The 144179-nt window shown below is 40.9% G+C and overlaps 2 protein-coding genes across 4 annotated transcripts; one reads left to right on the top strand and one right to left on the bottom strand.

The window, feature by feature from the left end:
* Nucleotides 1-24866: 24866 nt before the first annotated feature.
* On the bottom strand, nucleotides 24867-28719 carry c9h3orf38 (chromosome 9 C3orf38 homolog). Its single transcript, XM_060929870.1, has 3 exons — nucleotides 28519-28719; nucleotides 25934-26112; nucleotides 24867-25832 (listed from the first exon to the last, which is right to left on the bottom strand). Exons 1-3 carry the CDS (start codon nucleotides 28643-28645, stop codon nucleotides 25281-25283), a joined length of 858 nt encoding a protein of 285 aa, XP_060785853.1. The 5' UTR covers nucleotides 28646-28719; the 3' UTR covers nucleotides 24867-25280.
* A 7776-nt stretch (nucleotides 28720-36495) lies between these two features.
* myo1b (myosin IB) lies at nucleotides 36496-117827 on the top strand. 3 transcript variants are annotated; one of them, XM_060929869.1, is made up of 32 exons: nucleotides 36496-36716; nucleotides 47281-47424; nucleotides 51045-51160; nucleotides 75247-75341; nucleotides 82075-82179; nucleotides 83325-83371; nucleotides 84982-85045; nucleotides 88355-88453; nucleotides 88901-89004; nucleotides 92694-92841; nucleotides 94344-94462; nucleotides 95280-95366; nucleotides 95452-95517; nucleotides 99569-99673; nucleotides 101182-101244; nucleotides 101467-101667; nucleotides 102070-102296; nucleotides 102421-102621; nucleotides 104453-104546; nucleotides 106117-106266; nucleotides 106390-106458; nucleotides 106569-106655; nucleotides 106956-107042; nucleotides 109334-109420; nucleotides 110196-110282; nucleotides 112826-112900; nucleotides 112998-113132; nucleotides 114198-114304; nucleotides 114398-114530; nucleotides 114638-114790; nucleotides 115429-115559; nucleotides 115645-117827. In XM_060929869.1, exons 2-32 carry the CDS (start codon nucleotides 47290-47292, stop codon nucleotides 115772-115774), a joined length of 3507 nt encoding a protein of 1168 aa, XP_060785852.1. In that variant the 5' UTR covers nucleotides 36496-36716; nucleotides 47281-47289; the 3' UTR covers nucleotides 115775-117827. The 3 variants fall into 3 exon arrangements, with proteins under 3 accessions (XP_060785852.1, XP_060785850.1, XP_060785851.1); XM_060929867.1 differs by lacking the exons at nucleotides 106956-107042; nucleotides 109334-109420; XM_060929868.1 differs by lacking the exons at nucleotides 106956-107042; nucleotides 109334-109420; nucleotides 110196-110282.
* The last annotated feature ends 26352 nt before the right edge of the window (nucleotides 117828-144179 follow it).

Raw genomic sequence — 144179 nt, 5'->3', positions numbered from 1 at the left:
AAACAATATCTCAATGAACACAAACAATTTCCAAAATGTTGACAAGACAAAGTTTAATATAACATCTGTTTAACTTATAACGTGAAAGTAAGGTTAATAATATAACGTAGATTACACATTTTTTTAGTTTTACTCAAATTAGGGTGGTGCAAAAACGAGTACACCCCACAACAAAAACTACTACATCTAGTACTTTGTATGGCCTCCATGATTTTTAATGACAACACCAAGTCTTCTCGGCATGGAATGAACAAGTTGGTGACATTTTGCAACATCAATCTTTTTCCATTCTTCAACAATGACCTCTTTTAGTGACTGGATGGAGAGTGATGCTCAACTTGTCTCTTCAAAATTCCTCACAGATGTTCGATTGGGTTCAGATCAGGAGACATACTTGGCCACTGAATCACTTTCACCCTGTTCTTCTTCAGAAATCCAACAGTGGCCTTAGATGTGTGTTTAGTCATTCTGGAAAAGTGCACAACAACCAAGGGCACGGACTGATGGTAGCACCTTCTCTCTCAGTATAGAGCAATATATCTGTGAATTCATGATGCCATCAATGAAATGCAGCTCCCCGACACCAGCAACACTCATGCAGCCCCACATAAGGACACTGCCACCACCATGTTTCACTGTAGGCACCATGCATTTTTCTTTGTATTCCTCACCTTTGCGACGCCATACAGTTTTGAAGCCATCAATTCCAAAAACATTTATCTTGGTCTCATCACTCCAGAGTATAGAGTCCCAGTAGTCTTCATCTTTGTCAGCATGGGCCCTGGCAAACTCTAGGCGGGCTTTATTGTGCCTGGGCTTTAGGAAAGGCTTCTTTCGTGGACAGCAGCCATGCATGCCATTCCCCTGCAGTGTACGCCGTATTGTGTCATGGGAAATAGTCACCCCAGTTTGTCTTTCTACTTCTTTAGATAACTGCAGTGAACTTGCATGCCGATTTTCTTCAACCTTTCTCATCAGAAGACGCTCCTGTCAAGGTGTTAACTTCCGTGGACGACCTGGAGGTCTCTGTGAGATGGTTGCAGTTCCATCTTTCTTAAATTTTTGTGCCACTTTTGCTACAGTATTCTGACTGATAAATAAAGATTTGCTGATCTTCTTGTAGCCTTCACCTTTGTGGTGTAAAGAAATTATTTTCTTTGGGGAATTCTGAAGAGACAAGTTGAGCATCACTCTCCACCCAGCATCCAGTCACTAAAAGAGGTCATTGTTGAAGAATGGAAAAAGATTGATGTTGCAAAATGTCGCCAACTTGTTCATTCCATGCCTAGAAGACTTGGTGCTGTCATTAAATATCATGGAGGCCATACAAAGTACTAGATGTAGTAGTTTTTGTTGTGGGATGAATTCATTTTTGCACCACCCTAATTTGAGTAAAACCGAAAAATGTGTAATCTAAGTTTATCTTATTAACCTTACTTTCACGTTATAAGTTAAACAGATGTTATATTAAACTTTGTCTTGTCAACATTTTGGAAATTGTTTGTGTTCATTGAGATATTGTTTAAAATGTTACTTTTCAAAGGGGGTGTACTCATTTACGCTGAGCACTGTATGTATGTATGTATGTATGTATGTATGTATGTATGTCAGAAATTAACACTCTGGAAAACATAAAACAATACATCACACCTTGTGTACCAACAGGTCAGAATCCTGGTACATTTCATATGCTCTTATAATGAATCCAGTACATTCATCAATCAGAATATCGATATAGATTCTCGCCATGCAGACACAAGGAGTAAAGCTCAATGTGTGACATGGCAGCTAATTACTTTAGCCTTTAGTCCTGCAAAAATCCATGAGTGGGGGTTCATTTCAGTGTGTGAAAATAAATGTGTAACACTTAAGAGGTTAGAATGGATAATCATCACTACCTTTCTGTGACTATTAAATACAGTAGTTCACTTTAATGTCCCCTTTTTAATGAAATGGCTTAAATGTCAGGCATATTATTTTAGTGAGTTTGTTCAATTCTTGATTTACCCACAAGAGATTTCTCGAGTGGTGTGGTGAACATGTGTACCACATACATGCCTTTTTTCCTTTATTTAAGTAAACACATATGACGGTAAGTGGCCATGATTGGAACCAATGTCACCATGTGTGGTCGTCTGTCTAGACTAAGCTGTGTTCCACTTACACATTCAGTCTAAGAGCAAGAGACAACTACATTTGTTCTTAATAATTCAGTAATGTAACTCATGGCACTCAACTCATCAGTAAAACTTTATACTGAATTTTAACAATAAGATTATTTTTGCTCAGGATATTCAGCACTGTTTTGATATTTTATATACACTATAGTGTTACATGCCTGTTTTATGCATATTGAATGAGTGTGTCAGTACAAATATATATATGTATAATTACATTAAAAAATTTATTTTATGAGAACGTTTTGTCTGAAACAGCCTACCAGCCAGTGTCCTTAGAAATTTTGAGTGTATGCAGTTTAAAACGCAAAGGAAAAATAATGATTTGGTGTAATCTTTATCTTATATTGTTGTATTATAATTTATTGCTTAATCTGGTAATTATTTTGATACTTTTCATTTAATTAATTCTGGAGTCTGAGTCACTTTAGAAATTTGCTAGAATTTCTTTAGATGTACCTAAGATTTTTTTTTGCACAGTACTGTATTACACTAAGAATATTCCTATAGATCAACATGCAAAATATTTACACTTCTAATCATTATCATTTGTAACATTAGACATGTTTAACTTTAGGTACATGGTACTGAAATATTACAGCCGTAACTGGCTCTCTTCTCTTTAAAAATCAGAGCTGTGTATTCAAATTGTACATTATTAGAAGATGTAGTGCTTCTGGACACCATCATAGATCTGTCAAATTCTAAAAACACAGCAAAATCAAAAGCAGTGCAAGGTTCTGTTTGAAAAGCACAAGATCTACTGCCTAGAACTGCTACCATCATGGGTAAATATAGAAGGGATAAATCTCACTTTCATGCAGAAATCTTTTAAAGCATACTGTATTCATTTTTTATGTGTCGGAGAAAAAAACTGAAAAGGGTAACATGAGATTTTACTGTATTACAGGACAAAAAAAGAGAAATTAAGCGTTACAGTAAATTTTATGGTGGGGCAATTCTTGCATCAAAGAAGTGGTGCATAGTGTTGACGTGCAGGTGTGTTTGATTTACAATGAGTCCTTAAATAGTTCTGACACAAACTGTCTCTTTCTTGCAGCAAAGAGACATGTTGGAGACAGACAGAAAATAAAGGAAACGGTCAACTAATGTGCCTATGTTTCTCAACAGTTAGAGAAAGGCTTCTTGAAGTGTTCATTGGATTATTAAGTGGTCTCAGCTTGCCAAAAGAGTTCTATTTGGGACTTTCAGTGAAATATGTTAAAACATGCTTTCTCTTTTTGTGAAGCCTGTGTGCGTCTTCCTCATTCCTATTCAGGCTAAAAGCACTTCACTGAGACAGCTTAGTGTCTCTGACAAAAGTCTGAAGTAAATCCTGACCCCATATACTCTAACAATCTTTGCTTTTCTTAACAGCACTTGGAAATCATCAAGCTTGACAGCACTTTAATTTAATGAACCTGTTGCTAACTTAAATGCCATCAATAGTTCTAAAATGCAGTGACTTTATAAAATGCCAATCAGTGCCTTTGGAGTCTTGATTCAGCGTCAAGCATAAAGCTGAAATTTTGATTATACTCACACCGTTAATGTCTTTAGATTTATGGGCCTTCTGAGAGCAGATGACTTTATTTCTCAGATAGATTTAAAGCAACTATAAATAATGTGTCTAGTGAGCCAAGATCACAAACATTATACAGGATCTACTTCATTACATCATTCGTAAGAAATATGGTTTGGTTTCATACACTATAGCCACCTTGATGCTGTTTGTGGAGGATTTCTACTCCTTTTGACAGTTTTAGTTTTGAGTTATCTAGTATGGATAATAAAATAACAGTAAGACACAATCTATTCTGATAATTTGTCTTGTTCTGACAGTCGTTCATTAATTGGTTGAAAGTGCAGTTACAACAGCATCCAAAGAAATCCAACACCCATGTGAAACTGTATGATTGATAGACATCATTTTAGACAGTTTGGTGTAATTACCCAAGTTCACAAAGTTACTTAAACACCCTGAACTGCTCAAACTGGGGAGAGGGAGAAAAATGAAGATAAATGACCTCCATCAGAAGAAAAATGTCATGTGACAAGGTGGCTAATTAAAGTAACAGTGAAGGTCACAGTGTAATTCACATTAATACATAACCCACATAGATGGATTGTTTGTTTTTACATATTCTGATGTCCTCTAATCTGTGCCATACAGTTGCTTGCACCTTACTCTGAAATCAATCATATTTGTAGTGTATAATAATACTAGTTGTACACACTGTTGAAATTATTGTATATGTACAGATTTCACAATATTATTAAATAATGAAAGACAGTGAGCCGCTGTTTTTACATACACCATTAGGTTTAATTTAGGTACTTTTCCTACAAAACACCATTCCATATTAACGTTTATGTAAGGATATTAAGACATTTTTGTTTAAGCCCTTGTAAAAGTACAATATGATTTTCAGGACACTTTATTTTCAGGACACTTTGTGCCACTGCCTATCAAATTATTTTAAAGTTTTTCTTAACTCATGTTACATACCTCAAACATTGATCATAGGTGGAATTTTGGCAAAACTAGAAAAAATAACTGAAGTGAATAATTTCTTCCCAAAAGTTCACATATATCCGTATGTGAAATAAATTACCCGCACATTTTTCATATTACAGTAGTCTGATTTGTACTGAATCAGCTGGTACCCATTTTCCTTTCAACCCCTTGTAGTTTTCATGTCTGAGATAATTTCTTCTTGTCTTTTTTTTGTCCCAAAGGTCTACTTTTTAAAAATGTTTTTAATGTAATAAATGTGAAATTCACTGAAAAATTGGCCCTTTTAATAAAAAATAAAAATACGAAAATAAAGCTGTAGCAATTCAATTGCTTTCTGTGTTTAAAACTTTGGACTCAGTTTGAGTGTGAATGGTGTGAATGGGTGGATGTGGAACAGCACAAAATATTTTAACATATTATTATTATTATTATGGTGGCACGGTGGTGTAGTGGTTACCGCTGTCGCCTCACAGCAAGAAGGTCCGGGTTCGAGCCCCGTGGCCAGCGAGGGCCTTTCTGTGTGGAGTTTGCATGTTCTCCCCGTGTCCGCGTGGGTTTCCTCCGGGTGCTCCGGTTTCCCCCACAGTCCAAAGACATGCAGGTTAGGTTAACTGGTGACTCTAAATTGACCGTAGGTGTGAATGTGAGTGTGAATGGTTGTCTGTGTCTATGTGTCGGCCCTGTGATGACCTGGCGACTTGTCCAGGGTGTACCCTATCTTTCACCCATAGTCAGCTGGGATAGGCTCCAGCTTGCCTGCGACCCTGTAGAACAGGATAAAGCGGCTAGAGATAATGAAATGAGATGAGATTATTATAGTGGCGGCACAGTGGTGTAGTGGTTAGCACTGTCACCTCACAACAAGAAGGTCCTGGGTTCGAGCCCAACAGCCGGCGAGAGCCTTTCTGTGTGGAGTTTGCATGTTCTCCCCGTGTCTGTGTGGGTTTCTTCTGGATGCTCCGGTTTTCCCCACAGTCCAAAGACATGCAGGTTAGGTTAACTGGTAACTCTAAATTGACCGTAGGTGTGAATGTGAGTGTGAATGGTTGTTTGTGTCTATGGCTACGTTTACATTACGTCGAATCAGCGGATCGTCAGATTAACGTTCTTAAAACGATTCGCGTTTACACTAAAACCGTTAGCCGTGCACACAGCAACGCCAATACGCGGATACGCTCGGCTCCGCAGGCATCCTGCGCTCCAAATCACTCCGCCCTGAACAGCGAGTGCCCTCTGGAGGGTGCGCACTCCGGCCCTGCGCAGCTCACACAGCGCGCGAGTGAAGTGAACAAGCCACGATTCGGGACTGAGCCGCTGTGTGTGAGATCCCAGCGCATATCACTTATTACTTGCAAGTGGAAGGATGGCAAGCCTAAAGACAATCATAACTACACAATGGGCAGTATTTGCATCAGTATTTGCAGTATTTTCATACTTTTATACTCTTTAATGAAAGGTGATACAAGGCGGAAGTCTGCGCCGTTTTTCAGCAGTCGCGTCACATGACCAACGCCAGCGAATCAGGAAGGTGGATGTCACAGTGACGTTGTCCAATGAGACGCCAGCTAGAGCTCAGCACAGCGTATTCGCGTATTCTCAATGTTTACACAGCACCGGAGCTGATACGATCTAGATTGAATACGTGGACGCTGGCGGATTCCCGTTTCCCCGCTTTTTCAGGGGGGTTAATGTAAACGGACAGTGCATCCGCGAAGAAAACGAGACAGATACGGTCTAGTGTAAACGTAGCCTAAGTGTCAGCCCTGTGATAACCTGGCGACTTGTCCAGGGTGTACCCCACCTCTCACCCATAGTCAGCTGGGATAGGCTCCAGCTTGCCTGCGACCCTGTAGAACAGGATACAGTGGGGCAAAAAAATATTTAGTCAGCCACCAATTGTGCAAGTTCTCTCACTTTAAAAGATGAGAGAGGCCTGTAATTTTCATCATAGGTACACTTCAACTATGAGAGACAGAATGGGGGGAAAGAATCCAGGAAATCACATTGTAGGATTTTTAATGAATTAATTGGTAAATTCCTCGGTAAAATAAGTATTTGGTCACCTACAAACAAGCAAGATTTCTGGCTCTCACAGACCTGTAACAACTTCTTTAAGAGGCTCCTCTGTCCTCCACTCGTTACCTGTATTAATGGCACCTGTTTGAACTCGTTATCAGTATAAAAGACACCTGTCCACAACCTCAAACAGTCACACTCCAAACTCCACTATGGCCAAGACCAAAGAGCTGTCAAAGGACACCAGAAACAAAATTGTAGACCTGCACCAGGCTGGGAAGACTGAATCTGCAATAGGTAAGCAGCTTGGTGTGAAGAAATCAACTGTGGGAGCAATTATTAGAAAATGGAAGACATACAAGACCACTGATAATCTCCCTCGATCTGGGGCTCCACGCAAGATCTCACCCCGTGGGGTCAAAATGATCACAAGAATGGTGAGCAAAAATCCCAGAACCACACGGGGGGACCTAGTGAATGACCTGCAGAGAGCTGGGACCAAATTAACAAAGGCTACCATCAGTAACACACTACGCCGCCAGGGACTCAAATCCTGCAGTGCCAGACATGTCCCCCTGCTTAAGCCAGTACATGTCCAGGCCCGTCTGAAGTTTGCTAGAGAGCATTTGGATGATCCAGAAGAGGATTGGGAGAATGTCATATGGTCAGATGAAACCAAAATAGAACTTTTTGGTAAAAACTCAACTTGTCGTGTTTGGAGGAGAAAGAATGCTGAGTTGCATCCAAAGAACACCATACCTACTGTGAAGCATGGGGGTGGAAACATCATGCTTTGGGGCTGTTTTTCTGCAAAGGGACCAGGATGACTGATCTGTGTAAAGGAAAGAATGAATGGGGCCATGTATCGTGAGATTTTGAGTGAAAACCTCCTTCCATCAGCAAGGGCATTGAAGATGAAATGTGGCTGGGTCTTTCAGCATGACAATGATCCAAAACACACCGCCCGGGCAATGAAGGAGTGGCTTCGTAAGAAGGATTTCAAGGTCCTGGAGTGGCCTAGCCAGTCTCCAGATCTCAATCCCATAGAAAATCTTTGGAGGGAGTTGAAAGTCCGTGTTGCCCAGCGACAGCCCCAAAACATCACTGCTCTAGAGGAGATCTGCATGGAGGAATGGGCCAAAATACCAGCAACAGTGTGTGAAAACCTTGTGAAGACTTACAGAAAATGTTTGACCTCTGTCATTGCCAACATAGGGTATATAACAAAGTATTGAGATGAACTTTTGTTATTGACCAAAGACTTATTTTCCACCATAATTTGCAAATAAATTCTTTAAAAATCAGACAATGTGATTTTCTCGATTTTTTTTTCTCATTTTGTCTCTCATAGTTGAGGTATACCTATGATGAAAATTACAGGCCTCTCTCATCTTTTTAAGTGGGAGAACTTGCACAATTGGTGACTGACTAAATACTTTTTTGCCCCACTGTAAGTGGCTACAGAGGATGGATGGATGGATGGATGGACAAGAAGAAGAAGTTACATTTATATAGCACTTTTCTCAAACTCAAGCTCACTTTACATACGTCAAAGAAATAAATGCAACATTGCTAGTCATATAAGCACAGAGCATTTATTGTTTAATAAAATCATTCAATTTGTGTGGCACATTGTTCATAAACACTTCAAGTTAATTCAACATCATCTTAGTTTAAGCCTAGCATAATTTCTCTTCATCTGCTTTCCTTCTTTGTGTGTCTACTCAGCAGAATATGAGCACTAGTTTCTCTAAATAGAGTGGAAGTGTTTTTTGCTGCTGTGGATAAGAAGCAAACCTCTTTAGACTTCCTTCAGTTTGTTCTGACCTGTAGGTGCCTTAGTTACAGCACCACAGCTTATCTGCTGATAGTGCAGTCTGGGGAGCAAAGACCCATCTTCCCAGCAAGAGAGCCTGAAATGAGCCTAAATGCCAGAGAGTTTTGGTTCTTAAAGAACTATGTGAGACTTCAACATATCCAAAAACCGCAGAATTGCACTATATTATGCAATGCGAAAAAGCTTTACTACTTGTGTTTTACTTTAAAGAAGTTAGACAGATACACAGTAGGATTCTTCAGTGGGTCCTTCGTATAGCAAAGTTATTTTCTTTCCTAAAAAGTTTGGAACCTTTAAAGGCTCCCCAAGAGGGACAACCAAAGACTGTGTGGAATTATAAGTTTAAATGATCTTATAAAATGGGCTGTTATGGTGGTGTAGTGGTTAACACTGTCACCTCACAGCAAAAACGCTCTGAATTCGAACCTTGCGGCTGACTGAGGCCTTTCTGCATGGAGTTTGCATGTTCTCTCCGTGCTCCGGTTTCCTCCCTCACTCCAAAGATGTGCAGATTAGGTCAACTGGCTACTCTAAATTGCCCATAGGTGTGAATGTGAGTGTGAATGGTTGTTCATGTGTCAGCCCTGCAATAGATTGGGGGACCTGCCCAGGGTGTGCCCTGCCTCTCACCCACATACCCCTTTTCCACCAAATCAGTTCCAGGGCTGCTTCGGGGCCAGTGCTGGTGCTGGTTCACAACTCGTTCAACTTGCGAGCCAGCTGAGAACCAGTTTGCTTTTCCATAGCTCGGGGTGCTAAGGGGAGCCACATCATTACGTCGCTGTATACGTCAGTTACGTCACTGGATACGTCAGTTACGTCGCTGCGTTTGCATAAACCTTGGCGCGAACATCGAAGCAACAACAACACAGAGAAGAAGAAGCAGCAACAACAACAACAATAATGGATGACTTCGCATTTGTACAGCTGCTGCTTCTCGTCGCTTAAAAATGGTGACCTTTCACGGTCTTGCTGTTGTTGTCAGTCTTAACAACTCCGCCCCCCCGCTGACATAAGCGGTTCTTTCCTCTGGCCCAGCAAAGAGTTGGTGCTAGCCTGGAACCGGTTTTTCTGGCCCCAGAGCCAGTTCTTTGTCAGTGGAAACAGAAAACCCGGTTCCAAACTAAGCACTGGCCCCGAACCAGCCCTGGAACTGCTTTGGTGGAAAAGGGGCAACAGTCAGCTGGGATTGGCTCCAGCTTTCCTCACAAGCATGATGGATAGGTGGGTTGCATCCAATGTCACAGCCGCCTCATTAGATATGCAAGACGTGAAGTGGTGGTCATTTAAGCTCACTGTTCACAAAGTGTTACTATCACTGGGGCATCTTGCTAGTCATTAAAATGCCCTACACTTGCATTGTTTTGAGCTGCTCAAATCAAACAAACGGTGAAACTAAAAAGTTTCTTCCAGGTTCCCCGTGAAGTGATTAAAAAAGGGTGAAAGAGCAAAGGATTTTACCAAAAGACAATGAGAAAGGTGGCTCTTGAACCTTTCGCTGCAATGGAAGGGAGCAGAGTCGAAGAACACTTGAGTTTGCAGTGATTACTTCATGAAAGATTTGTAAATTCCTCTGATTTATTTTATTTGGATTCACAAATCACTTTTCTTGCCATTTTCCATTATTTCATGGTGCTTTGAAGTTCAGGAGACGCTTAAGTCCTCAGATGTGTTTTTGTTTACAGTTTGATCGCGGTCGCCATACTGTAAACTAATGTGCATGTTTTCACTTTATTTATCAGGATGTCCAAGCAATCTTTACAAGGGCAATGATGTAAATTGGGCTCCTACACTGAACTACATAGATAAGATAATCAAGACAATCCATGTAAACACAAAAGCAGAGCTCATGAGTTAACAACATGAAACCACTTACCTGGCCATGCAATTAAAGTGAGCTGTGGTAACATCTCTGTCTTGTTTCACCAATACCCAGGTATTTAAAGGGGTTTCTGTGAATCTTTGTGAATGATTTAGCTGAAAGAGAAGAGCAGGGAAGATTGATAATCAAGCCCCTGTGGTTTGTTTGCACCCGATACTAAAACTTGTAGCATCCTAGCAACCATCACAAAGACGTGTACAAGAAGCCCAAAAATTCCTACTTCCTCAGGCATAAATGATACAGGATTTATCTTGTAGTATCCTGATTACCAGATATTTAACCCAGCCACATATAAAAAGTTGTATGCCTCCATGTTCTTCCAGGTTTGCATCTGTTTGTCCCTGTAGAACGATGTCTGCAGTACCAGGTAGTTTGAGATGTCGGGGAGCTCAATGGATGAATAATCTTCCAACTCATGGGAAAAATCCTTCTTTACTAACGTGTAAGGATCTATCCCATTGCAAAGAGCAATTTTCTGAAGATACACTACCGTTCAAAAGTTTGGGGTCACTTTGAAATTTCCTTATTTTTGAAAGAAAAGCACTGTTCTTTTCAATGAAGATCACCTTAAACTAATCAGAAATCCACTCTATACATTGCTAATGTGGTAAATGACTATTCTAGCTGCAAATGTCTGGTTTTTGGTGCAATATCTCCATAGGTGTATAGAGGCCCATTTCCAGCAACTATCACTCCAGTGTTCTAATGGTACAATGTGTTTGCTCATTGCCTCAGAAGGCTAATGGATGATTAGAAAACCCTTGTACAATCATGTTAGCACAGCTGAAAACAGTTTAGCTCTTTAGAGAAGCTATAAAACTGACCTTCCTTTGAGCAGATTGAGTTTCTGGAGCATCACATTTGTGGGGTCGATTAAATGCTCAAAATGGCCAGGAAAATGTCTTGACTATATTTTCTATTCATTTTACAACTTATGGTGGTAAATAAAAGTGTGACTTTTCATGGAAAACACAAAATTGTCTGGGTGACCCCAAACTTTTGAACGGTAGTGTATCTAGACTGTGTATTGGCCTCTAAACTGTGAAAATAGTCAGAGACGGTTTCTCTAGCTCTTTGCATAATGGCAGCCAAATCGGTTTGTCTGACCACCACTTCATTCACCAGAAGTAAACTCGCAAGCAAAAGTCACATGACTGAATACAACCTATAGATAATGGATAAATCTTGTAAAATGGATTTTATATTTTATATATATATATATATATATATATATATATATATATATATATATATATATATATATATATATATATATATGAAATATATGAAAGTGTCTATGCAGTAAAAGGTACACTGCAAAAAATTGAAAACTGAATTTGAGTAAAAAATTACTTAATACTAGTGAAATTATCTTGCTGCATGGACATATTTTTACTTGATAAGACATCTTAGAATAAGTTGGTTGCAATCTAGAACTAGGTTTAATAATCTCAGAATTGGTGTCTTGTATTCTTCTAATAGTAAATGCTAGATTATTTCAACTATTTTTTTCAAGATAATATCACTTGCTAAGATATCATTTTTGCAGTGTACACTGATAGCAATAAATGGGTAAAGCTAGTACACTGCAACCCTGCTATAACAAACTCTTTTATGACAAACTTTCACATATAATGAACTGATTTCTTGTCCCCCACCTTTTATGACAATGAGTCAGAGACTTTAAAAAAATCACTATCACATCCACGCACTCGGAGCACGCAGCAGATTACAACACATGCAGCGTCATTAGAACTAATTACTATGCACCTGTTCTGCATTAGAGCGCAATCACAGTGTGCACTTATTTAAACACAGACTTGGAGAAGTATACACACTGTACCTCATGTCTTATGTTACCAAGCCTTGGATCTGTGTATTGCCTTTCTGGTTTTGACTTTGTTTTGTTTATTTGGACTCTGCTTCTCGTCTTTCCCTCCACCCTTCTGTTTGTACCTTGCTTGACCATTGCCCATTTCATGACTCTGCCTTTGTCTAATGTTTTTTAACTGTTTGCCTGCCTGTTTGTAAATAAACACTCTTCCTGCAATCACATCCGTCATTTGCCTGCTTACATTACACACTGAGCTATGTGCTCCTCTTCCCCCCAGGGACAAACAGTAAGTCATCAAGTCCACAGTCAAGTTAACCATATGTGTTAACTCAGTAAGGCTTATCTAGCCTAGCTAAGGTGTTGATCACTAACAATTATCGAGAACAGTGATCAAAGGATCGATAAAAGGATGCACTGACTGCTGATGCCACTAAACTTAACTAGTTGAAGCATATCAGTGGCATTTTTATACCCCCATGGTGTGACATAAATTATGTCATCAGTGATTTGCAACACATGAATGAACTGAATGGTGAAGATAACAGAAAAACAGAGCGAGTCAGTGGATGGACATTGACAATGATACACCAATAACCTCTGTCATTTCCATAACAGATGAGGAAATCATCGCCTCTGTTCGTGATCCTTTAACTCAGTCAGTGAACTGCAGTAGTGACTCAGAAGGAGAAATTCATGATAAGGAGAATGTGCCTAAAATTTCACATATAATGTGAGTGTTTGGTGTAACAAGTGGGTCCATTTCAGTATGAACTTTTTAGGATAACAAACTATTTGGACATCCCCCAAGGAGTCCATTATCGTGGGGTTGCATTGTATTTCTTTGGTTCATTCCTCAGGGGAACCCTTAAAGTTCCATGTAGAACCTAGCACTGAGAAATCTAGCACTGTTCACTATCCAAATACCTCTTTTAACAGTGTAGAACTTCAGCTTAAATACAGTGGTGCTTGAAAGTTTGTGAACCCTTTTGAATTTTCTGTATTTCTGCATAAATATGACTTAAAACATCATCAGATTTTCACACAAGTCCTAAAAGTGGATAAAGAGAACCCAGTTAAACAAATTAGACAAAAATATTATACCTGATCATTTATTTATTGAGCAAAATGATCCAATATTACATATCTGTGAGTGGCAAAAGTATGTGAACCTTTGCTTTCAGTATCTGGTGTGACCCCCTTGTGCAGCAATAACTGCAACTAAATGTTTCCAGTAACTGTTGATCAGTCCTGCACACCGGCTTGGAGGAATTTTAGCCCATTCCTCCATACAGAACAGCTTCAACTCTGGGATGTTGGTGGGTTTCATCACATGAACTGCTCGCTTCAGGTCCTTCCACAACATTTTGATGGATTAAGGTAAGGACTTTGACTTGGCCATTCCAAAACATTAACTTTATTCTTCTTTAATCATTCTTTGGTAGAACGACTTGTGTGCTTAGGGCCATTGTCTTGTTGCATGACCCACCTTCTCTTGAGATTCAGTTCATGGACAGATGTCCTGACATTTCCTTTAGAATTTGATGGTATAATTCAGAATTCATTCTTCTATCAATGATAGCAAGCCATCCTGACCCAGATGCAGCAAAACAGGCCCAAGCCATGATACTACCACTACCATGTTTCACAGATGGGATAAGGTTCTTATGCTGGAATGCACTGTTTTCCTTTTTCCAAACATAATGCTTCTCATTTAAACCAAAAAGTTCTATTTTGGTCTCATCTATCCACAAAACATTTTTCCAATAGCCTTCTGGCTTATCCACGTGATCTTTAGCAAACTGCAGATGAGAAGCAATGTTCTTTTGGAGAGCAGTGGCTTTCTCCTTGCAACCCTGCCATGCACACCATTGTTGTTCAGTGTTCTCCTGATGGTGGACTCATGAACATTAAAATTAGCCAATGTGAGAGAGGCCTTCAGTTGCTTAGAAGTTACCCTGGGGTCCTTTGTGACCTCGCCGACTATTACACACCTTGCTCTTGCAGTGATCTTTGTTGGTTGACCACTCCTGGGGAGGGTAACAATGGCCTTGAATTTCCTCCATTTGTACACAATCTGTCTGACTGTGGATTGGTGGAGTCCAAACTCTTTAGAGATGGTTTTGTAACCTTTTCTAGCCTGATGAGCATCAACAATGCTTTTTCTGAGGTACTCAGAAATCTCCTTTGTTTGTGCCATGATACACTTCCACAAACATCTGTTGTGAAGATCAGACTTTGTGAGATCCCTGTTCTTTAAATAAAACAGGGTGCCCACTCTTACCTGATTGCCATCCCATTGATTGAAAACACCTGACTCTAATTTCACCTTCAAATTAACTGCTAATCCTAGAGGTTCACATACTTTTGCCACTCACAGATATGTAATATTGGATCATTTTCCTCAATAAATAAATGACCAAGTATAATATTTTTGTCTCATTTGTTTAACTGGGTTCTCTTTATCTACTTTTAGGACTTGTGTGAAAATCTGATGTTTTAGGTCATATTTATGCAGAAATATAGAAAATTCTAAAGGGTTCACCAACTTTCAAGCACCACTGTAGTTTTATGAAATGTTTAAACTGCAGGTTTGGTAGAGGTTGAGTGACAATAACATGTTTATTTAAACCTTTTTGTTATTTGACATCTTTGAAAGAGATTCAAGAATAAAATGTTCATCTTGTTTTCTTCCACACACTTCTGAACAAAGGCACTACTGAATTATTTACACTTATGGTGTCATCTCAGGAATGAGTTTGCATTCCACTGTTGGAACAAAACTGCTGTGTCCACGAAATCAAGCCTTGGACAGAAATGCTTACTATGTGGGCTACTAGAAATAAACTAGATACAGAACGATTCACCTTTTTTTTTATCAGAAGTGATGAACAATAAGAGAGAAAATAAGTCCTGTTATTTTTGTGTCTGTTGAGTGTATTCTTTGAACAATATGCTGACACATCCTTCTCAGCTGTGTGTGTTGTGTGTGCTGCCAAGCAGCCGACATGATAACATATTGACAGATATAGTAGTTCACAGAATTTCTTTCCATTTCTTTTCTGAGACTGAAAATCCAATTTGCAGAAGCACTAAAAGTAGTTAAAGGGGGTGATTCCTGGGCTAGATTAGGATAAATACATTTCTGGATGTCATCGGCAGTCTGTATCTGGCCCAGTAGAGACATGCAGCAAGCAGCTGGAGCTACACAAGCTGAGCACAGTACCCATTGATTTTCTCTCTGCTCTTTCAAATTATTAAAGGCTGCCGGTAGCAGACTGCTCTTTACCAACACACAAACAACCAGCAGGAGTCCTCAGGGAGACAACTCACACTTCAGCATAGGATATTTGATCAATTAATATGACCTTCATCCAGTTCCTGGATCCTATTCAGAATGACATCTTTGTCCCCAGGCAGGATGAGAGGTTGCTCTCCACCTGAGGGAACACTGCACTGAAACAATTTGAGCTTACTGCTGGGGTGACTTTGTGAAAGAGACATGGTGTATCTGTTTCAAAAGCCGTTGGGTAAGTCAGGGGCTAATGAAAATCATCTCTAAATTGTCTCCAAAGGAGGAAGTACTTCAGACAGTTAGGCAATGCACATATCAGCAGGCAAACTGACTTTGCCATTTCCATTCCTCTGTAAAAGAAGCAGTAATTGGATTAGGCCTTTGATAGAAAGTCAAGCTTCAGGGGCTGGGAGTGTTTCCCTCAGCGGAAACCGAAAAAGGCACTGACCCCTGAAGTGTCACCCTCATGAGGCCAGTTATGTTAAGAATCATTCCTTCATATTTAAGACGGCATAGAGTCTGAGCAACCAGCACAGTATGCTCATAAAGGCAGGAGTGGAAGAAATGTAAAAAAATGAATAAAAGCATGATGCTCTGTGTGCACTTCTACAGACTAGGAGAAAAAATGTTATGTCTTATGCAGACTTCATGATATATCCTATGGGTGAACACGTCATAAATTTATTAGGTAACTGAATTATTAACAAGTAAAAGCTCCAATATGCCACCAAGTCTCATGTTTTGATTGCCTGGAAATCGAACTAATGACTCTAAAATGTCTACATAATGTAATATGCTGTGCAATTCACATAATGTTTCAGCTATGAGATGTGGTGTTCTCGTATCACATAATCTTTGACAGACAGACAGATAGACAGATGTAGCTGTGTGTGTTATATTACATATATAAGATGAATGATGGGCTTATATTAATGTGCACATTATAACATTAATTAGCATTTTATATGAAATAAAAATAACACATTATCACTCATTCACAGGGATTTGCAATCTCAGTTTCTCCTCATAAGTACACTATGAGCATCTTAAGACTTCTAAAATCAGATGAACATTAGCAGTGTTTGCCATTTTGTCCCCAAAAGACTAGATGGAAAGGGAAGTGATAGCTATCTTCCTAGCGACAACAACAAATTTCAGAAATGAAAACAAATAATCAAACAAAACTTTATACTTTGGGTTTATTTACAATATTTATAAATTACATCCACTGCAGGCTCCAAGTGATTTCCACTGGCGTGGATATGTTTAAGCTGGAGATGTCAGTCATGTTCATTGCAGATTTACTGATTGGCAGTTGGTTATGAGGTTCTATCCCTTTAAAATTGAGCTACCATTCATCATAAAAAGAAGCCATCCATGGAGGCAGGACAAACGAAGAGCAAAGTCCAATAAACAAAGCCCAATAAATGTTGACGGGTGTTTTTCTGTGCAAAACATGCCCTCCCACACTCTATTCACTCCCGTTGGAGCTGTGCGTCTGGGAGGGACTCAAAATGACGTGTTAAAAGCCTGTTGTCCAATGAGCATTAATCTTTCATCCCATTAAAACAGTGAGTACACAAACACCTAACAAACACTAATTGTCATACAAGCTTCAATGAGTATCTTGTTCGTGCTGTAACACAGGCTGTGCTGTTCACTGAAAAGTGTCCGAGTTTAATGAATGAACAGTGTAATAGTGTAGTGAAATATTTGATCATTTGCTGATCAATACTGAATTCCACCAAGATTGATATTGAAATAATAGAGACGCTTTAGTAAACATTGCCACATATGAATGAAATTTTAGGGAAAGCCGGGCTTCCTGTGTAGTCTTAAAGCAATCGCTATGTGGTGCATGCTTATTAAAGTAACTAGCTTTAGATAGCCCCTTGGTTAATGTGTGTAGTGCAGCAGGCTACAGAACAAGTAGCGATCAAGATGTACTGCAAAGCACACTAAATTATAAAATGAAGCAAATTACATTTAAACATAGCAAATGAATACTTTTGTAAAAGTCAACCCTTACATTGTTTTTTCTTTTTCTGGTTGTTAAAACTACTTACTATTAGTAGGTACCAGGCAGTATTTATCAGAATTTGCATGAAAGCCCTAGTGTTTACTTAAACATGTTAGTTACTGACATATAATAGTTATAAAGACAGCCTTTCCAAAATAGGAATTAAATATTTTATTCAGGGGCGGCACGGTGGTGTAGTGGTTAGCGCTGTCGCCTCACAGCAAGAAGGTCCTGGGTTCGAGCCCTGGGGCCGGCGAGGACCTTTCTGTGTGGAGTTTGCATGTTCTCCCCGTGTCCGCGTGGGTTTCCTCCGGGTGCTCCGGTTTCCCCCACAGTCCAAAGACATGCAGGTTAGGTTAACTGGTGACTCTAAATTGACCGTAGGTGTGAATGTGAGTGTGAATGGTTGTCTGTGTCTATGTGTCAGCCCTGTGATGACCTGGCGACTTGTCCAGGGTGTACCCCGCCTTTCGCCCATAGTCAGCTGGGATAGGCTCCAGCTTGCCTGCGACCCTGTAGAACAGGATAAAGCGGAGATGAGATGAGATATTTTATTCACCAGACTATGTTATCTATCCATCCATTCATTATCTATACCATTTATCAGTCAGGATTGTGGTGGAAGCTGGAACCAATCCCAGCTGACTTCGGGCAAGAGGCGGGGTACATCCTGGGCAGGTCACCAATCTATTGCAGGGCTAACACAGAGAGGAACAACTATTCACACTTACTCCAATGAGCAATTTCAAGTAGCCAGTTGACCCACATGTCTTTGGACTGTGGGAAGAAACCGGAGCATCTAGAGGAAACCCACAAGGAGGACATGAAAACTCCAGACAGAAAGACCCCATTCGGCTGCAAGGTTTGAACCTAGAAATTTCTTGATGTGAAGTGACAGAGTTAACCACTGCACCACCATCAGGCACAAGTTATGTACAAATAAATTGATTTGTTGCATTGAAACATGTAGAACTGTGTGTATAGTAGTTCACTCACTACAAAAATCATTACATTAACCATGACATATGGCAACTATACAGCACTTACGAACAGCTCATATCACAGTTTATGGTAGTGTGATTGATCATACGCTTGTTAGCTGTATTATAAGGTACTGTTTCTTAGGATGCCAGCAGAAATTAGAGGCATCATAGTGAATTCTGGCTCAGTGAGAAAAGCAGTTTTGGGTAATCACAGAGCACAAACAATTCTATGGTCACTGCTGCTTTTAGCCACTAATGGTCTCCAAATGTCTGTGCACTGATGTAATGGGAGGCTTGAGGGAAATTGAAATTAATGAGTGTAATCAGTGGCAAACAGCAAAAGAGGCAAGGGCAATTAATATAAACAGGCTACCAGTGAACTGCAGATGAGTATTAAGATGCAGAGTGACCACACAGCGCAGCAGATGTCCTGCAGGAACGAGTGGATGCCAGCCGAGACCAAAAGCAACCTGACAATCTGCTGGCACACTCTGATAAAATAATCATTTTCCTATCAGCAACCATGTTAAAGCCTCATTAGCATCTTCTGCTTGCTTCCAGTGCACATACTAACAAACCTAAGAGGGATCGCACCAGTTCATTTTTATTACATGATCTACTGTACAATTATTATTATTATTATTATTATTATTATTATTAATCAGTTGATATTAACAGTGAGGCATAATTTATTACTTCATGTTTAAGAGTCTTGGTTGATCTCATTTTATATGTACATTTTATGTTTTAAAATAGCTTTAGGTCTTGGAAATGCACTATACAATTAAAAAACATGAAAATATTATCTTTCTTTAAGGTTTATTCTATGTTTCACGTTATTAAAACTCAGTCATTTGTTTCCTCTTGAATGTGAATGTAGCAGTATCTCGTACAGAGTCTCATGAAATAAAAATGCACATGTGAGAATAAACAAGATAAAGCTGACATTTGAACATTTGCCTTACAAGTCAAGACTTTGACCATCAAGACAGTCTTAAACTCATAAACACACTTTATCTCATTCTGATTTCATGCCTTCACATATCAGGCAGTTCAATATTTGGTCATGTATTCCTAGTTTGTATGGATGACTTGCGCGCACACACACACACACACACACACACACACACACACACACAGACAATATCTTAATTCAAACCTACAACAGTGTCCCAATCAACATTACACATTTCATTACAGACAGATGATAAATGTTGGCATTTTTCAGGTCCTGTCACACACATACAGTTTAATGAAAATTTCTTTTCAGCAGCACAATGCTTTTCACATTAATAAAGTACATTTAATTCTATTAAAAAGCAAAGTGATGCAGAAGAAATGTTTAAGCCTGACAAGTTCGGTGACTTGCAGATCTTAAATCTATGCTTGTGCTTTGCTCAAGACATTGTCAAAGCAAAAATAACTGAAACTTTAATATTTTCTTGTCATCATAAATTCAGTAAGAAATAATTTAATACTTGGTTGCTTGAGTGCACAGAGTCTGATGGCTTCCAAACAATTGCTTTAAAAGCTTTTGCCTTGGACTGTGATTAATGTGTTAACTTCTGCTATTAATAAAGCTGCTGCTCCGCCTTGTGGCTATTAATTGAATTACATTTTGATGCTGATAAAGACATGTACACATGAAGATGCTAATGTGACCTCTTCTATAACCACTGGGAATATATATTGATCTTTTTTTTTTTAAATGGTGGAATGCATTTGCTATTGCTCTCTTGACCATCAGTCATCTAGCACTGCCAGTGTTATTAATGGCACAAAGCATACCATTCGTTTCAAAAGTTTAAGAAAAATTCTTATTTCGCAGGTCCTAAATCATTACATTACGTTACATGACATTACATTGATGGCATTTAGCAGATGATCTTATCCAGAGCAACATACAATGTACCCAGAGCAACCTGGGAAGCAGTTAGGGGTTAGGTGCCTTGCTCAAGGGCACTTCAGCCATTTCTGCTAGTCCAGGGAATCGAACCAGCAACCTTTTGGTCCCAAATCATCAGAAGTACACTAGATTTTGATCATATTTACAAATCTTTTACAATAACATTTAACCATTTGGTATTCATAAATAATTGGTGGTGTAAATGTTTTTGACCACAACATTTAAAAATTGCAAGTTAGAACTTTCACTGCAGTTCAGTACCCTGAAACATATTTTAAAGTTTGTGCTGTCAGGGGGCTAACATAATCTTTATGAAAAACACACATCACCATTAAAGAAACCCCAAAGTCACAGTGATCCGCAGACGCCAGTGAACTGTATTTTTGAAAGTGTACGTCATAACTGGCCAAACCACTTATTAAAATAGGGTAGGCCAAATGCCATAAAGACTAAAGGCAGGCAGCTTGTTATTTTTCTTTCTGTGAGGTGAACAGGAAAAGATCAATGGCTGCGGTGGTCTCTTATACCACAACTATGGCACTCGCAGGCATTAAAGGCTGCTCAAGAGAAGAACTTGCAGAACTCTCAGCCTTTGAAGCCAGTGCCAAGAATAATTTCCCAAATGTCACATTTCCCAACAAAACCACTCAGCACTGAAGTTCCAGACACTCCTCCTCTCATCAGCACCAGCGCACACATTTCAGCACGGTGGGGGAGAGCTACTTTATCTATTCCTTACAAGGTCAACGAGTCGAAGACGTTTTGAATCTACAAAAACACAGTTATATTAGTTTTGTTCTTTGTATTACAAAGTGAGCAAATTGTCCCAGAAATGAAGTTACTGCATAAAATAATTGTTTCAATTTGTCCCACAAAGTAACGTCTGTCGCACTGTTCATCTTGGGCTCAAATAATTGGCAATAAAACAATAATATTGAATTCATCTCATATCATTAAAAGAAAAAGGAATCCAAAAACATTATTGTTTTGAATAATTTTATGTCTACATTTCCATGAGTAAGTAAAACTCTATATAGGCATTTAAAAGACAGCAGTATACTTTATACCCAGCTAATGAGCACTATAAGACTGCACCTGCTGCTTGCTTTTTGTACCTTTTCCTTCTTCTGTATTTATTATAGATGCCTCAGTGTGAAAGTTCTTGGCCACTAGAGACAAAATCTCTACTTTTTTTTTCTTTAACGTATGGAACGCAACTGCATGTTTGAGGATTTAAACATCTTGATCGTGTTTTCCCCCGGGCTATTTATTTGAAATTTCAATGGTATAGCTTCTTTAATTACTTAGATATGTGTTCTCTATAAAGTGTATTTATAGTACCAGTCAAAAGTTTGAACACAACTAATTCAATGTTTTTCTTTATTTTTATTCATTAAGAGACACGGCATGTCTTAAAGTAATGATGGATGTTGTTTCTCTTTACTTAGTTGAATGGTTCTTGACATAATATGGATTACTACAGTTGTGGAATAGGGCTATTTACTGTATTTTTATTATTTACTATTTACTCTATTTTAGAAAAGCATTCCAAGTGACTACCTCATGAAGCTGGTTAAGATAATGCCAATAGTGTGCAAACTAGTGTCCTCAAGGTAAATGGTGGCTACTTTAAAGAATCTAAAATATGAAAAATTTTGGTTTTTACCACATAATTTCACATGTTCCATATGTTATTTCATTGTTTTGATGTTTTCAGTATTGTTCTACAATGTAGGAAATATTCAAAATAAAGACGAGTGCTCTGAGAGCACAATATCCCCCGCTGGCAACTATGCCATAACTCTGGTAAAATGCGACTGAATTGAACGAAATTGCAATATGCATATTACCAACATATAACAAAAAATCCTACCAAGTTTCGTGAAATTCCTCCAAAAACTGTGAGAGGAGTTGATTTCAGAAGGTGAGTACCCTTTCTGGGATGGACAGACGGACATCACCACAACATAATCCCCTTTTGGGCCTTTCGGCCAGTGAGGGATAATAAAAATTGTGAGGGAAGTTGATTTCAGAAAGCAAACACACCTTGATGAAATTGCCAGAGTACAAGTTTGTTAATAATCAAGGGCATAACTCTGGTAAAATTTGCCCAAATTAAACAAAATTTATATATGCATATAACTGTCACATAACAAAGCCTTTTGCCAAGTTTGGTGAAATTCCTCCACAAATTGTGAGAGGAGTTGATTTCAGAAGAACGTACACCCTCATGAAATTGTCAAAGTGCAAGTTATTTAATCAAAGGTCAAAACTCTGGTAAAATTTTCACAAACAAAATTAAATCGCAATATGCATATTACGGTCATATAACAAGGCCTCTTGCCAAGTTTAGTGAAATTCCTCCACAAATTGTGAGAGGAGTTGATTTCAGAAGGAAAAGAGACTCATGAAATTGTCAAAATATAATTTTTATAATCAAGGGCTGTAACTCTGGTAAAATGTGACCGAATTGAATGAAATTACACTATGCATATTAACGACATATAACAAAGAATCCTGCCAAGTTTCATGAAATTCCTCCAAAAATTGTGAGAGGAGTTGATTTCAGAAGGTGAGGACCCTTCCCAGGAGGGAGGGACGAACATCGCCACGACATAATCCCCCTTCGGGCCTTTCGGCCAGCGGGGGATAAAAAAAACCTATGAGTGAGTAGGTGTGTCAAAACTTTTGACTGGTACTGTATTTTTTATCAACCTAAACTTATCCAAACAACTTTTATGCTTTTGATTTGTAAATTATTTTGCAAACTATATTGATTTTTACTTCAGCAAGGCCTCTTGAAGGTGTACATTAGACTGATCAACCTTCTGATGCTATACTTCTGCTGACGAAAATGTTTTTCTGAATATCTACAGATGTATAAAACAGTCAGAATACCAGCACAAAAATGTGCTTTGCTCGAGTGCATGTTGAAGACATCCGATATCTGTATTGCAAAGACTGACCTTGCAATAATGATGAATAAATGAAATATTATGGATGTACTACTCCACATGTAATATATTACCACTATTACAGCTATCAGATTTAGAATTCAACTTCCAGTTTATTTGTGTATAAAATGTATTTTGCTCTTCTCTCTGTACCGAACTATTCTTTTGGACAAAGCCTCAACAGAACAGGAGTGTGGGCCATAAATACAAATTGTATTATCTATTATAATATACAACACCCGTACACCTACTCATTCATGCAATTATCTAATCAGCCAATCGTGTGTTTGCAGTGTAATGCATAAAATCATGCAGATGCAAACCAGCAGGTTCGGGGAATGTTCACCATTCGAATGGGGAAAAATATATCATCAGTAATTTTGACCATGTCATGATTGTTGGTGCCAGATGGGCTGGTTTGAGTATTTCTATAACTGGTGATCTCCTGGGATTTTCATGCACAACAGTCTCTACAGTAACTCGAATAACCACTCTATACTATTGTGGTGAGCAGAAAAGCATCTCAGCATGCCAAACCTTGAGGTGGATGGGCAACAACAGCAGAACAGCACATCAGGTTCCACTTCTGTCAGCCAAGAACAAGAATCTGAGATTATCATGAACACAGATTCCTCCATACCGGACAGTTGAAGACTGGAAAAAGACCAAGTGATTTTTTTTTTCTTCTTCCTAACCTGTCCAGTTTTGATGAACCTGTACTCATGATGGTCTCAGATTCCTGATCTTGGCTGACAGGAGTGGAACTTGAAGTGGTTTTCTGCTGTTGTAACCCATCCACCTCAAGGTTTGATGTTTTGTATGCGTTGAGATGCTTTTCTGCTCACCACCCTTCTAACTCATCACTATAATCGATCAGTGTCATATATGGAAGCTACTATAAACGTCCTGGCAGCTCAAATCAATCTGGTCATTTCTTTCTGACCTCTTATCAACTACACATTTCCACCCCCAGGACTGTTGCTCACTCAGTGCTTAATTTTTGTTTGCTTGTTTTTCATGCTATTTTGTGGAAACTAAAGAGACTATTGGAGACTATTGTGTGTGAAATTCCCAGATGATCAGCAGTTTATGGAAAACTCAAACTATAAATTGTGAATAATCCGAGATCACACTTTTCATTCTGATGTTTGATTTGAACATTAATTAAAGCTCTTGACCTGAATCTGCAAGATTTTTTGCACTGCAACCACAAAATTGGCTGATTAGACAACTGCATGAATGTGCAGGTGTTCCTAATAAAGTGAAGGTGAGTGTACATTATAACCCCTACGTCTGTTTTGCATAAGAGATTAAAACATTTTTAAATGTGAGCATATTCGATCAGTGAAGTGTTTACTATGCTCAATTCTTAAAAAAAAAAAAACCAACAACCAACACATTTTGCCTTTTTACTGAAAAGCCTCAAAATGAAAGACAAAGGCCTGAGAAATTTTAATGAAGTGATTTAGTCTTTAAATAGACTAGGGAGAGAAAATACTGATACTGAATCAGTAATTCTCATTTAAATTTCAAGTACTAACAAGTAATCTTAAATCATCTGTTCATCACCACCAAGGGCATTATAAAAGTTAGAGGCTTTATAGTATTATGATATGGCTCCAAATATGGACCGGTTTATGAGCTTCACAGGACAAAGGTAAACAGAAACTGGTAATGAATGACAATTTGCGTAGCTTCTTAAACATTTAAACCTTAATGAATGTTTAAAGAATGACAGAATTAATAAAAAGTTCACACTGCATATAAACAATGAAAGTTACCCATGTTAAAATATGTACAGTGTATCATGCATTATTTAAAGTGCTTCTTGTTTAGTGTACAAATGTCCATACAGACAGTTCTACAAAGTGAATAGTTCAAACAGTTCTTTTGAATCATAGGTCACTGCTGGCAATGTGTCTTTCCCAATTTCTCCCATTATTTTCAAATGCACATGTTTTATCTTCCAGCGACTGGCCTTCAGAGGATCGCGAATCAGCCCGAACACTTGCTCAAAAATCGCAAGGCAGTTGTCCTCTCGATGGATGGTGCCAGCTACGGCCACCAGCACCAACCCATGAGGCGAAGACACACACTTCAGCCCTGTCTGCTCCAGGTTAGGGCAAAAGACTAACCTCTCCTCCGAGACGAGGGCAAAAAGCCGCTGGCTCACCAGTTCAGCTCCAAGGAACTCCTCTTTCTGATGAACCTGGGTGTACAAGACAAGTAGCATCTTGGCGTCACTCCAGAAGTGCTGCGGACCCCAGTGCTCGACCGGCTGAGCGGCCTGGGGGTTCTGGGAGTTCAAAAGCTGGAAGAACCACTGGCAAAACTGCTTTCCCAAAGCTGTCAGTACTCCCAAGCCATCTCCATTCTTCTCTGTACACCGTGCATTGGAGACACTTACTGTTTTCTGTGATATGGAAACAAAGAATTAAACACTTTTTAAGTTTATAGGCAACAGTACGCAGTCGGATAGGATCTTACGTGAATTAGGATTAATAATTTGTGCACCTCGCTGTAAGATGACCACAGTTCAAGAGTCCTCTTTACCAACTGATGTTTCTCACTGTTTGGAGATGGAGCAGCATTTTCCGCAGCGAGGTACTTAAAGATCACATCCCGGTGGACCTTCTTCCTTTTGAGAAGCTCTTCAGGACTCTGAGAGTAGGTTATTATCGCTTCAATGGCTTCTGTTCACACAAGACAGAATTCATATGACAGACTAACAAATGACTGTAAAACCTGCCCAATCTGCTAACTTCCTGTATCTTTTTTTTTTTAAATTGAAAAAAACAAAAACAAATTCAGGCGGCACAGTGGTGTAGTGGTTAGCGCTGTCGCCTCACAGCAAGAAGGTTCTGGGTTCGAGCCCCGTGGCCGGCGAGGGCCTTTCTGTGTGGAGTTTGCATGTTCTCCCCGTGTCCGCGTGGGTTTCCTCCGGGTGCTCCGGTTTCCCCCACAGTCCAAAGACATGCAGGTTAGGTTAACTGGTGGCTCTAAATTGACCGTAGGTGTGAATGTGAGTGTGAATGGTTGTCTGTGTCTATGTGTCAGCCCTGTGATGACCTGGCGACTTGTCCAGGGTGCAGCGCTCGAAACTAACGGTGTCCCGATGTCCCGGGGACCATAAAAAATGTCATCGGGACACAAAATTATCATATCTGGGACAATCCCGGGACAATGGAAAAAAAATAGATCTAGAAAAAAAGTTCTACATTAAAGGTGCAGTACAAGATTTTGGAATAACGGTTCCCGCAAGCCATATTTTGAAAAGAAACACTCCCACCCCCGCGTCTCCACCCCTCCTCCCCCTTATAAAGCCTGAGAAAGTCCGGCTTTATAATGGGTGTCTATTGCGTTACACACCAGTGGAGCTCGTTAAGTTAGAGTGTAAAGAGCTTGGAAAAATAGCTCAAACTTTCTCATTTAAACTGTGTTTTCAGCCCCAATTTTCACTCCACACACACAATTTTCTCAAAGGTAGTAGCCACACTTGTCCTGATTCACACAATGTGTCTCCCTGAGCGATAGGATTTACTGTTTTTGAATGAGAAGCCTTAAAGTAACGAGAGCACAGCCGCGCAGCCCCATAGACTCCCATTATAAACGTGGCAGAAAAGTCACTCGTTTTTAACTCGCTCTAGTGACCTCATTTTTTACACTACAGACAAAAAAAATTACATCCGTGTGTTCAGGAGAGCCTTGTGGCGCTCACTGTGAAAGAATTTTGTGAATATCTCCTTCCGTTTTCGTGTAAATCCCCGGTGTTTGGAAGGAGCGCACTGAGAGAATCCTGCGCTCTGTGTGACACTCTGCTCGCTCTCACACACACACACAGAAGGGCCGGGCTAGTCGCGGGCTTCAGTCTGATTGACGTGTCAGTATCCAATCATTTTGAGGTGGTACCTCGATAGGATTGGATGGCGTTTTTCCTTTATTTTACACTGTAGACTGGATTAAAATATTTCGTTTTTTGGGTCAAACCTTCTATTGTACTGCTTGCAACATGTGTGTGCATTTCATCTATTGATGGTATGGCTGATGGCTTTCAAAACATCTCTGAATGGGGCAACAGGTATATTACATAAAAATGGATAACGGTAATGGTGAAAATGATGTTGGCCTTATATATGCCAACAGATATTCAAGGTATAAGTAGATGAAACAAACATAAAAGGGGTGTTATTTTCAGCTAAAGTGTACTGCAGATGTAGGGAGTTGAAACATTTTCTGAATGAGCTAGTTGGCCCCTTTTAAATACACCGGTATCTATTCATACAGTGAGATCGCCAAAGTTTAATAAACTGAAAATGCAATAACTGTAATTTTGAAGTAGATGATGTATTGGACATGTGTCACTTGTGTCTTGTGACTTATAAAAATGATATAAAGGGTTCAAAATCGCATAGTTACAAATATAATAGTAACTTCATATGATAATATTAACCACTGGTTATTTCAGAGAGGAAAAAAATGGGGACACTATTGCTTCCATTCGGGACAATACAACACAGAATTCGGGACCACTGGGGGACACAAAGAAAAAAAGTTAATTTCGAGCCCTGCCAGGGTGTACCCCGCCTTTCGCCCGTAGTCAGCTGGGATAGGCTCCAGCTTGCCTGCGACCCTGTAGAACAGGATAAAGCGGCTAGAGATAATGAGATGAGAGATGAATACAAATTCACTACAATATATTTAACAATTCTATCAAAAACCAAAATCCCACCTTCTCTAATGAGTGGTTTAAAAAGTTATGTAAGACAAAGAAAATAAATAAAAGAAAACAAACATAAAGGGTTAGCACAACTGATATGACAACATAAGTGAGCAGAAGTTCTTAGCCTGGGCGTTGTCAATTTTCTTGAGACATTTGGGAAATAAAGAGAATTCCTGTTTAAGTGCAGACCATGATGGAGAGCACTTTCTAGTACTTTCTTTATTTGTGTATGTAATATTTTATAACTATAATGGGATTATTCATTAGAAATTCATCTTCCTGTATCTTATTCTTAGCAAACACTTCTGGATAGTTAACTAGCTGCTAAGTTAGCCATGAAGCTAGCTGGATAGTCAGGGACCAAGTTTTTCAGCTTTACCTCTAGAACTCGTGACACGGATTAACCGGTTAGTCACCGTATCGCTCAGTGCCAACAAATCGTCTTCTGACAGCAACTGCAACAATCTTCTACAGCCATATAACTCTTTTTCCGACATCACAGCCATTTTCACACGAGATATGTTCGAAACTAGCCAGGAACTGGATCTCACATCGCTTGCATTCGCATTGAGTTGTGAATAATCATCGCCCCCTAGCGGAAAAAGACATACAGAACGAGCTTCATAATAAAAGTTTTGCTTTTTACACGCACACACCTCATTAAAGGGGAACAGAGGGCAATATATAGAGTAAATCTCATCTCATTATCTCTAGCCGCTTTATCCTTCTACAGGGTCGCAGGCAAGCTGGAGCCTATCCCAGCTGACTATGGGCGAAAGGCGGGGTACACCCTGGACAAGTCGCCAGGTCATCACAGGGCTGACACATAGACACAGACAACCATTCACACTCACATTCACACCTACGGTCAATTTAGAGTCACCAGTTAACCTAACCTGCATGTCTTTGGACTGTGGGGGAAACCGGAGCACCCGGAGGAAACCCACGCGGACACGGGGAGAACATGCAAACTCCGCACAGAAAGGCCCTCGCCGGCCCCGGGGCTCGAACCCAGGACCTTCTTGCTGTGAGGCGACAGCGCTAACCACTACACCACCGTGCCGCCCCATATAAAGTAAATATAACAATAAAACACACATTGATGAACCTTATTCAAGACTTACAAAAGTTTTTTGTTCTAAGGTTGGAAAGTTATAGTGTTTTGAAAGTAGCTCGAGCAAACTATTTCCGCAGTTTGAACAGCCCGCCATGATATTAATTTTATCCAATCAGAATGCACGTTCATTTTCTCTGCGTAACACTCATGACGTATGTATGTGCCCAGTTGTGTTGGCTCATTGAGGTTGGGAATAGCACGTGTGAAATACCTGTTTCTGCCTCTTGCGACGATTTCGCAAGTCCACGGGTGGCGCCTCTCTCATTGCAGCAAATAAATTCTGCTGGACTCGTGAGCAACTCCACGTTACATTTTCCACATGAGCACCACGCCGTGTCACCTGCACGCAGACGCTCTGCCCCACGCTCGCCATGCCCATGGTCAGCATCAGTCTCATCCTCGCCGTCATCCGAGCTTTCTTCTCTTATTTCATCACCGGAGTCGAGAGTACCTCTCCTAGGTTCAAACTGGTACCCTTCTAAGCCATAGCCTGCTTGCAGTGTGTCTTGCGGGATCTCTTCGTATGATTCGACAGAGCTGTCGCTTTCACTTGATGCGCCCGACGCCATGATTACACGCTTCTCTCCTAGTGCAGTGAGTAGGGCTGACGTCACGGTCTTTTAAAAATGGCGACTCTTGTGCCGTTTAGCGTACCGACTATTATATTTACAATTACCAAGATATTTCGTTGTTTTCTAGTATATAAATTTGATAGAATACTTAAGAATATGTTACTTTGTCACATCAGCAACTGTATATATTATATTTGGTACCCCTTTAAAGTGCATATTCTGGACCAAATTCGTTTTTTTTTTATATGAAAGTATGTCCCTTTACACACTCATCCAGAAGGGTAATTTTGCACAAGGCCATCTGTCTACAGCAGAAAAAAATAAAATAACAAAACGGTGTCTGGAAAAATCCCAAGCGAGTCTGGAGCCAGATTCGTGACGTCACCTGCGGAAGCGCCAGCAGGCTGCGTGAGCTTTGTACGGTTTCAGTGCACAGCCTGTGTAGACCAAGTTTAGCAGCTAGCAATTTTGTATTGAAACACGGAATTGTCACCTGAGCGCAATGTGGGAAACGATGAGTATTAATCCCATCAAGATTGGTGTTGCTACACCCTCCTACGATACATCTGTTAACCTCATCTCATCTCATTATCTGTAGCTGCTTTATCCTGTTCTACAGGGTCGCAGGCAAGCTGGAGCCTATCCCAGCTGACTACGGGTGAAAGGCGGGGTACACCCTGGACAAGTCGCCAGGTCATCACAGGGCTGACACATAGACACAGACAACCATTCACACTCACATTCACACCTACGGTCAATTTAGAGTCACCAGTTAACCTAACCTGCATGTCTTTGGACTGTGGGGAAAACCGGAGCACCCGGAGGAAACCCACGCGGACACGGGGAGAACATGCAAACTCCACACAGAAAGGCCCTCGCCGGCCACGGGGCTCGAACTTGTACCTTCCTGCTGTGAGGCGACAGCGCTAACCACTACACCACTGTGCTGCCCACATCTGTTAACCATTTTAATAATTACGTGACAATGTTGAGGAAATTTATAGAAAACCACCAGGTCGTTTTCTCATAAATAAACCAACGCCGACGTAGGATTCAGAGGAAGGCGTCCCGCACGCGACGTCACGAAAATCAATGTTTGCCGGGAAATCCAAATGCCAAGTGTTTTCAGAGGTGGACCAATTCGCCTCAAATGGCTTGATTTCAACTGAATTTTTCTGGTATTGCGCAAGGTAAAAAATTGCGCAAAATGCAAAATGTGACAGATATTTGACCAAAGTTTAATATAAAATAGGAGAATTACATTGATCTTGCTCCTGAATTTACCCGTGACATGCACTTTAACGCGCCGAAACATAAACATAGACTAGAAATATTACACATTTTGTACAAATGCACTTTGACTCCCTTGGATTGTCTGTCACATTGTGTTAATTTTATCCCTAATCTATCCCTAATGAGCAAGCCTGTGGTGATGGTGGCAAGGAAAAACTCCCTCAGACGACATGAGGAAGAAACCTCAAGAGGAACCAGACTCAAAAGGGAACCCATCCTCGTTTGGGTGATAACAGACAATGTGATTATAACATTTTTAACATGAAGTCAGTTTCGTTGATGTTATAACTCTTCATTAATGGAAACTTGAGTGCAAAACTGTTCATGGCAACTGCAGTCCTAAAGTTAGCAAGTCAACTGTAGTCCTCAACCATAAGATCATTACTGTAAGTGTCCAGAGCATCTTCCAAGTGTGATTTTTTTTACTGTCCATACGGGGTCATCCTCCACAGGAACGATGTGATGAGACTCCAACCAGAAGTAGGCCATCAGATTGGATCAGGCAGGTCCGAGGAGCAGAAGAGGTCAGCATCTCAATCTCAGGATTGATATGTAACTCAGAGGGACAGACGGGGGGAGGGGGGAGAAAGAGAGAGAAAACACAGGTTGTTAGGTATGCCCAATGTCACCTGATGAGTAAGAACAGTATACATTTTGCGCCGAGTGCAAGCAGGGACTCTGGCAAAACTAACTATGACAGCATAACTAAAAGGGGAGAGCCAGAGGTTAACATAAGCATGAGGGCGCCCCAGGACATAAAGCAGCAGCCAATACACCGTCAACAAACTCGAGTGAGCAAGTGAGTGGGGGACTGACAGCATCCATACATCCCAGTTTACCAAAACACTATGTCTGAGGACCCTCCAGATCTACTCCTTTCCCTCATAAACACTATTAACAAAAGGCTTGATTAAACAGATATGTTTTCAGCCTAGACTTAAACGCTGAGACTGTCCGATTCCCGCAATCTACTTGGAAGGCTGTTCCATAACTGTGGGGCTTTGTAAGAAAAGGCTCTGCCCCTTGATGTAACCTTCACTATACGAGGTACCAGAAGATAGCCTGCACCTGTTGATCTAAGTAGGCATGGCGGGTCATAAAGGACCAGAAGTATTTGTATTCCTGCTCACTCAAGGACAGAGCCATATTGCCATTTTGTGGGCAGTGTCAAAGGTCAGCATGACGTAATATCGTTAATAGGTTTCCTGTATCTTGATTGGATCACTGCTCCTGACGCCGTGATGTAGCCAGATGTACAAAACATTGTTGAGAAATGGCGAGTTGCAAAAATAATAAACACGATAAGAAAGGAAATTTTTTTTTTACTGTTTCATTGCAGACAACCAAGCAACATAAACAACTTATTAAACAGTGGCTATACAACTTGGGAGTAGGTCACACTTTAGAAACACTCTCCTCTGGTAGAAATTTTAATGTTTGCAAGGACCTTTTTGAGCCCGATTGCTTTGAAAGGAAAGTGCTGAAAAAGTTAATGCTGACACTTTTCTGGTTTAGTCAGCATTAACTTTTTTAGCAGTTTGCGCTACAGTAGCACTTCTTTGGGATTGGACCATATGGGGTAGCCTTCATACCGCATGCCAATCAATGAGCCTTTGGCACCCAATGACCCTGTTACCAGTTCACAGGTTGTCCTTCCTTGGACCACTTTTGGTAGGTATAAACCACTGTATACCAGGAACACCCCACAAGCATGCCCGTATCTACCATTGAGGACACCAAGGTCCTCTGTATTTTCTTCCTTCAGGTTTTGTTTCATTTTCATTTCATATGAAATGAAAGCAGACCTGACAAGACAATTATCTCTGCATTAATGCAGCATCACGTGACACATAATTGCAGATACATCTGACTTTTCAAAACAAGAGCACAGTAATCCAGCCATCCATTATCTGTAGCCGCTTATCCTGTTCTACAGGGTCACAGGCAAGCTGAAGCCTATCCCAGCTGACTATGGGCGAGAGGCGGGGTACACCCTGGACAAGTCGCCAGGTCATCACAGGGCTGACACATAGACACAGACAACCATTCACACTCACACCTACAGTCAATTTAGAGTCACCAGTTAACCTAACCTGCATGTCTTTGGACTGTTGGGGAAACCAGAGCACCTGGTGGAAACCCACACAGACAGGGGGAGAACATGCAAAGTCCACACAGAAAGGCCCTCACCAGCCGCTGGGCTCGAACCCAGGACCTTCTTGCTGTGAAGCAACAGTGCTAACCACTACACCACCATGCCACTGAGAGCACAGAATCTCATCTCATCTCATTATCTCTAGCCACTTTATCCTGTTCTACAGGGTCGCAGGCAAGCTGGAGCCTATCCCAGCTGACTACGGGCGAAAGGCGGGGTACACCCTGGACAAGTCGCCAGGTCATCACAGGGCTGACACGTAGACACAGACAACCATTCACACTCACATTTACACCTACGGTCAATTTAGAGTCACCAGTTAACCTAACCTGCATGTCTTTGGACTGTGGGGGAAACCAGAGCACCCGGAGGAAACCCACGCGGACACTGGGAGAACATGCAAACTCCTCACAGAAAGGCCCTCGTTGGCCACGGGGCTCGAACCTGGACCTTCTTGCTGTGAGGTGACAGTGCTAACCATTACACCACCGTGCCGCCTGTGACTGGTCTACTGGGTTTATAATATTAGAGCAGGTTTTACATTCTTTGTAATGAAGGTCTTATTTACTAACTTAATTACTATACTTGGGACCCTGATTAAGAGTCTCTATATAGTTCTTCTATACACATGAGAATCTTAGGATAGGGTGACCAGACGTCCCGGTTTTACCGGGACAGTCCCGATTTTACCGGGACAGTCCCGATTTGGGGTTGTGTGTCCCGAGTCCCGACAAAAGTCTGTCGGGACACGGATATGTCCCGGTTGTCGCCACTCGCGACGTTTGCGACTGAGCAGCGTGGGAATCATTAGCAGAGAAATGTCTGCATTTACTATTTTGATGAATTGACAGGAATCGCAAACTTTCCTGGTTACTGTCCCCTGGCCCTGTGGCATGGGTGTTTATTTAGCCACATTATTCCAGACAACAGAACGTGTTGCCATGCAACAATAAAATAAACATTAACTGGCGCGAATGTTCTTTGTCTAGCAGCTAGCAGCAGTAATGCCGCAGCAATTATGCCGAAAAGAAAATGTACCTTTTCCAAAGATTTACAGGGCACCCACCCCTTCCTCCGAGACGTGCAGAACAATGCGCACGAAGCCTACTGCACACACTGTAAGTGTTCCTTCTCCGTAGCTCACGGTGATAATGCCGATATACAGGATCACATTAAAACGGCTAAACACAAGTGGTGGGTTGAAGCAGGACTAATGCATTTTGTTTAGGGTGGGTGGATTGACAGTCACCTTATCTTTGTTCCTGTGCTTTGTCCTTGTACTGAGTTGGGTAGCTTATGTTGCAAATGATGTGCGCTCCTGTGGGGGCTTTCCTCGGGCTGTCGCCCCTCTCCTCTTTTATTGCTGTTTTGTTTGAGTGTATATTCTCAAATCACTTGTCTCTTTTTTGTTTCTGTATAACATACCGTTCTGACAGTTTGGCCATATTGCTGTGTTGAACAGCTTGTTGCACCTCCCATTAAAGTGTTCACTTTTGTACACATCTTCTTGCTTTATTCATTCAGTTGTGGGGAATGGTTAGTAAGGTTGATTCTGACCTAGGCTATGTTGAGGTCACATATCTACTTTTTAAGTTCATGCTATAGTGCATACAATTTTAGAGATATAGCCTACATGTGCATATGCATTCTTCTTGGTGTTCTCACAAACAGGTGAAATAAATCAGTTTAAATTTGGCCTATGGACATAGCCTGGCCTATTCTCAGCCATTACAAAATCTGTCGTCTGACCATAATTTAACTGATCTGTACCACTATGCTACTAGATAACAAAATGCCTGTTTGTTTTATTTCATGTGAGATGTTGATAAATGTGAGCTTCAACAAAATGATAAGAGCACCTCTCTGAGTGTCACGTTTACGTTAAAAAAAAAAGGTGTGCGTGCACGAGCATGGTCGCGCGCAAAAGTGTCCCAGTTTCAGACTAGGGAAATCTGGTCACCCTATTTTAGGATTACGTAGCCTGTGATGACAACTGAGTTCAAATTGCAATTATTTCCATGAATACGCATGAAGATGAAAACAAGCCTTTATTTGTCACATATACATTATAGCACAAGGGCGGCACGGTGGTGTAGTGGTTAGCGCTGTCGCCTCACAGCAAGAAGGTCCTGGGTTCGAGCCCCATGGCCGGCGAGGGCCTTTCTGTGTGGAGTTTGCATGTTCTCCTCGTGTCCGCGTGGGTTTCCTCCGGGTGCTCTGGTTTCCCCCACAGTCCAAAGACATGCAGGTTAGGTTAACTGGTGACTCTAAATTGACCGTAGGTGTGAATGTGAGTGTGAATGGTTGTCTGTGTCTATGTGTCAGCCCTGTGATGACCTGGCGACTTGTCCAGGGTGTACCCCGCCTTTCGCCCATAGTCAGCTGGGATAGGCTCCAGCTTGCCTGCGACCCTGTAGAAGGATAAAGCGGCTAGAGATAATGAGATGAGATGAGATTATCCAAGCTTGTTTGGAAGTTGGGGTCAGAGGACAGGATCAGATATGACACAGTGTCCCTGGAGCAGAGACGGTTAAGGACCTTGCTCAAGGGCCCAACAATAGCAGCTTGGTGGTGCTAGGACTTAAACCCCCGACTTTCTGCTCACTAACCCAGAGCTTTAACCTTTGAACCATGACGTTTACTGTTTAGGTTACTGATCTTGCAACTTTCCCAACACTCGGTTTGATGGGAGCAGGACTACTTCCTGTCCCATGCCGTTCTGTAATCCAGAGCCTGTGTAATGTCTCTGAAAGGACGCGCGAGGGCGGTATTGGACTCAGAACCGGTCACGTGCTCATGTAAACACCACTTTACCATGTTGCAGGCTTTGGAGTGAAACCTGTTAGTGATTCCTCACTTTCAACATAAAGATAAGCGTTAAAGTGGATGGAAGAACACAAGTCTAATTCATCACCACATTTAGAAAGAAATATCACGTAGGCTACATTTTCACCTACTTTATCCCACATGCACTGTTAATAAAAGCAGCTTGTTTCATGGCTACAAAATAACATTCATTTGTGTAGTAGCCTCAACAACTGGGGGGGGGCATAACTAAAGAACACAACTTTGCCAAAGCTTTCAATTTGTTTGAATTGATCAGATCATGCGAGTCACCTAAAAAGAGTCGTTTCCGCGTGGAGCATCGTTAATGACTGGGGGTGGTTTTGGGATCCAGAGCCACTCCCTCTTGCTGATCCATTCACACACTTACTTTCTCACAGGACACATCACAGTGTCTTTCCCGGGAGCAGAGTAAATCCGAGCTGCTGCACTGGAGATTTGAGCCTGACGCGTCCCTGCTCTCTGAAAGGGACAAAACCAACACCCACAAAAACGGAAACGCATCGAGGGAGCTCTGTTTCACCTTTATAAAGACGGCTGGATGGTTGTATTCCCCTCCAGGAGTGGATTGAAGGGAATTTCATTCTGAACACGAGGCAAGTTTCATTCTCATTCACAGTTAGAGTATCATTTTTCCACCAGCCAGATGCTGTCCTGATTGTGGGAACAAACTTTTTTCCATTCAAACTTTTTTTATGCTCAAGATCTTGAAATATAGCTTTCTACTATAAAATCTCGGGGTGGGGGTGACCCTAAGTCTAATAGGCTACAAATAAAGGTCTAAGAACTGAAGAAATTGGATGGCATCTTATGTTGTTGTTTTTTTGGGTGGTGGTGGTTTTGCTTTTTATTTTAAAATAATCTGAGGTTTCAGCACAGGAGGAGAGGGCATTTGTGATGGGGGGGAAATTATTATTATTATTATTATTATTATTATTATTATTATTATGCAAAAAATAAATAAATTTATATATATATTAGTGTGTGTGTGTGTGTGTAAAATACCGGTTGGGCTGCAGGGTGAGACATGCTGAAGACAAAGGGCCCTATTAGTACTATTACTACTGCTGCTGTTCCCTCTGTATGAAGGGTTCAGACTGAATACTGTTCTGGTCACTCAGTTTACTTAATGATCAGAAGAGAAGTTTTTTTTTTTTAATTTATTCTGTTTATTTTTGACCGCAAGATTATTTATTTACTCGACAAAGCAAATCTTAGTTTGTTTTTTAAATGATTGAGGATTAAAATGAATGTGATGTGCAAGCACGCCAGTTGTTATCCTGTTCACATTTGAGTTTGGTGGGATGTTTTGTTTTTTTTTTGGCCTGAAAATGCCTAGTAACTTTGAGTTACATTTCTTACTAAATGTATGGTACATGTCTATGAAAATGTCCACAGTTATGTGCTCAAGTAGATTCTGTTGCTGTTTAGTTGCCATGTACCCAATGTTCTTTTGCGATCAGTAATTGTGCACTCCTTTTTACTGGTTAGTGATACCTGTGTATTTGAGAATACTTGGAAAAAGTTTTTTTTTTTTCCCTCCTCTCAGACACACCCGTATTCTGATCCGTGTTTGGCATTTTCTTTCTCTCTCTCTCTCTGGTCTTGTTCTTTGGTCATACACAAAGAATTTGAGTTGCTTTGGGGAGGTCATGTAGTGTTTATTGTATATCATTTACCTCAGTACCTACTCAGGTAAAATGGACAAAAGATCACAGGTGATAAACCTTGTAGGGAATATTACAACCCGCCCTGTATCTGATGTAATGGTGTATACGCAAGGGAAACTGTGTTCTGTGTGACTGTCAACAGTACAGATGTGTTTACTGTTCAGGTGTGACGTTAAATGGCAAAAATAACACAACTGTTTGTGTTATTTGTGTCGATCCTGGCTGCATGAGTAGTCAAATGTTTTTATGTATCAAGGTGTCCGTGATGTGCAGATTAGCCAACTGGTTCTAACTTTATATTGTCTTAAGCAAAATCATTGCAACCCAAATGCTGCAAATAAATACCGACTTTTTCACTGTTTATCATATTAGGCCACACGTAATATACCCTTTTAAAATAAATGTTGGTCTGTTGCACTTGCTTGACTTGCAGGATGGCTTTTCACTGCATGCATGTACAAGTTGACTCATGCCTCAAAACCTGTGTTAATGGGGATTTATTAGTAGACGCTGTTAGAGATTGTGTGGCAGGTTGTGCTCAGCCCTGTTTCCCAGAGTGCGTCGGGGGGTTTTTTTACATGAGATGCTCTGCAGGGGACAAATTTGTTACTAATTGGCAAACACATGGCTAGGTAAATGTTGCTGCACACTTGGACCCAGTGTCAGGCAGGAGTCATATGGCAGTCTGGGGAAAACCCCTCAGATTTCACTGTGAATTAATTGTCTCACAGGCGGCATGGTGGTGTAGTGGTTAGCACTGTCGCCCCACAGCAAGAAGGTCCTGGGTTTGAGCCCAGTGGTCAGTGAGAGCCTAGCTGTGTGGAGTTTGCATGTTCTCTCTGGTTTCCCCCACAGTCCAAAGACATGCAGGTCAGGCTAATTAGTGGCTCTAAATCGACTGTAGGTGTGAATATGGGTGTGAATGGTTGTCTCTGTGTGACCTGGCGACTTGTCCAGCGTGTACCCCGCCTCTCGCCCATAGTCATCTGGGATAGGCTCCAGCTTGCCTGCGACTCTACAGGATAAGTGGTTATGGATGGATGGATGGATGGATGGATGAATTGTCGCATCCAAAAACTAGGGAAAATTGGGCTCTGGCCTAAATTGAATTTCTCATATTATAACATAATTTGAAGCCTCAGCCTCAAGAAACTATAAATACAGTTGTTATTTATAGTTCACAGAAGGTTGCATACAGGGACATGAATGCCATGGTATTGGGCTTTCAGTTTATTTCTTTGAACTCTTCTTTCCCTGTAGCAGAATGATTGGCAGAATGACATGCGTATATCTTTTTTTTTTTAAAAAGGCACAAGTTTAAGTTTATTTTGGGCTTTCTAAAATCAACATGGGGTCAAAATTACATATACAGGGTCTAAAATATACATACACCCACTTAGATTAATTCAGTGGTGTTGAAGGTTCCAAAATGGCTTCTTTCCTTCCAGTTAGTGATCATGATTGACTTCAGCTGGCAATTTCTCTGTGCCAACATAACATTTGTTTGAAGGCACTCCTTGGATTAAGTAACTCGCGGTACAATGGGGAAAGTCCAAGGAGCTCAGTGCAGATCTGAGAAATAGGATCATAGATTTATACAACTCAGGAATGTCTCTTGGAGCTATTTCTATACAACTGCAGGTTCCAAGATCAGTTCAAATATTTATCCCTAAATACAAGTTATTGGGAGGTGTAGCCACTTTGCCAAGCCAGTTTGCTGGAAGAAGTCCCAAACTGTCACCCTTAGCTGAGAGGAAATTGGTTCAAATGGTCAGGAACCACCAAGGCACAGGCCTGCCATGAACTGGAAGCTGCTGGAACTCTGTCTACAGTCAAGCAAGTTTTACATCACCATGGACTGAGAGGCTGCCATCCAAGAAAGAAGCCCCTGCTCCAAAATTGACATGTTCAAGCTCAACTAAAGTTTTCAGCTGACCACACTGACCAATAAAAAGCCTTTTGGAAGAAAGTTTTATGGTCAGATGAGAGATCATTGTTTGGCCACAATGACCAGAGGTATGGTGGAATGCTGTACTAACTGTTAAGCATGGTGGTGGTAGTGTTATGCTCTGGGGCTGTTTTGCTACCAATGGAACGAATTGGAAGTGGATGGAATAATGGAGGAGGACTATCTCAGAATTTCAGCATAACCTCAAGCCATCAGAATCTTGGACATAACTGGGTGTTCCAGCAGGATACTGATCCCAAACATGCATCAAAGCAAATCTAATCACTTACCAGTGATCCAAATATCCATGATGCACCTGCTCTGTGTTTGAAGTGGGATGTTTTTATATTCAATTTTTTTTTTTCATATTTTTGTTTAAAATGCTATGTTGTGGTTGGTATGCATGCAAAAGAGAAGCATATTTCAGTTCAGGAAAGCCTGTAGCCACCATATAAATCAGCTTGCTTTGCAAATTGTGTTCATTTGACTTATTTTTCCTGATGTGACATCCAGTATATCATGGCCCTTTCAAAAGCATGATTTGCCTGAGTCTGTCCATGGTAGTGAAAATGTAATTTATTTCAGGATTGATTTAGTCTTTTTATACCTGGCTTTGAATTTTTTTTTCCTTCCCCCTTTTAATGCTAGTTAGAAGTTAGACTGTTTGGTTATAGTGATCATATAATCAAAAATAGAACATATGTCCTGTTGTTCAGAACATGTGATCTGTTAACCTAATAGAGAGAAACTCCATTTTTATCTTCACCCTGTACATAAACATACAAGACAGAACAGGGCCTTGGTGCATTTGTGCAATTTCAGTCAAACTAGCATAGCTTTATTTGAATGCCATCAGCAGCTTTGAAACTGCCTTCTGGTTGACAGCCAAGTACATCCTAAAAGAAGGATATAGCCCTTCAGATTTTCCCCGTAGTATTACCCTCCAAAAAGGAGTTTTTCATGCATAAAGATGATCATGTGTAATGGTAAATCAGGATGTAGGTTAACTTCTTTTTATAAAGTATGAATGTTGGGGAATTGAGTTATGGTAGTGATGGTACTTGGATTGGTGGCAAGCGGTTTAAAAAAAATAGTCCATAAGAGTTGATGCATTTTAGTGTTGAGTCAGTACAGTGGAAAAGTCCGTCTGAGTTTACCCTGGCACTGGAAGATGCTCATGAAGCAGCGTTTCCGGTCACTGAGCAAGCTTGCCAGTCCACACACACAGTCAGTGTCTGTGTCTCTCTAAAACTGTTGCATTTGGAGGCACTCATGATTCTTCTTACATTTGCCAGCAAACTGGGATGCAGTCTGGCTGCCACTTCATTTTGGACTTTGCACTCTATTGGAGCCAACAGTATCATTTTATTTTTACTTGTCTGTTAAGGCCATGAAGTTGCTAAAACAACAAATTTCTATATTGTGGTTTTAATATAATTGACAGTTTTAAAAGAAATTGATTTTTTTTCCCCTAGTTGTCCGTTCATTTTAGTTTTCCTTCCAAATGGGTAAATATAAAAGGCACGTATTTGTTTTTCTGAGACGATGTCATGAATCATGAGTGAAGTCGTAGGACATGCCTCTGGTACAAGGACAGACGGACGCAGAGGCCACACCTGGATAGATAGACAGCAATTACTATAGTAATGAATTCATGATTGCTTCCCATTTTACTGTGTACATGCTGGCTTGAATTGATGCATATTCAGACCTGTCCTAATTCAAATTAAAACGTGTGTGTGTGTAAAAATATATAAAATTACACATACGTGTGTCTAAAGGTGAGCGGAGGGGAAATTCTCCTCGAGGGTGAGAAAAGGGACTGTTTTTCCTTTACCTTGCTCATAAGTCGAAAATCACACATGACCTTGCTCCAGGAATTCCAAATTTATATATTCCTTTAAAAACAAATTAAGAGCAGCTGTGACATTTTGGATGTGGCCCAAACATGATACAAAAGGTAGTGTGATGTCACTCAAGCATGTAGCTTCTGATCATGCTGGCTTAATTTTTAGAGCAAGTGCAAATCTACGAATATCCAGCTTAGTGGATGCATTTCTGTAATAAACACATATGAAGACTGATGCAATCAGATGTTGAATATATTGTGTAATTCAACTACACAGTTTGGCCTGATGCAGTCTGTCTGACACCATTATTGTACAGTAATCTACAAACTCTACAGGTTATTGTCTGGCTAAAAATTGTGATGTACTGTGCAGAATTAACAGATTGGCAGTCTGACACAGGAGAAATAATGCGGGTAAACTATAATGCCTGAATGATTTCGGATAAAAAATGAGTATTTACATGGTTCCTAGTTGTATCCCTGAATATAATAAGGGTAGTGGACCTCCATATGTCCAAGTATTGTAAATATTCTACCTTTTTTCAAGCAAAACCTTTTTAGCTATTTCTTCTTAATGGACTTTCATGTTCAGTTACTTTCTCTAATGTACTGACTTCACTGTGTCTTTTAGCACCATCAGATATTGGATTACTGGTGCAATATAAGTCTTTGTACTACTTCTGTTTAGCGGTCTAGTTTATAGAAGTCTGTTAAATACTAATTTCTTGTTTACTGATGAGATCTCACATGACCTCAAACTTCTCACAGGTTATGCAAAATGTTCCAGTAGTCAAATGGTTATTTCTGATGGAAACAATATGCAAAGGCAGTTGAATAGTGAAGGACAAGGGATACATTAACATTTTAACTATCCATCAAATCCAAGACTACTAATGTCTAAATATTATAAGATTGTTTAATCATCATAGGCAGTCCACATCAGCTTCCTACTTTTGTAACTATGGGAAGCAGGAGGTTGCAGGATGTGTATGCAGGTTCTATTATGTTTTATCTATTGTTCTATTCTATTATGGCTTAGTAATCCTGCTCCAGTCAACACTTCACAAACAAAGGAAGGCATGTGCCTGGATAGAAATTTTTCAACTAGTAGACTTTCAAAATACCGTTTCTATCACAGTTGAGTGGATACAGCTGATGTATTTGCCTATTTGTTACAAAGCTGCTGCACACATGTTGGTGGGGTTGTGGAGCTCCACTGCTTAAAAGCTGGTTTCTACTTTCAGCATTGAGTGTTGGGTAAAGGAGAGAAGAGGCGTGCATTCCCTGTAATCAAAAACATAATAATCAGGTGCATGATGTGGTAACCGACAGCTATATGATGTCAGGGTACCACCACAATTGAACAAGATTACGTCAGTTTAACAGTGCACACCTGCATGAGGGTGGGTCAAATATACATTAGGCTTCACATTAACTTACCATGTGGGAAGGAGCTGGTTAGGAAATAATTGTTTTAAAGTGACTTCATATGGGTCATTTATTGTTCCAGGGTTATGGAACAGCACCTTTTTATTATTCATTAAAACAAATCCTGTTCTCTGATTGGTGTTGGAGTATCCAGGACTTTAAGTTGAAAGTGTTTAACCAGTAGGGCACCATTGGTTTTAACCCTCCATCAAACTGTGCTGGAAGTGAGCTGTGTATCTGTGAATTAGATATTTTAATTTTCACTAATAGTTAGGCATTTGTACTTTTTTATAAACCATTAACACTTGTGGTGAAACAATGTCTTAGCATAGCTCCAGGGCCTCGGTTCAATACTGAATTTGGATTAGTGTCCATGTGAAGTTTCTCTTGTTCTCCATATGTCCATGTGGGGTTTCCTCTTGGTTCTCCAGTTTCCTCTGATCTTCTTGGGGTGTGTGTGTACAAGGCAAGACATGAACAGGCATCCTGTTCAGTTGTGTTCCTGCTTCGTCCCCAGTGTTCTCTGAATTGGCTGTGGATTCACTGTAACCCTGATCAAAATAAAGAAATTACTGGCGATGAATGAGTGACTGAATACAGGCCTAGAAATTCTTTTTTTTTTTTTTTCACCAGCCAGCCAGACTAGTTACCTTCCAAAGTAACTAGCCAAAATTTGTTCATGTATGAACTTTACTTCTGTCAAAAATAACACAAAAGAGAGTAGTTACCATTGCTCATGACTAATGTGCATTTTCAAGACCAGAGTATTTTGATACTGTTGTTTAAATACATAAATGAGAACAACACAGAGCACCATAATATAATATCAACAAATAATATATTGGAAAACTTGGCAACTTGGTGTATGAGTATTGAAAACAAAATACTTGCTATCATGACTATAGCACCCAAAATATGGCCAACATGCTTTCTGTATTTAACCATTCATGAGAGAGAAAGCATTTAAGAGCTTCGTATTGACTAGGAATCAACTTGGGGAAATAAAAATCATATCGCAGCCAAGGCTTGCTCTGCTCCCACGTTTGCTTAGAAGTCCTTTGTTGTTTCTCCTTCTCGTACGCTTTATTGGCGGCCTTTTTCTCCTCTTCAGACCGAGGTCGCTTTGTCCCCGTCTCTGGCGGTTTCTGTACACCTTTCAGAAAATTCCACATCGCAACATAGCTTTGTCAGATGTAGATGTAAACAACAACAAAAATACGTGTTTAAATGGGCGATAATGTGGCCACATCTATTGAATTTGATAATGTGATTACTGCAATATTCAACGAGATGTGTTATATGCATGCGCAGTAGTCAAAAAACTGACAGCCTGACTTGTACATGATATGGTTCGGAATTCTTTGGTATTTTCCGTCCTGCCGATAAACACCTCGATTAACACCGACACAGCACACACTTAATGTGGCGGCTTTAGTTGACGGTATGTCTGAATCTTCGCTTTATTTATATATATATATATATATATATATATATATATATATATATATATATATATATATATATATATATATATATATATATATATATATACTAACTACCGTTCAAAAGTTTGAGGTCGCCCAGACAATTTTGTGTTTTTCCATGAAAAGTCACAATTTTATTTACCACCATAAGTTGTAAAATGAATAGAAAATATAGTCAAGACACTTTTTTTTTTTTTGAGCATTTAATCGACCCCACAAATGTGATGCTCCAGAAACTCAATCTGCTCAAAGGAAGGTCAGTTTTATAGCTTCTCTAAAGAGCTAAACTGTTTTCAGCTGTGCTAACATGATTATACAAGGGTTTTCTAATCGTCCATTAGCCTTCTGAGGCAATGAGCAAACACATTGTACCATTAGAACACTCACCTATGTAGATATTGCACCAAAAACCAGACATTTGCAGCTAGAATAGTCATTTACCACATTAGCAATGTATAGAGTGCATTTCTGATTAATTTAAAGTGATCTTCATTGAAAAGAACAGTGCTTTTCTTTCAAAAATAAGGAAATTTCAAAGTGACCCCAAACTTGTGTGTATATATAATTTTATTTTCAATTAGCCAGCCAGGCTGGTTAGTGACAGGAATTACCTGCCAAATGACAATAAGTCGCCTCGGGCGACCAGACCACCGTGAATTTCGAGCCGTGGAATAACACTTACATGTTCAGTACTATCGTATTCCAACATGCAAATGTATTCAGTTATTAGACCGGTTTATGTGGGAAGCAGTTTATAATTCAATATAGGAAAGAACAGTCTTTAAAAGCTAATTTTTGACTAATGAGCAGAGCTGATTTTTAAATGTATGAGAATAAAAGTAGATTTCGGGGAAAATTTTGATAAAAATACATATAAAGCTCACTTATTGGAAAAGTAGGTATACGGAGTAGCTGTGGAGTTCTAAAGTGAGTAGCCATTGTGTGAAGAACCTATAGTTAAAACCTTTTTATTGGAGGAAAATACAAAGTCTACTCATACTACTTTTTCTGCTGAAAATTTTCCATCACAGCTTGATGTGTGCCAGCATGTTTTTTTTTTTTCACGACAAGCAACACTGGAGGCTCTATGATATGACCCTGTATTAACAGTTGTCATTGGGCACAGGAGATTATGATAAGGCACATTAAGTTGTACAACCACAGTCTTGGCTGCTGATAACAGGTTGATCATGCTAGGTCAGTACTTCAGCAGCTGTAATTGTTTGGTGTTTTGGAAAAGTTGATCCTATCTAATAACTTACCATATTCAGTTTTATTGGCTCTCCAAAATTTTATTATAAGGCATGTACAGAACGTCCATGCTGCTTCATTTATTTCCTGTAGGTTTGGGGTTTATTTGTACATTAATCTAGAATGGTTAATGTCAGTTTTATTATAGCATGTTCTTGGTCCAAATATATATTGTTACTGTAGTATATTCTTGTTGATTTCTCAAAGGGGGTCCATGAGGCATACCAAGGAGATCGATCCATCCATTATCTGTAACCGCTTGTCCTGTGCAGGGTCATGGGCAAGCTGGAGCCTATCCCAGCTGACTATGGGCGAGAGGTGGGGTACACCCTGGACAAGTCACCAGGTCATTGCAGGGCTAACACATGGAGACCAACAACCATTCACACTCCTTCACACCTACGGTCAATTTAGAACCACCAATTAGCCTAACCTGCATGTCTGGACTGTGGGGGAAACCGGAGCACCCGAAGGAAACCCATACAGACACAGGGAGAACGTGCAAACTCCACACAGGAAGGCCCCCGTTGTGCACTGGGCTCAAACCCAGAACCACCTTGCTGTGAGGTGACCAGTGCTAACCACTACACCACTGTACTACCCCTACCCAGGAGATTCCCCCCCCCCCCCCCCCCCCCCCCCATTTATTAAATCCTTGTTACAGTGGTGGAAATCATATCCTACAATTAATTGTTTATTCTTGAGGTCCTGTAGTTAACCACGTATATGTATCTGTTCATGTAGGTTGAATAGGACCATTTCAAACCTCAGTAACTCAAACAAATGGGCATACAAATACTCAACATGAATCTAAAGACAGTTTTAACCTAAAATGCTCAGAGTGGAAAGTTTATGAATAAAATGCTCTATGGCTCCCGTACATAGTAGTATAGTGCACACTTAATGTGTCCTTGTACAAATAATGAGGTGAACATTTTAAATGGTTGGATTGCATTTATAAAATAGATATGTACCAAGGGGAATTTTTTGAAAGTACAGTATGACTTATGGACCAGTAAAGATGAGGGAAAATGTTCCCTTCTCAGCCATGTCTCTGTGTTCAGTCCCCTGTCCAATAACCCTTTATGTCAAATGTTATAGTAAAAGGTTTATGGTAAAAATTATAGCTGAAGTTCTGGTGGAACTGTGACCTAGCCTTTGGTTAACATTTTCTAGAAAGCTTGTAGAAATGAGGATTCATTTTGCGAGTTTAAACCATAAATGTCTAGTGAGTCAGGACCAAGAAAAAGGACTGTTGTTTTTCTATTACATAACTCCCAGTAGGGTTTCTGAAGTCTGTAGTGTTCTGGGTTAAACAGACCTCTTGAGAATAATGGCCTTTGTGGCCCAAAACTACTGCTGTGCAAATATGTTGTGTGGGTTTATTTGCAGTGACCATGTTTAGATATCCTGCACCTCTAGGTTCATTGACTCCTAGGATTAAAGCTGTATGTGGAACATACTTCTATACTTTTGGAAATGGTGTGAATGCTGTAACTCACTTCAGATGCATGTTTTGCATTTCCACAGGGGGGGAGAATGTCCAAAATGGAAGTAAAGACGTCACTTCTCGACAACATGATAGGGGTGGGCGACATGGTCCTGCTTGAGCCCCTGTCAGAGGAAACCTTCATCGAGAACCTCCGGAAGCGCTTTCAGCACAATGAAATCTATGTAAGTTCTCCTAAAAGTTCCATAAATTGTTTCTCTCTAACTGTAAGCGTCTATGTTATGACTGCATTTCGCTTGTCAAGTTTTAAACCCTTGAGTCCCCCCCCAACAGCATATTTAAATGCCAAAGTGTAAGTAACACCAAGTGTTGCCTTGCAATCTAAGGCAGTGTTCAGACTCGCATCTGATTTCGGTAAAATGATGTAAAAGAACATGAAGTCTAACTTTGTTCAGTCAGGTTCAAGCCACTTTTTCACGTCATTTTCAGACATATTGAAATATGGACATGCAGCTTGGTTTAAGTCAGATCAGATTTCATTTTTTCTTTTCCCATAAATTTGCCATGAATACATAATGGATGAAAACCAACATGAAGACAGAGGAGCCATGCATATTTAATTTTGTTTTTTTTCCTTTCATTTGTCATCAGTATGTATATCCAGTGACTAGGGAGAACCAAGTCAACAAAAGTGATGTGCCATATGGCAGCCTCTTAATTTTTTGTTGCTGTTTGTTGAATGTGTTGAGAAACATTACTAAATATTACCCTTATATAAAACAAATCCATAATAGAGCGGTCAGTGTGAATTTTATGGTTTGAATAATTTCAAATTTTCATTTACATATTCGTGGATATAATTTTTCATTAGTTTATTCACGTTTGTGTTTTATGTCACGTAACGCTGGTCTGCCACTTTTTTTAAATAAGACTGAAGCTCAAATAGATTTATACTGGCCATATAGTGTGATATCATTATAGCTTATATATTAAATGTATAGTGTATGCAGTATATGACAAATCTAACGTCTGAATAGCAACAACAGTTACTTTTTGATGCTTTGCCTAATAACACGTGTCAATTTGTGACCTTTAGGTTACCAGTTTTGATTAGTGCCACAGACTCCCAAACTTAAAGTAGAGAATACTCCTCCTTCTCTGTCCAGCCATCTTTAAACACTGTTTTTGATCTTTGACTTGTTTCAATTCATTAATCAGACCACAGAAGGTAATGAATTAAAAAAAAGTCAACTCCTCCCACTCTCAAGCTGCCTGTGTATATCAATGCATTTGATTGGCTGCAACAGAGAATCATCTCATCTCATTATCTCTAGCCGCTTTATCCTTCTACAGGGTCGCAGGCAAGCTGGAGCCTATCCCAGCTGACTATGGGCGAAAGGCGGGGTACACCCTGGACAAGTCGCCAGGTCATCACAGGGCTGACACATAGACACAGACAACCATTCACATTCACACCTACGGTCAATTTAGAGTCACCAGTTAACCTAACCTGCATGTCTTTGGACTGTGGGGGAAACCGGAGCACCCGGAGGAAACCCATGCGGACACGGGGAGAACATGCAAACTCCGCACAGAAAGGCCCTCGCCGGCCCCGGGGCTCGAACCCAGGACCTTCTTGCTGTGAGGCGACAGCGCTAACCACTACACCACCGTGCCGCCACAGAGAATCATGATTTAAAAAAAAAAATTTGATAGATTTTGTAGCAGAACTAATCATTCGCATGAATTGATTTACTGAAAGTCTGCATCAGGACTTTAGTCCGTCACTTGACAACCCCCGATCTAGAGCATTCTGGCCTTTGGGCTTCTGACTGAGCCTTACAGACTGACGTGGATTTTTAGGAATTAAGTTAACAGTGGTGTCTACTCAAATAGGAGGAGATTATTAAGAATTCCTGACTTTTTAGTTTTTTGGATTTTGTGTAGTAGCTGTTCTAAATTATAGGGTATTAGTAGTGCATTTTGCTAGTGATGGAAAGCATACATTTAACATGCAGTGTTCTTGGATAATGAGAACTATTTGTCGTTTTGAAAGCAGGGTATGGTTTATCCAATCATGTCCACCCTTGTACAACTTTTGGCATGGGCTTGCACTTGATAGGTGACCTATGACAGTGAGGTTACTAATTATTCTATGTATACTTTATACCCCATGGAGCTTTGACCCGAACGTAATATCACTTTATGTTGGTTTATCTTATCTACTAACTTTTTTTTCAAAGGGAGATAAATTTTAATAGACTGTTACAATAGATACAGTATCGGTTTTAGTAGGTTATAATGTTCACGAAGTACCAAAGTCCATCAGAAAATGATCCTGAACCTCAGACTTTTGTCAATAAAGAGAAGCAGGTCTGATGGTTATTACAGTGAAATAAGAATCCTGTTCAAAAGCTAGACTTCATTAGATCAGTGCATGGAAGTATTGACTGGCTCATTTTTCTTTTTTTTTTGTGATTTTCTGCTCTTCTATTTTCAATGGTTAAACAGTCTCATACTGCTTCATTTTTATCAGGTTGGAGCTGATTTGAATGTTCATGCTCCTCATTATCTCTCTTGTCCAGATGACATTGTTTTATGTTGCTTCATTTCATGTTCTCATCACTATGCTCTAAAGCCCTCAGAGAAGTGAGAGGTAGTGCTGAATCATTTTGGGAAGTTGAAAGACATGTTTGGGTGTGTTTTTCTATCTCTAGTGTATAAGAATAGGCTTAAGCGGAGTTATGTGACTTCATCTTGCATATGAAATTGTCTGTGATACGTTGGGTGAGTTTTATAAATATTAAAAACGCCACCTCCCATTTAGCATTGTATGCTATATGTAAAGATGTATCATTACGACACCCATTTCAGCTGAACAGTAGGTTGTAGCTTGTGTTGATATGGTAGAGGCCTGACTCTCCAGCTGAGTGGACTGTGCAACACCCATTATAATAGAAGGTAGTCATGGCCTGCAGGAATCAGACTGCCATCTCAAGTCTCTAACCATATAAAAATGTCCGCCCTCTTTGCTTTTAAAACCACAGGTTAGCTATGAAAAGAATATTGAAAATTTGTTTTTGGGAGGGACATGGAAAGACAAAAAAAAGATTAAAGTGTTTTAGCAGATGTTTTCTAGGATTCCACACATTTTTCCATTGTGTTTCATGCGATTTGTGTTTTTGGGCCCTTGCATGCCTGAACAATACACACAGAATTCCCAGATGAAAAAAAATGCCAACAGATGCAGTGTTCCTCAGTGCAACAGCCTCCCAAATATGAGTGTTTTTAGTAGGTTCTTAGGGCCACGTCTGACTTGTTTATATAGCCTTGTAACCTATATGTAATGTTCTCTAGTACTTTAGACACTTCTGTAGTTAATGTAATCTAGCCAGGATCTGATACACCTCCTGTTTCAACTGGAATTACTTCCACCCATATTATTGTGCACATTTGATGATAAACTTTTATTTATCTCTAAATATATAAAGAGACCGTGTACACAAAAGCAAAACCTTGATAAGAATGGGTTTTATTTATTTATTTAATCCCCCGCTGGCCGAAAGGCCCGAAGGGGGATTATGCCGTGGCGATGTCCGTCCGTCCAGGGAAGGGTACTCCCCTTCTGAAATCAACTCCCATCTTAATTTTTGGAGGAATTTCATGAAACTTGGCAGGATTCTTTGTTATATATCGGTAATGTGCATATTGCAGTTTCGTTCAATTCAGTCGCATTTTACTAGAGTTATGGCATAGTTGCCAGCGGGGGATATTGTGCTCTCAGAGCGCGCTTTTTTTTTTTTTTATTATTATTATTACTTCTAACACCTTTCTTTTTTTGTAGACATATATTGGTAGTGTGGTTATTTCAATGAACCCCTACAAGTCCCTGCCGATCTACACAGCAGACAAGGTGGAAGAATACCGCAACAGGAACTTCTACGAGCTCAGTCCTCACATGTAGGTCCAACTTTCTTCTTGTTTAGCCTATTCATATTGTGTAGAACATTTTCTCAGTACACTCTTAAAAATAAAAGCTCCAAACTATGCTTTTCCTTGTTGTGGGGGTGGTACCATCAAGGGTACATCTTTTGTGCCTTTAGTATGCATCTTGTACCTGGGAAGGTTCACATGTGCCCCTTTTCCACCAAAGCAGTTCCAGGGCTGGTTCGGGGCCAGTGCTTAGTTTGGAACCGGGTTTTCTGTTTCCACTGAACAAAGAACTGGCTCTGGGCCAGAAAAACTGGTTCCAGGCTAGCACCAACTCTTTGCTGGGCCAGAGGAAAGAACCGCTTATGTCAGCGAGGGGGCGGAGTTAAGACCAACAACAATCGCAAGACCGCGAAAGATCGTCATTTTTAAGCGACGAGAAGCAGCAGCTGTACAAACGCGAAGTCATTTATTATTGTTGCTGCTGCTTCTTCTCTGTGGTGTTGCTTCAATGTTCGCGCCAAGGTTTATGCAAATGCAGTGACGTAATGACGTATACAGCAACGTAATGACGTGGCTCCCCTTAGCACCGCAAGCTATGGAAAAGCAAACTGGTTCTCAGCTGGCTCGCAAGTTGAACGAGTTGTGAACCAGCACTGGCCCCGAACCAGCCCTGGAACTGATTTGGTGGAAAAGGGGTAACAGTGTTGCCCCCTTTTTTTTTTTTTTTTTTTTAAATTAGCTTTTGGAATAAAAATGTCAAGGTAGATCAGTGGTACTTTTAAAATCCAATTATGTACTTTTTTTTTTTTTAAATGTTTCTAGGTAAAAAAATATACTGAAGGTACAAATGATGTACCATATCCATGTGACGACCTCTGGATAGTATTTTTGTCAAATGTACAAGCAATATTTTCAGCACGATCAATGTTGATACATGAGCAGAAATACTGAAAGATTTTTAATCATTTGTACTGTTCAGTACTCAGAATGCAAATTGTTTAAAAAAAACAAACGGTTCCTTCATAAAACGCAGTGGCCTTTGTGGATGTTTTTCACAATCACTTACAGGTTAATCTATAAATTTTATTGCTTCGTAGTTGTAGTGGATAGATGTCTTACTTCATTAAAACGTTTGTTCTTCAAACTAAAATTTATCAAATGAATGTCACTATGTATATGATAAATAACTTAAAAGGGTTAAACTGCAAACCTCTCTCTGCTTCCTGTGACCTCTGAGACCTGCTGCAGTTGTAGGTGGGGGATGGAATGTCCTTTTCTGCCACACTCCGGCTAATAGCCATCTGTCTCTCTCTGACTGTCAGAGTCAAAACAAAGCGGCTTGCTTTGTGCAATTAGCCTTTGCTTTCTATAGAAATCAGCAGAAACACACAGGCCCTGTGAAGGACCAGTGGCATGGTGTCAAGAGTATCCCACACAAAAAACCCCAACAGGATTTTTGCCTTTACCTACACCTCAGCTTCTCTCTCTCGCTCACTTCCTTCCTTATTTCGCTTCTTTAACAGATGTGTATTTACTGTTTTCTGTATGTGTTCATAGTGTTCAGTGTTCTCTCACCTTAAGCTTACATTCCTGCTAAAAAGAACTCCAGGAACTTCTATCCATTCCATGTTTGTTTTCCCATTTGTATTCAACATTTCTTTTGGCATGGAGAGTTTCTCACTCACCCTCTATCCCAGTCGTCTTTATTCATTCCAGTCTTAACCCCCACATTAGACTTTCGCCGAGGTTTGTTCCTTTTGTGATCCAATGCCAAGTCCAGAGCTGATCCAAAACAGCTGCTTCAGCCATTATGCTTGAGAAGATCTATTAGATGATTATGGAAATTTAACCAAAAGTTGCAAAGGCTGTAAATGAGCCATAACCAGCTTCATTATCAGCAGTGCTGCAAAATAAGTTACATGTACACTTATTTATTTTTTTAATGCTACATGCAATTTTTTTTTTCCATTGGTCATACATTAACTTTTTTTTATTACAGTTGTCACACTGCTTATCAAATTGATAACTGAAAAGTCCAGAATCAGTATAATAGCCATAAATGACGCACAATGAATTGTAAACCTGAGTGTTTTTTTTTTTTAAAAGCTATTTCAGTGAGTACCTTTTGAACCTTCACGTATATTTGTCCTGACCTCATTCTACATCTTGCCTATGGGTTTTTCTGTTTGCTGACAAAACCCTGAGCTGTATTTATAGTCAACACTTCATTATCTGGATACCATCAGCAATCAGAGTGTAAGCAAAGAAGCTATATGGGCTTAATCCAGGCAACAGTGTGTCATGTTGACCGTTGTATTAGCTTTTAATCACTGATCATCATGAAATTCTAGGAAATCCTGAAGTCTGTTTTTGCTTAATGAAGTCTAAAGGCTACTCTCCCCTATTACTTATCACCCCACCTCTTTTTGTTTGATGGATAAACTGGAAAAAACTAAATTCCCTACTTTACTGTGCTGATAAACATTACAGGGTCTTAAATGTGTTTCTAAAGAACCATCCAACAATGCATAAACCAGCCTAAAGAGTTCTATAAGCTCCTGCCAGAGAATGTCAATCTGGATTGAACCCAATAATGGTGATTTACTATTATTAACAATGTTGGCAAATATCATTAAGGCTGTTTAGACTGGTGATCAAATGTTAACAAACAACTGCTATGAAACAAAATGTGATAAGATACAAGATTACTACATAATTTTGCATGAATCTGCTATTTGTATATAGCTCTAGTAGATCCTTGGTGTGAGAGCACATGCCCTTTAATTAGATTATGCAGAATATTTCATACGCTTGATCTGATCTGAATCCTCATCAGTGCACAGGCTGTGAATTTTTCTTAATGTTAAACATCCCACTTTTATGGTAACCTCTCTTGTATCTGTAAAGGAGTGTACTGTCCAAGTATGCAGACTAGTGTTAATAAACTAGATTATCAACATGACTGCCCACCATTCTAGCATTAATATGTCAAGACCATATTTTTCTGTTAGGTAAACTGGCAGTTGTGTGCCAAGAAAAAGGAAGCACTGAAGTTTAAAAAAAAAAACTTAAAGGATTAGCCGCAGCTTGGTGTGTGTGTGTGTGTGTGTGTGTGTGTGAGTGAGAGAGAGACAACATCCTGTGAATTTGTTCAAGATGCTTCTTAGCTATATAGTACTTCCATGCTCCACCAAAGGCATTACGAGAAAATGTAAACAAGAAAGAGGAGGCAATATTAATTCTGACTTGATTGATATTGAAAATAATTTGAGATTTATTCCGCTATTGGGGATTTAACTGCGCTTTCCATGATGTAGCTAAAGTGAATGGTTTATTTTGCCACATTGCTGCTTACAAAGGTCACCCATAGAATAAAATGGATTAAATGACAAACATTTACCTGGGTTAGCAAAATCTCTGTTCATGTTCATACAAGCACTGAGAGTTAAATGTTCCAAGAACCTGTCCATAGTGAGATGGGGCGTTTTGTATGGGTTATATTTACTTTTAAAACTGTTTGTTGGCTTTATCTGGGGAAGTCTTCTATTTAATCTCAACTGACATTAACTGTTGTTGGTTCTAATAGGGTGGACATTTCACTTATTGGTCTCTCATTTGTTCTGCTGGTTTCTGCATAGAGCAGTAATTAAACAGTGTCCTCTATCATATATAGCCATCACCAAAAGAAATTCTACAGTTCATACAGTCTACTGCTGTAGACTGGGGAGAGGAGAGACCAGTTATGTTAATTGTAATGGGGTTAGGAGAGGCCAGTCTCCCTCCATCCATTATCCGTAACCGCTTATCTTATGCAGAGTCGTGGGCAAGGTGGAGCCTATCCCAGCTGACTATGGGCGAGAGGCAGGGTACACCCTGGACAAGTCGCCAGGTCATCGCAGGTCTGACACATAGAGACAAACAACCGTTCACATTCACACCTACAGTCGATTTAGAGCCACCAGTTAACCTAACCTGCATGTGTTTGGATTGTGGTGGAAACCGGAGCACCTGGAAGAAACAGACATGGGGAGAACATGCAAACTCCACGCAGAAAGGCCCCTGTTGGCCACTGGGCTTGAACCCAGAACCTTCTTGCTGTGAGGTGACAGTGCTAACCACTACACCACCATGCCACCCAGTCACCTTTTCTTTTAATGAGTATTAGATCCAATACATTAACAATAAAAAAATCTGTATATTTTCCAGGTCGTGTTAGTAACTAATTGTAAATGAGTAAATAAACACATGCAGACAAAATTTGATTTTGTAAAAATGTTCTTGTCTTAAATTACACCTGTATTAGTTCAAGACCAGTGTTGAGCTGCTATTATCACACCACTGTTGTACAGGTGTCTCTCTGGGGTATTTAAAGTCACATATTGCAACATGCCTGAGGAGCTGCAATGTTTCTGTAAGCACACACTTGCTGAGAAGGCATGTGATGCCATGGTAGTAATAACACTCCTAATTTTTGCAAGTGTTTATATAATGAAGGGAGTACAATGGTCTATTATTCCTGATAGTCACCTTTGGGGGTTATTACATGATGGCACTGTAATAAACTCCCTTTAATCATGTACAGAAATCCACTTACCATGTGACTAGACAGTAGTTGTTAATACCTAATTATTAATGTGTAGGTTTTGAGCTTTGGCCACTGTAGCATTATATTCCAGCTGACCCAGTGATTTTAGCTGTTTTGTTCATACTGAATTTTTCACTTTATCTTAGCTTAGGGGCTCCCGTGTCGTCCGACACATGAGGCAGTTAGGTTGGCCCAGCAGGCTTGGTCAGCAGCCATCCTCCTTACATCCTTCCAACTCATGTTGGCTGCTTGGAGGTCCCTCTCAATCGTCTGTCTGTAGTTCATCCTAGGACGACCTCTGCGTCTCTTCCCCTGTGGGTTCCACTGCAGGACTTGGTTTGCCAGTCTGTCTGGCACAAGCCTTGTAGCATGGCCTTGTAACAGCTCAGACGCCGTTTACGTATTGCTGCAGACACTTGTTGCTGGTTGGTTCTGGCTCTTATCTCCCTGTTGGTAACGAAATCATCCCATCTGATGCCCAGGATCTTCCGCATACATTTACTATCAAAACCATCCAGTCTCTTTTCTTGACTTATTTTCATGTGCCTGGTTTCACAACCGTACAAGAAAGTGGAGAGAACATTTGCTGTTGTAAAACCGCAGCTTTGTCTTGAGGGAAAGTTTTTCTTACTAGCCCAGATCTTGCCAAGCTGGTTGAAAGCAGCTGAGGCCTTTCCTATTCTGCAGTCCAGTTCTTTATCCATGTCTCCTCTGTTGTTGATGGAGCTCCCTAGGTAGGTAAAGTTCTCCACCACTTCCACTTCGTTCTGGTCAATGATCACACTTGTTGGTGGAGGGTGTGTCCCTACCAGCATGTTCGTCTTTTTGGCACTGATGTGGAGTCCAATGCTGCTTGCAGATGAGCCTGTGTCATTCACTAGGGGTTGGAGGTCTTGTGTACAGTCAGCCAGCACAGCGATGTCGTCAGCAAAGTCAAGGTCTGCTAGGGTTTTTTTTTTTTTTTTTTCCTGTACCCACTGTATCCCCCTCTCCTTTGTTGCCTTCCCAAGTACCCAGTCAATAGCCATGGCAAAAAGGATTGGTGACAGGACACATCCTTGGCAGACACCACTTGCGTCAAACCACCTGCTGTATCCCTCATCTGTCCGAACACAACACTTTGAGTCAGCATATATTTGCTTGATTGCAGAGGTGAGTCTACTTGGAACTCCATGTGAGTGCATAATGTTCCATAGTGCGGGCCTATGGATGCTATCGAAAGCCTTGGTGAAGTCAATAAAACTAATGGCCAGTGGTGTTTTGTAGTTCTGTACATTTCTCGATGATTCGCCGTAGAGTGAATATCTGCTCTGCACAAGATCTCTTTGGGCGGAATCCAGCTTGTTGCTCCCGGAGGAAACTGGTCTACCGCGTCTCATGCGGTTCAAGATGCATGTAGCATACACCTTCCCCAGTATGGAGAGAAGGGTCACTCCCCTCCAGTTGTTGCATTCTGCGAGGTTGCCTTTCTTGGGAATGCACACTACTGCTCCGTTCTTCCAGTCCTCCGGTACTTCTCCTGAGTTCCAGGCCTGGTTGCAGAGATGACACATCCATTGGACAGTGCAGTCACCCCTGGCTTTCAGCATCTCAGCAGTAATGCCATCCATGCCTGGTGATTTGTTGTTCTTCAGGGTCTTGATGGGTGCCTGGAATTCAGTTTCTGTAAAGTCACCGGTGTCAATGGGTAGTGGGTGCGACAGTTCATCGAAAACTGTTGGTGGTGAAGTAGGGTCTGGACGGTTGAGGACTTCCTTGAAGTGTTCTGCCTATCTGGCAAGTTTGTCCTCTCCCTTCGACAACAGGGTCCCATCCTTTGCCTTGACTGGGCCTGAGTGGGCTTTGGAACTGCCAGTGATCATCTTGGCTATCTGGTATACCGTTCACATCATTCCGGGCTGCTGCTCCTTCTGCTTCCTCTGCCTGTCTCTCCATCCATGCCCGTCTATCTCTCTGGACACTGCGCTTCACTTCTCTGTTCTTCTCCATGTACTCATGGTGGACAGCATTGTTGCCAGACTTGTATCTCCTCTGGTGGAGGGTTTTCCTTTCACTGATTTAGTTTCCAGGTGTAATCGCTGATCCAGGCTTCTCGGAGGGACTTCTTGTAGCCCAAGACTTCTTCCCCCGCTGCAGTCATTGCTTCCTTCAGCTTATCCCACCATACTGTTGACCCTGGAGGCAGGTCTGCTAGAGCAGAGAACCGGTTTCTCAGGGAGGCCTCAAACTGCTCTCCTGTAGCAGGATCTTTCAATTTGCTGGTGTCAAACCTCTTGGGTAGAGATGCCTTCTTTTGCCTCTTTAGTTTGATCTTTATTTTGGCAATAGAGAGGTAGTGGTCGCTGCTGACATCCGTTCCTCTGTACACACGGTAGGGCTGTCGAATTTAATCGAAAATCGCGATTTTGGCTGCCACGATTAAATTAAATGAAAATCGCAATTTATTTCCATTTAAAATGCGGGCTCTGCTGCATATCTGATCAAGCACTTTTTGACCAGTACTCCGCCAAACCATTAGCGGGCGAACCGGCGCATGTAAGGTTTCATTACTCCGCCTAAATAAGCAAGCCAGCCACCCAAGTGCACAGAGCTTCAGTGCAGCGGTTTCTTCTTCAAGGGGTGATAGCGTGAGAGTAGGTAACAGATTGAGGTGAGAGAGAAAAGCTAACTATGTTGGAACAACAGACTATTTAGCACTGGAGGCAATGCTGTGACCTGCCTTCGCTCATGTTTAAAGCCAGAGCATGTTGGTAGGCTGGTCTTTCTAGCTAAAAACTTGTAGGCCTCAGTATAATGCTATGTAATTGTTGCAATTGAGTTTTCAGTTCCTTCATCCTTTGATAATTTCTTGGATAAATTTCATTTATTTGTCATTTGGAAATCAGAATTTCTCTTTTAAATTTCATTCTGCACTGAAAGCTGTTCATATTGTTTGTTTGAATATAGTGAAATAAAATTTAAGTGATTTCCCTAACATCAAGAATAATCGTGATTAATAATCGCGATTACAATTTTGATCAAGATAATCGTGATTATCATTTTTTTCCATAATCGTGCAGCCCTAATACACGGACATCTTGTAGACATGGGGTCCTCCATCTTGGACCAATGGCGATTATATGGTCGATCTGTGTCCTAGGCTACGTTTACATTAGACCGTATCTGTCTCGTTTTCTTCGCGGATGCACTGTCCGTTTACATTAAACCACCTGGAAATGCCGGGAAACGGGAATCCGCCAGCGTCCACGTATTCAATCTAGATCGTATCTGGTCCGGTGCTGTGTAAACATTGAGGATACGCTGTGCTGAGCTCTAGCTGACGTCCTCATTGGACAACGTCACTGTGACCTCCACCTTCCTGATTCGCTGGCATTGGTCATGTGACGCGACTGCTGAAAAACGGTGCGGACTTCCGCCTTGTATCACCTTTCATTAAAGAGTATAAAAGTATGAAAATGCTGCAAATACTGATGCAAATACTGCCCATTTGTGTAGTTATGATTGTCTTTAGGCTTGCCATCCTTCCACTTGCAAGTGGTAAGTGATATGCGCTGGGATCACACACACAGCGGCTCAGTCCCGAAAACACTGCTAGTGTGCTTCACTCGCGTGTTCTGTGAGCTGCGCAGGGCTGGAGTGCGCACCCTCCAGAGGGCACTTGCTGTTCAGGGCGGAGTGATTTGGAGCGCAGGATGCCTGCGGAGCCGAGCGTATCCGCGTATTGGTATGGTTGTGTGCACGCGAATCGTGTATTGGTGTTGCTGTGTGCACACTAATCATTTTAAAAACGTTAATCTGGTGATCCGCTGATACGGTCTAATGTAAACATGGGCCTAGTTGTGTGGTCATTTGATAACCATGTTACCTTGTAGATGTCCTTGTGCTCAAAGTGATGAGCCAATCTTCATATTGTTCATTGAGCAGAACTGTGTCTGTTCCCGTTGCCTGTACAGTTGCTGAAAGTGTGTGGGCCCAGGGTATGCTCAAAACCCTCTCTACTTCCTCCGATCTGTGCGTTCATGTCTCCCATGACAATAAAGATGTCATGGCGAGGGGTCCTGTCGACCAGATCTTGGAGCTGCTGGTAGAGTGTAGCTTTGTGGGTATCCTCATGTTCATTTGTTGGAGCATAGCACTGCACTACGGTGACCTTTACATGGTTAGTTATGAATCTTGCACTCGAGACGCTCATTTATGGGTGACCATTCCTCAAGCACGTTACTGGCTGGCTTGTCCAGTATAAGAGCTACTCCATCCCGGTGGATTCCATCTTGTCGGCCTGAGAATAATATGGTTTTGTTGTCTGATACAAACTTGCCTGAGTCTGTCCAACGGATCTCACTAAGGCCTAGTATGTTAATATTGTATTCTTCCATTTCCTTAATGACCTGTGCTAGTTTGGATGCCTGGTAGAGTTCTCACATTCCAGTATCCAATACGTGTAGTTGATTTTGCAGACAGGACTCTGGTCCTCGGGGCACTAGCTTCCTCTGTGAGGCTTTCACTGGTGTCCGTCCTGTCTCCGTCCGGAGACTACTGTTGTCCTGGCTGCTTCGAAGCTGCTTTCCTCCTGTTTTTGTAGCAGTTGATTTTTACAGGGACAGGTCACTGACCTGAAGCCAGACCTCGTCCTTTTCTATCCTGCTGACAGGAGGGCGGTATTGTGTCCATCCTTTAGCGACCTACCCAATTTTCCACCCCCTCATTCGAGGTTAGAGTAGGGGTGTTGCACCTACCCCAGGACTAGGAAATTGGTACATTTGGGCCTCTGCACCACGACAAGGCGGATGGACCGGGAGCCCCAGGTGTTCGGGCATCCCAGCAGAGGTCTGAATTTTTCACTGACCTGAGGAAAAAATAAAAATGGTGAAACCTAATTATGTAACTTGGTGTTTTTATTTATTTAATTTATTTATTAGCTCTGGAAAATATTAGCCCTAGAAAAAAATGTAATATACATCTACTGAAGTAATTCTTCCTTAACTACCAAAATTTGATGTTAACTTTGGGTGTCATTCTAGTTTTAGTTAATAACCTAGAATGAACAATTAGATGTCATTTTGGAAGTCATGGCTGTTGAACTTGCCACATTGTTTGCCCTTACAAAGCTCTGTCTGTACTGCTCATTGCTGACTCTGGGTTTCTGCGTCTAAGCTAGTGTGGTAATTCCAGCTTAGTGTGAATACCATCGCGTACTTTCTCACTCCTTGGTGAAGCAGGCAGGAGTGTCAATGGTGATTAGCCCACTTGGCATGTTTTACTTTATAGTAAACAGCATCAAAGGGAGCTGAAACTCTAGTTTGAACCATTTTTAATCTCAACTTTCCTTTCCTGACATTTGAAACTGGTGTGTAAATATAGCAAGTAATTATTTCCTGGCTGAGGACATTTGTGTGATGTCACATGTGTTCAGCACATTGAGCTGGGGTGTGTTTGTGGTGTGTTTAAGTTTACTGAACACAGCACCTCACTGAGTCTGTTTTTGAAAATAAAATCTTGTATAATTTACATTAGGACCTGGAAAGGATGACTGTTTTTCAACTCTGCCAAAGTGTCTTGGAACAATGAATTTCTATGAGAAGGAAATTGTAAAATTTGCTGTTTTTGAAATCTTGGATTGGGAAAGCATGCGCCTGAGCGAGAGAGAGAGAAATTAGAAAGCCACTCTTTGAGCCAACTTGGCGGAGTGTTTACAGAACCTTAGTTACAACTAGAATTCATTCTCCTGAACCACAATGTTGTAGGTATGAAAATAACGCTGTAGATCATATCTACATAGTGACTCAGATATGAATGTGCAACACAGTGCCTGAATGTAGAGATGCATAGTGTACTGGACACAATCATTAAATATTTATACTAACAAACGTTTACATGAGACCTGGCGACTTGTCCAGGGTGTACCCTGCCTTTCGCCTGTAGTCAGCTGGGGTAGGCTCCAGCTTGCCTGCAACCCTGTAGAACAGGATAAAGCGGCTAGAGATAATGAGACGTTTACATGAGCGTATCAGAAATATGATGAAAGGATATCGACAGCTTTTTGATTATCATGTTTCCCTATATGTCAAAGGAATGATGTCGTTGAATGCAGAACATGTATGCAAACTTGGTCTGTTATCAGTGTGTTAATTTGCATAAACAAATTGTTCTATTATTTGAATCACTATTCTCAGTCAGAGGCTGGTAGAAATCATCCATTTATAACTGTTTTGTAGTTCAACACAATGTGAATATTATAAATTTACTACGAACACTAAAGCTATACTAAGAGCTCTCAAACACAATTGGGGCATATGGCCTGTAAATGTAGCAGTTTGGTTGAGGTGACAGCCAATTATATAATGATAAAAATACATAATGTAAGGTTAGTCAAATGTAAACCCACTGGCTATGACAAGTCATATAGTCAGATATTCTTCTAGCATTGCAGAAGTTATTCAGCCACCCCAAAGCCTCCGTCCAGCCATTATCCATACTATTTACTACCACACCTATAGACCCTTCCCGCATGACGTCACCGCGCTGCGAGATTTCGGTAGTCGCCATATTGGAAGACCAAGTACACATCTATGCAAGTACATACATACATACATACATACATACATACATAAAACAAACTGCACCTGAAATGTAGCCAGGGCCGGTTCTGCCCTAATCTGGACCCGGGTGCAACATCGCGCAACCCCCCCCCCCCCCCCCCCCCCCCCCCCAAAAAAAAAAAAACACCAGTCTAAATCAGGACAACCAGTGTTCGAACTATGGGGGTACTCGGGGGATCCGAGATCCCCTGAAACAGACATGAGATCCCTTGAAAACATGATGTGGGAAATGTTGGGGGGGGTCTCCTAAAATATTGGCAAAATGATGTTTATTGACATAGCAATCGTGTGTAATGGGAAGCATTTGCATATCCGAAGTGTTGTGTTTACATCAAAGATAAAATAAACCGGTATGACAACGACTGCTACTGCCAGGTTGGTTGTTGAGTAGCCTGACTTTTTTTTCTTTTTTTTTTTTTTTTTGTTCTTGCGTGTGGTATCATTGACACGAGGTTGTTTTTTGAATATGCCAATGCGGACACGATTTCCCCTGATGAGTTATGACTTCAGACACGATGCGTGTGTGGAGTCCATGTGATATGTGCGTAAGAGACTTCTCGTGTTTGGAGATCCGTGCTCCGAGACAAGCGCAAGCACCCCCCCCCAGGGAAAAAAAGGGACCCCCTGAAAATATCGGCATAGTTCGAACACTGAGGACAACCATCACATAACTATAAACATTTTATATCAACTATTTTAACTAAATGGGCTATAATAAATAAGCCTGCAGGCAGCCACGGCGGGCTGCCTCAAAAAAGTAACCATTTGTCCTACCTTAACTCGTTTTGCTTTTTCTGCCTCCTTTTTCGTATTTTCGACCCTGCGTTTATTTTCTTTCCTTTTCTGAAAACCCGATTTGTGTCCAGACATTTTTGTTCTGCTACCAACGAACTAACTCGTCAGGTCTCGTCTCTCAAGTCCGCGATGAAGGGCAACAATTGATACATTTTTACAAACAGCCAATAGGGAGGTTGCAACGTTCAGGCTCTCCTTTGCTCACAGACACTCAGTAATGCACTTATTCTCTGTCTCCTGGCAGAAAGCTCCTTGGTTTGCTTGTGTCTCAATCACAGCTGGTATTCTGTAGAAAGACTTCTTTTCACCTTTCCCATCAGCTTTGTTGGAACACCCTAACACAGCACAAAAGTTTACCATTGTAGGTTTATGATGACTCAAGTGCCTCGTGGGTTTAAATTCCGCGCGCTGCCGTTATTTCCCCCTAATCATGAGTTTGTTGGTCTTCCAATATGGCGCAGGGTTTGTTTACTTCCGGTTTCCGGTGACGTCAGTGGGAGGCCTCCAATCTATTGTAGGGATAGCCCCGAGACAAACAACCATTCACACCTATGGGCACCCCAAAGCATAATTGCAATTCAATATTTTAGTTAACAATATTTAATTTTAATTTCTCTTTAACATGCAGTACTAAAGTGAAGCAGTTCACGGTTTTTAATTACTCGTTAAACTGTTTAGACTTTATTAAAATATCTTTGAATTGTTTATACTTTTGGTTAATGAACATTTTAAGGTGTGTGTGTGTGCGCGCTATATATTTTTTTAAAATATTTCCGTTATCCCCTTTTATTTTCCATTATCAGTTTTCTATTGTCAGTTATCTAGCGATCATCTTTACAGTGCAGGTACTTACAATCTGCAATTTATTCGATCCTTATTTTATCCCTTACAAATGAAGTGGACTGATGCTGTCTGAGCCATCGCATTTGCGAATCTGTGTCTCATTCCTAATGCTCATCTGCAATCATGAACCTCTCTTTGTCCCACCAGGGCTTAGCAGTGTCTTGGGGGCCTAAGCACACCTGCTACCCAGAAAAGTCAGGCCTACAGAGAATACATAAACTATGCAGCTGGCTTCCTGGGCTATTAGGACCAATGTTGTCTGCTCACAGAAGAGCATTAACTGTAGCCAGTATGTCCATATCCATGATGTAATTTTGCCCCAAAACAGCCTTCTGCAGTTATTAAATATTTTACATTTAATTATTTTCAGTCAAATTCACCAAGCTTAAATATTGGAAGGAATTCGAATAAGAGACTGGGAGTGTTTATAATATGCAAATATGAAGCCTTGCCCCAGGTGGCTGGTACAACTTGAGTGACATGCCCAGATTGCACTTAACAGGGGCAGGTCTCTAGTGCAGTATTGTATTACAGTGTTTGTAACAAGGTAATGTGACCCAGGCACACTCTCAGCCCCTCTCTCTCCTAGTACATGGATATCCAGCATTGTTTAGGGCTTTGTGTGTGTGGAGAGCACACCCTGCTGATGGATCAGCCAGTCCCACACACATGGCAGTCTTGGGGGATTGAAATCTCTCTTAACCTTGGATTCATTCATTCCCTGAAACACTTGCATCATTTCTCCAGATCTAACCTCTGTTAACTTGTGTGTTTAGTTTGCAGTGTAGAAAATCTATATTAGTAGCTTGATTTGAAATGTAATGCAGTTAGAATAGCAAATTTACATCCACCGTTAACATGAACATTTCACTGTTTTTAAGCTGACACATCAGTGGATGACATGTTTCTGTTTTAACCTGGTGGGGAGTTACACGGTTCATCCAGCAGCAGATCAAAGGGAGAACCTTGAAGTCTGGCACGAAACTGTGTCCGCCTCCCATCTAGACGTTTAGTCTCTTTAAACCATGGGCGGCATAGCTGGCTGCACGTGCCCTTCTGTTTGAGGGGAAAAATAAACTCTGAACACCTGGGGATTTTTAGACCATGGGTGACTGTACTGTACCTCCTCCTTCTCTCTTTGTGTGTTCTATATTCCACCAGTCCATGCAGGGCACTTGTCATTCATTCCAAGTTGAGCAATTCAATATAGAAATTAAGAACTGTTAGGTTTTGTTTTTTTCCCCCTTTGATTTTCATGTGCATCGTACATGTAGTGTACAACTACTGAACGTGACAAGCAAATGATTGTTTAAATATTATTTGAACAGGTTGGATGCAGAATTTGCAAACAGTTTCTGTACATACCTGTACGGCACGGTGGTGTAAGTGGTTGGCACAGTCGCCTCACGACAAGAAGGTTCTGGGTTTGAGCCCAACAGCCGGCGAGGGAGTTTGCATGTTCTCGGCGTGGGTTTCATCCAAGTGCTCCGGTTTCCCCCACAGTTCCAAGATATGCGGTTAGGTTAATATGAGGTGCCCTTGAGCGAGGTTCCTAACTGCTCCCCAGGTGCTGTTATCATGGCTGCCCGCGCATGTGCTCATTGCTCGTGTGTGTGTGTGTGTGTGTGTGTGTGTGTGTGTGTTCACTGCTTCAGGTGGGTTAAATGCAGAGAGGAATTTCACAAGTGTGTGATGAATTAAAGTTCTTCTTAAGAGAAGCACAACTTTTAATGCAAGCCCTGTAAGGGTGGGTGGGTGTGTGTGTTTTTATTTAAAAAAAAATAAATCTATACTGAAAGGGTCAAAAGATCTTTTATTCCCCTCCGAATTCTACACCCATATACAGAAAAGGTGCATCCCCCATTATTCATACAGCACTACATTAGCAGCGCTGGAGGATACTGGCTGTTCTTTTCAAGGGAAAAAAAAATACTGTACATGCACAATATTCAATGTAGATTAAAGGCTTGTTCTTTAATTATGGGGTGAGAGAGAGAGAAGTCATGTGTGCGCGCATGTGCGCGAGCGAGCGACACACTTTGAATTGGTTCCTGACTGCCACATCTCGGATGCATGTGTCGCACAGGCAAGCTTCACAGAAAGTGTAGGCCAGACAAGATGTCTACGTCTGTAGTACTTGACCAGGCCCAAACCCTTAACAGCGCTTTAGATGGCCTGACTAACCCCCTTTTTAATTTACAGTAAATTATTTAACTGAAACCAAGTCTCTGTAATGTCTTCTATTTGGGGGGGGAATCAGTATTTCATGTTTTCCCTGTACGTCCTGCTGTTTCTTTTCTCTACACTGTCAGAAATTGGGGTACAGTAGGAGTCCATTTCTGTCCCCCAACGTACAGTCTATACTAATGTATCCCCTAGGGCTCATTATTAGACTTCAAGTTCACCATGTGTACCTTTTTTTAGGGTCAAGAAGGTACATGCATGTTCCCAATCAGTGTATATAGAATGTACAAATAAGTACTTGAGGGTACTGCCCCAGTGATGAGCCATTGTACCACTATAAAGGTACAATAATGTACTTTGTTTTATGAGAGTGTATCTTCATGCTTGCATTGTAGTGGTAAAACTGTAACTCCATGCTACAGTCTATGCACTGATCAGCAAACAGTTATTATCTTGGATTGTACTGCTGCCTACTGAGCAAAGGTCAAAGATTCAAACTTCACTGATCTTGGCCCAACACCACTTTTGCTGCTTAACGTGATGATAAATTGGACTCCGCCACAGTAGTAGTGGTGATCTGTTGCCTGTGAATATTGGCCAGAGGCAGCTGAGGCAATAAGGAACTGCACTCGTTCTTTCTATCATCTGTTTGTTTACACAATTGGTATGGTTGTTTGCTTTCCCAGAATCTCTTGATCCAGCAGGATTTTATTGGCTAGTGTCTTCCTTTAAATGGCTGCAGGCACAAGCCTCTGACATTTGTGCTTCACTTTAATGCACTGATGTGTTTTAATCCACTAAAATTATTTTGTAAGCCACCTGGGTACAAAAAGTCCTACTCGTTTTGCATTCCCTGAATTGTAATTGTTTAATGTCAAATATCTGTTCAAATAGTTGTTACCTTGTGAAATGGTGTGTCATTTCAGTAAACAGTGGTTTGAGTAGGCAAATGAGAAGTGATCTCTGGACCTTGTGTGCAGATTGTACTTTCAGCCAGCTAGATAATGACGGCAACATCTCTATCAGAGTAAGGCCACCCACCCTTCACTTCTCCTGCACGTGAAATACGGAACAAATTGTTCCCATATCAGCCAGTCTATAGTTTGATCTAAATAAGGCTGGAATGCTAACAGCTAGAAGAACACTGGCCTGGTCTCCACATGTGTTGTAAGTCCAAGGAGAAGCAGTTAGGGGAAAGGCTCAAAGTGAATAGAAGGCGCACTCTTAATTGCAAGTGCTGTAGGAAAATTAGCTCATATTAGCTGTAAAACTGAACAAGATGCGCTCGTATGCCACCACAAACCTCAGAAAACAATTGCATAGGTTAATGCTTGGTATACATGCCCTGGTCTTTTATTTTTCCCTTTTTAGTTATTCACTTATTTTCCCCCAAGCATTGCTATTTACTCAAATGCGATCAATTGTATATGTATATTTCCATCTAAAATGTAAGCTAGTTTTCAGATGCTTTTATATAATCATTTATAAATTTGTAAGCATAGCAATAAACCTCAGTTTACTGATCAGGTTTTTACACTCGTGTTTGGATTATTGCAGAATTCACAGGCTTGTATGTCTTGAACATGACCTGAGTCTGTGTGGGTTTTTTTCCATTGCTTACATTCCTGTTCATTGACTTCCCTGGTTTCTCAGGGTTTCAGTACTAATGTCTTCAGAATAGCATTGACAGTAAGCCTATTGGAGACAATAAACAAACCCTTCTGACAACTTTTTTTTTGTGTGTGTGTTTGGCTGTCTCTTCTACAGTAATTAGTTCTTCTCAGCCACACCCAAATGCATTTTAGTGGCAACGTTTTATTTTTAATTTTAGAGTATCCCTTAAATATTGTTTATTTCTTGTAAAGAAAAGGCAGTGGTGACCCAGTCCCAGTCTGGTGACCTCCTCCACTCCCTCACTTCCCGCTGAGGGTTTGGATAAACAAGCTTTGCTTCTTTGCTTTTGCCTTCCTGCAGCCCTTAAACATGAGCTACAATGGCTCCAACTGTAGTCTAGCAGAGCCTGGTCACATGCCCATCAGCAATAGATCCAAAAAAGGTTACATTTAGGTCATTCCTCCTCCAGAGAGATGTCAGGTTATGTCCTATTTTTGGCATTTTTCTATGCATCCTTTGTAGGGGGTGGGGGGCCTCTGCATCGTCATTTAGTGACACACACACCCCCCCCCCCCCCCCCCCCCATGTCACATCTCGAAGGCAATCTGGTCTGCTTTAAAACCTAATAGAATTTTAGAAAGGATGTTCTCAGTGTGAGACATCAGGGCACTAGAACACACAATGGATTGTTCCTTTGGGCCCCAGAGACACCCTGTATACTTGAGTGGTGTGTTATGATTTGAAGAGTCTCTAATGTGAGCCTGAAAGACACTGTGTTCTCTTCGTGCCTCCTTTTGCCTTCTCCATCCTTACCTACACAGCCTAAAGGAGTGGACTTTTGGCATGTGTAGGTCCCATTTTCTTTGTGAATACTGTATAACTAAACTTTTTGCAATTTTCTATTAAATCTATTTTTCTAATCCTGTCTTATGATACAAATCAGGACTTTTTTTTTTTTAAACACTGATGTATGCGTTGCACCAGACAGAGTAGGCTGACCAACACCTCCTATTTAGGGAGCTACTTTTAGTGTTTCCTTACTAAAGACTACTATCCCAAGCCGACATACTTCTACACCTTTAATTTGAATGGTGTATGTGGCCAGCCATCACTCAAGTACATGGTACTGTACTGCATGTCATTCTGAAACACTTCATGTGGAGCTCTGATTCAGGGTCAGCTGGCCAACTACACACACCCAGGTCACCCAGTATGAAGCTCCTGCCTTAGTCAGGAAAGCTGACTCAGACAGGGGAAATACTGTAGCCATCCAGTGTGTAGAGGCTAAAAAAAGCCTGGTTCAGGCTTTCCTCTTCCTGATTGTCCGTGTGTGTGTGTGTGTGTGTGTGTGTTTTGAATTGGAGGCTTTTCTCAAGTGTGTCTCAGGTCCTGCCATTGTTTTAAGTTTGTATTCAAACTAACAGCATATTCTCTCCAGCCAATAGTGTAAAACTTATCAGCTTGGATGCATGTACATAGGGTGGCATGGTGGAGCAGTGGTTAGCACTGTTGCCTCATAGAAAGAGGGATCTGGGTTCTAACCTCATGACTGACTGGGGTCTTTCTGTGTGGAGTTTGCATATTCTCCTTGTGCCTGCATGGGTTTCCTTCCACAGTCCAAAGACATGTGGATTATGTCAACTGGCTACTCTAAATTGCCCATAGGAGAGCGTGTAAAGGATCTATTCATTCATTCATTTTATTTATTTCCCTCCCTCCTCTGGCCGAGATAGATTGGTGACCTGCCCAGGGTGTACCCTGTTTCTCGCCCCAAGTCAACTGGGATTGGCTCCAGCTTCCCCCTGTGACACTGATAAGTGGGATGGATGGATGGATGGATGGATGGATGGATGGATGGATGGATGTCCATTTTTCCTGGAAATAATGCAGCCTGTATGTCAGCCAGGAAAAATGGATAGAAACTGCTAAATGGCTTAAACTAATGGAATGCTGGGAAAAACCTCTTGTTTTTGTATGGTATGGCTTATTGGAAGTAATAAAACAATGTAGCTACTTGCTACATGAAGCTGCATAAGAGCTTCCCAAGGCTTACAAATTGGACACCGCACGTTGTCCCTCCTAAATTTTTTTTTTTTTTTTTTTTAACTGTTTCATTTTTCAGTAGGAAATAATTGAATGGTTTACTGCCACCTGGCTGATTGCACTTGTGGGTTTTGAACCTTTTGGTCCTGTGTGGTATTTACAGCCCATTGTCTGCTGTACGACATCATATTCCCAATGCCACCTGGTCATCTCAGAAGGAACACCTCCATTTCCCCTGCAGGTCATTCAACACGATACGGAAATCCTGCAGAGTACAGAAGTCTGGGCAAAGCTCCTTTTGTCTCATGATTCTATCCAAATCTTGTGCCACTACTTCATCACCAAACACTGCAACATATTGCAGACTTCCGTACAATGATGTATTCTGGTACTGCTTAAATTAAAAAGATTGTTTTTTGTTTTTTTAAATGCCTTTATATGTGACCAGTACTGCATGTATGTACTATACAGTGTACTGACTCAAATTATACAGTAAAGTCCAGAATCTGAGTTTGTAGGAAGTCCATATTCTCTGATCTTCTCCTTGGTTCCACATCCTACAGTGGTGGGAAAGCCTTTATGACAGCAAAGTCAAAAGGGAAACTGGAAGCTCTATTGGGGAGTCTGTCAGGTTTCATAGCCCCTTGGAACCATGCCCAGCTGACAGTGATGTCCTCCACTATTACAGTAGAGGGAAGGAAACAAAAAGCCAGACTGTAGAGGAAGGATCTTAGGAGTTCCTTCCCTTTACATTTTAAATCTAGTTTTAGTAGCTGCAATGTATAGTTTTCACTGGCCATGGGCTAGAGTGATGGGAGTAAGTTATGGATGTGGCTGGAAATTTTTCATGCAGGTCTGAAGTTGTTGGCCCTGCCTTAAATGTGTGCAGCATCTGTCCATCTGTCCCTCCCTCCCAGCCAAGACTACTCAATTTGTTGCCACAGATTCTAGCTCGTGCTAAGGGAATCTCAAATGCTCTAAAGCCAAATACAAGTCTCAAGTGAGTACTGGGTTGCCCATTGATTCTTTGTCCTGTGGCACATGGTTAATACTGGCATTGCACCTGGTCCCTGCTCTTCATTTTGCAGGTGATGAGCCAACAAATTAACTCCCATGCTGCAGTTTCAGGATGGGCTCAGACTGCTTACTCTCTTCAGACTTGGCTGTAGGTCTTTTTAAGATCACTATTTGAGTTCTCCCCTCAGATCTGTTCCCCAAGAGTGGCCAGACCGGGAGCATTATGCTACTGTGTGGCTGTACAGTATTATCCTGCCTTAATTTGCTTAATGTTCATAATTGCATGCATTACTTTTTGGTATCACTTTGGCTTCAGATCACCATTTTCAAACATGGACCCTAAAGTTTATTACTGTGTATTCTGTAATCCAGTCTAAAAGTTCATCTTGGTTGATCCTGCTTATTTCCCTACACTGCCACCTTCTCAAGGCTACCAGTGGAAGGACATGCTATTTTCAACATTTGAATCATGTTGTGGCTTTTAGCCTCAATGCTGCCGCAAGGAAACTGAAATTACAGGTCATTCTTCTACAAGCTGGTGCTGCTGGGTGTGCCAGGCACCTCCCCATCCTCCACAGAAAAATCCTCTTTCAGCCTCTGGTCAGATGCGGAGGTCTCGGGGCATAGCCTTACCAGCTGCCTGCTTTTGATGTCAGATGTTTTTGATTTCCGCATGCTAGGCTTTGCATCAATTACAGTAGCACACCTATTTAAGAATACAAATTCAGGCACACTGTGCGTGTTTAAATGTATTTTTCCTTGTGCAGCTTGGAGCTATGCAAGATGGCCTGTGGCGAATCTGATGCGTCTCCCCTCCCTGTTTGGTGGGGTGTTTTGGTGACTAGGCACCCCACTGAAAGCTCAGAGGATACATGATGGGCTCTTTTCATATTCAGATGTAATGCTTTTCATGTTCATGATAACCAGAGTCACAATCCCATCTGCCCCTCCCTGTTGTCCTGCTTCCCCATTGAAGGCTGATGGTAATTCTGCTATCATCTTCCTTTGTATGGCTTATGTTGTGCTTCCACACTCGCCCACAAAGCACAAACATCTGTTCTCTAGACTCTGCACGTTTCTTTTGTGATGTAATGCTTCATGTGTCTGTCTCTCTCTCTCACACACACACACACACACACACACACACACACACACACACACACACACACACACACCCTCTCATACTGTGCCCATTTCCACATGGGCCAAGCCTCCACCCATTTCGATTGCCATTTCCAGTTTTTTGCTTCCCTTTCTATACTGAGCACGGGTGGACATCCATTTGCAGTTAGGATCACTTGGACTGTCTTAGCTAGGTTTTGCTTTGAGCAGCATGATGTGGTGATGAGTGATTTAAGGGGAATGAATGATTGATTCGTTTGAGTAGTTTTTGATTAGGTATGTGTTTATAGAGATTCCAGGATATTTCCATGTCGCTGTTGGAACCAGGGCCATTATGTATCTAAAATAATAAAGGACCCAAACTTTGTAACGGTGTGATAATTTTAGCAGGAGGCAAAAGTTGAGCAAGATAGCTAATGAGTTTAAGAATGAAGTATCATGTTCTTTATTGATTTTGTTTAGTGTCACTTTGCAATTGTGATGTGCCAGCTCTGTGAAATTAGTAATCATTTGTTTATATCCCTCCCTGTATAATTCTCAGTTTTTATTATTTCATGAGAGTTGGTAGTTATTCTGGAGTTGAGTACATATATAACATGTATACAGGCAGCACAGAATTCCCTGCAGACTCTAGTCTCATGTGTTTTTTCTAAATGTTTTACAGAAGGGAAACTACATGCAACATTTCCCTCACAATCAGAGCTATTATTAGTGGTGGTTCTGGAACATTCCTGGGTAATGATTGTAGAAAAGTACAGACGGAGGGAAAACTGGGAGCCTGAGTGAGTTAGCTGCCGAGCTGAGGAGATTAAAGTGTTGCGGCATAATGGAAGTGAAATTAAATGGGGTCGACACAGAATGTGGGCCGTTTGAGTCTGATTGTGATTGTTGGAGCATACGTCATCACCCATATGCGCTGTCTATCTCGGAGCTTCTCTGTACTGGTGGCATTTATTTTGTGTAGTTACAGGCAAGAAAATCAATCGCAATCATATTGGGCAATTCCATGTAAATGTCAACCTCACCATGCAAAAATAAAGCAACATGTAATACATCAAAACCACTCCCGGAGATATCGCCTAGGCCTGTATTTTACAGATGTGAATAAGTTGAACCAAGTTGTCACAAGAATTGTTCCCTTCACCTTAATGTGTCAGTCTTTCTTTCTTATAATGTAAAACCCAAGCTAAAATCAACTTTGATCATGTACAATTCTATATTATTGCCACAAGCCACAGAAATGTATGCTAAAATCCACAAAACAGCAAAACAATAGCCATCCTAAATATTATTTAAGAACTTTGATAGTTTTAGCTGATATTTAGAGTTTTTCAAAGGGTTATGGTGGTTAAATTGCTGATTTTCTAAACATATGCCATGTCTATTTCAGACGCGTCATATCCATAACGGAATTTCGTCACATCCATAACGCTGACTTTTCCTTCCGAAACTCTGCATGAAATACAAAATATTTTAAACAAAGATTTTTTTAATATTCACCTTGGACCCCTCTATCAAATGGATATCTCCATTTCGACATTAGGTTTACAATTTCACAGAGTTTGATAATGTACAGTCACCCAAGAAAAGTGATACTTTTTCTGTCACATCCATAATGCATCTTTTATTGGCATTTTCTGGCATGCCCTAGATGTACTATGGGAATTGTTCTTGTTCTATCACTTCTCCAGTATGGTACAGCTTTAAAATATGCAACACCTGTTTAAATACTGGGAGACAATAAAACATGCATTGGGTCATTTGTTGCCATTTTGAGTTCAAGTGTCACGTCCATAACGCTGGAATTGCTCTATTGTTATACGGCCTTCTCAGTGTAGGACAATTTGAGAACTTAAAATGTAACATTTCTGTGATGAATTCCTAGATGTTATACTTGCATGTTCATAATCGAAGTTAAAAGTAACTCAGTGACTACGTTTACATGCACATCCAAATCGAGCTGCTGTCGGTAATCGAGCTGAAGGTCCCAGCAGGGTGCCAGAGAAATCCAATCGTACATGCACACAACTGAAATCGGGCTATTGTGTGAGGTGCATTGTACACCCGAGCCACAGGTGGCGCAACACGCCCCATCGTGTTGGTACACTTCCGGTTGTCGTCATGAAGAAGAGCTATTCAAGAGTGTAAACAAAGTTTTCAGTTCCGTGTTCTCCATTGCGCGTTTTTCTCCCGTCCATGAATTTTAATATATTCAACTCCTTAAGCTGAATGAGCATGAACTGTCTCCTCATTGCTCCAGAAGTGCACGTTTCTGCTTGCCTGTGGCAGTGGGGGCGTGGTCAAGCGCCGGTCTGTGACAGGAGGGCGGAGCCAGGGAAGGTGAGTGGCAGAATAACTACACCTGACGGTAATTAACCTGTTTGTGTGTCTTCCCAGTAACCGCGCCCTATTTAAGGAGGCAGAGGGAGAGCAGAGAGGACAGCTCATCCCGGGACTAGAACACAGCGCGTGTGCGCGTGTGTTTTTCTCTCAAGAATAAAAGTAGGCTGTTAAACTGAAAAGTCTGACAATAAAAAGCCTATTAGTACCAGAAGCTTTGTCCTGCCGTCCTCTGTGCTCCACCCACACTTCAGAGAGCTCTACATCGCCATTTTCTCTTCTTCGTTTGTTCCTCCTGACCTCTTCTGCTGCTCGCTGCTATTGTTGTCATGCCAACCGAGGCTGTTGTGTTTCCCGCTTGTGGTCTCGTCACTTCCGGAAGTAGCTCGACAACTAGCTCGATAGGGTATACATGCACAAAGTAGCTCGGCAGAAATCGCATAAACTAGGTCGTGTAGCTCGATTCCGAGAAATCAAGTTCGGTTCAATTTCAGCCGAATTAAGGTGTATACATGGCATTTTGAACTTCGATTTTAGTCGAGCAACGGCAGAAATTCGATTCTCTCTATGTGCATGTAAACGTAGTGACTGTGAGCAATTACAAAGGTTTTTGAGTGAGTGAGAACATTTATAATAAACCAGTAAAGCAAAATTCCATCTCTTGATTCAACAAATTTGTTGACTGTTATACGGCTGCGACTTAATTCTGTCCAAGATTGCAATGTGCTGTTTAGCCGACATATGGTGTGCACAAGCACTTCTAACCATGCATTTCCTCTCCTCTCTCACACGACTGAAGATGGAGAAAGCTTTTCTATGAGGTTGGGAAGCCTAATGTGTTTTAAAGTTGAACTGGGACCCTTCAAGGAGTGCATGGGTTTCAGAGTACAGTTGTGTGTGTGGGGGGGGGGGGGGGGGGATGTTAAACCTTGCATGTTTATGACCTATATATAATATATTTTGCCTTGCAGTTATGCTCTGGCAGATGAAGCATATCGGTCTCTTCGGGATCAAGATAAAGACCAGTGCATCCTCATAACTGGAGAAAGCGGTGCAGGAAAGACTGGTAAGTCTGATGTGAGCCTTGTTAGATTGAGTATATTTTTTTTTTTTTTTTTTTAAACTCTACGTGGCCTTTTGCATAGCAGAACAGTATGTGAACAAAGTGACACTTCTGCATGGCATTTTTCATATCTCATTATCTCTTGCCACTTTATCCTGTTCTACAGGGTCGCAGGCAAGCTGGAGCCTATCCCAGCTGACTACAGGCGAAAGGCGGGGTACACCCTGGACAAGTCGCCAGGTCATCACAGGGCTGACACATAGACACAGACAACCATTCACATTCACACCTACGGTCAATTTAGGCTACGTTTACATTAGACCGTATCTGTCTCGTTTTCTTCGCGGATGCACTGTCCGTTTACATTAAACCACCTGGAAAAGCCGGGAAACGGGAATCCGCCAGCGTCCACGTATTCAATCTAGATCGTATCTGGTCCGGTGCTGTGTAAACATTGAGATACGCGAATACGCTGTGCTGAGCTCTAGCTGGCGTCCTCATTGGACAACGTCACTGTGACATCCACCTTCCTGATTCGCTGGCGTTGGTCATGTGACGCGACTGCTGAAAAACGGCGCGGACTTCCGCCTTGTATCACCTTTCATTAAAGAGTATAAAAGTATGAAAATACTGCAAATACTGATGCAAATACTGCCCATTGTGTAGTTATGATTGTCTTTAGGCTTGCCATCCTTCCACTTGCAAGTACTAAGTGATATGCGCTGGGATCACACACACAGCGGCTCAGTCCCGAATCGTGGCTTGTGCACTTCACTCGCGCGCTGTGTGAGCTGCGCAGGGCTGGAGTGCGCACCCTCCAGAGGGCACTCGCTGTTCAGGGCGGAGTGATTTGGAGCGCAGGATGCCTGCAGAGCCGAGCGTATCCGTGTATTGGTGTTGCTGTGTGCACGGCTAACAGTTTTAGTGTCAACGCGAATCGTTTTAAGAACGTTAATCTGATGATCCGCTGATTCGACGTAATGTAAACGTAGCCTTAGAGTCACCAGTTAACCTAACCTGCATGTCTTTGGACTGTGGGGGAAACCGGAGCACCCGGAGGAAACCTATGTGGACACGGAGATAACATGCAAACTCCGCACAGAAAGGCCCTCGCCGGCCACGGGGCTCGAACCCGGACCTTCTTGCTGTGAGGCGACAGCGCTAACCACTACACCACCGTGCCGCCCTGGCATTTTTCAATAGATCATAAAACTTAATCTGTGCTGATGTTTTAACTTGTAGCAATTGAATATATAAACGGTACAGGTGTTTTTTAATTATTCTAATTTTCATCTACAAAATATGCTGGAATTTTGTATTGGCCTACTTTGATAAAAGACAATCATAAAAATGGTGCCTACTGCCATCTGTATTGCGGCGTGCCTTGCCAGATGCGCGTGGGGAGACAAACTCTCGCGGTTACCAGAGGACTAGCCCCCCCACTGTAACCCTAGCTATGTAATATAGGCGAGAGGCCAAGGGCTACGAAACTGAGATCGGGGCCGCCAAACGTGCCATGAATGGTGCGGGAAGGACTTTGACGACTTCGATAAAGAAGCAATAAGTGTTTCTATTCTTTGTATGTTTTTGCATGTGGAGAATTTCTCATCTGTAATATTGGAGCCAGATAAAGAACCATAAATGTTTGCCAGGTGTAGTCTAGCATCAATAGACCCCTTTGCATGTTTGTAAACAAACCGACTGTTGCCAGGATGCACACGCAGCCTGGACTCAGAAACAATGGCGCTGCCCATAGACCGGCGTTATGAGCTGTCAGATTATGCAAAACAATTGTCGTTACAAGATCGAGAATGCTACATAAATAAGTTAACTCTAACAAGTGGACATCGTCTACCGGATCCGTATTTAATTAAAGAGTGGACGGACGATGTTAGTAAGTTCCCTCCTCATTTTCCTCTGATACCTGAAGGCAGTCATACTATTTACAAAAAATGTCAAACTCAAAAAAAAAAAAAAAACCTATTTACAAAAGTAGCCTGCCATCAACATTCTGGTTACAGCGAGACTACAACTTGATTTAACAATAGGACATTCATATTCATTTTGTTTTAATCAAATTATGCCAGTGGTGTGATGCTAATGTGGCTTTAGCTACAACAGCAAATACCAACACTAAACAGCAATTTGCAGGAGGTAATGGCATGAAAGGAATGATAGTGTAAAGAGTGCAGCTAAGAGAAATCAGAGCTGCGTAAAAAGCGAGAGGCAGAGAGCAGAAATGAAACTGAACGGGGCGGGAGCTAGGTTAGAGCAGTCAACGTAAGTTGGCATTTAGTGAGGGCACACAATTTTACCTTTCCATCCTTGCTTTAAAATTGTGATTTTCGGCATACACAAATAATGATGGCACAAAATCTGGACTGCTTGAGTCAAGCGAGACCTCTCCTACAAACAAAATTGCATGCAAAGCTAAGTTAACATGCTAACGATATTCATTACATTGTGTAACTATTGCCGTTTTTCCACTACAAACGCGGCTGAGTTGGGCTGAGCCGTGCCGTGCCGAGTTGGGCTGAGTCGAGCTGAGCGGGGCTATTGAAGTTGCATTTCGACTACAACCGCGCTGAACCGTGCTGGCTGGAAGTGGGTGGACACATTGGGTGGAGTTAGCGAAAGCGGGTGGACGTCACGTGATGTCGTTAATCGGCGCAAACAGTGACATCAGTGATCTTTTAAGCGGTAGTCTCACAACCCGAATAGTAAACAATAAACGTGGAGGACATGGAGTCGTTAGTGTTGCTGGTCTTGGTGCTGTGGCTTGTTGTCACCGACAACGCCAACAGATACTGGTAAGAGCGTATAGATGAGGCGAGGCGCATAAGGCTTCAGAAATTCTCGTAATTCGTAATTATTATTCTTCCGGGTTTACGGTGTTTACAGATCCCAGCGTGCTCGCGGGGCGTGTGTGGGCATGTGAGGACCCTCCTCACCAATCAGTGCACAGGGGAGTGTCTGCTCACGCCCCCAGCCTCACTTGGCTCGCTTTGGCTCGCTTCAGCCCCACTCCAAAACGGTGCGAGTTTTAGGGGCTAAGCAGGGCTGAAGCGAGCGGAGTCGTGCTGTTCTTTGGTAGTCGAAACGCGAGCCGTGTTGGGCTGAAGTGAGCTGAACCGAGCTGAAAAAGGGTAGTGGAAAAGGGCCATATGACCCAGCTAATCAGACAAACGTTACCAAAGTGTTTTGCTACATCAATAAACGAAGACTAGAAAGAATAAGAGACTTAATAAATAGCCTGATCTTACCTGTGATGAAGTGGGCGCTGCAAACCCGCGCATTTTTGATGGTGCTTTCATCCCAGTCTACACGTTTGATGGCTTGTAGCCATAGACATAGGCGATTTGAGATGTATATATATTTTTTTTGGAATGGGTGAGATCCTGCTGGAATTCTGTACATTTTAACCCCATCACTGCTACGATTCTGACACTTGACAACACAACAACTAGGCATTTCTTCCAAATATTTCTTCTCGTCGCCGAGTCTTTTTTGGGTCCAGGCTGCGCGTGCAATTTCCTCGTGCATATGCATGACGTTTACTGCGAAGGGGTCTATAGAAAAAGTTGCAAGTTTTCATTGGTATGAGTATCACTTTTGACCTCCATTTAGTATTCACACATGGTGACCATCTTATACTTTCCTAAAGGCCAGGGCTTGTATGTCTGTGTTTATAGCTCCTAATCCCTCACTAGTCATAAACTTCTTCAGTTCATTTGTTTTTACAAACTAATGATAGTTCTGCTGAAATATGAGCGCTTCCTGCCCGTCTTCAAAAGTAGCATGCTTGTTGGACCACAGTGAAATGATTTCAGGCACCATGTGATGGAGCAGTCTGCCAGGTCTGGAGCACAGCTTTAAAGAGTGGATGAGGTTATGCTGAGGTCTTCTCTCAGTGTGAATATGCTCCACTTTAGCCTGTCACTCCAGCACCAGCTCAGCTGTGCTTTGTTTGGGCTTGCTAGAGACCTGCAGAGAATGATGTCAGCATTTCCTCTGCTTTTTACCATGCCTGGTGACTGACAGACTGATATTTTGTCAACATGACCAACTGTTTTGCATATACAGTACAGGGAACCTGAAATGGCATACTGTTTTAGCATGTTTGTTTGCTCTTACATTTAAATTCAGGTCCTCCAGTGAGCAAGTAACGAGATTTATTTGGGATTTTTGTCATCACTTTCTCATTTGTGTAGTTTAAAGGCTGATAAGTGTTTGGGTATACAAGTTATAGAATTAATTTATAAGTGTGCCTCTCTGATGGCCACAATTAATTAAATTGCAGAGTTCATAAGGGTGAGAGAGAGATAAATAAAGAGAGGATATTACACGGTCGCATGTATGAAGTTTATTTTTGAGTAATGAACATGTTTGCTTTGCTCACTTGTGAAAGAGTGAAAATCTTTCAACATGAAGATAAACTTCATATCTTCAAGCCAACATGTGGTGAGATCTCTATTTATATATTACATACACAGCCACAAAAATACACAAGTTATTAAAAAGAATTTTAATTTTGAACCGGTTTGCCATTTTGACAACGCGCATCATGTCGGCGAGAAAACACTGGAAGTGACGTCATCGACGTAAAATATGCCACTCAGATCCGTGATGTATTTTGTATGAAAAATGCAGGTTTTTCAACGCGAGAAAATAAACTTCGTATCTTCAAGCCAACATGTGATTTTTTTTTTATTTATTTATTTTTTTTAAATATCGACACATTCACAAAGTACCCAAATTTATCAAAATTCATTGATTTCCTCAAGAGTAATGTATAGAGATTTATGTCGTCATTTTGAATCTGCATGTCCCGGATGTGGCATGTATGAAAAATACGAGTGGTGTGTTTCCCAGTAAAACACTAGTGTCCATATAATATATTAGATAGATAGCAGTTATTCCACGAAGTTGAGTCATACATGAGTGGATAGCCAACAAGGCACATAGCACCGAATCTGCTATAAGCCATGTATGACGAGATTGAGTGGAATAACTGTTTTTTATTCTGTCCACATTCACTGGATCTGAGCAATCGCACGCTATATAGACTAGTAGTAGAGTAGCCAATCAGTTCATATACCGTGAGTAGAGAAAAACAAAATGGCAGTGTGTTGCTGAACCAACCAAGGAGAAAATAAAAACTCTACTCGAAAACAAAACCCCACAAAATACAATAAAAGTATTTGATAGTAAGACTGTATCCCCCCCCCCCCACACACACACAAAATTATTGCACATTTCACAAATTGCTACTGTCATTTCACTGGTGTGTTTACATTCTAAGTAGAAATGGTTTTGTAAAGTTTTTATTTATTGGATTTGCAAAAAATAAAAATGCTCCATTTCTCAAAATCCAGTGAATGCTACACCTCCTTGGCTATCAGCTCATGTCCGACTCGATTTTGTGGAATAACTGTTAAATGTTGTTTTTCTCAGAAGTGTGTATATTAGATTAGATAAAACTTTATTGGCTAAGGAAAAAGAATAAAAATGTCCCCCTTTTCCAATGCACAAATTTTTAGAGATTGTTTTAGTTCTATTGTGTGGTTCTTGATGTTGGTCTGGAAGTTTTGCAGCAGCCCTGGTTAATGATTAGTTCCTTTTGTGTGTGCTTCATTGTACTGAACATGTCAATGAAGGTACATCTAACACTGCTAAATTTGAGCGGTTGGACTGCATGATATGTTTACACTCAACAGCCTATTTCAGGGTTACTTGTAAAATTCACTAGATAGTAGTCTGTACTGTAGCTACACTTGGTTTTGGTTGAGACCACGTCATTTAAGGTCTTCCTGCCCCACCTAAATCTATGGTCATGAGCTGCTGCTGGATAGGCATCAGGTTTGTCACTTTGTGTCATCTAAAAAGTTATTTAAGGATGAACCTTTTTATTTTTGACACACAAGTATGTTATCTGCTAGTTAATATTATGGCTGCATTGACGCTTAAAAAAAAAAAATTGGGGGGGGTATAGATCAGTGTTGGAAACACTACACTTGCGTTAATACTTCAGTAGTTTTGTTTGCTGACTAGACTTAACTGATGGGCAACATGGTCATCTACATGATTTGTATGCTTCCATCCACATCATATGACTTGACTCTGATTTTGTCTGCCATACTGTTTACTTTTAAATGTTTTTCATATATTAAATCTTCTGAAGTCCTGCTTTTTTCTCCCCCTCTTCCTTCTCTTAGCTATTTATTTTATCTTCTAATGAGTTTCAGCTATTTGCCTCACACAACTTATTTAATGTATTCTGGCATGGAAAAAAAAAATCTGCATAGAGTGATCAGCAGTAACGATCACTAAACCTAGTATGATTTTCATTCCTCTTCATGTCCAGGACGATTCTCATACCGGGTTTTTTACAATTCACCAAAGTTTGTCATAAGCTCAAGAACAGCATAATATAGATATGGAAGAGTAATTTACATTGCATCCTGGATTAAGTACATGAGAGACTTTTGAACACTAGGATTGGGATTTGGCCCTGTACCAATTTAATGATTTGCCATTTCATTGCAATGATATTAAATGTGGGCTAAACGGAATTAACTTTGCTTTTTGTGAGCAGAGGAAGTGTGTGGCTGTAGTGGATCAGGGTGGGGTGGGAAAGCTGAGCTGACTGAAATGATGTAAGGGGGATTTTGGGGTGCGGTCTTGTTTCATCTGGAAGTGTGACCTCTGACCTCTTTTGTTGTACTGTGTGTTCCAGAGGCCAGCAAGCTGGTGATGTCATATGTGGCAGCGGTGTGTGGCAAGGGCCAGGAAGTGAACAAAGTGAAAGAACAGCTGCTACAATCCAATCCTGTACTAGAAGGTATGTGTAAGGCTCTGTTACCTTCATCACACCACCTTCATCTAAAAAGCATTTTATCAGTTAATTTTGTTCCATGCCGAACTGGATATAAAACTAAAACCAATTTAAAAGCTCAGTTTCTGTTATAATGGATAGATGCCATATCATGATGGTATTAAAATAAGTGATGTACTTAACGTTTTAATTATTATTTTGACTTTTCAGTTTCTCAATTTTATGTAATTTAGAATTCGCGTAGCTTTCGGATAACACGGAGTTACAAATTATAATGAATATATTTAATATAAAGTATACAGTCCTTCAGGTTTTAGCCTGACCACTCAATAGTGAGCATGTGTTAAGAATCTGTCCATCTCAACCACTAATAAGGTATCGGAGCCTCAGGAAATTCACCTGATCAAATAGGCTTTTGATCTACACACAAATGAAATGCCTGTTCTACCAGGCACACACTTGTTTTGTTCAGGAGGTTGCCACAAAGGTGGGTTATCTACCTCACTTTTGGCCTGGCTGCATCTTGTGCTGATATCGTTTAAGTTCAAATGGCTGAGTCTCACTTCTAAACAAGCAAGGAGTTCAAAACTTGCTCTTGACACGCTTGATAACAGGGTCGCTAAGATATTCTGGCCCCCCATTTTCTTAGTGTTGCCCTTCCTTCAGCTGCCTGCTTTTGACTGTTAATGGAGCACAAAGCTCTCTGCTGATCGCAGACTGGAATGTGTGTTTTAAACGTGGGGCCATGCACAGGAAATGCCCATGAGCAATGGAGTGCCCAGCCGAGTTCCACATCTGTGAGAGTTTAGCTGTTGGCTGTAATGATCTCCACTCCTGAGGCTCAGCAGACTTCCTGCCCCATGGCTTCACTCCTGTACTTGCTCTGCGCAGCCAAAACTAAAGCAGTGTAGTCCAAAGTCTTAAAAAAAAAAAAAAGTGCTTCCAATTTTAACACACTGGTTCTTATCAGTCATGCTCATGAAGCTACAGCAAGTTTAATTGGAGGCTAAAAATGACTATATGGGCCATAAACCTTACAAACGTTAGATTTAAAAAAAAAAAAAAATACTCGTACAAGCATTGTCAATAGCTACCAGTAGGGAAATTTACTACACTTTGTCACTAACTTGGTATACGTTTCCCCTTTGCAGCTTTTGGGAATGCCAAAACTGTGAGGAATGACAACTCCTCCCGATTTGTGAGTATCTGTCTAGCTGTCTGTTTTCTGGCAGTGTGTACTGTGGCTGGATCACACCAAGTGTCTTTCGTTTACATAAGATTAAGCTCGTGTAGTGTTTTTATTTCTAGTAACAAATCCTGCCAAAATGGCCCTTCTCCCCCCTCCCCTTTTAATGGTTTTTGTGGCTGTTAATATATTTTGTAAGGAAGAATCCAGGTGTGCAAAATGCTATTGATGGGAATCATCCTGCTTTTCTGCCTATTGACTGACATTTGGTTATGTTTGGCACTACTGTTCTTCACATGGTTACTATTACTGCACAAAGCCGGATTCTAACAGAACATGAGTTGTAACTTTCCAGGCAATTACATCAAGATATATAAAAGTATGCATCAGCACTCGCTGGGTGTGTCTGCAGACGTTCCTTAGTCTCAGAATGAGGCACAGAACAGCTTGCAGTGAAAAGGTTGATCATCAAGGTGTGTGTGTTTTGCATGATGAGGACTTGGGGAGCTTAAAGCTGCTTATCCTTTCGACTAGATATGCATTATGTAATGGGCTATGGCTGAGTGAGTGCTGAGAGGAGATTTCAGCAATATCACTATTAGCTGTTGTCATTGGATAAATGTGAAGTGAAAAAAAAAAAAGGAATAAATATAAGCAATAAATTCCACAAAGAGGTAAACCAGGGTCATATATTATTAGTAATGCTGTATCTGTGTTGCATCAGTTAATGTTAGTATTGCCATGGCATGGAAATGCATTTAGAGGGACCATCCAGTGGGGGAACAAAAACATTGCATTCCAGCGTGCAGATCTGAGGGGACATAGAATTGTGCAGGAGTGTTCTCACGCTCACTACATGCTTTTAAGAGAGTGGGGGCCTGTGGGCCGTTTTCAGATTCCTTCTTGATGTCATTGCATGATCCCAGACTTCTTCAATTAGTCCAGAGCTTCAGAATCACTACATGTTCTGCACAAGCCCATTAGCTACTGCTGTCAGACCTTTTGGATGCTGTTTGAACTCGTACTATAATGTGTCATCTTCTTCTGCACAGTTGGGGGGAAAGAACAATCAGTTACTTCCCATAGCTGGCAAAATGTTTTATTGAATTTGGCTGCAGCTATGAGGCAGTAGCTTTGAAGAGCTGTTGGCTGGAGGGGGAAAAAAGTGGGAGTGAAAGACGCTTCCAGACAGGAGGATTACTGTTTCTTTTTAGTATTGGGTAGGGATACAGAGCAGTTTCTTTCACCTTCACACTTTCCTCACTGGTAGTTCATTCCTGCAGTAAAAAGTTATAGCCTAGTTTATGAATAATCCCGACTGAGCTGGGGAGAGAAAGCATTTCTCTTACTTGCTCTCTTGTGGAAGTCTTGTGTTTTTAGTTTGTCACTGCAGTTCTCTGCTTTCTCCTTTATTCTGCCATTAAAAGCCACAGTTGAGATGTGTGGTTCATGTTCACTGCCACGAAGCAGTATTAAAGGCCTTGATGCAATCTTATCACAGGGATGGGGCACACTGGTCATTCGTATCTTATTTTGACTGTGTAGGGATAAAATAAGCTAGTTTATTTCAATTTATTTGTAGCTCCTTATTGTTTTATGCAAATCTTCTCCTATATCCACAGGGGAAGTATATGGACATTGAGTTTGACTTCAAAGGAGATCCATTGGGCGGCGTCATCAGTAACTGTGAGTATAATTACAGGATCGATACTGGGTTGACCCGTTAAACAGTGCCTCACTGAGGCTCACTGTCTATTACAGAAACTGTGCTTTTTCCACAGCGTTCTCAGATCCAGCTGTGTGGTCACAGTGATGGCTGCAGCACACAGCAGTGGAGCTCTGCCCTGCTGCAAACCACCCAAAGTGTGTTCTCCTCCTGCAGTTATGCTAGTGGGTTGGGACACACACATGCAGGGTGTGCTCAAAAGAGCTTGGGCTTGAATTAGCCTTTCCTGCACGTCTTACTCTCTGACACTCTCACGTTCCCAGCTCGTCTGCCGTGGATACAGTATCCGCACAACCTATATTATGCAATTCTGCATGCCACGGTTTGCTCTATTGTGTGTTAAGGGACAATAAGTTCCCTGTGACTGTCCATTGAGAGGACCAAACCGAAGGGAAGATTTAAAGTCTGCACCTTGACTCATTTGCCCAAATGGTGCTGCATTTGTTGAACACGCTTTTATGTTGCTTTATTCCACAAAAAAATATTAAAGGTCTCATTGCATCGTTTTTTCATTAATTGTGCGGTGGTCTCTAGTATGAATGAATGCCCTGTGAGCTGGTTTTGGTGAAAAAAAAAAAATGCTGTGGTTCTCCTGTTTCAGGCTGTTCTAGCTTGGTGGAGGAGTGGGTGGCAGGAGAACGACAGGATTTCAGCTCTTACTCATTAATATTCATGACATGTAAACGTGTTACCTCTGATTGGCTAACAGCACTGTGACGCTACCTCCAGTGGGTCAGAACAAGCGGATGTGGGTGTCTTTGTAAAAACTGTTTTGATTGGCTATTATGGTCTCGACATCGATGTTTTGACCAATAACAATGTAGATAACACGAATTTTACGTCACATTCAACGAGATTTAAATGAGACTAAAGATGGCGACTTACAAATAATGTGTAAACATCGTTGGAGTTAATAAAGTTTGAACAGCATGAAGGAACATACCCCAACCCCCCGAAATTAATAAAAAAAAAATTCTCAACAGATTTGGCATAATATAAAAAGGTCGTTTTTTACTCAGAAAAAGCGGAAATCCGCCGAAAAGCGGAAAACTCTCATCCCTGCCTAGCTTGTGACCATGTCATGCATGCTAACGTGGAGAATATGAACATGCTATTTTGTAACAAAAAGTTCATGTTTTACTTGCAGCTTGTGAGCTGGTGGTCGATCGTCTTGACGGTACAGATCCAAGTATTAAAAACAACCTCGAAGCAAAACTACTACTGAAGGCACCGAAGTTTGAAAAGTCACTGTGGTTGAAATGATCAGAACGCAGTACTAACGCTGCATTATACTTCGCTGGTGGTGCTCCAAAGATAAATTCCAACCATTTCTTCTTCACCTCTTCTATCTTGGGCAAGAAATGCAACGTTGATGTGTTACTGCCACAAATAACACAGGCACGAACTTGTTCAGACATGTTTTCAACTTGCTGTTAGGTCCTCTTCGTTAGCTACTGACAAGATGGGCTCTGATTTTCTCTCCTCGCGCTTAAATCCGAACTTTCTTCCCATGGGCGGTCGCAAGCCAAGGTGGGCTAGGGCATGAATACTAATTTTCGAAGTGACGCAAGTTCGTAGGGCTTTTTCAAATTCGCTCAATTTTCGGACTATTTTCTTTCATAAGCTAATACAGGGAATGGGAGTAGAATTACATTTTCACATGCAGTATGCATATGCAACTCGGAGTGAACTATGGTATTTCAAAAAGAGCCAGTATTAAACGTTTTTGGTGGAAGGGCACCTTTAATGAAATCATTAGTGCCCTGATGTAATAGATGTTCTTAATCTGGATTGTGCTGGAGTCGAGTTGTTGATTTTATGTGGCTTGTCTGTCCATGTGAGGCAGAAACGGAGCGTGAATAAGATCAATAAACCCCTCTGTGAATTTCCAGTGAAAGTTCACAACCACAGTCCAACTTTCTCTTGTTCTTTCTCTACTTTTTATCTCTACTCTTTTATATCTGTCCTTCTAGTTTATCAGGTCTGCTTTACTGCTCTTAGTTTCCATTGTTTTGACTCCACTAACACACCCAGAGACAAGCACTTGGAAAATAAAATATGCTTGCTAATGTGTTTCTGCGACATGCTAGTTTCAGTGTAGCATGTTACTGATTAACATTTAAGAATAATTAAGTTTAGCAGTCTTGTTAGTAATATTTTATGCAATTAGATGGATTTGGATTAAAGATGAATTGCCTCAAATGTTGTATGGGCCTGAAGTATGTTGCTGGTAGGTTTTTTCTTTTTTTTTCCTTTCTCAATGTAAATCAGGTGAAAGTGCAAACAAGAGTCTCCTTTGTCGGAGTTAGATTTTCTGAACTTTCGTATCCCTTCCGCTTTTCTTTTCCTTTCACGTTGCCCCTCTCTAGTTTATGTATGAAGCACATGTAACATGAAAGTGGGGGGTGGAGTTCATAACGAGTTTTGGTTTCGAGTTTAGTCTGGAAAGGGGCCTTTTAATAGACTCCTTGCATTGTTGAGATTTTGCCTTCACTGGCATGAGTTAAACCAGCTCAACAAATCTTCCTAATAATCACTTGCCCCTAATGTTTATTTGGTATTAATCATTTCTCCAAAGGCCAAGTGTAAAATGTATACAAATTTAGGTTTATGATAAAAATATAGGTGTCTTGTGTGGGGTTTTTTTGTTTTTAAATATAAAACCGCATCAGTTAATGAAAGTTGCCCATAAATAGAAATGTTATTGTAAATTTCAAGTACAATTTGCTACCCAAATCCACATGATCTAGCCCGATGACGTGAAGGGGGTATATGTTTAAGATCTTGAGGCTTTCTATCTTAAGTGATTTTCTTCTTTTTCTTTTTTTGGACTTCAAGTAGTGGGACAAAACCTGATATCCTTGCAACAGGGATACAGCATACCTGTGCTCGTCAAAATTCACATTTGTCAGCATGATGGTTATTCAGAATCCTATATCTGAATAGACAAGATGATTAGATAAGACCTGATGAATGCAATATTGGCTCTAATAAGTGCAGTTAATGTGTAGTGAGGCATTCTTCCTACCCTTCCAGATAGAGCTCCCCTGTGAGATTTCCTGTTCCTTCACAAACAATAGACAATGAGAGGCTACATACACTGCAGCATCTTGAGTATGCAAATATTTGTTCCTCCTGGAAACGAACACCTTTGTGTTCTTCAGATCTCGGATGCACTTTGAAGGGGGTGGCCTTGTTGAAGATTCAGCTGGCCAGTGGAAAGAGGAAAAAGTTGTGCTTACCAATATAATCATGCTTTCTTCCTTCAGATCTTTTGGAGAAATCTCGTGTTGTGAAGCAGCCAAGAGGAGAGCGGAACTTCCACATCTTTTACCAGCTGTTATCTGGAGCATCAGATGAAACACTTAGTAAGGGACAACAAGCTCTTACATGCTCTGTCCTTAGTCTTGTTACATACAGCTTTACACATGACCATTATTCTTTTGCATGGGGTTGTGCAGAGCTGAGGTAAGAGATGATTGGTGCATGCGTGCGTAGGGTGGTGTAACAGAAGGGGAAACCCTGAGTAACTGGGCCAGCAGCTATTGTTCTCACTTGTTTTACTGGACCATGGCCATTATTGACATACTTTCAAAGAGAACAATGTAGCAGGCTTTAATTTCAGACATCAAATAGCTGAAGGACCCTTGGGGCAGTGTGCCTTTGTAATCCTAGCTGACCATAAGTATGTTTGTGGTGTATTTAATATTGTAAGTGAATGGGAAATGTGTGTGTCTCCATAGTGGAAAAATCTGGGAGTTCAGGGCTACCTCTAAAATGGGTCATGTTCTCTCTCTCTTCTCCCCCCTTTGTAGAAAAACTAAAGTTGGACCGGGACTTCAGCAAATATAATTATCTAAGTCTTGATTCTGCCACAGTCAATGGACTTGATGATGCTGCAAATTTCAGGACTGTTAGGGTGAGTTATTCAGTGTGTGTGTGTGTGTGTGTGTATATATATATATATATATATATATATATATATATATATATATATATATATATATATATATATATAATTTATTTATTTTTTCCACATACACACAATCACCACCGTAGATTATCAACATCATGGCTAACCTCATCAATAAATCGTATTGCATAATGGGTATGTGGTAGATGAGCTAAAGTTAACATTAGCTAGTTATATCTACAAAAAAAGTCTGTATCAGCCAAAATGTGGACTTTACTGGTATGACTGGGCATAACCAGGCATAACCACTCACTAGTGATACCTGATCCTTTTGAAATAGCTCTTGAAGTGGTTAAACCTTTGAGTGTTTTTGATTAAATTGGATTCACCAATTTAGGGCAGTGTCTAAAGCACTGAGCATGCCACAGGGTCAGACACCCCTCGCTATAGTAAGCCGTGCTCTCGAGTTCATACGATTATTGTATCTATATGATGATAACATACAAGCTAACAATTTGATTTTAGTAGTTTCAACCACAAGGGAAAATTTGTCTCCCTTTGTAACAACAGGTGAAAGACAGCTAGTGGACGAAAAGTTAGCTGCCTGCCAGGAGTTATCATGCATAGTTTAGCCTCAGAATGGATATGTGGCTACGCGTTTGTTTCCTGCTGCAAATAAGTGCTACATGCCTGCTGTGGGATGGTCACAGCCAATGTAACACTTTTTGATTTCCAAAGGTGGAATGACCGCTGTCTGTTTTCATAATTGGAGTCAAACACAAGCCTCCCATAATTTTCCTCCCTACTTTAGATGTGGCCAATTCCCAACCACCAGACAGGTGTCCCCTATCACACAACAGCTACCAACCATGGCCGGTGAAGGTCCACATGTGCTTCTTCACCCCTGACTGCTGCTGCTAATAATAATAATAATTAATACACAGACCATTTTAGTGAGATGGATGAGCTGCTTGGATTGGTATAGTCAATTAGTTAGTCAGAGACTGAGGAATCTGAATCTGACCGTGTCAAGGTGTTTACCGTTGAGCCAATGTGTAATGTGCTACGTCCAACCTAGCACGAACTAGTAACATCACCCTACATGGCTATGCACGAGTATTTTATTTATAAACTATTTTAACATTTAATTTTTACATTTTAATGTGGTATGTATTTGTGATTGCTGTTGTCTGTAATAAAATGAAATCAAATTATTTTTGTTTTGTTTTTTAAGTTAAGAAGTTGGAGTTAGGCCTTTCAGCAAGACTCTTGCATACCACCAAGTGGAGCTTTGTGCCCTACCACTAATACATGTACCGCAGTTTGGGAATCACTGCTTTAAACATCCATCCGTTATCTGTAGCTGCTTATCTTGTTCTACAGGGTCGCAGGCAAGCTGGAGCCTATCCCAGCTGACTATGGGCGAGAGGCGGGGTACACCCTGGACAAGTCACCAGGTCATCACAGGGCTGACACTTATGTCGCTTTTCCACTACCAACGCGGCTGAGTTGAGCTGAGTGGGGCTGTTGGAGTTGCATTTTGACTACAGCCGCGCTGAACCGTGCTGGCTGGAAGTGGGTGGACACATTGGGTGGAGTTAGCGAAAGTGGGTGGACGTCACATGATGTCGTTAGGCGGCGCAAACAGTGACATCAGTGACCTTTTAAGCGGTAGTCTCACGACCCGGATAGTAAACAATAAACGTGGAGTCGTTAGTGTTGCTGGTCTTGGTGCTGTGGCTTGTTGTCACCGACAACGGCAACAGATACTGGCAAGAGCGTATAGATGAGGCGAGCCGCATAAGGCTTTGTAATTCTTCTTCCGGGTTTACGGTGTTTACAGATCCCAGCGTGCTCGCGGGGCGTGTGTGGGCATGTGAGGACACTCCTCCTCACCAATCCGTGCACAGGGGAGTGTCTCCTCACGCCCCTAGCCCCACTTGGCTCACTTTGGCTCGCTTCAGCCCCACTCCAAAACCGTGCGAGTTTTGGGGGCTGAGCAGGGCTGAAGCGAGCGGAGTCGTGCTGTTCTGAGGTAGTCGAAACGCGAGCCGTGTCGGGCTGAAGCGAGCTGAAAAAGGGTAGTGGAAAAGGGCCAATAGACACAGACAACCATTCACATTCACACCTACGGTCAATTTAGAGCCACCAATTAATCTAACCTGCATGTCTTTGGACTGTGGGGGAAACCGGAGCACCCGGAGGTAACCCATGCAGACATGGGGAGAACATGTAAACTCCACACAGAAAGGCTCTCGCCAGCTGCTGGGCTCGAACCCAGGACCTTCTTGCTGTGAGGTGACAGTGCTAACCACTACACCACTGTGCCACCCCGCTTTAAACAAATATCACATCAGCTTTAATACTGAATAAACATTTGAAAACTTTACACTGTAAAGTTCATACTCCTTTTTAGATTCCTTAGTAGAGATCAGATATTGCCCAAGGTATATATTCAATTTGAGCTGTCCCATGGTGTGAGAGTATATCTCCTCTTATCGATACTCTTTAAGATGGTGTCTGAGATCTTCATAGCAGGTGTCTGTAGTGGTATTATATGCAGCAGCTTCACACAAAGGAAAGGTTAATTTAAATGCACCAGTAATTAACAGAAGCACATAGCAGGTGATTCCTACTCAAAGTTTTCTAGCTTTGTCCTTTCCTTCCCTTTAACCCCATTCATACAGTAAAATGTGATATGATGCCTTGGCAAGGTTAAAATGGTGAAGTATAATCAGTTCACATTGTCTTTTTTATTTATCTTGTTCTCTGCTGGCCATGATCATTAGATGTCTGCATCCAGCAGAACTGGTTTGAATTAGTGACTGCAGCAGACAATGCTGTGCAATTCTCCTGAGCAATAGTTTGAAGTCTCGCTCTGCATTTCGAAAACCATACTTCAGCTTGTTCTCCCCTTAGAGTCTCTTTCTTTGCTCTTTGTGACTAAGAGACCATATCCAAATAATTGGAGAACACGTACCTTTTGTGTTAATTATTTATTCAGACTGTTGCATCTTCAGGAAAGAGCAGTGAGGTCATGGCTTTTTTTTTTTTTTTTGTCGAATGGCTGTCAAAACATTGTACATTTTGTTTTGGTAAGATGTAAGGAATACATCTTACACAGCAGAAAACGTTCATTTTACATCCTCTCTGTCTTGCTTCACATTCTGACGTGCCAGATATACAGGAGAAGAGCAGACTATACTGAAGTTACTCTGTGACACCCTTATCTTGCAAGTTAGGATAAGGACACAAGTAGATAGTCAAAGCTCTGTATAAATCGCTCTTCTTTACAGTGAAAATTCTCTCCACTTTATTTGCTTACGTATTTGGTTTTGGAGGGGATCCATCTAAACTTGCTGTAGTAATGCTTTCAGTAGGATAAAATAAACATACAATTCCTGAATGCTTTCTCCTTCATGCAGATCTTCTTGTCAGACCTATCTGAGGGTCTCCTTTATCATGACCTTTCTGTGTTAAGATTTCCTACATTACCCCACCATTTCTTTATACATGGCCCTTTGTTCAGTTAGTGACTAGACTATCTAGCATAGTCACATTCGTATATTGTTTTTACCCAGCAAACTTTGTGTCCATTACTGTTGTCAGTTGGGTGTGCTTTGTTACTTGATGGCTTCCATCAAATCTGTTATTTGCTCTGTAGTGACTAGGGAGGTTTTGCTTTTCTTATCCAGAATGCTATGCAGATTGTGGGGTTCATGGAGGATGAAGTGCAGTTGGTGCTGGAGCTGGTGGCTGCTGTGCTCAAGCTGGGCAACATAGAGTTCAAGCCCGAGTCACGTGTCAACGGCTTCGATGAGAGCCGGGTTAAGGACAAGAACGGTGAGCATTTTACCCGTTGAAAAAGCTTTGTCCATCCTCTGCTTTTGCTAGTGCACATGGGTTAATGCAAACTATGGTTAGGCAGAAAAATCAGAGAAAATTACTCTATTTGCTTGAAGAAGGAAATCACATGTAGATGTAAGATAACTGGACCGATGTCTGTCTAATACATTACTATGTCTGTTGGTACACCTGGTTGAACTCTACTGCCATCTATTGATATTTGCCTTGGAGGTTTAAAAACCTGATACTGTTTGTATTTGGTAATGTTAATTGTGGAATACAACATTTTAAAGTTGATTTATGTAAGCCATAATCCTGTAGATGTGTTGTGGATAGTAATATGCATGGTCTTATGATTAAAAATAAAATGCTAACTTGTATTAGTTTAGTTTAAATGCCTGTCTGGACTTGATGGTGGTAGTTTTTTGAAGAATGCTATTGATCTTCAGTCATTTGCATATTAAGTTATTCCACGAAATCGAGTCGTATATGAGCTGATGGCTGACGAGGCACGTAGCACCGAGTTGGCTATAAGCCACATATGATGAGATTGAGTGGAGTAACTGTTTTTATTCTATCCACATTCACTGGATTTTGAGAAACAGAGCATTTTTATCTTTTGCAAATTCAATAAATAACTTGTCCGACAAAATCATTTCTGCTTAGAATGTAAACAAAGCGGTGAAATGACAGTAGCAAGTGAAAAATGCTATAATAATTCTTGAAAAATAAAAATGTTCTTACCATCAAATATTTTCATTCCATATTTTGTTGCTTTTGTATTTTGGGGGGTTTTGTTTTCAAGTAGAGTTTATTTCGTCTTTGGTTGGTTCAGCAACACTCCTCCATTTTCTTCAGGGCTTTTTTTTTTTTTTTTGGCAGTTGGCAAACCAACTTAAAGGTGCACTACTGCCAGCAACTGGGCTGGATTTTAGAACAGGAGATATTGGGGGTGAACCAAAAAACTATTCTTTTAGCTATCAAGTTTTGTTTTAAATACTTGATAAAGTGATGTATCTGACTTGATGCGTTCTGCCACTTTGTTTTTCTCTACTTGGAGTATACGGGCTGATATCTTAGTAGAGTAGCCAATCAGAGTGCGCAATTGCTAATATTCAGTGAATGTGGATATAATAATTGCAGTTATTCCTGCAATCCCTAACAATGGCTTCGCTTAGAGTAGTGAGTTGTCTGGCAAAGAATTAATTTTTTTGCAGTGCCTAAATTTGTCAAGGGAATCTAGGTCTGATACTGACCAGATTTTAAGAGGGGCACCTTAAGAGGTGCCCCCTTCTGCTTAACTTTTCAGGTAAACAGTCAATATGCAGAAATCATACAGACTATGAACAGAACAAAACAAAATGCAAATGTCATTTAAATATAAACTCTGTTGCATGGGAGGAAGTGATTTCAGTACATTTCAAATATTTTTTCTACTCCATCAATGTGTTTAGCCTTTCTGTTCTGTGTGTAACTTGTCTGCACTGTTCCTGTCCCAGATCTGAAGGAGATGTGTGAACTGTTGGGCATTGATCAGTCAGTGTTGGAACGAGCCTTCAGTTTTCGCACTGTGGAAGCGAAGATGGAGAAAGTGTCCACAACACTCAACGTTGCTCAGGTTGGCTTACCTCCCCTCTCTTACCACACATTATCTTGTTATCCTCATTGTTGTTTACTTGCTCTTGTATGGCACTTCTTGTATCCATCTCTCATTGGGGTAAACAGCTATATAGGCACTACAGTAGTGGAATCATTTCTTTAATATTGTCTTGAAATATTTGATTATGGTTCCAGTGAAAATGCACACATGATGATGATGATGATGATGATGATGACTATGATGTCAGAATTGTTTGAAAATTAATATTTTAACACTTTAAATGGCATTCAGAAAAATAGTAAGGGGTACTGGCACATTTTAATCAGTGGTGGTCCTGAGGACAGATTCAGTTTCATAAAAAGCCATTCCATAGAATTGGAGCATTACTCGAAATGTCAGGCTCTCTTCTTGGAAACATCTGACAAAACAAACACAGCAGGAATTTGTACTGAATTCATAATTACAAGTCTAAACATGTGGGTTTTTTGTTTATTTTTTAAAAACCTTTAGCTTTATAGCATGTTCATATCACCTATTGTAACCTGTAGTGATTTATAATCTCACTGACATTAGCCAAGTGATGTTTTATCTGTGTGCTGTTAGCTACATGTCATCTAGAGTTCAACCTCGTGCTGCATTCTGCTGCCACGTTGACATGACGATGGATGATCTTTCAGAGTCAGGGCTCAGTGCCAGTGCTTGAGAATCTTTAAAACTCCATTGTATTTTGCTCTTTATGTACAGAACTAGTAACATTTCACTATTTTTATGAAAATAATGAATGATTATTATTAAAGCTTAAGCAAAAAAACTGGAAATTATCTGTTTGTTCTAGGCCTATTATGCACGTGATGCACTTGCTAAGAACTTATACAGCCGCATGTTCAGTTGGCTGGTGAACCGAATAAATGAAAGCATCAAGGTATGGACCTAAAGTTATTTTTGTATCATTTTATCATCTTTAATGCTCAACACCTGAAGAACGCTTTGTCATCTTTTATGTTTAGGCTCAGGTGAAAGTCCGGAAGAAGGTTATGGGGGTCCTGGATATTTATGGTTTTGAGATCTTTGAGGTAAGGTTTTATTTTTATAAAATAATTTAAATCCAGGAAGTATTTGCACTAATCAAGATGCATCATCCCGCACCATTAAATCACTTAAGGACAGTACTTTCAGTACTCTTGGTATATCAGTAATTCTTATTCAGTGTTTAACACTAAACAAGAAGTTTCACACCCAAGTAGCGCACTTGAAAAGCTATCATCCGGAGTTCGTTAGTTCGAATCCTGATGATGCCACAGTTATCTGTGGCTGGGAGTATAAGACAGCAAAATTGGCTGTGCTCTCGGGGAGGAAGGAGTTGCATACACTCGCGCTCTCTTCTGTCAATTACAGCAATGCTACTTACTGTAAGTGTCTGTGGTGTGTGCAGAGATGGGTGGATAATGCTTTCTTTGAAGTGTGTTGGGGGGACAAGTTTCGAAGTAATTACACTTCTTTTTATTGATCATAGTCTTAAACTTAACAGGAAAGTTATTATTCTTTGGTGAATGTACAACCCTAAATCAGAAAATGTTGGGGACGGTATGTTGAAATTAGAACTGAAAGCAATGATTTTGTAAATAATGTTTGACCCATATTGTACTCAAAACAAAACAGCACCTTATTTGATGTTTTACCTCATTAATTTTTTTTCAAAATAAACACATTTCAAAAAAGTTGAGACAGTAAAGCATTTACCACTTGTATTACCATTCCTTCCCACAACACTTAAGATGTTTAAGGACTGAAGACAGTCAGTACGTTTACATGCACATCCAAATCGAGCTGCTGTCGGTAATCGAGCAAAGGGTCCCAGCAGGGGTGCCAGAGAAATCCAATCCTGCATGCACACAAGGAAATCGAGCTATTGTGTGAGGTACATTGTGCACCCGAGCCACAGGTGGCGCTACACGCCCCATCGTGTTGGTACACTTCCGGTTGTCGTCATGAAGAAGAGCTATTCAAGAGTGTAAACAAAGTTATCAGTTCCGTGTTCTCCATTGCGCGTTTTTCTCCCGTCCATGAATTTTAATATATTCAACTCCTTAAGCTGAATGAGCATGAACTCTGTCTCCTCATTGCTCCAGAAGTGCACATTTCTGCTTCGCCATTTTCTATTCATTTGTTCCTCCTGACCTCTTCTGCTGCTCGCTACTACTGTTGTCATGCCGACCGAGGCTGTCGTGTTTCCCGCTTGTGGTCTCGTCACTCGTCACTTCCGGAAGGGGCAGTGCTGAAGTAAGTAGCTCGACTACGTAGCTCGATAGGGTATACATGCACTAAGTAGCTCGGCAAAAATCGCATAATCTAGGTCGTGTAGCTCGATTACGAGAAATCAAGTTCGGTTCAATTTCAGCCTAGCTAAGGTGTTTCCATGGCATTTAGAACTTCGATTTCAGTCGAGCAACGGCAGAAATTCGATTTTCTCTATGTGCATGTAAACGCACTGACTAAGTGATGAAGTGTTTCAGGTGTTTTGTCCCATTCGTCCTGCAAACAGGTCTTAAGGTGTGCAGCAGTACGGGGTCGTCATCATCCTATTTTTCACTTCAAAATTCACCACACATTCTCTATTGGGGACAGAGGGGGCTGGCACACTCTTCTTCCACAGCCTTGTCTTTGTAATGTGTGCAGAATGTGGTTTTGCATTGTCTTGTTGAACTGTTCCTGGAAAATGTGTCGTCTTGAAGGTAGCATACGTTACTCCAGAATCTCGGTCTACTTTTCTGCATTAATGCTCAATCACAGAAGTAGAAGTTACTTTTGCCAAGGGCATTGACGCAACCCCATACCATGACCGACCCTGACTTTTGGACTTGTTCCTGGTAACAGTCTGAATGGTCCTTTTTGTCTTTGATCCGGAGCACATGGTGTCCACTTTTTCCAAAAAAAGACCTGGAATACTGATTTGTCACGATTTGACACAATACATGTTTCCACTGTGAGTTCATTCCAGATGCCTCCTAGCCCAGAGAAGTCGACGGTGCTTCTGGACACCGTTAACATAAGGCTTCCTTTTTACACAGTAAAATTTTAACTGGCATTTGTGGTTGTAACTCCTGTATTTTAGTGCTTAACAAAGGTTTGCCAAAATAATCCTGAGCCCATGTGGTTATATCAGCTGTAGAAAAGTGACGGTTCTTGATGGAGTGCCGTCTGAGGGATCAGAGATCACAGGTGTTCAGTTTAGGCTTGCGCCCTAAATGGGGTTTGTTTGTGTGGTGGTTTTTTTTGTTTGTTTTTTTTGAGGAACACCTTCTGTAATTTTCTCATGCATTTGTTGACAAACTGGAGATCCTCAGCCCATCTTTGCTCCTCAAAGACTAGGGTTTTCCTGGAAACTGATTTTGTACCAAATCGCGATTGACATCACTGGTTTCAAATCACATCATTAATTGTTTTACCTCATTACTACCCCTAAATTTGCACCCGTCCCAACATTTTTGGAATGTGTTGCAGGCCTAAAATGCAGGAATGGATGTACATTAACAAATTAAATGAAGCTGACCAGACAAACATGAAATATATCTTGGGTTCATACTGTTTTTGTAATGAAATACAAGTCAAAGTAAATTTAGAAATTATGGTTTTCTTTTTATTTGCATTTTCCATACCATCCCAACTTTTTTTCTGATTTGTGAATTGTTTGACTTGTACAGTGTGAAACAGTATGGGTTTTATTTATTTATTTATTTTAAAGAAGGAAAAACCAAATGTACCATTTTGTAAAGCTATATGTTCCGCCATGCCATCTGGTACCATTCAAGTTTGCTTATGTCAAGCATGCTTAACAGGGGACAGTTATATTCACTACTTATTGGTTTGCTTGCAGCTAGCAGTATGTCAGCACTGTGCTTGTTTTAACTCTGGATATGGCAATAATATTCGCCTGTCTGTAAAATTCACCACTGTGTATTTGTCCATTACATTTGCCTGCTATCTGACTGTGTTCCTTTCTCCTTAATGTTGTTATTGTTTGTTGTGTCTGGGACAACAGGATGGAGTAAGTACTCCTCAGAGGATGTGATGTGGCAGTGTGCTTGCTGCAATTTGAGCCTTTAATCCTAGTCTTAATTTAGCCTTTTCTCTCTTTATACTCTAAATGTGCATGACCAGCCGTGAGCTGCAACATTAGCTACAGTGTTGACAGTGTCGGTGCACTTAATGAACCTGACATTGCATCTTTTGACTGTAGGAACGTTGCACCTCCGAGTGTGCGTTGCTGAAACGGCCCGAGATTTGCAGTGGTTTTCACGTAATTGCCATACAGGGAATAGCTAATATAACCATGGGACCATTTTAATTTTGCACTTTGAAAACAGAACTGTTGAACTTAGTTTCACCATTACTTAGTCAGCATCAGACTGAGGTGCCAATAGCTTATGTTGGTAGGGAGGCCAGCTGTAAATCGGTACTGCAAAGTTAAACAAAGTAATGACTGAGCCTTTCCAGTGTACCATATGCAGTCTGTTGAATTGGTTTTAAAACTTTTATCTGGTGCTAAAAACACACCAGTGGTTTTTGGTCCAACATACACCAGCTTTTTTTTGTGAATGGCAGAGGTGATCAAACACAAGCCTCTTGTAAAAAGAGGGGGGGGAAAAAACAAAACACAAGTCTTTTGTAGCATGGGACAAAATTTAGCAAAATGCCAATCTGATCATCCTCCTCTAATCTGTAACAAATGAATCATAACTAACACAGCCATTGTTTTAACCTTTTAACAATAAATACTAATCTAACTGCTGTTGCTATATTAACATTTCACAAGATGTATTGTGATGTTAGTGTTGGGTATACTATATTTTAGTGGTATATATTTTATACAGAGATATTACTTATTAGACCAAGGTATTTATCTTTTTCTGTAATTAAGTGCGTATAGATAAAGACTAAAAAGAACAAGGAGGTTAAAGGAGTACAGTGATTTATAGCCAGTTTTAGGTATAGTCATAGTGGTCCTACAGTATATCAGTCTTTGCTGTGCTGAATGTTTTGGCTGCTGTGTGCATCTGAATTATCCCAATACAAAGGCAATTTAAATGGCAGACACATTCACAATGCATCTGCTTGGTCCCCCAGGACAACAGCTTTGAGCAGTTCATCATCAACTACTGCAACGAGAAGCTTCAGCAGATTTTCATTGAGCTAACCCTGCGTGAGGAGCAGGAGGAGTATGTGCGTGAGGTAAGTTACAGTTTCTCAGCTATCACACACTATCCAAAATGTTTAAGATCAAGAGTAGTAATTGTACGCTTTAGCCAGAATTGCTGACACAATTAACTTGTCTTCCTATTGGAACTGAGGACAGGTGTCTTATGGAACAGTGCTTCACACAGGCTCGCTGTGCACATTATGTGCACTATAAAACCTCATGAAGTAACTTTTTTTTTTTTTTTTTTTATCAACCTTGATACATTAACACGGAGTTGAGCATCCTCTTAATTGCCAAATCATTTAATCATCCTGTCTGCTTCATTTGAATGCTGCTCACTCCTACTCTGCGAGTTTTGCACAGAAGTAATCCCTCAAAACAGCATGGATAAACACACTTGTCCCTGAGGGTTTATGGGGCTGTGTTTGCTTTCTGAGCACTGAGTATGTGCCCTAATGCAGCCATGACCTCCATACTGTAATATTCTCTGGACCAGTTCCAGGCCAGTACATGGGAAAATACCTCTGTGTTGGAGACTGGGGAGGAGAATGCAGGGATCTGGGGAGAAGTCCGCCCAGTCCACACTGTAGATTTCCCCTTCCACTGCTTGCCCTCCCACTTGCACTCACTCCCTCCTCATGAAGCTGTTCACACAGCCAAATTAGCCTACAGCGATTTTCCAGCTCATTACGTTCACAGTCGGCCCATGTTGTGGGCTGTTCTTGTTGCTGAAGCCTGACAGATGATGCTTTCAAATGATTTCATTTAATTGATGAAAAGCTCATCCCTATTATTTGTTCCCCCACAACACTTAACATTTGTGTGGATGCCTGGTATAAAAAGCCTGCATGGCTTTACCTCTTTTAATCTCAAGTTTGTGTGTGAAATCTAGATGGTTATACTCTAAATAGCAAAAAGTATGTGGACACCTGACCATCACACCCATAGCCTTCCCCAAATTGGTGCCACAAAATTGGAAGCACACCGTTTGTCTAGGATGTCTTTGTATGCTGTACCATTTACAAGTTCCTTTCACTGGGACTTGGGACTCAAAGGGACTCAAACCTGTTCCAACATAACGCCCCTGTGCATAAAACACAGACTATAAAGATATGGTTTATCAAGGTTGGCGTGGAAGAACTTGAGTTGCCTTCACCGAATCCAGAGCTCAACCCCACTGAACACTTTTGGGATGAACTGGAATGATGATCCCTAGACCTTTTTGCCTAATATCAGTTGCCAAACCTCATTAATGCTCTTGTGGCTGAATGGACAAATCCCCACAGACATGCTCCAAAATCTAGCAGAAAGCCTTCCCAGGAGAGTGGGGGGGTTATTTTAATATCAAAGGGGGACCAAGTCTGGAATGGGAAGTGATGGGAATGGGATGGGGGAAACAACACCGACTGTACATGTGATAGTTAGTTGTCTACAAACATTTTGCCAAATACTGTACGTAATAGTATTAAGAGTACTCACTGTCATGGCAAAGAGCTGAAAGAGACAGCAAATATTGATTCTTGTTTGTGCTTTATTACAGGGCATTGAATGGACCAACATTGAGTATTTCAACAATGCCATCATCTGTGACCTCATTGAAAATGTAAGTCAGGTTAAATTCATTTTAAACAAAAATACTTTGTTCATTTGATGATGTCCCCATATTTTTATCCAAAAATTATATATCATATTCAAAATATAAGGGAGTTACTTCATAAGAACATACTATTATCCTTTCACTCAGTGCTTTTTGGTATATGACTTCATTCACTGAGCAAGCTGTCTTGAATTTCAGTTGGTTTATAATCTATTTTATAACCCTCAGAACCAGAATGGGATCTTGGCAATGCTTGATGAGGAGTGTCTGCGGCCCGGGACTGTGACAGACGAGACCTTCTTGGACAAGCTCAACACTGTTTGTGCTGAACATCAGCACTTTGAGAGCCGTCTGAGCAAAAACTCAAAGTTCCTCGCAGACCACAGCTTGCCTCATAGCTGCTTCCGTATCCAACACTATGCCGGCAAGGTTAGATACCAGCACATACATGCACAGTTGCGTTGTCAGTCACTTGATGCAAATGTTACCTTAGCTTACACCATCATTTGTTTGACTTGTGTGGTATGTCAATGATTACAAAACTCATGTGTTGCTGTTTGCTTGAAAAATCATATGAGTCACTTGTTAAACCCTTAGACATTTTTGTAAAACTGAAAGCACTTACAATATTACAGCAGATCTATGCTGTTCTGAAATCTCTCCATAAGTCAGCTTTAGTAACTAGGTCATCACTGTAGACAACTGGAAATTTTGAACATGCTGTGTGTTAAACAAGCTATATAATCTATTTTATAACCCACAAATGTACTGTAGATGAAAACCAAACCATGGGAATCTGTGTAACTGACTAATTTCTAATTCCTTGTGTAGGTGCTGTATCAAGTAGAGGGCTTTGTGGACAAAAACAATGACCTGCTATACAGAGACCTGTCCCAGGCTATGTACAAGGCCAACCACAGCTTGATGAAATTACTTTTCCCAGAGGGCAACCCTGCTAAAGTCAACCTGAAGAGACCTCCTACAGCTGGATTTCAGTTCAAAGCCTCAGTGAGCACACTCATGAGGAACTTGCAGGCCAAGAACCCGAACTACATTAGGCAAGAATAGCAATTACCGACCCAACACATAACTGGCTGAGTCTAGACACTCATTTTAATAGCTTGTAGTTAAACACGCAGGCAAAGTTTCAGTAATCTTGTCTTGTCCTATTTGTTTTTCCAGATGCATCAAACCCAATGACAAGAAGTCAGCCCAAATCTTCACAGATTCACTGGTGTGCCACCAAGTGCGCTACCTGGGCCTGATGGAGAATGTACGTGTTAGACGGGCAGGATATGCTTTTCGCCAAGCTTATGAACCCTGCCTGGAGCGCTACAAGATGCTCTCCAAGCAGACTTGGCCCCATTGGAAAGGCCCTGCCAGGTCAGACCACCAGCTACAAATGTTAAAATATTTTAGGTCAGCAGTGTTTGAGCTCACTGGCATGCAGTTCTCCTGACTTCAGCATAAAAATTACCACAACACTGCCAGGTGTCTAAATTTAAACCTGCTGTAATTTATTTTTAAAGAACGCTTCAGTTAAGTGTCCTGATTACTATCAGTAAAACAGATGGTTTGGGTTTGAGGGGAAAAAATGTACGAGTATGAGGATGGAAAGCGCTAGTTTGATTAATTAAAGCTAGACATCTTTTTGATTTCATAAAATCGAAATTTAGTTCCCTCTGAAATGTGGTCATTGTGATACGTTTCTGTAATAACAAAAAAACAGGCCATTCTGTGGCTGGGAAGTTATTTAATTTGAGAGGATTCCCAAGCAAATGTGCATGAGATTGTTCACTTTGTGCAGTCAAGCAGACAGAGGAAGCCCGCATGCACAGGTTTACCTTCTTTTGGGTTTTATGGCAGCTGGTATCCAGTGTTGCATTACTGCCATCTACAGGTTTACCTTGACCGTACACTGCTGGTTATATCATTCTGTCGCTAAACAAACAGCTGATCACACCGAGGTGCTCGCTGACCGTCGATAATTTATTAGTTTGGTCCTGTGTTTCCCTTCCTTTGCAACATATAACGTCTTTTCTCGCTTTCCGTTACTGTAGTCGGTCTTTCATGTTTCATTTGCGTCCTCCGTTTTTCTCTCCTGTTTCAAATTTGTATCCCACAATGCCTTGTGCGAATGGGGAAAGCCCACCATGTGATGCATGACGTAGTATCTTGAATTAGGTCATGTTCAAGCAGGAAAAAATGCCGGAGAATTTGGGGCCACGTGGCCCTAAATTCATTAATTGTTCTATTTTAAAAAAAAAAACGAATAAAATTGCAAGTCTGTGATTTCGAATTCAGTAGCTTTCGGTCCACTAAACAAAAATAATTGGGTGTCAGGGAAAAGTCATTTTATGACCGACACTTGAAAAATCTGAAAGGCTGCCGGACAAGCCTAGAATTTTTGTTTGCATGCTTATAATTTACAAAGTAGTTTCACACCCAGCTACAGTTTCAGTGGAGGCTTTGCTTAGTTGCCTAATCTTGAATGAGGTGTGAAGTAGAAGAGCCCACAACAGGTTTTGTATCATGTTGTGACATGGTAGTGTGTGTGTCTTAAGATGAAAAGGTTTTGGTAGAGGGAATGGGGATAAAATGAGTAGGGGGACCCTTTGAGGGCTAAAAGTGCCACACTGTTAGCAGGATTGGAAACAATGGCTTAAAGCATTTTATTCAGTAGCATGGAAATCAAAACTATAACTTTGACCCAAACATGCTATGGCTTGTACTTTCTTTGGGGGAAAAACCTTGTGATTATCCAGCAAGTAGACAGTTAGGTCACCATGTCTGGCCTAGTTATGCTGTTTTATCTAGGCATCAATTTGACAGTTCTTTCTAGAGACAGGGTTTCTTAGAACCCAGCTATATCTAGACGTGTTGGGACATTTCTCGCACATCACTCTCACCAGGTATGACTCACGGTTCATTGAAAAATAAGATAACTTTGACTTGTATCACATTGTAGACTTGCTTAAGCAGTTCTCTATCTTTCAATGGTATGCCGACAGCTTTGTTCTCTTGTGCTACCCTTTGTATATTGGGCAGATTGTAGTTTTTGCTGAATTTTTCTTTGCTCCATCATACTAGTAGTACCCCTAGTTGCTGCATTGTTTTGTCTGTTGCTGATATTTGTCTGTTACCGTCACTCCTACTGGTATGGATGCACTGATTCAACCCATGAGGGATTAAATCTTTGCTTGTTTGAATGCAGGAAAGGTGTGGAGGTTCTTCTGAAAAACTTGGAGGTACCTGAAGAGGAGTTTGCCTATGGGCGCTCAAAGATATTTATCCGGAATCCCAAAACTGTGAGTAGTGTTAGACTCCTTAAATTCTATTTACTGTGCTTTTTGTATATCTATAGCTCGTGAAATGCAAATAGCAGATATGAAGTCAGTTAATAGGAAAATGCAGACCAGATCTATGTTGAAAAAGATTTATAAATAAAATTACTAAGACTATTATAAACTTTAAGTGTGTTCATGCTACAGAGTTTTGAACAGCTTTTCAAACAGGAAGTTCTTGGCCAACATCATTATCAGCACTCCACCAAAAAAAAAAAAATGGTCAAACACATGGTTTCACTTAAACATTCTTGTTTGCCTGTTTAGCATGGGAAAGCAGATTGTAGTTAAGTCTTCAACAGGGTGAAAAAAGGCTCAACAACATAAACTGCTGAAAGTGTGTGTGAGAGAGATCTTATTCATGCACATTCAATCAATCAGTAACCTCTGTATTCATTCAACCTCTAATGATTATGGCCAACTGTCCTTTAAAAATCCATAAGTGATCATATTCAGACTCTTATAACTTCAAGCTCTTCAGATATCTGAAAGCTGTATTATTTTAGCTATATATTGTATGTGAATGCCAGGAGTAGTGTATACTTGAGTCATTATTAATATTGGTCTAATTTTAGAGGATGATTGTTCCTGTTTGGCCTTGATTTATGATACTGGTTGCTGTACCTTTTGCGGTTTTCACCAATAATATCCTGTGGTGTTTTGATATGAAAGACACATTTATTGGGTTGGTAATACGTTTCAGCTCTGTTCAGCTCAGTGCATTTGTGTAGCTCTTTTAAAAATTAGCGCATATATATATATATATATATATATATATATATATATATATATATATATATATATATATATATATATATATAGATAGATAGATAGATAGATAGATATTAGATAGATATGGCGTAAGAAACATTAGGAGACTCAAAATGGGGACCCATCCTCATCTGGGTGACACTGGATAGTGGGATTTTGATATTAAGCTTGCGATAAATCATGCACTAGGTTGGATGAGGCAGGTCCAGAGTTTGACAGGCCCTGCAGAGGTCTCATTCATTCATTCAGCCATCCATCTTCAGTCACCACTTTTCCCTGTCAGGGTTGATGTGGATCCGGAGCCTGAACGCTGGGCATGAAGCAGAAATATTCCTTGATTTTGATGCCAGTCCATCATGGGGCAATTTGCGCGCGCACATGCGGCCAATTCAGCTACCGACATGATTTTGAGAGGTGAAAGGAAACTGGGGACCCCAGAGGAAGCCTATACAGACATGGGGAGAACATGCAAACTGGAGGCCCTGAAGCTGTGAGGCACGACTGTTGCCCACGGCACCTCTGTGCTATCCAGAGTTTTAATTTCTAGGCCTTAACATTCTTTCATCAAAATGAAATATGTTCATGTGGTGCTTTTCTTGGGCTTAATAGATATTACCATTGTGACACAATATTTGATTCAGGAAATCTATTATAAATAAGTTTCTTGCTGGTTGTTTAGTACAAGTCTCCCAAGATCTTGGGTGACTCTCATTGTTTCTCTGCTGGCATCTGTTTTCATACTGTGCCTTTTGTTTTCTCTCAGCTCTTTTTCCTGGAGGCGAAAAGAAGGCAGTGTCTGGAGAACTTGGCTACACTCATCCAGAAGATCTATCGTGGCTGGAAGTGCCGCAAACATTTCCTGCTGCTGAAGAAGAGCCAGGTGGTGGTGGCCGCGTGGTACCGCAGATACGCTGTAGGTTCATCTTCCTCTCCATGCACAAATTGCCTTTTCTTGTCTTGTTGGTTCTGACTTGTTTTGCTGTCTTAAAAACAGCACTTCTGTGGGACTTAGCACTCTTGATGTTTTTGATTGCAGCAACAAAAGAAATACCAGAAGATAAAGAGCTCCTCCGTAGTGGTTCAGTCTTTCATCAGAGGATGGAAGGTAGGACTAAAAACTCTGTATTACTCTGTTTCTCTTCATTTATTTCTGTGCACCATGTCTCTGAAAATTATGCCATTATTCCCTTTCCCTGATCACACTCTCTCTCCCAGGCTCGCAAGTTGCTGCGTGAACTGAAATACCAGAAGAGATGCAAAGAGGCAGTGACCACTATTGCAGCCTATTGGCATGGAACACAGGTACTGAGTCTCATTTGGAATTTAAAAAAAAAAAAATCACAAAAGGAAACCGCCAGTTGGGCAAACTTCTCATTTTTAGGTTAAGATCCACCAAACTCCACAGGCCAACACATTTACACAGTTGGTTTAGAGATCAACGCCACTGCTTTTCCTTCTTAAACTCACTACTGCTTATTTCAGTGCTGCAGTTGTCTGTTTCTTTCACTCTGTGTGTCTCTCACTGTCCTTCCTGTCCTTGTTATTCTAATCTTTATCCTCCTGTGTGTGCTGCTGCCTGGCCTCATCGACTAACCCTTGCAGGCTCGCTGGGAACTGCAGCAACTGAAGGAGGCGATTCGGAATAAACGCGCTGTGTCTGCCATTTGGGCAGCTTGGTTGGGAATGAAGGTATTTAACCAGCCAGCTAGTTAGTTTCTGAGGCATTCCGAGCATCCATCCAGTGAAACTGTGTGTGTTGTCTAGCGATCCACTAACCTCCTATATCTGGGTATCTAACTATTTTTGTTTTGCTCATTCGTAGGTTACATTTTGAGTTGGATTCTTGGAACATATTAACATACATGTTGGTTGAAATGATGATGCTATCTCAATTTAAAGTAGCAGACTACCTGATGTGGTGTTTTAATTACTTATACTTATTGGGTACACAGAGTAAACCTACTTTGTGCCTGCATTTGTTATAGTCATAACAAAACTTGACGAATCTTAGTCACACACAAAGGCATTATCATTGTCATCCTTTGCCCTTTGCAGCAGCATGTTATCTCTGTGCTCCATGACTCTCTTCCCCCCCCCCCCCCCCCCCAAGATAAGCATCAAAAGCTTTTTCAGCCAGATTTTTTGTTTGTTAGTTGCAGTATTATGCAGGGATAGTCATGCATTGCCAGCATTATCCTTCTTGAGCATACGGTCATGTGGAAAAAATGGACGTTCCATGGAAATTGTAAACTTCTCAACACATTTAAAGCAAACGTTTCATTGTTTTCATACAGTGCTGACACACAAGTGATGAACAAAGCAACAAGGAAAATGAACTCCTTTCAATCATTTATTCAACAAAAATATCAATAGATGTAATATTCTTCTGTGGGGAGTGTGTACACCCTTGGTTTCAGAAGCTAGTATTGCCCCCTTTAACAGAAATAACTTCTTGCAGGCATTATTATCCATCGGTCGCTTGCTGAAATATGACCACTCTTCCATGTAAAAGTCCTTCAGTTTCAAGATATTTAAGGGTTTTCTTGCATGTACTTCCCTTTTTCAAATCTCCCCACAACATTTCAATGGGGTTCAAATCTGGACTTTGACGAAGCCATTCCATAACCCTCAATTTCTTCTTTGAGTCGTTCCTTGGTGGATTTGCAAGTGTGCTTAGGATCATTATCTTGTTGAAAGGTCCATCTCTGGTTCAGCTTTAACTTTTGAACAGATGGCCTCATATTATCTTCAAGCACTCTTTTTGATATGATTCAGAATTCATAATTGAATCAATGAATGCAAGCTTCCCAGTCCTTGAGGCAGCGAAGCAACCCCAAACCATACCATTTTCCACCACCATGCTTCACAGTTGGTATGAGGTGGTTCTCCTGAAAAGTTGTCTGTGGTCTGTGCCACACATGTACTCTTGGTGTGGCCAAACAACTCCTACCTTTGATTCATATGTCCAGAGCACTTTATTCCAAAAGGCCTGGTCTTTGTCTATATGTGCATGTGGTCTTGCTTTAACATTTCCTTTTGGACAGCAAAGGCTTTTTCCTGGCACTTCTCCCATGCAGGTAAAATTTGTCCAATCTCTTTCTAATTGTAGATGCATGCACTTTCACACCAACAGTTGCAAGAGTTACCTGCAGATCCAGGGATGAAATTTTGGGCTTCTTGGATACGTCTTGTAGCATCAAACAGTCTGCTCTTGGGCTGAATTTGCTGGGTCGGCCAGTCCTGGACAAATTGGTAGCCATTTGAAATCTACACCACTTGATTTTCCTTACAGTGGAATGATTTATTTCTAATAACTTGGAGATCTTTTTAAATCCCTTTCCAGATTCATAGGCATCAACAACCTTTTTTCTGAGGTCCTTAGAGAGCTCTTTAGATCTTGGCATGATGACCCCAAACAATTCAATAGCAAAGGGAACACCAGACCCTAGATGTCAGGTTTGAATAAAACTAGAACCTCCTGCAGGTGGAACCAATCAATGGCACCTAATCTGGAACACCGCTGTCTAATTTTATGGACTTGAAAGTGTGATATGTAAGGGTGTATATACTTTTTCCAGGATGCCGTTACTTTTTTTTAATAAACATTTATGAAAATGACTACGAAATGTCAATTTTATGTGTTTTGTTAGCGTATATCACCTTTATCTGTAGGCACTGAATCAGAGAGAGGGAAATGTTTGCTTATTTAAATATGTTGAAGTCTACAATTTCCATGTGATGTACTTGTTTTTTTCACATGACTGTATATTATCATACATTATAATGTAAGCATTGAGGCAGATTATATGCATCATAAATCCTTTATGGTTTTCTGAATGCTTCATGCTGTCTGCTTTTAGTCGCTTTCTCTTAAATCGTGTTGTCTGATCTGTTTCTAACGTCTTCATGTTTCTTTACCTTCCTCTGAAATCCCCCCCCCCCCCCCCCAAAAAAAAAAAAAAAAAAACCACCTAAACAAGGCTCGGAGAAAACTGCAGGCCTTAAAGCGTGAGGCTCGGAGAAAACGCGCTGTGTCCATCATTTGGGCCGGCTGGCAAGGAACTAAGGTATTGGTGTGTGAGGTTGTGGTCCATGGTTTCCTTCCTCTCCTCTCAGTATTGCACTGAGGTTGAGAGGACCATGAGTCTCAGTGCCCTGAGTCCCGTCCCATCTCATCTCATGCATGCTAAGAGTATTGTTTCATATCTCATTCACCTAAGTGTAATCTGCAGCACACATTAACTTGAATGAAGTTGTTGCTTAAGGATCTAGTCTTGAGCCTCTTTGCTCTGGCAGTATTTAAGCTCATGTAGACATGTTTTCAGGTATCTTGGCAAAATGCCATGCAGCAGGCAAGCAATAGTTTGGGCTTCTCAGAGTGACATATTTGCACCTACTAAGAGTAAAGGTGTGTATGTGATGTATATATTTATTTGTATATGTAAGCATCCATTTCCGTTCACCACATTTCTGTGCATGATCTGACCAAATGGTTTTGTTTGGATTTGCTTGGTTTTTACCAATTATCCATTTTTCTGTGTATTTGTGTGTGATGAGCAGCTTGAAAGTCTGTTAGCAATTTATTTTCTCTCCATTACATCAGTCCCCTGAAATGAAAGAATGATTCAGAGGGATAACCCCACTGATTTTAAATGCATAACTTCTGCCTAGCACCTTATCGGACAGTCCTGGTAATGGAAATACAGTGTAGCTTTGTTTGACTGCCCACCCGTTTGCTCCTGCTCTGGGCTGGTTATGTGCCTCCACTTCATACTGCTCTACTGTTTTCAACAGCCTCACTCTCTTCTGCATTCCTCGTCCCTCTCCCTCCCTCTCTCATAGGCACGCAGAGAGCTAAAACGGCTGAAGGAGGAGGCCAGGCGTAAGCATGCTGTTGCTGTCATTTGGGCCTTCTGGTTGGGACTCAAGGTACCTGCCAACTAGTGCCCTGTCCCATCATGAACCACTCTGCCAGAGGGGGAAAATGAAAAAACACACTAACAACCTGCCTCACAATGTTGGTCAGATGATAACACTAGCCATAGAACAGACAACAGTGCCATTTATTTCTGAAGCAAATGCCCAAACTAAAACCCTCTTCTGCATGCCTCTGACTCGTGACCAAATATATAATGAACCACTAAATGTATGCAGCAGATGCTCCTAACCACTGGATCACAGACCAGTATAGGGCTTTGAGGCTGTACCAAGCCATTACTATGCGGTAGTAGAGACTCTAATCAAGAGTAAAGTTTGCTATTTAACAAATAAATCTGATAACTAAAACTGAAAGATTAAAGTGTTAGTCTTACAAAAATGACATCACCCCTGGAAATTGTACCTTTTATAAAATTAGACATGTTAAGTAGTTTACTGGCTAATTGTATTTTAATACAAGACCAGGAACATGTTCTATTTAGCCGGTAAAGTTTGGTTCTTTGAGTCCGCCATTACACAAATGCATTCCTGGTAAGTTATTGTTAAATTCAAAGGAAGTGACATGTGCACAACGCTTGAAAGCTTGTGGTTTCGTCTGCTTTGCAAAATGTAGCATGTTTTTAACGACTTTTTAAAAAATTCCAGAGCAAAATTTAAAACTAAAGCATGCCTCCTAAGAGGTGTGTCATTCAAGTGTAGCAGATTTAAAAAAAAAAAAAAGTGGAATTTCGATCCATTACAGCCCAAAGTTGGCAGGACACTTGCGGAATGAATGGGTTCAATTTGTACAGACAAAGAAAGGTAACTTCAAGTCGACAGGACAGTTTGGTGTCTGTCTGCTCCATACATTTTGAAAAATATCAATTTGTGAGGCAAATTCACATAAAAGGATTTGAGCGGCGTCTGGTACGCGGAGCAGTTCCTACCATCCCGAAACAAAAGTCCAAAGTGCAGTTCCAAAGAACTCACCGCACAGTAAGTTTCAAGCTTGTGTTTAGCCTGTTGCTTGAATTTATTAGTTGTTCTTAGTCAGATCAATAACGTTCTAAGGTGGTTTCTATGTGGCCAAATATAATACTTGGATAGACGACAGACAAGTACTGATCTAAAACCAAACCAAAACATGCTGACTCTGAGTCACTTCATCCTTGTTGTCGTAAAGTTGTATAGAAAGCTTTACAAAAGAAGGCAGTTGCGCATGTGATGTCACACATGCAGCACCGCTGACCAATAAATCACTCCAATCTAATGGCGGACAAGCTTTTAATGATATCAGAACAGAATTTACACACTTTTTTTTTTTCAAGGTTTTATTTTTTTTTTTTTTTTTTTTTTTTTTTATCAGTGAACTTTACAACCTATTTGAGCACATCACACACACAACCTGGGATTTTATGATGTAATTTTTGTAAGACTAGCACTTTTTAATGAGGTCCAGCTTTTAGTCAGCTACATTTGTTGTTTAACATTTTACTCTTGATCTTGATTTCCAGGCATAACATTCTGTGCCAACACTAAGTTAGTTAGCTAACATTTAATATAAAATTCAGTTCACATCTCAAAACTACCTACCATTTTACAGTATAATTTCCTCTTGCTCTAGCCGGACGTAACCTATTCTCCTCATCCCACACGGTTTTCTCTCAAAAACTGTTGTGGGCTGCAGTCTGGTCTGCTTTGTTTATAAAGGTTGGGAGCCCCTGGTATATGGTATGAAGGGTCATGCTGCCACTGTGCTGATATGGATTAACGTGTAGAAAGTAATGATGAGATTTTAGACATGTGCCATGAGAGTACATGGTCGGCCATGCTTCATGAAGTAGATTCAAATCTGCTTTCATAATCCAGGGCTTGAGATAAGCCACATCTGGATAGATGAAGGGCAGATTTTTTTTTTTTTTTGTCCCTCTTCATTTAATGAGTGTAGTTTTTATGCTGAATCTTCAAAATCTGTCACTTTCACTGACCTCACTGTGGTTGCCTGAAGAATTTCCCTTTGTCTATCCATCCATCTGTCTGCTTATTCACATCTGTATATGTTCGTACTTGTCCACCTGCCTTGTGTGTGCATGCTATGCTAACTAACAAACTAACTTGGTATATGTTGCTTTTTAACATTTTTGCTTTTGAGTTTTCCTAAATGTTGTAGGTATTATGTTTTTTTTGTATGATGACTAGTTTTTGTTTTAGCAGCATCATCAGTCTTTTAGGAGGAGAAGCTGTTGTATGCTTTACTGAAAGAGGAGACCACTGCGTGTGTATTCTTCGTATTTTTAACACTTCTCTTGCTTACTATAACCACAGGAATAGCAACATTACTGAATTTGTTGGAATTTCCTCTGGCTTTGGTAAAGGATCCAGTATCATTTTTCTCCTGCATTCATTTATATGTGTATCTCCCTGTTTTCTACTAACAGATGTTTTAAACTAACCTTGTTTCCTGAAAGGATCATTGCACAGATTTTCATCAGAATGGTCGAACAAACGGTGTGATTTTGATTGTAAGTGATAGATTGGATCATCTTCCTTTTCAGGTCCGAAGGGAATACAGGAAGTTCTTCAGAGCGAATGCTGGAAAGAAGATATACAACTTCACTATCCAGAGAATTGTAAGTCTATTAATAAATTGTCCTGCATTTACTTCCTGCATTACTGAGAAATGGCAAAGTTTAAACACACACTTGGTGTGCATATGTTTATTAACAGATACAGAAGTATTTCATTGCTTTGAAGAAAACATTGCCTTCAATGTCACCAATTGATAAGAGCTGGCCACCAAGGTCTTACCTGTTCCTGGAGGGAACACATGAGGAACTCCGAAAGATCTTCCATCTATGGAGGGTCAGTCCTTAAAGTCAATCAACAGCAACACGTTTTGTTTATTTAGAAAACCTTGATCTAGCCATTCAGGCTATTCCTAAGATTTACTTACTTGCCCCATTTTCTCTCAACTCCCCCCCCCCCCCCCCCCCCCCGTTCTTGTGGGTTTTTTATTCTATAAATTATTTTAGATCTGTGAATCTATCTGCAAATCTACATTTGAGCCAAGTAATACATGTCTGTACAAGTTTAAGCATCACGCTAAATGAATTAACCGCTTTTTTTTAAGACCTAAAGTATCCCAAAAGTGTACGAAATGCTAAATTTCGGTGTATTTACTTATAACTTTAATAATTCTTATACTAGAACTTTAATAAATCATGGAAAGTCATTTAAAGATGATGAAATGCTGTTACAAAGAACATTTAAGTTAGTTACTAAATGTAACGTGCTTAGTCACTACTACTTTTAAGAATACCAATAAAGGGTTTTAAAGTTACTAGTATATTTAATGAATTTAAAAAGTTCAGCAAAGGTACTTAAATTTACTACGAAATTTAAGGGTTGGTCTTAAAGGTAACTTAAATACACTCCGAAACTTAAGGTTCTTTTAAGGTTTAGATTAAATGCAAATAAATTCGCGTTTTCACCTAGTGATTCACTTTTACTTGTTCACATGCGTGAGTTCTGCATCCTATCCATTGGGATGCACTGATGGGTCCAACAAAGTGGAATGTAAACTCGTCAAATGGTGTTCCACTGTCTAGATTCAGATGATGTACTACGTACAATTACTAAAACCTTAACTGTGTCATCTGGCCATGCTAGTTTCCATGTTAATTATAGAACAGGTGCACTAATGTAGATTACTCCATGCCCATTTTTCTTTGACACATTTTTCATATTCAATGTGTTTTAATAAATTATATAATGCACATAATGTGTTCGTATTGTGTGTGTATATAGTTCATTCCTGGCAAAAGGCTCATGAATGTTGGTCTGCTTAAACGTTTTGGGGGGGGTCCTTATTCAGGATCAGCTCTACTAACCCTCTATAAATGTTTCCCACTGCATCTTAAAATTCAGTGCAAGAAATACAGAAGCATGTTCACAGAAGAGAAGAAGGCCATCTATGAGGAGAAACTGGACGCAAGTAAGATCTTCAAAGGCAAGAAGGCTCTGTACCCCAGCAGGTATGAACAAGCATTTACACTGTAACATGCTGTGTATGTAACACATTTTTCTCTGAAACTAGACTACAAGAGGAGTTCTTCTTTGTTCCACAGTGTGAGGCAGCCTTTCAAAGGAGATTATCTGGAGATTAAAAAAAACCCTAAGTACCAGAAACTCAACAGCGTGGTAGATGAGAAGGTCCTTCTTGCAGATGTGGTCAATAAAATCAACAGGGCCAATGGCAAGGTGAGCTTCAGAAAGAAGTGCTTAAGGTCAGCTTGAGCAGCTCAGTGAGTCAGTGCTTCAAATGTGTATTAGGCCTAATTAACCATTTAGTCCTGTCTTGTTTTAAGGGTGCTTCCAGAATCTTCCTCCTCACCAAGAAAAACTTTGTTCTGGCTGATCCGAAAACGGGTCAGTTAAAGGCCAGCGTACCGCTTCCTGATCTTGCCAGTGTGTCTGTCAGCACACAGAATGACTGCTTCTTTGCTCTCAAACTCAAAGAGGTAAAAGCTTTGACACATCATGCTTTTGCACAAGGACTGATGTTAGTGATGTTGCTTGAAGCAAATTAAATGTGTTCTATAGAAATATTTGTGATGTACTTAGCATTTCTAATTAGCAGTGCTAATTTGTTGGTTGGCATGGTGTTTGTTATTCCCTTCAGGAGTTAGCCATTGTTAGTCGCTCTGATGTCATAGGAGGACATTGCAAGTGGTAATTTGTTGAAATTTGTTCTCCTGTTAATCACAAACGTAAGAGATAACCTTCAGGTTTCACTACCTGTCATAAAAATGAGTGAGAGTTACTTTTCTCAGTTACCATTTCCAATGACCTTTTGGTATAATGTTAATGAGAAATCCAGCATAGAAGCGGTGGAGACAGTAAATGTTTGACTTAAAAATCCAAAACGCAATCCAGCTATAGGACACAATTTGCGATATGATGCCACTGAAGACGATATTAGCATGAAGGTTGAAGCTCTGAAATCTGATCTGATCTGAATTGTGGGTCATGTGGGGAAACCATGAACCAAAGTGAAATCAAAGTGTCTTGGATACCAATGAAGACTACATTCAGTGTATGAAGTGATTTTTAGCATGACCTTTATGTTGACATTAATATACTTATGCTGTCTCTGTAGGGCACTGCATCTGCAGCCAAAGGTGACTTCTTGCTGAGCAGTGATCGATTAATAGAGATCATCACCAAGCTCTATCGCACAGGAGCTGCTTCTGCCGATATGGAACCAATTGGTGTTGACATCTCAGATGAGTAGGTGTTCCTGACAGTTTTTATGTATACATAATGAGCATAACTACCATGGTGCCTTTATTGATTCTCCCCATGTTGCTTGCAGATTCCTTGTGCAATTCAAGCAGGATAAAGTGTGTGTCAAATTCATCCAAGGCGGCCCCAAGAGCAGCAATCAAGTCAGCTGCAAGCGTAAAAACAACCGGCTTCTGGAGGTGTCCGTTCCATCTCCATAAAGACCAATCATCTTCACTCCCTCTCAGGGTGCCATTTGTGTGACTCTTCACTGTCCAACACGCGTTTTAAACACAGTTCCCAAATGACTGTGCAATTATGTTATTGTCATATCTTATATTTTTAAAGACTTAATCAGTGCATTGTTGAGACTTAAATATTCCACACAGCAGTATTTGGGTACATAAGGCAGACCTCATATTTACCATGGGATAGAGATCGGAGGTAATGCTTCCCACCCAAGACCGGGAGGAGTGCATTTAAATGTCCTGTTTAATCAAAGCATTGCTAGTAACGGTTGTAATTATGATGCTATAGGTGTTTGTCATGCAGTGTCTGGGCATCATGTACATGTGAATGGGTGAAGTGCTGTACACATAGATTGCAAGCAAGACTTTGTTCAATTTCCAGATCACTGCTGAAAAAATCCAAAACTAAGGTTGCACTTGTTTTGTTTATACAAGGGTAAGAAAATACATATTGATTGGTTTGTCTTTGCTTTTTTTTTTTGGTGTCCCCTTCCCTCCCCCCTACACTTCTTCTTTTTTTTTTTTTTTTTTTTTTTTTAATTCTCACAGACCATGATCTTTTATCTAATTTGCCAAAGATTTATAATTTTGCAACAGTTCATCCTTTCTGGTAGACCTTATTCATAATACATTACCCTTATTTACTCAGCCAAATAACTTGTAATCTCATCAGTCTGAAGGTACACTCAGAAACCCCAAAGGCCTTTTGAGTCATGTGTTTGATCAAAATGTACTATTTCAAAATAGAAAATAATTTTGTATACTATGTATTTTTTCAAAATGGTGTAGATCTTGCTCTTGTGCAAAATGCAGTATAACTGCAGCCCAAACTTATGTGCACAAAGTGGCAGTATACAACGATCCCAGGTTTCATCTCGCAGAGGATTCTGGTTCTTCACCCTGCATGTTTAGGAAATATCTGTGAAACTGACAGCTACAGCGTTCAGGAAGACCTTGCAGAAAAGCACAAGACCACCAAGTCCCCCACAACATGCTTGACATTCTCAGTTCTCTGAATGGAGCGATGTCTGTTCATTCAAGAACCTGATCAGTGCTTTTGGCATGCTGAACTGCTTTTAAAGGAAAGATTTTGTCTGATGTCTATCTTCAGGAAATGACCAAAAGGAAGCTAAGCTGTGCTGTTTCCCCAGAAAAAAGTGTAGAATGAGGATGTCCCATGTTGCTTAATTACGCATAACTGCATGTACACTAGCCAATTCATAAAAACTACAGGGATGATTTTCAGGAAACCCCATTTTGTGTATGTAGAAGGTTTAATAATAGCTGATATTTATTTACTTCATTTCTTATTTTTCCACATTCTCACCATTTGCAATATGGGTGGTTTTATTTTATTTTTAGCTGACAAATGGTATATGCAGTGATTTTTGCTTGGGACTAATCCAGATGTTTGAGTGAACAGTACTATACGTTGAATGATTTCAAATGTTGGAATGCTAACACCGTATGATCTACACCACCGAATCACACCGGTAAACTATATGTTCGGTTTAAGCTTTTGCCACTGATCAGGAAAGAGGCTGCTTTGCTTTTGAATATATGTAATATATGTTCTCTTTTTATTCTTCAGTGGACATTTTGTGGTGTTAAATTTATGAAGGTCTTGGCAAACATTTTTGAAGGCACAGCCCCTGGGAGAAGATTTAACATTTTGCTTCTGCAGGTGTTTAATAATTTTCAAGCTTTTAAGATGATCATGTAATTTTACAGTAGTCAAGACAAATAGATTATTGTTCCCTTTTCATGAGGGATGCATGGAGAAATTGTGCAAATTTACTTATGTTCTTTGATGGTGTACAGTTTCAGTCTTCAATGCAGTATACTAGAGTTAATCTTTTTTTTGTGTGTGTGTGTCAGGAAGTTCAAGAGAAAAGAACTGTCTATTTTTCACTGCCTAAATGTAGCCTGGTATATCAAGAGAACATGGATGTGTTTCTATAATGACAAATGCAACAAATTAAAAGCAGTTTTGTTAATTAAAGTAACAAATTAATAAGCAAATTAATGTGGTTTGCTGTTATATTGTCATCAGTGGGTTGTGGGTTTTTTTTTGTGTGTTCTCAGTGTGCAGAGGGTAGGAGTGGCAATGTGGAAATTCAGACAACTTGCCTTTTCTGTTAGTCTGGATGCAGTGTGGATCATATTGTGCTTATGAACTATATCTGTGAGCCAAATAAGGTGGATTCCATCTTCCTCCACATCCTAGCACTTCTGAAGCCAGGATTTGTATTAAATTGTAAAACGAAGCAAGATGGTGGTTTGCACAAGCTCCATTTATTCATCCTAAAGACCAAAGAGTACTTGGGGGCAGAGCAGCTGGGACCAGATGTTTTCCATCACATCTGGAAAGCTGTCCTGGGTGAAATTCCGCAGTTTAAGGATACTGCTGGTGGCACATCCCTGAGGAGCAGACCTTGACAGATTGTGCATGTTGAATGTAAAAATAGCACCCAATTACAGCAATACCCTCAGCAAGTTCCCACCAGTCTGAAGTCTGGGAACAGAGAAGAGGCCGAACCTCCTGTGGAGTTTGCTAGAGGGAGAAAGCCACATGCACAGACAGACCAACCCACCCTCTTGGAGGGAAATGTTATGAAAACTTTGTAAAATTCTTTTTGTTTGTATTTTCCCTGTGGTGTCTTTAATCTTTATTCATTAGAATGGAAGATACAGGCTGCTTTTGGGCTTTAAGTAATTTGATATAAAGAGGAGGGGGGGGGGAGAGAGAGATAAAATTATATATAGTTATAGATTTTTTTTATTTATATATAATATTTTTATTTATCGATACAGTGGGCTGCAAAAGTAGGTATACAGTATTGTTCTAGTATTATAATAGTGGTGCTAGGTTTCATTTAATACTAACGTTTTGTGGGAACATTTTTTTCATTACTGTATATCTACTTTTGCAGCCCTGAGTGTGTGTATACACACACAATATAAAAGTGTGTATATAATGTGTATACACACATTTATTGTGTGTATATAATGTATGTGTATATACAGACATACAGTTATGCTCATAAGTTTACATACCCTGGCAGAATTTTTGCTTTCTTGGCCTTTTTTCAGAGAATATGAATGCTAACACAAAAACTTTTTTCTCCACTCATGGTTAGTGGTTGGGTGAAGCCATTTATTGATAAACAATTGTGTTTTCTATTTTTAAATCATAATGACGACAAAAAACATCCAAATGACCCTGATCAAAAGTTTACATACCCCAGTTCTTAATACCGTGTATTGCCCCCTCTAACATCAATAACAGCCTGAAGTCTTTTGTGGTAGTCGTGGATGAGGCTTTTTATTTTCTCGGATAGTAAAGCTGCCCATTCTTCTTGGCAAAAAGCCTCCAGTTCCTGTAAATTCCTGGGCTGTCTTGCATGAACTGCGTGCTTGAGATCTCCCCAGAGTGGCTCAATGATATTGAGGTCAGGAGACTGAGATGGCCACTCCAGAACCTTCACTTTGTTCTGCTGTAGCCAATGACAGGTCGACTTGGCCTTGTGTTTTGGATCGTTGTCATGTTGGAACGTCCAAGTACGTCCCATGCGCAGCTTCCGGGCTGATGAGTGCAAATTTGCCTCCAGTATTTGCTGATAACGTGCTGCAGTCATCTTTCCTTCAACTCTGACCAAGTTTCCTGTGCCTTTGTAGCTCACACATCCCCAAAACATCAGCGATCCACCTCCGTGCTTTACAGTAGGAATGGTGTTCCTTTCATCATAGGCCTTGTTGACACCTCTCCAAATGTAACATTTATGGTTGTGGCCAAAAAGTTTAATTTTGGTCTCATCACTCCAAACTGCCTTGTTCCAGAAGTTTTGAAGCTTGTCTCTGTGCCGTTTGGCGTAAATTTTTGTTGGTCTACCTGACCGTGGTTTGGTTTTAACAGAGCCCCTGATTTTCCATTTGTTAATCACAGTTTGAACACTGCTGACTGGCATTATCAATTCCGTGGATATCTTTTTGTATCCTTTTCCTGTTTTATACAGTTCAACTACCTTTTCCTGTAGATCCACTGACAATTCTTTTGCTTTCCCCGTGACTCAGAATCCAGAAAGGTCAGTGGCTGGATCCCAGAAACTCACTCAGCTTTTATGCACACACACTGATTACAAGCAAACAGATCACAGGTGAGGATGTTACCTTTAGTAGCCATTCAAACCCATTTGTGTCAACTTCTGTGCATGTTATCAGGCCAAAATCACCAGGGTATGTGAACTTTTGATCAGGGTCATTTGGGTAGTTTCTGTTGTCATTATGATTTAAAAAGAGAAAACACAGTCATTTGACAATAAATGGTTTCACCCAACCACTAAGCATGAGTGGAAAAGATGTTTTTGTGTTATCATTCATATTCTCTGAAAAATGGTCAAAGAATCATAGATTCTGCCAGGGTATGTAAACTTATGAGCACAACTATACACACATACGTGTGTATATAATGCATGTGTATATACATACACGTGTGTGTATATATATATATATATATATATATATATATATATATACACACACACACACTTGTTCAAAATAATAGCAGTCCAACATGACTACCAGATCAGTCACTGTTTTTGGTGGAAATTATATTACTACATGGCAAATAATTTACCAGTAGGTGTAGTAGAGTCATAGAAAACCAACAGACCCAACATTCATGATATGCATGCTCCTGAGTCTGTGTAATCGAATAATTAAGTGAAAGGGACGTGTTCAAAATAATAGCGGTGTGGAGTTTAATTAGTGAGATCATTCATTCTGTGAAAAAACAGATGTCAGTCAGGTGGCCCTAATTTAAGGATGAAGCCAGCACATGTTGTACATCCATTTCTCTCTGAAAACCTGAGAAACATGGGTCATTCCAGACATTGTTCAGAAGAACAGCGTGCTTTGATTAAAACGTTGATTGGAGAGGTAAAACGTATACTGTATAGAAGTGCAGAAAATGATGGGCTGCTCGGCTAAAATGATCTCCAGTGCTTTAAAATGGACAGCAAAGCCAGAGAGACATGGAAGAAAACAGAAGACTACCATTCGAATGGATCGAAGAATAGCCAGAATGGCAAAGACTCAGCCAATGATCAGCTCCAGGGTGATCAAAGACGGTCTGAAGTTACCTGTGAGTACTGTGACAATTAGAAGATGCCTGTGTGCAGCTAATCTATCAGCAAGAAGCTCCCGCAAAGTTCCACTGTTAAAAAAAAAAGACGTGCTGAAGAGGATACAATTTGCCAAAGAACACATCGACTGGCCTAAAGAGAAATGGAAAAACATTTTGTGGACTGATGAAAGTAAGATTGTTCTTTTTGGGTTCAAGGGCCACAGACAGTTTTTCAGACGACCCCCAAACACTGAATTCAAGCCACAGTACACTCTGAAGACAGTGAAGCATGGTGGTGCAAGCATCATGATATGGGAATGTTTCTCTTACTGTGGTGTTGGGCCCATTTATCGCATACCAGGGATCATGGATCAGTTTGCATATATCAAAATACTTGAAAAGGTCATGTTGCCTCATGCTGAAGAGGAAATGCCCTTGAAATGGGTGTTTCAACAAGACAATGACCCCAAACACACCAGTAAGCGAGCAGCATCAGGGTTCAAGACCAACAAAATGAAAGTTATGGAGTGGCCAGCCCAATCCCCGGACCTTAATCCGATAGAAAACTTGTGGGGTGACATCAAAAATGCTGTTTCTGAGGCAAAACCAAGAAATGCAGAGGAATTGTGGAATGTTGTCAAATCATCCTGGGCTGGAATACCTGTTCACAGGTGCCAGAAGTTCTCAGAAACCGTGGTTATACAACTAAATATTAGTTTAGTGATTCACAGGAATACTAAATCCTTAAGATTTTTTCAGTTTATACAGTAAATATTTGGAGTTTGTAAGGAAAAATGCAGACACTGCTATTTTTTTTGAACAGCCTAATGTTCATTTTTTTTTTCATTTTCTGTAAAGTAATTAAAATATTGATACATTTTTCTTCATGTTTTGATGTAGAATATAATGTGCAGTGTTCCCAATGCATGGAAATAAAAACTATTATAAGGATTTTGAGCTTTACTCACGTTTTTAAACACACTGCTATTATTTTGAACACAACTGTGTGTGTATGTGTGTGTATATATATATATATATATATATATATATATATATATATATATATATACACACACACAGTGGTGCTTGAAAGTTTGTGAACCCTTTAGAATTTTCTATATTTCTGCATAAATATGACCTAAAACATCATCAGATTTTCACACAAGTCCTAAAAGTAGATAAAGAGAACCCAGTTAAACAAATGAGACAAAAATATTATGCTTGGTCATTTATTTATTGAGGAAACTGATCCAATATTACATATCTGTGAGTGGCAAAAGTATGTGAACCTCTAGGATTAGCAGTTAATTTGAAGGTGAAATTAGAGTCAGGTGTTTCCAATCAATGGGATGACAATCAAGTGTGAGTGGGCACCCTGTTTTATTTAAAGAACAGGGATCTATCAAAGTCTGATCTTCACAATACATGTTTGTGGAAGTGTATCATGGCACGAACAAAGGAGATTTCTGAGGACCTCAGAAAAAGCGTTGTTGATGCTCATCAGGCTGGAAAAGGTTACAAAACCATCTCTAAAGAGTTTGGACTCCACCAATCCACAGTCAGACAGATTGTGTACAAATGGAGGAAATTCAAGACCATTGTTATCCTCCTCAGGACTGATCGACCAACAGAGATCACTCCAAAAGCAAGGCGTGTAATAGTCAGCGAGGTCACAAAGGACCCCAGGGTAACTTCTAAGCAACCGAAGGCCTCTCTCACATTGGCTAATGTTAATGTTCATGAGTCCACCATCAGGAGAACACTGAACAACAATGGTGTGCATGGCAGGGTTGCAAGGAGAAAGCCACTGCTCTCCAAAAAGAACATTGCTGCTCATCTGCAGTTTGCTAAAGATCACATGGACAAGCCAGAAGGCTATTGGATAAATGCTTTGTGGACGGATGAGACCAAAATAGAACTTTTTGGTTTAAATGAGAAGCATTATGTTTGGAGAAAGGAAAACACTGCATTCCAGCATAAGAACCTTATCCCATCTGTGAAACATGGTGGTGGTAGTATCGTGGTTTGGGCCTCTTTTGCTGCATCTGGGCCAGGACGGCTTGTCATCATTGATGGAACAATGAATTCTGAATTATACCAGCGAATTCTAAAGGAAAATGTCAGGACATCTGTCCATGAACTGAATCTCAAGAGAAGGTGGGTCATGCAGCAAGACAACAACCCTAAGCACACAAGTCATTCTACCAAAGAATGGTTAAAGAAGAATAAAGTTAATGTTTTGGAATGGCCATGTCAAAGTCCTGACCTTAATCCAATCAAAATGTTGTGGAAGGACCTGAAGCGAACAGTTCATGTAAGGAAACCCACTAACATCCCAGAGTTGAAGCTGTTCTGTACGGAGGAATGGGCTAAAATGCCTCCAAGCCGGTGTGCAGGACTGATCAACAGTTACCGGAAACGTTTAGTTGCAGTTATTGCTGCACAAGTGGGTCACACCATTTACTGAAAGCAAAGGTTCACATACTTTTGCCACTCACAGATATGTAATATTGGATCATTTTCCTCAATAAATAAATGACCAAGTTTCATATTTTTGTCTCATTTGTTTAACTGGGTTCTCTTTATCTACTTTTAGGACTTGTGTGAAAATCTGATTATGTTTTAGGTCATATTTATGCAGAAATATAGAAAATTCTAAAGGGTTCACAAACTTTCAAGCACCACTATATATATATATATATATATATATATATATATATATATACACATACACACACGTGTGTGTGTATAATATATAATTACATATGAAGCTCTTTAGGTTACATCAGCTATTTTAAAATAAAACTATTTCCACTTTTACTTTGTCCCCCGAATTAATTTTCATGTGAAAGTGATGTTTTTTTTTTTGTTATTGTTTTTTTTTTTTCTTTAACTTGTGTTTGGACAATACACTGCCACTTGGTTATATTCTATGATCTATGCAGTTCCTAAGTGAGCAACTTCTACTGCCATCTAGAGAGTGGATTTTATTATGCATAGAGTTTTAATAGACTACAGAATAAGACAATGTAATTTGCTGTTTAATTATACTGACCATTCGATTCATGCAGTGTCTAATGATCAATGTTGAACATGTTCTTAAGCCCACCAATTTTGATGAACATTATATATTATTTCATTTCTTACACAAACATATGGTGCAAAGCTATGAGAGAAATACTGTATGATGTAGTAAGATCAGCCACCTTCTCTGGGGAGGAAAGTGGTGTGGTCATATGGTCACAAACAAACAAAAAAAATCTCATAACACTTATCTTTCGATAATATGGCAACAAATGACATTTCTTATGAAGCATAGTGGATGAGGCAAAATAACAGATGTAGGGCTGAACCTGTGGGCAGACTGTCGTGGATCCCCAATCAAGTTTGCTGATCTCAATTCCAGCTACTTGGGTCTCATTCAAGTAGTTTACATATTTGAATTCGATCTTGGTTTCACTTTGTGGCAGTGTCACAGTGATCACCACGATCCCCGGTTTCACCAACCAGCCAGACTAAGCTGTTTCTTAGTCCTGGAAAGTCCTGGGCACTAGTTGCTAACTACCAACTAGCAGACCCGGCGGCAGAAGCGGTCTAGTAGCCGGGCATTGCACTGGCTGGGGGTGGGCACGCATCGGCAAGGCAAGGCAAAGCAAGTTTATTTATATAGCACATTTCATACACAGTGGCAGTTCAATGTGCTTTACAGAAGTAAAAGCAAAACAGTAAGCAATAGAAAATAAAATTACATAAAATAAATAGGGAAGAAAAATAATAAGAATTAAACAATAGTAGAAATAAAATAATAAAATGAAATAAAAGTTCAATTAAAAAAACAGCAGAATAAAATAGAATAAAAGTTAAGTAAAATTTAAAACATGCAGAGACTGTAAAAGTAAAGAGTTTAAAACATGTAGAGATGACAATATTAATAATTTAGCAGAAAGCATCTGAAAACAGCTTGGTCTTTAACCTAGATTTGAAGCTGCCAACAGCAGGAGCATTTTTAATGTCCTCTGGGAGTTGGTTCCATAGCTGTACTGCATAGTAGCTAAAAGCTGCTTCACCACACTTTGTTTTAATAACAGGTTTTAACAGTAAATTTTTCTGCTGCGATCTGGTAGATCTGATTGGGTTAGGCCGCTGCAACATATCAGAGAGGTAATTGGGCCCTGTACCATTTAGAGATTTGTACACCAGCAGCAATGCTTTAAAGTCAATTCTGTAGCTTACTGGAAGCCAGTGAAGGGACCTTAGAATTGGACTAATGTGCTCTGTTCTTTTTGATCGTGTGAGAACCCTAGCTGCTGCATTTTGAACCAGCTGAAGTCGTTTGATGGTCTTTTTTGGCAGGCCTGTGAAAAGGCCATTGCAGTAATCAACCCTACTAGAGATGAAGGCATGTATAAGTTTATATGTATAAATCGGCAAACCCAATTTTACTAGGGGGGTCCGGGGGCATGCTCCCCCGTAAGAAATTTTTGAAAAAACACTCTAAAATGGTGTATTTTGAGCTCTTCAGACACCCTGTTCCGCTGCTATATATTGCCCGTCACTGAGCGCATTTGCAGGGAATATTCCGTTTCATACGGAATACTGGCAGTATTCCGTTTGCGCACGAGTCATGCTGTAAACTCGTTCTGAATACCCAACACTGAATGCGCAAACGGATGATTGTGACAGCAATGTTGACAGCAAATTAAGACTGATATTTACAATTAAGAGTGCGCAACAGAAGTTTACATCACACTCATACCCCCGTGCCACACTCATACATCCTCCCTGCACAAAGCCTAACTGCAGTCACTGAATCCCTTCAGGGAATGATTGGTTATTTCGCTTTCGCTGTGAACACTGTCATTATCGCTATCCGTGCTGTAAAATTAATGCTATTCTCCTGAGAAATGCTGGCAAAAAATGTATAAGATTTTTGATAATCTTATAAATAAATCTTATAAAAAAAATAAATGTTGACAAAAAATGCTACACTCTTAAAACACGTGTTGAAAATAACACAACTTGCGTTGTTTTTTAACACATCTCTATGTCCAGATTGGGACAACAGAACTTTTGTTCATTTTAACACATTATTTGTTATTTGTGCAATTTTGGTGTTAAACATTTCTGAAATATAACACAACTCTTCGTCTCGTCTCATCTCATCTTCTTCCGCTTATCCAGGACCGGGTCGCAGAGGCAGCAGTCTAAGCATGGAAGCCCAAACTTCCCTTTCCCCAGACACCTCGGCCAGCTCCTCGGGAAGAACACCGAGGCGTTCCCAGGCCAGCCGAGAGACATAGTCCCTCCAGCGTGTCCTGGGTCTTCCCCGGGGCCTCCTCCCGGGGGGACATGCCTGGAACACCTCCCCAGGGAGGCGTCCAGGAGGCATCCGAAAAAGATGCCCGAGCCACCTCAGCTGGTTCCTCTCGATGTGGAGGAGCAGCGGCTCTACTCCGAGCTCCTCCCGAGTGACTGTGCTTCTCACCCTATCTCTAAGGGAGCGCCCAGCCACCCTGCGAAGGAAACTCATTTCAGCCGCTTGTATCCGCGATCTTGTTCTTTCTGTCATTACCCAAAGCTCATGACCATAGGTGAGAGTCGGAACGTAGATCGACCGGTAAATTGAGAGCTTCGCCTTTTGGCTCAGCTCCTTCTTCACCACGACGGACCGGTAAAGCGACCGCATCACTGCGGAGGCTGCACCGATCCGCCTGTCGATCTCACGCTCCATCCTTCCCTCACTCGTGAACAAGAGCCCGAGATACTTAAACTCCTCCACTTGAGGCAGGACTTCTCCACCAACCTGGAGAGGGCAAGCCACCCTTTTCCGGTCGAGAACCATGGCCTCGGACTTGGAGGTGCTGATTCTCATCCCAGCCGCTTCACACTTGACTGCAAACTGCCCCAGTGCATGCTGAAGGTCCTGGTTTGAAGAAGCCAACAGGACAACATCATCCGCAAAAAGCAGAGATGAAATCCTGTGGTTCCCAAACAGGATTCCTTCCGGCCCCTGGCTGCGCCTAGAAATTCTGTCCATAAAAATTATGAACAGAACCGGTGACAAAGGGCAGCCCTGCCGGAGTCCAACATGCACTGGGAACAGGTCTGACTTACTGCCGGCAATGCGAACCAGACTCCTGCTCCGTTCGTACAGGGACCGGACAGCCCTTAGCAAAGAGCCCCGAACCCCATACTCCCGAAGCACCCCCCACAGAATACCACGGGGGACACGGTCGAATGCCTTCTCCAGATCCACAAAGCACATGTGGACTGGTTGGGCAAACTCCCATGAACCCTCGAGCACCCTATGAAGGGTATAGAGCTGGTCCAGTGTTCCGCGACCAGGACGAAAACCGCATTGTTCCTCCTGGATCCGAGGTTCAACTATTGGTCGAATTCTCCTCTCCAGTACCCTGGAGTAAGCTTTCCCTGGGAGGCTGAGAAGTGTGATTCCCCTATAATTGGAGCACACTCTCCGGTCCCCTTTTTAACACAACTCTTGTTGAAATTAAACTTGCACAAAAGATGTGTTGATTTCCAACACATTCGTTTTAAGAGTGTACTATGTTTGTTGTTGTTGTTGTTGTTGTTGTGAACGAGCGAGTCGCCAGGGCCCTGTACTACGAAGCGGGTTTTCTGGCTTACCAGGGTAACTTTGAGAGTAACTTGATCATGTGCAGCGTAACTTCCCGATTAACCCATACTACGAAAGTTGGCTATGTTCAAACCGAGGTATGTTGCCATGGCAACTTACGCTGCATCTCAAACCTGCTCGTCTCAGGTCATGTTCTTGGTTAACCCGAGGTTTCCGATTAACCACACCCTTTTTAAACACCACCTCTCCACCGACATTTCCTCTAGAGACAATGCCAGCGTACCTGGATGACCCGTGTGATATCGGAGCGCAGATTAGAGATGGGATTTATGACTCTTTGATGGGATCCGCATCTTTGTGATCCGTTCTTTGAAAAGAGCCGTTCAAAAGACTGGCTCATTTGGCTCTTTTTAAATATTTATTCAGTTTTAAGAAGACAGCGTCTAAAGAAGCCAGATCCCTCTGCTTAGACAGTGACATCAATATTTCTGGACATACCTTTTATATAAAGCAACCTAGACTTACATTATTGTAACCCCTAAACGCTCATAAATAACCATTAAAAAACAATGAGGGCTTCAATGAATGTCCATGCAGAACGGCTTTTCTGTATAAAAAAAAAACAAAAGAACCCACTCAAGAACATAGTTATCAAGAACGCAAGAATATTTTATAGAAAAACACTTGTTTTACAAAAATATTTAAGTCTGAGATACAAAATAGATACAACTACAATAAATATAACACAAGAACTAGTTATCACACAAGAACATTTTAATAGAAAAAAACAAACTTTCTATATTAAAAATATTGAAAAATTGTAACAAAAATAGATACAACTAAACAGTCAGATAAATAGATAAAGTTATAACAAGAACACAAGATTATTTTAATAGGAAAAAACAAACTATTAATGCAAAAAATATATTATTATTCGAAAAATAGATACAACTAGACAAACGGATAAATAAATAAAATACACAAAAATAGAACAAACAAAATGACGATAGAATAAATTAAATGAACGTCCGTGCAAAGTAGTTTTCCCACAATATTATCATTAATATCACACAACAACATTATAAACTATATACAAAACAATTTGAACTATTAGGCAAACAGATAAAACTTGAATAAATAAAAGGCAAATGAATGCTTGCTTGCACGCGCACACACACCATTATGAATGATGTTTTTATATTTCATTTTCACCTGTTGCCAGGTGCGTTTGGCACTGCTGTTGCCTCTGAAATGTTCACAGGACATACACCAACTTAGTCAAAGGGACTGAACAGTCAGTCATCCTAATTCATGTGACTCTGTGCACATATCAGCTTAAGTAGGCTACTCCATGAATTTACCATACCAAATTTTATTCAGGATTTTTCAGACATTAAACAAGCTATATATGACTGGGGCCACGTCGAAGGACCATTTTCTGTGACTTGTGATTGATCATGAAGCTTTCTCTCATCCTATACTTCTGTTCTGGAACATGTAGAAGGGAGAATGTACTTATGCATTTACCCGATCGGCAATTCGTTGCCAACATGCTTGCCGCTCCTTATTGGCAGCCGCTGTGTTAGATTTTGCTCTTAATGTTGTTTTGAACTCCTCGTAGCTTTGCATTATGACAGCGCATTCTTCCTCCGTGAAGTACGGCGACCGTGCCATTGTGAACAGTGGTGATTTGCGCTGATAACCTCCCCTTTAACGTGAACGCGCATTAACCCTGATTAGGTTAAACCAGGTTCAACAAATCAACTTCATAACTGGCGTCGTAGTACCGTTTAACCCCAAACAAGATAACCAGGTTTTGTCAACCCCGGTTTAGCGGGGGAACCCTGGGTTACTTCTGGGTAGGTTAACCTCCGTTCGTAGTACAGGGCCCTGTAATTTGCTAACACCGAGCAAAAACATGGCTGAATCCTGAATGACTCAATTTTACATAAATAGGGCACTACATAGGCGGTGAATTTAGGTTTTTTTTTCCTGCCATGGAAGTGCACTTGTAAACCGAGGAGGAAGCCATTTGCATTACAGCCGTGAATGAGGATTCAAAATGGCGGCTCGGCTCGGTTTTCCCTTTCGGGCGCTCTTGTTTTCTGTTAGAATTTCTCATCTCATCTCATTACCTCTAGCCGCTTTATCCTTCTACAGGGTCGCAAGCAAGCTGGAGCCTATCCCAGCTGACTATGGGCGAAAGGCGGGGTACACCCTGGACAAGTCGCCAGGTCATCACAGGGCTGACACATAGACACAGACAACCATTCACACTCACATTTACACCTACGGTCAATTTAGAGTCACCAGTTAACCTAACCTGCATGTCTTTGGACTGTGGGGGAAACCGGAGCACCCGGAGGAAACCCACACGGAGAACATGCAAACTCCTCACAGAAAGGCCCTCGCCGGCCCCAGGGCTCGAACCCAGGACCTTCTTGCTGTGAGGCAACAGCGCTCACCACTACACCACCGTGCCGCCCCCTGTTAGAATTTGGTAAAGAAAAAAATAAATATATTATTTACCAGTTTAAGGTTGGTCCGTATGGTGAAATACCGTGACTTCGGCCCAGAGGGCCTCGCTCAGTACTTTCAAGACACAGATGATACAACCAGAACATTAATCCTGAAGGCAAATTATCATTCATTCATTTCAACAGTAGAAGCTTGTATGCAAATTTCAATAACATTAAGAATTATTTACATACATTTTATAAGCCATTTAATATAATAGCAATATCTGAAACATGGATTGACACTGAAAAAGGTATAGACTTTGAATTAGATGGCTATGAACTCGGGTATATAAACAGACAAAATAAGGGTGGAGGAGTTGCTATGTATATTGATAAATCTTTAGACTTTAGGGTTTTGAATGGAATGACAACTGGGATTGATAATCTACTTGAATGCTTAACAATTGAAATCTGCATGGAGAAGAATAAAAATGTTATTGTTAGTGTAACCAGGTTCATATTACACTTTATTTTTTTAGTTTGAAATCTCACCAAAACTCACTACAGAGTACATTATTCATTGTTATATTTAGTGATAAGGTTCATTTCTTTATTTTTATATTGGGACTTTTATTTTGAAATATTTCAGTCATGCTTTCTTGTCTTGATTCGGTCCTCTCGTCAGTCGCAGCTAACTCTGACTGAGAGAGGCATTCTGAGGATGAACATGTGTGTGTGTGCGTGAGCTCTGCTCTCCTGTTTTTTCGTTTACAACAGACAACATATGCCGTTGGTTTGAATGAGGAATAAATCAGTCAAGTTCCTGAGGATCCCGGTGTCCAATCCATCTTTATGCACAACACAACGCAGCAGCATAAGCAGAGCTACACCCGTTACAATGGTGCCGTGACCTTTTAAGGATCCATGATCGACGTCAGCTCGCTCACCGGGGGGGGGCTGCATTCGCTCGTCCTGTATGGTATCCAGGTATTTCTTTGGACTGTGACACTGATCTTTTTTTTTTCTCCATCTTTCTCCTACGAACTGAGTTAATGTAGAGACTTGGACAACACAAGCAATTTTTCGTGGATTTGCGTTTTCATGGACAAAAAAAAAAGGTTTTGTGTGCAGTGTTCAGTAGCCTATAATGGTGATGTCATGTTAAAGACATTATAAGTGAACTGTTGCTTGTTGATTGATGCTATTCAGCTTTATCATTGAATGTCATTTCATATTCTGATTTTGTTGCAATCCTGCTGGTAAATTTTTTTTTTTCATTTTGTTTTGCACTGTAATTGCATATTTAGAATATGGCAGATGGTAAGACTTATTTACTGGGTAGTGGGGGTGATGATGGCGAGTGTACTTTTTCTGAATACCTGTCAGGTGTGGGGAGGGGGGTTTCAAGTCCACCCATAGTGACGAGGACGCCAGGGCCCAGAGTCACAGTTTTAGACACTCCACAGTTTACCTCTACTCGTTGTGTGGATCGTACCATGCCTTGCCAGGCTGTGCAGAATCCAGATCTAGGCGCACTGCTCACACAATTAGCTGAGAAGCTAGGTGAATCCATCACAGCTAGGTTGCAGTCTGATAGGAGCACACTCAGCTCTACTCCTTCACAGCCCTCTGACACTACACTACCCAATGTCAGCGTTGTAGTACAGAAAGATGCCAGGGAGCCTCCCATATTCAGGGGTGATGGCTCAGACAAATTCACCATCCTTGAATGGGAAAATCTGATGACTTTGTACTTGAGGAAACGTAACATTCCAGTTCACGAACACTCAGGAGAGATCATGGCAAAGCTTATGGGCAAAGCAGGCGACTTAGTGCGAATCAAGCTCCGCAATGATAGATCTATTGATCATACTGCAAATCCTCATAAGATTTTCAACATTTTGAAACAGCACTTCAGCGAACAGTCCTACTCTAATATGCCCTTAGCTGACTTTTACAACACACTGCCAAAGCCAGATGAAGACGCCATGGACTACTGGATACGGCTGAATAAGTCAGTGGATGCGGCAGATGAATGTTTGAAAAGACAGGGCCATAGGATTGATGACCCAGGGCATGAGGTCAGTATGATGTTTGTCAAGCACTGTCCAGACCAGTCTCTTGCGAGCGTGTTTAAGTTCAAGTCTGCAGATAAGTGGTCTGCTTGCGAGATCCAGGAGAGGCTTGACGAACGCACTCAGGAGAAGAAGACCCGAGCTGCTGCTGCCAAGGCTCCTGAGAGTACTGCCACGGTGCATAAGGTCCACTCTCAGAGTCAGGTATCTGCTGTTGATAGTCTACCTGTGTCAGACACTGTCCCATCACCCACGCCACACCAGGCTGCACCAGTGGTCACTGGCAGTGACAATGACTGTATGAGGAGTTTAGTGAGTTTGTTGGACCGGCTGGTTATGCAAAATGTACAAGTGCCAGCTAATTCCAGACCCCAGCAGCGCTTCAGTCAGCGCCCTGCAATGCCTCAGTCCCGGGCGGCGTGCAGAGTCTGCAGTGCTAACGACCACTCAACGCTGTCTCACTGCAGACGGGAGGACAGATGTTTGAAGTGTTTGGCCCCTGGCCACTGGAAGAGAGATTGTCCTCAGCAGACCAACCAGCGCCGCAACTTGCCTTTGGTTGGCGCTGGTATTGGTGCTCCAGACCAGCAGTTAAACTACTAGACCCATACTTGGGGAGGGGCAGTGTGGGTGATTTAGACAACTCCCTCTCAGAAAGCCGTAGCCTAATTCACCTTTATGAAGATAGTTGTGCCAAGGCACCCAGTGGGTCCAGAGTGATCATTCAAGCCACTCAGAAGATCCAAACTTTCTGCGAGTTGTTTTATGTGTCCGTCCTTGTCAACCACAGTGTGCAGATTAAAGGCATGTTGGATTCTGGTTCTATGGCATGCAGTATCAGTGAGCGTGCAGTAGAGAAACTTAGTTCTGCTTGTGTTTTGCCTGAGAAGCAGCACTCTGAAGAAAATATCATCTTGGTTGGCTGTGGTGGTCTCCAGACTCGCCCTGAAGGGTTTTATGACCTGGAGATGCAGATTTTTGGTGTTAGCTTTGTTGTGCCTACCTTGGTTGTGCCTGGCCAACTTGACGACCTCATTGTGGGCTCAAATGTGATTAAGCACTTGCTTCATGACCTGAAGAGTGACGACAGCTACTGGGACCTTGCCTCTGGACGTGAGCATCAGTTTGACCCTGGGATTGAGCATTTCTTGTCTATGTTCACCAATGTTGACCGCTGGAGAGGTGGTGCTATTCCTGACAAGATAGGTACTGTCAAGCTCACCCAGGCAGTGACTCTGCTACCTAGACATGAACATTTGGTCTAGGGTAGACTCCCTGCAAATGTACCTATGTCACCTGGAAGCACTGTTGTTATTGAGCCTACTAACTCCAAAGCAATGCTGCGCGACATTCTTGTGGGCCGTCTTGTCACACCTCTCTGGGGTGACAGGTGGGTGCCACTGACAGTGGTGAACTCCTCTGATAGGGCAATCACACTGAAGAGAAACTGTAAACTGGCTGATGTGTCTCCATGCTTAGCAATAGAGGACCTAGAAGTATTCCAAGGTTTGCATGTGGCAAGAGAGCCACACGTGTCTGACAAAGAGAAGCAACAACCCAACACTTCATTCAGTGCAAGCACTACTGCTCGGCTGAGTAGTAGTTTGTCAGAGTTAGGCTTGGGTGACATAGATGTTGACTTGTGCCAGGCGAGTGAAGCCTGTAAGACTCGCCTTATGCAACTGCTGATTGATTATCAGGACATTTTTTCCAAGCACTCACTGGATTGTGGTGAGGTGAGGGACTACACACACCGAATTCGGCTCACTGATGAGCGTCCTTTTCGTCTGCCATATAGGAGGGTGCCACCAGCCCATTACCAGAAGCTTAGGCAGGTTCTTACGGATATGGAGGAAAAGGGGATTATCAGAAAGTCTTCGAGTGAGTATGCCTCACCTCTGGTCATGGTATGGAAGGACGGTGGGGTGCGGATTTGCACCGACTTCAGATGGCTGAATGCCCGCACGCTGAAGGATGCCCACCCATTGCCACACCAGTCCGACTGCTTGGCGGCCCTTGGTGGCAATTGTTTCTTCAGCACCATGGACCTCACCTCAGGTTTTTTCAACATCCCAATGCATGAAGACGACAAGAAATACACAGCGTTCACGACTCCCCTTGGACTCCATGAATACAATCGAATGCCACAGGGGTTGTCCAACAGTCCTGCGTCTTTCATGAGAGTAATGATTGGAATCTTTGGGGACATGAACTTCTCAAAACTTCTGTGCTACCTTGACGATCTTCTTGTATTTGCCCCGACGGAGGATGAGGCCCTATCCAGACTTCAGACAGTGTTCCAGAGGTTGCGTGAAAACAACTTAAAGCTGGCACCGAAAAAATGCCATCTGCTACGGAAACAGGTCCGATTTCTTGGTCACATCATTGACAGTGGTGGAGTGTCCGTCGATCCGGACAAAGTGGAGGTCATTAGCGCCATGACGACCAGAGACCTCATGGAATATGACGGATGCACACCGTCTGTTAAGAGAATAAAATCTTTCCTTGGCATGGTATTTTATTACCAGCATTTTATCCCGCATTGTTCCTCTGTTGCAAAGCCATTGTTCGCCCTGACAGCTGGCCAGAAGAGACGGGGGAAATCGGCCAAGGTCAAGAAGGCACAGGGGGTTTACCGTAAGCTCACCCCTGCTGATTGGTCTGACGAATGTCAGACTGCTTTTGACAAGTTAAAGGCCATGCTGCTGGACTGTGTCATTCTTGCCCATCCAGATTTTGAGGAACCGTTTATTCTGTCAGTCGATGTGTCATTGGATGGACTTGGCGCTGTTTTGTCTCAGGTGCCTAAGGGAGAATGTATGGCCAGACCAGTTGCTTTCGCAAGCAAAACACTCAGCGCGTCTCAGAGGAAGTATCCAGCCCATAGACTGGAGTTCCTGGCTTTGAAGTGGAATGTGTGCGAGAAATTCAGCCACTGGCTGAAGGGACGCAGTTTCACCATTTGGACGGATAACAATCCGCTTACATACCTCCTCACAAAGCCAAAGCTTGACACATGTGAAATCCGTTGGGTGTCTAAGCTTGCTTCCTATTCATTTGATCTCAGGCACTTACCTGGAAAAAAGAATGTGGTGGCAGATGCCTTGAGCCGTGACCCCTTTGCTAAGTGCATTGGCCAAAGACTGCTCAAGGAGCCATACTCTGCGCTCATCCAGGAGGCTGATGGGGTTGCGGAAGATTCTGTGCTGGATGTATTCAGGGTCAGCTGCCAATCTCAAACCAGCAGGCCAGCTAACCATTCAGCAGCCTCGGGTGTGTGTAAGGCGGCCGAGATCAGGGCTCTCTGTCAAGTCCATTGCGACTGGAATGATGCAGCGGAGACCAGAGCACTCTACTTGGCTCAGCATGTTCAGCAACTTCCAGGTGGTCAGGACACATTGCCCATGTTCTCAGCGCAGGAATTGCAGTCGAGTCAAGAACAGGACCCCTATATCTCTGCAGTGTTGCCCTTTGTCACTACCAGGAGACTGCCATCTAGGCGTGAGAAGCACGGTGCTGATCCGAAGATCCTCAGATTGTTCAAGCAATGGGACAAGCTACGTGTCCATGATGGCATCTTGTATAGGGTGACAAGAGACCCTCTGTCCAAGCTGAAGAGGTTTCAGTACGTGCTGCCCCAAAGTTTGAGGGACAAAGCATTGTCTGGCATCCATGACTTGGCAGGTCATCAGGGTCAGGATCGTACGCTCTCACTTGCAAGGCAACGATTCTATTGGCCTGACATGGAGAAAGCTGTCCGGTCGTATGTGAAATGTTGTCCAAGATGTGTGGTTGCAAAGTCACCAGAACCTGCTGCCCGTGCGCCTCTGGAATCTATCAAGAGCTCCGCTCCTCTGGAGTTGGTATGTGTGGATTTTTGGTCGGCAGAAGACAGCAAGCAGCGATCGGTAGATGTTTTAGTGGTCACCGATCATTTCACCAAACTCGCTCATGCCTTCCCTTGTGCTAATCAAACGGCGAAGCAGGTTGCCAAAAAGCTCTGGGATAATGTATTCTGCGTCTATGGATTCCCAAAAAGGGTCCACTCCGACCAGGGCACTAATTTCGAGAGTAAGATGATTGCTGAGCTCCTACGGTTAGCTGGTGTTGCCAAATCCCACACAACAGCCTACCATCCGATGGGCAATGGAGGAACGGAACGTTTCAATCGCACTTTGGGCAGTATGCTACGCACCCTTCCTCTTAAGGACAAGAGCCAGTGGCCACAACAGATTCAGACTCTTACGTTCGCCTATAACGCCACCATTCACGAGACTACGGGCTATGCGCCATTCTTTCTCATGTTTGGGCATGTCCCCAGACTACCGGTGGACATAATGTTTAAGCAGGTTTTGAATGATCCTGCAGTGGCTGACTATGACTCGTGTGCTAAGTCTCTGGTTTCCTGCTTGAAGAGCGCTATGGAAATTGCGCAGAAGCATTCTTCCACAGAGCAGCAACACCAGGCACGGCAGTATAACAGACGTGTCAAGGGCACCTACCTGTCCGTGGGTGATCGCGTCTTGGTGGCTAATAAAGGGGAACGGGGTAAACGGAAGTTGGCTGACAAATGGGAGGATGGTGTGTATACAGTTGTTGGGGTGAATCCCCATGTCCATGTGTACAAAATAGATGACGCAAAGGGACACACAAGAGTTGTACACAGGAACCTTTTATTGGAAGTCAACTTTTTGCCACTCCCCGACATGGTCCAAGACGAGACTGCTTCTACAGCCGACCTGTCAATGAATGATGGAGAGTCCGATCATGACAGTTGTGACAGTGGTGATGAAGCGGATTCGATGTCTGATGCACTACCTCAGGTTGACGATGGGCAAGGATTGCCAGGTCCCATAGATGGTGCGGTGCTTACAGACTCATCACCTGAAACATCACATCAGTCTATCATGACAGGCTCAGATGAGCAAGCCCACTCTGTTCCAGTACCTCCTGGTGCCACTGCAGACAGGCCATCTGCTTCTCTCGCACATCATGACACATACCCAGTTAACACTGATTCACATGCATACACTGGGGCTGATGGGACTATTAGGACACGTACTGGCAGGCTAGTAAAGTCCGTGAACAGATTGATAGAGTCTTAAGTTCAGAGACCATTTTTGAAGGGTTGAAGGACCTTTAGCAACCATTTTCAGTTACTCCCTTCTGGGGCTTAGGGTTGTGTTCCCATGCATAAGTACTGGTTATTATGTAAGTTTCCTTGTTTTTTTCCCCATTATTACAAGTTTTGATACATGTGGATGTGTCTGTGGCGGGCAATTCCAAGGCCAAGTGTTGTGTGGCGTACTAGGCGTCATACTGTTCTAGGGGGACTCAGAGACCTGATCAACCTCTTTCTTCCCTGAACCTTGTATGTGAGGTAACTTTTCAGTTGACATGTAGACTAGGCCTTTCTTTTCACTTGTGCGAGGGTGTGCCACAGGTAGACACAGTGCGACTCTGACCATTTAGTGTATGATTGGGATTTTGGTGAATTTCAGGAGGGGTGAATGTAACCAGGTTCATATTACACTTTATTTTTTTAGTTTGAAATCTCACCAAAACTCACTACAGAGTACATTATTCATTGTTATATTTAGTGATAAGGTTCATTTCTTTATTTTTATATTGGGACTTTTATTTTGAAATATTTCAGTAATGCTTTCTTGTCTTGATTCGGTCCTCTCGTCAGTCGCAGCTAACTCTGACTGAGAGAGGCATTCTGAGGGTGTGTGTGTGTGTGTGTGTGCGCGTGAGCTCTGCTCTCCTGTTTTTTCGTTTACAACAGACAACATATGCCGTTGGTTTGAATGAGGAATAAATCAGTCAAGTTCCTGAGGATCCCGGTGTCCAATCCATCTTTATGCACAACACAACGCAGCAGCATAAGCAGAGCTACACCCATTACATTAGCTGTATTTATAGAGCACCAGGGTCAAGCATAGATGCATTCACTGAGTGGATGGAAAGTGTATTTTCGAAAATGGGTAATAAAACTATTTTTGTGTGTGGGGATTTCAATGTTGACATATTAAATCCAAATAAACACAATGCTACAGACGAATTTATCAATACGATATACAGCATGAGCCTATTTCCAAGAATCACTAGACCCAGCAGAATTACATCTCATTCTGCCACTCTCATTGATAATATTTTCACCAATGACACTGATAATAATACAATAAGGGGATTATTAATCAATGATATAAGCGACCATTTGCCAGTTTTACAGTTTATGACAGACACAGGAAAAAGTCAAATAAGCAAACAGTATATAGACGAGTAAGAACAGAAGAATCCATTAACACACAAAAAAATGAATTTTTGGAGTATAATTGGGATATAATATATAGAGAAAAAGATGTTGACCTTGCATATAACAAGTTTCTAAGAATATTTTCCTCATTATATGATAAGCATTGTCCAATTAAGAAATATAACAGAAAACTAGCACATACAAATTGCCCATGGATTACAAAAGGTCTACAAAATGCTTGCAAAAAGAAAAATACACTCTACAGAGACTTCATAAGACAGAGAACTAAAGAGGCAGAATCTCATCTCATCTCTCATCTCATTATCTCTAGCCGCTTTATCCTTCTACAGGGTCGCAGGCAAGCTGGAGCCTATCCCAGCTGACTACGGGCGAAAGGCGGGGTACACCCTGGACAAGTCGCCAGGTCATCACAGGGCTGACACATAGACACAGACAACCATTCACACTCACATTCACACCTACGGTCAATTTAGAGTCACCAGTTAACCTAACCTGCATGTCTTTGGACTGTGGGGGAAACCGGAGCACCCGGAGGAAACCCACGCAGACACGGGGAGAACATGCAAACTCCACACAGAAAGGCCCTCGCCGGCCCCGGGGCTCGAACCCAGGACCTTCTTGCTGTGAGGCGACAGCGCTAACCACTACACCACCGTAAAGAGGCAGAATATAAATATAAAAAATATAAGAACAAGTTAACTGGTATTATAAGGGCAAGTAAGAAAGGTTACTACAAGAGGATATTAAATGACAATAGAAATAACATTAAAGGAATATGGAAAATACTAAACAATATTATAAGAAATGGATTGAAACACAATAATCTGCCTAAGTATTTCATTGATAAGGATATTGAAAATTATAACATGAAAGATGTGGCTAATAGCTTTAATGAATTCTTTAAGTGTTGGACCTGACCTTGCAAGAAAAATCCCTGATTCAGGTACACATGATAAACAGTTAGTAGAGAGAAATCCTTGCTCATTGTTTCTTCAAGCAGTAGACGAAAATGAAATTTTGAATATTGTTAAATTTAAGAACAAACAGTACACTGACTTTAATGATATCAATATGTAACTGATTAAAAAAAGGTAATTGAGGGCATTGTTAACATACATCTGTAATTTATCATTTCAAACCGGTTCATTTCCAAATAAAATGAAAATAGCTAAAGTCATACCTCTGTTCAAGGCTGGAAACAAACATAATTTCACAAACTATAGACCTGTCTCCTTGCTCCCACAATTCGCAAAAATACTGGAAAAACTCACAGATTGGACACATTTTTAGAAAAACACAAAATTCTTGCGGGCGGCACGGTGGTGTAGTGGTTAGCGCTGTCGCCTCACAGCAAGAAGGTCCTGGGTTCGAGCCCCGGGGCCGGCGAGGGCCTTTCTGTGTGGAGTTTGCATGTTCTCCCCGTGTCCGCGTGGGTTTCCTCCGGGTGCTCCGGTTTCCCCCACAGTCCAAAGACATGCAGGTTAGGTTAACTGGTGACTCTAAATTGACCGTAGGTGTGAATGTGAGTGTGAATGGTTGTCTGTGTCTATGTGTCAGCCCTGTGATGACCTGGCGACTTGTCCAGGGTGTACCCCGCCTTTCGCCCGTAGTCAGCTGGGATAGGCTCCGGCTCGCCTGCGACCCTGTAGAAGGATAAAGCGGCTAGAGATAATGAGATGAGATGAGATGAGACAAAATTCTTGCAGAGAATCAGTATGGGTTTAGGTCAAACAGATCAACATCACTGGTAATAATAGAGGCAGTAGAAGAAATCACAAATGCTATAGATCGCAAGCAATATGCTATTGAAGTATTTATTGATTTTAAAAAAAGCTTTTGATACAATCAACCATGAAATATTAATCAAGAAACTGGAAAGATATGGTATCAGGGGAATAGTGCTGGATTGGGTGAAAAGTTATTTAAGTGGGAGACAGCAGTTTGTGAAATTGGGTGATTGTGTTTCTTCATGTTTGGACATTGCTTGTGGGGTCCCCCAGGGGTCTGTGTTGGGCCCTAAGTTTTTCATTTTGTACACTAATAATATGTAAAGTCACTAAGGTATTGCATTTTGTGTTGTTTGCTGAGGACACAAATATTTTCTATTCTGGGGATAACTTACAAAAATTACAGAAGGACATCACTATAGAAATGAACAAACTAAAAAAATGGTTTGACGGAAACAGGTTATCACTAAATCTGGGCAAGACAAAAATAATGTTATTTGGTAATTGTACACTGAATACACAGGTACTAATAAAAATAGATGGAGTTGAAATAGAAAGAGTTCACAAAATTTAATTTTTGGCGGTAACCATAGATGACAGAATCAATTGGAAATCACATATCACACATGTACAAACTAAAGTCTCAAGAAGCATTGCAATAATAAACAAGCCAAAAAAGGTTTTGGATCAGAAATCACTCCACACATTTTACTGTTCCCTAGTCTCACCATACTTTCAATACTGTGCTGAGGTCTGGGGCAACAACTACAAAACATCACTACGGCCACTCACCATCATTCAAAAAAGAGCAATATGGATCATTCACAATGTTGGCTATCAGGAACACACAAACTCATCATTTCTACAGTCCAAATTACTAAAATTTATAGACATCGTGGATTATCAAACAACTCAAATAATGTTCAAAGCTAAAAATAATCTATTACCAGTAAATATACAGAAATTATTCAGTATCCATGAGGGGAGTTATAATTTAAGGGGAAAAATTAACTTTAATTTAACTTTATTTCATACAAACAGGAAAAGTTTTTGTGTTTCAGTTAGCGGGATGAGACTATAGAACAGGTTCACCATGGAGTTGAAGCAGTGTCCAAACATGAAACAGTTTAAAATGAGGTTCAAAGACACTGTTTTCAAGAGGTACAGGGATGAGGGAGGTGATGGGTAGCACTAAGTGTCATGAGAACACTTTTCTGTTACTTTTCGTGTCTGTGTTGTGCAAGCGTACTGTATGTGAAGGTGTATGCTTATATATATTTTATATGGGTGTATGTATGTATGTATGGGGAGGGGTGTGTGTGTGTGTGTGTGTATGTATAGGGATGTATATGTGTTTATGTATGTGTGTGTGTGTATATATATGTATGTACACAGCAAATTCCCCAGTGTTGAATTAACACTTTCAGAGTTCATTTGTGTCCAATTGGACATAATAAACACAGTAGGGTGTTAAATCGACACTCTGGGTGTTAATTCAACACTGGGGATTTTACTGTGTATGGATGGATATATGTAAATTACATTTAGGTTTTCTCAATACAAAGTCAGAAATATATTTTATTTATCTATAAGTATCAGGCATGAGCATCTAGACAGGTAACAAGGAAGCTTGTTATTGTTATTCATTGTTTGAGAAGGGGTGGGAGTTTATACGTTTAACTTCTCACTCCTTTTCGAATATGTATTTCTATGTATTATGTTTAAATGTTTTGTTTTATTTTTCTTTTTATTATTTTGGTTTTCATATTCAAAATAAACACTACAGTCAATCAATCAATCAATCAATCAATCAATCAATCAATCAATCAAAAATGTTTGAAAGGCAATGAGAGTGTACAGATTAAGCCTTAGATCTGTGTTTTATTCCTAGATCTTGGTTGAACAACTGATTTACCCACTACAACCAGTGTAGGACTCTACCAGAAGTGGAAAGCAAGAGGCAGATTTCTTTCAGGATTTTACACTTCTATTTTTAATGTCTGTGCTACATTTGTAGTCGTGTTTCTCACACGTGATGTTTCTATTTCCTCTTTTAATTCCCCTTTTTGGGGTGGCACAGTGGTGTAGTGTTTAGCACTGTCGCCTCACAGCAAGAAGGTCCGGGTTCGAGCCCCATGGCCGGCGAGGGCCTTTCTGTGCGGAGTTTGCATGTTCTCCCCATGTCCGCGTGGGTTTCCTCCGGGTGCTCCGGTTTCCCCCACAGTCCAAAGACATGCAGGTTAGGTTAACTGGTGACTCTAAATTGACCATAGGTGTGAATGTGAGTGTGAATGGTTGTCTGTGTCTATGTGTCAGCCCTGTGATGACCTGGCGACTTGTCCAGGGTGTACCCCGCCTTTCGCCCGTAGTCAGCTGGGATAGGCTCCAGCTTGCCTGCGACCCTGTAGAACAGGATAAAGCGGCTAGAGATAATGAGATGAGATGAATTCCCCTTTTTGTTTTTGATTTTCTCTTTAACCACCAAAAGGCACTAAAATGGCACTGCCCAGAGCTGTGAGAATCACCAGAAGAACTTATTATGCAAACTAATATAAATACAATTAACATATGTCCAGGACAGCAGAGTGGTGCAGTGGGTAGTATTACAGTCTCATCTCCAGGGTCAGGATCAATCCTGAGTTCTGGTTACTGTCCGTGCAGAGTTTTGCATGTTCTTCCTGTGTTCACGTGGGTTTCCTCTAGGTTCTTTGGTTTACTCAAACTATCCAAAAAGATCCAGATAGGTGGATTTGCTCTGATAAACTGCAGGTGTGTGTAGGTATGAATGTGTGTGCATGGTGCCCTGCAACATGCTGCTGTCCCATCCGGTGTGAAAGCTCCCGCTTTGCACCCAGTGTTCCTGAAATTGGCTCAGGACCACTCTGTCAATGTCTAAGGCCAAAAAAAATATTACCTTTGTTTCGGGTTTCCCGACCGACCCATTGAAATGGAGCCGACTGTGCATGTCTAAATGCCAAAATATGAAAAAAAAAAAAATTCTGTTTCGGGTTTCCCGACCGACCCTGAAATTAGCTGGCAAATCTAACTATTTTATCAGATTTTCTAAAACATATACACGTTGACAAATAAAAACGAATTGCTTATCAAACATTTCACCAAAGTTAGACTGGAATATCGCCGGCGCCATATTGAGGCTGTTCCAGCGCACCAACCAATCAGCGTCCACGTTACATACGGGACGGGAAGTTGCTGTTGCTAGCGCGAGAAGATGGACGCCGAGAATGTTGCTGTCAATATTTTACAAGATTCTTGCAAACACAAAGGAGGATTGAACATATTTCATGTTTTGGATACCCGTAAAACATTTGAAGATATTGAATCTGACTTTGCATGTTTGTCAACAACAAATCTGGAGATATCGATGTCAGAATCAGCTAAAGGGCCATGGACAACTTTGGATAACACTGACCAAATGTACAGACAGCCTCTCAAAAATGCGTTCGGTGTTTTCAAGAATCTAAAAGTTTTGAAGTTGAAATGTATACAAAATGATTCTGAAGCAGCTGCTGAACCCCCAAATAAGACAGCACGAACCAATGCATTTGATATCATGATGAAAGCTACATCCCATCGTGCCAATTATTCTCTGCCCAGCAAAAAAGTTGCCAGGTAAGGTGGTCTATCGATGCCAACATGTATTATTTTTGGACAGAAAAAATCTGCAATTTATCAGAGTTAATTCAGGACTGTGACAGTATCAAAACTCAGTTAAATCTTTTCATGACATGGTTCATTGCTTGTTTAGATATCCTGAATCTCCAAGGCTTTAAAAAAAAGTTTTTAGCACTGGTACCTGTGATATTAAAGTAGAATGTCACGGAATATAAGTTTGTGTATTCAAAACAATTTTTACTAATATTTACAAATACGTGTGTTGTGATAGTGAAATAATTTAATATCAACTTTACTCAGATTTCATTTCTTTTACCGTTTCAGCAGTGGCAGTTCTCTGAACAAAAAGGACCAAATGTACAATGACCTAGTTGAGCTATTTGGAGATATGAAATTGATAATGCTGAATGCGGATACTGATGGAAAATACATTTTGCAGGTAAAGTAACACATTATTTTTTTGAAACCATATTCAAACCACAAA

The sequence above is a fragment of the Neoarius graeffei genome, chromosome 9, assembly GCF_027579695.1.
Source record: "Neoarius graeffei isolate fNeoGra1 chromosome 9, fNeoGra1.pri, whole genome shotgun sequence".
NCBI classification, from domain to species: Eukaryota; Metazoa; Chordata; class Actinopteri; order Siluriformes; family Ariidae; genus Neoarius; species Neoarius graeffei.
Note: the sequence above shows the minus strand (reverse complement) of the source record. Positions and strands in the feature narration are given on the sequence as shown.

Bases quoted from the DNA above. Each gene is read 5' to 3' on its own strand.
- c9h3orf38 (XM_060929870.1), bottom strand. From the start codon at position 28,645: ATGGCTGTGATGTCGGAAAAAGAGTTATATGGCTGTAGAAGATTGTTG. The intron at 26,113-28,518 runs GTAAAGCTGAAA...TTGTGTGAACAG, and splicing joins CCGTGTCACGAGTTCTAGAG to AAGCCATTGAAGCGATAATA. The intron at 25,833-25,933 runs GTGCACAAATTA...TCCATATCACAG, and splicing joins TGTGGTCATCTTACAGCGAG to AAAACAGTAAGTGTCTCCAA.
- myo1b (XM_060929869.1), top strand. From the start codon at position 47,290: ATGTCCAAAATGGAAGTAAAGACGTCACTTCTCGACAACATGATAGGG. The intron at 101,668-102,069 runs GTTAGATACCAG...TTCCTTGTGTAG, and splicing joins TCCAACACTATGCCGGCAAG to GTGCTGTATCAAGTAGAGGG. The intron at 106,459-106,568 runs GTAGGACTAAAA...TCTCTCTCCCAG, and splicing joins CTTTCATCAGAGGATGGAAG to GCTCGCAAGTTGCTGCGTGA.